The following is a 144,179-nucleotide window of genomic DNA, read 5'->3' on the forward strand; positions in this document are numbered from 1 at the left end:
GAAACAAAAGCAAAAAAAAGCATTTTTTTAAACAATATCCATTATTTTTTATTCAAAACAGTTGAAGTACAGTAAGTGATATCTGATTATTATTTTCAGTCACGATGCCTGCAGTGTTTGACTGGTAGAGAATGCCTTAAGGCATTATGTACACCATTTTGTACTTTTTTATGTGCAATAAAGAATAAATAAATAAGTACCTACAATCACAGTCTTGTAAAACAACAAAGCACATATCATGATTCACAATGTGAGTTGTACTTGTGCATGTAATGCCTGCAATGGCTGCCCCAGTGGAAGAGTTGGTTCCTCTCCTTGATGTCTCCTTGGTAACATATGTCGAGATAATGAGGTCAGTATTTAAAATGAGGGCCACTCTAGGGCCGGACGGTGTGCCTTGGCTCTTTAAACATCTTGGAAGTAGATTACGTGGCCACATTGACGACTGCCTCCGAGAGGGTATATATTCTCGTTGGAAGGTGGGCAGACTGTGTCTTTCGAAAAAAGGGTAGTCCAGCTGACTGTCCCTTAGGATACCGTCCCATTGCCCTCCTAGATGAAACTGGCACGATGTTGAGCGCATCATCGTAAGTCTCATCTACTGCTGTGCACGCATTTTGAAAGACACGTGCCCAAACATCAGAGATCGGGTTCTGGGAGAAGCGATAGACGCAATTGATGCGCTGCATAAATACAGCGGTCTGGTAGCAGAGAAAAGGCAGGGAGCTATCGCAGTATCTCTTGACATTGCCAATTACTTCGGCTTTCTTCCTTATGTGATAATAAAATAGGCGCATTGCTTCCACGATGCGCCTTTCTATTTGAAGATCATCATTCACCATAGGGCATTACCTTGCAGATAGAGTACTGCTCAATGAATCAGGAGGAAGATGCCTAGAAAGACGAATGGAGTGTGGTGTTCCTACCGGCTGCGCCATATAAACGTATAGGGACAGGTCAATGAGACTACGTGCTCAAATCAAGACTGACTTCTTTATTCTTCTTCTTACCCACATGCATATTCATAATAATCATAACCTACCCACAGTTTTCCACAGGGGTCGGTACTGGGCGCCTGCTCTGGAGCATCGGCTTTGACTTGGCTATCAGAGTAGTCCAACTTCTCCGCATGATCACCATTTGTTATGCCGATGACACAATAGTAGCCGTGAGGGGAAGAAAGTACCAGGATAATAAGAAGAGCCACAGTGGCAACTGAGCTCACAGTTAGGCGCATTAATTTGTTTGGGCTTGCGGTGTTACTTGCCACGACCGATGACGTGGTTTTCGAAGGAAAGGTTGGCTTCTGTCCGAAGAAAGTGATTGCTGCCGACCTAGCCAAAATGATAATCGTTGACGCTATACGCCGATCGAAATGCAATCTGGTTCTGTAATGCCTATATACAAGAGCGATAGGGATGTTGCCTTGCCTATTGGCGGTGAGGCGGTCCCTCTTACGCCCCAAATTAAGTACTTGGGCTTAAATTCAAACCAAAATTGGTACTCCGAGGAACATTTTATCAAATTGGTTCCTAGCCTCGACGGGACTGCTTCGGCGCTGAGCAGACTATTGTCCCAAGGACCCAATGCCCCATATCGGCGCTTATATGCGAACGTCATCCGCAGCGTGTATACAAAATTTCAGCTCAGTCGGTTGAATATTTCTGCTTCAAATTGGGTTGCAAGATTTGACCTCAACATACATACAAACATACATACATGCATACATTGCAAGTTAGTAAAAACCATGTCAAAATAGCTTTTTTTTACTTGTATTTCTTTATCCTGTCAACAGTCACTTTACCCTGCAGAGTGATGGCAGGATAAAGTTACACAGGGTGTAGTGAAAATCCGATTAACTAGATATTATCTCCGAAACTGTTGATAATACAACTGTCATAATTTTAATATACATAGTTATACTTCAATACAACATTAAAATGTTATTGGTAAAAAAACTGCCGTATTAATATTTTAAAATAATCATGCCAGAATAAAGTGGACATACCTGTTACAAACTCCGAACGTCACACTTTGAAAACTTCTAACCACAAGACCGCAGCACCTCACACACAAACCTTTACACCGGCGGCTAGAACCATACTGGCTACGTGTTTTACGTATATTAGGGCCTCAATAAGACTTTCTGTGTGTGAGTGAGGTGCAATACCGCGGACGCACAGGATATGGAGAAAATATCGCTGGACAAACTTTGAAGGTGAAAATTAGTGTTCAAAAGTAATCGAAACATCCCGTGCAACGTATATTTAAGAATATAGTAGTCTATTATCTACAAAAAACGATATTTTATTATCATAAAACTGCAATTTAATAATTTATAGAGCGAAAACTTGAGCAGTGTCGCGTTGTGACAAGGCAGGGTACAGTAGAAAACGGTCTTCTTTATTTTTTTTTTACAAAAGTATTATATTTATAGAAAAAATATGTGTTGGCCTCGATGTGTCACGTTAATGCCTACTTATGAAAATTTTAATTATATGTGAAAATTATATATTTCGCATACTTTCTATTCAAAAACGTGATGGCAGGGTACGATGCCACTATTTTGAGAATTACCCTTAGAACCCATTTTCTTTTAGGTTGGATTGGAAAGTGGATGTAAATCGTAAAAGAAATAATTATAAAACACGACTGCAGTTTTAAAGCGAACCAACTGAAAAAACGAAAGTAATCTTTATATATATCTTGGTCAGCCAACTTGATGAACGTAGAATAATGATGAGTGTTTAGTCAGGTTCAAAAATAGCTAAGGCAAATGTTTATTCTAATTTAGGTTCGTGGCCGTACCTGGATGTTTTATGGAAATACAATATCCTGGTACGGTCACGATCCTAAATGAGAAGACTGAATTCCAAACACCGACGTTCTGCGCTGTTTTGGGGTGTTAGGCATGGAGGCGCTATTGATGCAGCGCCAACTCAAGTGGTGTGGGCATGTTCTCCGAATGGACGATCGCCGCTTGCCTAAAGCTATTTTCTACTCAAAATTAGCAGAGGGTAAGCGGAAGCACGGCGGTCAGCATCTTTGCTATAAAGACGTGCTGAAACGTCACCTGAATGCTATCGATCAGCGTGTGCTATCGATCCTGAAGTTGGGAGGAGCTTGCTGTTAACCGGTCATCTTGGCGGTCTACCATCTTCGAATCCATCAAGTTGTTTGAGGAAAACCGCCTAACGACACTAGACACAAAACGCCAATTACGCAAGGAAAGACCTAAGCCCTCCTACGCGTATGACATACCTACAACACGGCTAGTCAACTGTAAGTACTGTCCTGAAGTTTGTCCTGGCTGGCCACATAAGAGCTCCCAAGAGGGAAAACCCTTGACTGATGAGGTCGCCGTCATCGAAATCGATGTGGAGGACTAATGAGAGGAATCGTTTGCCTTGAGAGAGGTTGCGTTGTCTTATGTGCTCAATCTGTGGCAGCTTCTAGTTGAGTTGACGTGTTTATTCTGCAGATAGGCTCCGAGGGCACTCCCGAATATGAATCTACTAACGCGTTCAATATTACGACCTTGACTCCAACGCACACAAACATCGTTATAACTGAGTGGGATCATGACTAATCAAGAAACAATTCAATGATGATACTATAAATCAGATAGACTGGTGTATTATCTTACTATATCAATTGATAGGTGACAGGTAGGTATTAAGTCATATTTGGACATTTTGTGGGGGGGAAACACACACACACACACGCGCGCGCGCGCACGCACGCACGAAGCCCGTGTTTTGTTTATGTTAATTATGTTTATGTCAAAAAGTTAAATTTTTCGTCGTTTTGTTTTTTGGAAAATTCATAATAGTTCCTATTGATTGAACTGACAATGGTATTGATAGGTAGGCAATACATGAGACTTAAAATTATTGGCAGTAGACTATAATACATACGATAATTAAAATTGTGTGGTACGGCGCTACAGCGAGCGATGACCGCCGGTTATTGCTATTATACATTTTACATGCTTCTGAAACTCATCACGAGGTCTATAAAGTTATAACCTGCAAACTATCCTAATAATAACTACATTATTGCATTACACTTTTTCTATAAACTTTTGTTAACTGATCCTAAAGATAAATGAAACCAGCCTGATCCCTTAAAACGTAAGTGTAAGTAAAAACCATCTTGAGGAAGCCTAGGGCTAACCCAGTTAACCCTGCAGAAAGGTTGCGCAATTCAATAAGGATTACGACGATAGGCTTCGAGTCGGCTGAAATAACCCGCTTGCTACAGGCACACCCTTTTTCCCCCGGCGGAGAGGAGAATGAAGCATTTTCTGGTTGTAATGATTGGTTTTAACTTCGATTTGGCTTTGTGTATTTATACATACATACATACAATCACGCCTGTATACATAAAGAGGTAGGCAGAACACATGAAACTATGCCACTATTGGGCAAATAAGGGGTTGAAAGATAAACTGTGACATTTCAGGCATGTGCCTACGCCACAATTAAAGGGATAAGCTGGCCTTTGTACATAACCATTATAATTATTCACTGTACTTGTAATTTGTTCTGTGCAATTAAGTGTTTACTACTACTACTGCTACAATTTAACCCATATCCCACAGTTGACTTCTACGACATCCACGGGAAGAAAGGGCGACCGGTCTGGCGCAGTCGGTAGTGACCCTGCCTGCTGCGCCGCGGTCCCGGGTTCGAATCCCGGTAAGGGCATTTATTTGTGTGATGAGCACAGATAATTATTTGTTCCTGAGTCATGGATGTTTTCTATATATATAAGTATTTATATATTATATATATCGTTGTCTGAGTACCCACAACACAAGCCTTCTTGAGCTTACCGTGGGCCTCAGTCAATCTGTGTAAGAATGTCCTATAATATTTATTTATTTATTTATTTATTTATTTTTAAGGGGGTGGTGAAATTCTTAACCCATCACCACTCGGGCACATACAATTTATATCAGTGTCAAAAGTTACATTGATTTGTCTATTTATAATCGACGACTTTTGACATAGTATATTATTACCTATAAACAAAATCACTATGAATATCTAGTTCATTTTTAAAGTGATTCACATTTTGTGCTGAGACCACGCCTTCTGGGAGTTTGTTCCAAGATCTCAGTAGGTATACTCGGTCAGACGCGACGGTCACTCAAGTTATTATATGGTTGTGACTCTCTAACTCTAACGGCTCAGCCACGACATTGGTCTAAGCGCGACAACGGTGAGCGGCGGCCATACATTGGAGTGAGACACAGTGATGGGACTTTTCATTTGCACGTATGGCTGCCGCTCACCGCTGTCGCGCTTAGACCTATGTCGTGGCTTGGCCGTAAGTGTGGTGACCAGACCTCTCAGACGAGTGTTGTTATTATGCTTGGAAATTTCTCGAAAATCTTTGAGGAAAGCGTTCTGTACGTCTCTAATAGTCTCTATTAAATCCCCACTAGCGATCTTTAAGAGTATTAATTGAACATTAAAAGAATAAAATGGCGACACAAACATAGCAGCAGGGTTAGCGCATGATTGCCGCGAGAGTATGTCGCCGCGAGATAGACTATCCGTCCTTATGTCATTAATACAGTTAGAAGAAGCCGTGTTATTTTTCTCGCGGCGACATACTAAAAAAAAAAAGGCCTACAGGTGAAAGCGCCGTGATTGGTCAGAATGGAATCAGCCGCGGTTCGTTTTACCGGCGCGCTCGCAAATTGCAAATTACCCTCAATTTGCTCAGCTCCTTGTTTTGCTTTCGTTTACTGTTTACTGTATTTATATAACGCTGTATTATATATACCTGCAATAACGATAGACATCAGCGGGCGTATAGCAGCACACTAGTTCGATAAACTTTACCGTATCGGTACGCCCCTGGCGCACTTATAAATAGTGTGAAAAGAACGACCTGACGTTATTTATTATAGTATCATGAAACTATGCTTGCCTACCGGATAATCAGGTCAGTGTGTGTAGCCGAATGCACAAACGTTTTCGAATCGTGAGCGAATCGTGAAGCGTCTGGGAATTTGGCTACGCACACTGGTGTTTACTTTCCCAACGTGAGCATGAGTCGTTTCCATCAGTTTTGGTCAAAGGTGTTAAATATATTCCTAAACAAAATAAGTGTGAAATGAGTTCACAATCATCATAATACCAACCCTTTTTCGCCCACTGCTGAGCATAGCTTCTCTTCTAGTACACCATCTTATCCCGATTCTATCTACTTAGGATTGACTATCGATAAGTAGCTAGATCTGATATACATCCGCATGGCATTGTAATATTATTTTTAAACTTTTAAATAAACAATTCATTGTACTTTATTCATAAAACAGAAGGCAGCCCCTTTCTACCACCACAAGCATGTCACAACCACTAATCCATTGTTTTTCCAATGTTTGCAAGCGGCATGCTCAGCGAATTCTTCATTAATATTTTCACCACACGTTGTTCCCGTAAAAAAGCTTTATTGACAAAGCAGAAAAATATACATAAACATGTCAAATGAAATACTGTAGGAGAATAAAACCTCGAAGTGTTTTTCTCTGAGGGGGAATTTGAAAAAAATGGACAAGGCCGATCTGGTCGGCTAAAGGGTTCCAAAAATATTTAAATACTCTCAATTCTCTATGAATAGCGTAAGACATGTGTAAGGTAACTTATAATTTACTGCATAAATAGTTAAGTATAAGAGAATGCCTTAAAGCATGAAGTCTGCCTTTTCTGCCATTCGGTTGTCTTTTAAGTAGTAAAAAACAGTAACGTAAGGGTTTCTCTAACTAATGATTTAGGCGTTGTTGTAGTTGTGTGTATGTGTCTTATACGATAAGATTCACACAACGCATTTTTATCAATTTTTGACATTTTATCGAAAATCGTAGGTACTAGCAAACAAACTTTGTGTAACATATAATATAATATAAATAATTATTGGGGGGGACACCTTACACAAATCAACCCAACCCTAAACTAAGCAAAGTTTGTACTACGGGTGCTAGGCGACGATATACTTACTTATTCACGGTGTTGCCGTTATCACTCAAAACCTCAGACACCCCAACTGATTTTAATTTTTTTAAACTTATCTAGAGTATTAATTTTTTAATCTGATGTTTTTTTTTTAAAGAATGTTTAATTTTCTGTACAGCTCTACTCGGCTTTTAACTCTACACTCAATAAAATAATTGCTAGCTACCATCATAAACCTTAAAACGATTTATTTGTGTACGTTACTGCAACGACATAAGGTTTACCAATAGACAGCTATGTCACTGTAAAGCACTTTAAAGCTTTGTCACAGTAAACTTCAAATTGGACATAATTGAAGTAAGCAAATTTAAACCCAATATTCAAAATGACAAAGTTGTAATTAGGTACGAATTCAATTTGTTATGACTGACTTATTAGAGGTAAACATTAAAATTAAACTGACAAACAACGTCAAACTCATAGCGGAAAAAATAATCGTCCAAATAACCAGCCATTAATACCCCTAAATACTGAAAAAGGTATACAACCTCTAGCAATGCGATATGCAAAATGTTGTATTACGAATTTGTAGAATGGGCACGTAATAACTAATAATATAAATTAAAAAACAAAATGATGGGGAAACATATAATATGATGGGGGTAACATCAAGATGTAGCTCAATCGATTCTACTCTCGATTCTGAACAAACGGTTTTCAGGTTTTTAGTGTTAAGTGAAACATGGTGTATAGATAAATACATACTTATATACGTAGAAAACATCCATGACTCAGGAGCAAATATCTGTGCTCATCACAGTCATCACACAAATAAATACCCTTACCGGGATTAGAACCCAGGACCGCGACTTAGCATATTAAACCAGCAGGAAAATTAGCTCCGTCTGAACCCAGCCTAGACCTCTCATCTCCTATATTTTAATCAACACCGTCAAATATTGAAGAATCATCCTATCACCCACTTCAGAAAAACTTTTCAGACTTAAGTATTTTCAGACACGGAGCCCTAAAAATATATTTCTTTCTCAATTGTTCTGCGCGACTCGTTGAGCAGGAAAAATACAAGTTTTATTATAAACGGAACTGGGAATAGGTATTAACTACCTGCACTCTCCTCGCCAGCCCTGAAAAACATCTACACACTTCTTGCCTTATCACAAAGTAACAAGATTCAAAATTGTGGAGATATTATTGAGTAGTACATATGGGAATTGACAGCTTATTTTCACCTGACAGAATCACGTTTGTGCCTGCTTTCGTTCCGAATTCATTTTGATCCGATAGGTTTGAATTTGTTTTCTTTTCAGTGTTATGGAATATTTATTTTTTCTTTTTTTACACATCAGGGGCTTGACTAGCTTATTTTTTGCGCGAGGCATTGGAGAATATATTTAATTTATGTTAATTTAATGTTTGCAGGTTTATGAAATGATATGATATTGATTTTATATGCCTACCTATGGATAAGTAGATCTAGGATGAAATATTAAATGGAATGCTCTTTAAAAGACACTGCATGACCAATAATTATAAAAACAAAACTAGAAACAGAAAGTAGCAGATTATTGGCTTTAATCCATTGTCCACAGAACATAATATGTATTATATCACACATGCGTCCCTCATAGCTATATTTCCGGCGATAAACGACTTTCAAAACTTCAGGAAAAGATCGCTCGTCCTCCTTAAAAGACGCAACCATATGCGACCGCTCTAGAATACCATTTCACATGGGCAATGTAACTGCTTACCTTCTACTTACTTGTTACCGAGTGGGTGTAGGAATACTCAGATATAAGCACGTTGTTAGATAAAGGCGTGAAATTCAAAATTTCTCTTCAACGAAGTCAATTATTCGCGCCTATTTTTTTAAATTCCCGCCTTTTCTACCGACAAAGCAGATGTGCCGAAGTATAGACCATACAATCATAAGTCATAAGTCATAAGTCATTTATTTGCGAAAGATAGGGTATACATAGGTGTTTGTTTACAATAAAGTGAGCCAATCTACCTTGTCACACAGTGACATGCAAATCTCAGATTGTACCTAGGATTGATCAGCACACAAGACACACAAAAGCTCCCCAAGTAATTCTTCCTCTACATTCCATCATTAAAAATGGAGGAGTTGAGCAAGTTTTGAAAAGTAATAATTTTCGGAGCGGAGCAGATTGCGCTCATAAATCGTAAAGGTTAAGTTTGCCGTATCGTTCGTATCGGACACATACAAAACGGCAGCAGTAAGGCGACTCCAATGGCCTGAGTTTACGCGCGCTCATGTCGAGCCGGGACGTGCGACGTGCATGTCAAACAGTTGAATCAATAGTATGAGCATTGTATGTATGGGCTTTTTCAGAATTTAAGACCCCCCCCCTCCAATTAGCGTAAGCTGTTAACAAAAATTAACTAACTGTCAGTTTTCTGGTTTTGTGACGATAATTAAGCATGAAATTTCAATAAAATTATTAATACAAATGTTAATTACATATACTTCAAGCGTTAATCTGCATTCAGAATGTGAAAAAAGTAAAATTTTAGACAGATTTTATGCTTAATTGTCGTCACAAAACTGACAGCGAGTTAATTATTAACAACTTACGCTAATTGGGGGCCCAAATTCTAAAAATGCCCGTATTACAAGATTCATGACGCACGCTCGCCCGCTCCGCTGCACGCCCCACCTTACGATCTACTCCGAACATCCATCCATCTACTCAGACATCAAAATAAAAAAACCGGCCAAGAGCGTGTCGGGCCACGCTCAGTGTAGGGTTCCGTAGTTTTCCGTATTTTTCTCAAAAACTACTGACCCTATCAAGTTCAAAACAATTTTCCTATAGTCTTTATAAAGTTCTACTTTTGTTATTTTTTTCATATTTTTTAAACATATGGTTCAAAAGTTAGAGGGGGGGGGGACACACTTTTTTCCTTTAGGAGCGATTATTTCCGAAAATATGAATATTATCAAAAAACGATTTTAGTAAACCCTTATTCATTTTTAGGGTTCCGTAGTCAACTAGGAACCCTTATAGTTTCGCCATGTCTGTCTGTCCGTCCGTCCGTCCGTCCGTCCGTCCGTCCGCGGATAATCTCAGTAACCGTTAGCACTAGAAAGCTGAAATTTGGTACCAATATGTATATCAATCACGCCAACAAAGTGCAAAAATAAAAAATGGAAAAAAATGTTTTATTAGGGTACCCCCCTACATGTAAAGTGGGGGCTGATTTTTTTTTTCATTCCAACCCCAACTTGTGATATATTGTTGGATAGGTATTTAAAAATGAATAAGGGTTTACTAAGATCGTTTTTTGATAATATTAATATTTTCGGAAATAATCGCTCCTAAAGGGAAAAAAAGTGCGTCCCCCCCCCTCTAACTTTTGAACCATATGTTTAAAAATTATGAAAAAAATCACAAAAGTAGAACTTTATAAAGACTTTCTAGGAAAATTGTTTTGAACTTGATAGGTTCAGTAGTTTTTGAGAAAAATACGGAAAACTACGGAACCCTACACTGAGCGTGGCCCGACACGCTCTTGGCCGGTTTTTTTTATTAAATACTTATCCAACAATATCACACGTTAAGGACTGCAATGAAAAAAAAAAATTACTCCCCACTTTAAGTGGGCTTTAGCCTAACCTAATAAAACATTTCTTTCTACTTTTTATTTTTGCACTTTGTCGGCGTGATTGATATACATATTGGTACCAAATTTCAGCTTTCTAGTGCTAACGAGATTATCCGCGGACGGACGGACGGACGGACGGACAGACATGGCGAAACTATAAGGGTTCCTAGTTGACTACGGAACCCTAAAAAGAAGTTTTGACAGAAACGCCTGTAAGTAGTTGTGTTACTGCTGCTATTAGAGCGTATGCAAATCCTGCGGCCGACTGCACAATTAAGGCAGCGCGGAAAATTTCCAATAAAGCGTGTAAAATTACCCGCCGCGAGCCGCGGTGACCACGCCGGCGGGTACCGCGGGATAATTTTATATGATCATCATCATAATATATCAGCCCTTTATCGCACACTCATGAGCATAGGCAACTCTTCTAGTACGCCAGGCCAGGTACTTAAGGCCTGAGTGGACCTTATGCGGCGTCGACTCAGAACACTTGTATGAGCTTCAATTGTTTGACAAGCGTAAGATGTTTTATTGTTTTTTATTTTTTATTTTTATTTTAATTGTTTTTATCCACTAATATTTTGTGTAAATATGGACACCTGTCTGAAATAAATATTTCATTTCATTTTCATTTAACGACAGTTAATGCCAGTTAAAGGAAAATTTAAACTAATCCTGAAACAATCAAATCGCTGGTCACCCCCGATGAAACAATAATTGCATCTGGCTGCATTACTCGGCGCCGCAAAATATTGAAATCCGGTAAATCCGGGCCGGGCCGGGCCGGCGGACGATTAGGGCCAGGTGGCGCTCGATGCCGGATGAAAACATCGTTAGGACCTTTAAGAGTTTTGGATATGGGCTGGCATTTTTAAGCGATTTTAAATAAAATAAAATATGTGAACAATCGTTGGCATTTTTATGCAAAAAATAAGTAAATAAAAATAAATATTATATAGGACATTCTTACACAGATTGACTGAGGCTCACGGTAAGCTCAAGAAGGCTTGTGTAGTGGGTACTCAGACAACGATATATATAATATACAAATACATAGAAAACATCCATGACTCGGGAACAAATATCTGTGCTCATCACACAAATAAATGCCCTTACTTAAAAAATAATGTTTTAATGACAGCTGGGTCGAAAAAAAGATGACTGGCGCTTATTCTTGCCACTGAATAAAAGTCAAATCTCATAATCATACTTATATATGTTTTTTAAACGGATTATTCTAATAAACTGTTTTGATAGTTACTACGGCTTCCGGGATACCTACCTAACTGACGAGCCATTATGTCGTAAAATATGGATTGCTAACCGGTTTTTAATTGTATCGAAATCGATTACCTACGTTTCGGTATTTGTAAGTAATTTCAATGAAAAAACCAAAATCCTTAGGTTCTGGCATGTGGTACAATAAAATTGCACAAAAAATCACAAAAATGGTTATGTCACTTACGTCAAATGCACAGACCTTATGAGTTCGATATCAGGATAACGCGATAAGAAACAATGTCGTCCACCAAAATCTTGCCGCTATTACCCGAGACATAACCGATTTGTCCGAGATATCCTTCGCCTTTAAGTCAGCGGAACGGAACCCTCGTTCTATCAGCCCGAGGCGTCGATGGCCGGGCACAGATAGCACCTCAAATCTGGCTCTAACGAGTTAAGGACGGCGGGGAGACGATTTTATTGCCCGTATTATTGGTTGAGGAGGTAATCTTTTTAGTTTTGTTCGAAGTGATGTTAATAGTGGAGTAGACATAGGTGATTATTTACATGAGATGCAGCAATACATTTAAGTACATTGGATGTACGCATAACAGGAACTAACGCACTTATATTTTTTTTTTAAAAGGTAACTTTATTCCCTAAACACAAAGTAAGATTAGAAATAAAGATTTCCTGTGGCTTGGTCGTATTGACACCGTGCTTTATTTGCTAACAGACGTCAGTTCGACTTTTACTGTGAAAGGGTTCTACAGTGGCCTAGGATTCAGATTGGTTGACTGTACGTCCAATTATGAAAATGTTTCCTTTAAGTATATTTGGTTATGTAGGTTTGTTAATGAAGTTGACGAAAAATTAAAATTGTACAGAAGGGTAGGTATTTTAATTTTAATACATAATATGGAAATTATTGTTTACCCTCTGTCTGTGAGAATAAGCTCTGAATATGTAGGTAAGAATTAATAATTGGATAATAAGATGTAGCAGAATATTTACCGTGATATTCATAGAGATATCCTCGTAAGACACAGAACAGTTTTTGACGACCGGTCTGGCTTAGCGCGTAGTCCTGGGTTCGAATCCCAGTAAGGGCATTTATTTGTGATGAGCACAAATATTTGTTCACGGAGTCATGGACGTTTTCTATGTATAAGTAAGTATTGAGTCTGTATTGAGATTTATTTAAGTACTGCCTCCTCATTTTATTTGTATTCATTGCTTATTTGAAATTACACGTTTTGTAAGCGTTTTCACCTGAGACGGTATTTCCTCACCAATTAATTTTGTTTCCTGAAGCTCGATCAACATTTTATTTCTGGGGCGTGCGGCGGCATAAGCGAGCGCCTCTAAAAGCTTTCAGCGAGGAGCTGCTAATTGGTCCACTGTCCTGCTATTGATTGGGGTTTTCATTTGCTAAATTGTTTTCAATATTAATGACCAGCATCGATGCGGAAGTGTTATAGTATTATTTTATTGCAAATTCTAATAATTTGAAGGTGCTCAATAAAATATTAAAAAATAAACAATGGTTAAATCTGAAATTTTATAAACAAGCTTTTCTATGGAGGACCTTACTTTATGAGAACATGGTTTACAATATATTGATTTAAACTAACACGATCTTCACTCATATTATTAAATTAAAACGGGACTTAATCGCGTAAATCTTACGTTTTATATCCCAATAAAATAAATATAAAACGTAAGTTTTACGCGATTAAGTCCCGTTTTAATTTAATAATAACATGGTTTACATTTAAAATCGTGTTTCTGAACAAAACTTTTCACTCCTTACGAAGGATTTAAGTACATATATTCTACTATATAACGAGTACTTTGCCCGGTGCAAACTGTCATTCATTCATTTATTCCTTTATAAAACATAGTTTTACATGTCAACAATATTTTTACATCAATACAATTATTATTCTTAATTATTTGTTATTGTTAAGTGTTCAAAGTCGGCACTTATAAATTATATACTTAATGCAAATATGCTGTCACAGATAATCTCTCGATAAATTAGAGGTAGGTATATATATTTTCTTTACAAGTTACATTCATATCGGTATGGTTGAGTTCTGTTTCTGGGAATGCGTTCTCATTAGTGCATCGCAATCCTGCGCATTGGGCGTCTCACGCGCCGTCGACCACAGTGCTCAGATCCCGACAACATGCTCAAATTATACAACATTCCCCAAACAGGAAACTTTCTTGGGGAATTTCACAAACGGATTATTTCTCCCTTTATTTAGTTGGTTCTTAACTGCGGATGACTCATGGGCGTATTTAGTATAAAAGAAGACTTAAGTATACTGACTAAAGACAACTGTAAGGGCTGAGTGGACGCCCGGAGGGGATCGTTCGGCGGGGCGGGCAGCGTGCGACCATTCTGTACACTCAGGACACGTCTTGTATGAGCTTCAACTGTTTGATAGCCATTTCTCATCAATTTTAAATCGAGGGAAGGTCTCTTTAGACCATTTTCGCGTCCACGGGATCTCATAGCTGCCCTTACTGACCCGCTATCAAAATACACCCTGCATAAGTAGGTAGGGTGTATTTTGATAGCGGGTCAGTAAGGGCAGCTATGCATAAGTAGGTCCATCAAACACTAATCGCCCATGAGCCTGGCAAAAAACCGTCACTTGCAGAACTGTGTCAGCACTGTTCGCTGTGGCTCATTCAGATCGTTCCCAGTATAAGCGGCTCCATTCGATTCCTCACTGACACGAGGTTTTAATTAGTCCGGAGCGCTGCGATACTTCCATAGTATTTAGGAACGTGGCGTAATTTCGTCAATACTCGTACCAATTGCCTATTCGGGATAATTGAATACTGACGTCCAACATCGAGAATCTAAGTTTCATAATTTCGGAAATTTTGTGTGTAACAGGCAATCAACAGAGGCGTGCAGCGCGGCGGGCGAGAGATGCGTGCGTCCTCTATGCAGCGTCGACTCAGGACACTTGTCTTGTATGAGCTTCAATTGTTTGACATGCACGCCGCACGCCCCGCCACGCTGCACGCACAATATGAGCGCGCACTCAGGCCTTACATATACAAGTATACAAGTTCTTATTGAAAAGGTGATAAATCACTCTACCTAGGGATTAAGTCTAAGTAAAAGACACATTGCAAAATCACACATTTGATATTTTATTGGCCGGTATGAATGACCCATTAGGATACTATCTTATGCACCACTTCATACCTCAAAATATCCCTGCATTAACGTCATGTCCTCACTCGAGCAGACAGAATGAGAGCACACTAAATAAATTATATTAAAATCGCATTTCGCGTCTGAATATTAATATGACTTTAGCCAATATTCAACGGTAATAGGGGGTAGTTTTGTATGGCTAGCTTTAAGTTTCAGGTCTGTTGACAGGTGGCCTATAAACAGGTGCTATTTGCTGTGACAGCTGGACAGGTGCGACCTGTGCTTGTGTTGTGAAATGTCGGCCATAGTATCAATGACAGTACAGATGTTTTAATTCTATATCAAATACTTTAACAATATACAACGCGTTTTTATTGATTTCCGTTAACTTTAAGGGAAGGCTCTATTGTTTTACCTATTAATGTTATCTCGTTATCGAGAAAGTGAATTTAATGATTTAACATTCAACAAGTGTACCGCGTCCTTTACCACTTCCTGATATTGCCTATTTATTTTGATGTGTGCCGTGAGATCCTTGGCACTCAATTTTATAATATTGTCTTCGGTTACCGCGATAGTTAATCATGAAATATAATAAAATAAAATAAAATAAAACCCGTTTCCATATTTAATCCGTTTCCATAGTTTTACTCAATTTTATGTTATTCTAAAGGTTCGCACACACATATTTATTCGATTATTATGTATGTACTATTTGGTTACAGTATTTTGTTTAATTAAACAAATAGGGAATATCAGTACCAAAATTTAACAAGCATATTGATTTCGTGATGCGTAGATTTTGTTTTTTATGAAAAAAGTCCGCCGAGTTTACGTGGTATGGCCTAAGTTACATTATTTATTAAATACTTTTTAAGACGTAGAAAAGATTGCGAGCGATTACTACTTAAATTAAAAGAAATATGAAATAAATCACACCTCCGATTGGACTCGCACCCTCAACTTTTTGGAACTGGACCGAAAAGGTATTTCGTCCCGAAATGTATTTTATGTAAGTTTATTTATCATTGGAAACATAGATTGGTAAGTATAACATTTCGAAAAGCACTTTTGTTTGGTTACTTTACTAGGGAATTAGGGATTATTATGTTGCTAATATTTAATAAATCAACTTATGAATAAACAATTTGTATCATTTAATTGATGATTTCAGACATCTTTTCCATAGCTTTGTTAGTAAACGAAAACTAAAACTACTTAAAATACTATAAAAACGGTAAAATACTTGCATTTAATATTCATAAAAAAATGAAGCTCATTATATCTTTTGCATAAAGCTTTGAAGCAAGCTAAAGAAGCTTAATCGCGGTAATAAGACTAGTTTTATTACTTTTAGTCTCGCTTCTATTATATAGCTAAGGCTTTCACGACTCCATTTGGAATTTATGTTTTTAATTATTAACGATAGACAGACACTTTTTCTATAATAATTTAAAGAGAATTCTCTATTGTTTATAAAATGTTTTGTAACTACATTACTTTAATATTATTTTATACAATCGTGATATAACACAAAGCTTTTCAGTCGAGTACCATATATGTTTAGGGCACGAAGCTTGCTGAGTGGCCTAATAGTACGGTACGAGAACATCGAATTATCTGGCAACCAATTGTTTGTAATAACCGTCTCTGATTGGTCGATAACGCTATAGATAAAAGAAATGTGTTTCAGATGCAGAAAAAATTGCCAGGTATCGCAAATGAATATAGAGCTTGTATGAAGTTCTATTTTTAAATTTTTTCAGTTAACCAAAGTGAAGTATAATGAAATATTATAGTTGACTAAGTGTGAAAGACTATCCAACACTGAAAAGTCAGCACGTATAGTTGAGTCTGTGGTGTTCTAATTGACAGATTAAAGTCGACGAGTAGAAAAATGAATTTGAGTAGCTTTGGAAGATAAAATAATAAAGTTACTTTTGCAGTCTTTGCACGTATATTCACGATAATCATGATCGTCATAATGTCAGCTACTAATCGCCCAATGCTGAATATAGCCTCCCATCGTGTACCTACGCCACTTATCCCGGTCTTGGCCTCGTAGCCGAATGGCATTTCTGCGACGAGAAACGCCACCGAAACGCTGCAGAAATGTAGTCTGGCTTTGTCACGCCAATACGCAAGAGAGCGATAGAGATAGATAGCTACGGAACAGATATTTGTGCATTCGGTTACGCACACTGGGCTATAATTATAGTTTCATGCAGAGGTGAGATCCCACCATACTTTTTATTTAAGTAGGTACATTCCGTACATTGAGTTTGTCCCTCGTGGTGACAGGTTAAGAATTTCACCTCAGTACCTTCGCTCCAACTATAGGTGGAATATGGGTTCAATTGTACTTATAGTGCTTCTGTAGTACAAATTTGTTTCAACCTCGTAATAATATAAACTTGTTACTCGACTCTATCGGACTGAAGACTTTCTAAACTCTTGGTCAATCTTAAACTAAAGTTTAACAATACGTCCTTGATCTCACCTCTACAATATCATAAGTACCGGGAGCCCATAAATTTAAACAAGTTTAATGAACCCCCTTAGAACCGGGAGTTTTCGTAAATGGCATTCGATCGGTGTCAATTGAATTAATATCAAATTCCCCGAAGCAGTTTACCAGGAACATTCCTTAAGTTTCGGGGCTTGTCTTTAATTTTTAGGGATTAGAGTGTTTTTTATTAATTATGCTCTAAATAGAAGTTAAAAAGGTTCCGTTCTGTTTCTGAAATTATCTACTTAAAGCTATTAAATTACACATTTTTAAAACTTATGTCCTTAGCAGCGAGGAAGAAAAAAAAAACCTACCTATTTGTTTGCAAATAAAAATAAATAATATAATTTCATCCATTAGTTTAATGGCTTAGAGAGTTCCAAGTTTTTTTTTTTGTTCGTATCCTAAATATTATTGTCTTTTAATACCAAATTAATCACAATCATCAGTGACGGAGAGACATAATCGGGGTTTGTTAGATATTAAAAAAGTTCATAAATACATATTTGAGTTTAATTATTAAAGTGCCGGAGTGTGTCTTGGCGGATGTTACATACCTACTTCTATCCTAACCTTACAAAATTCTGGATTAATTATTTCTAATACGCAAAGTGCTAAAATATTCTTAAATGTTTCTAGTATATCGATTAACTACGCGCAGCTTAGTAAACACACTAAAAACAAGAGGTAGGTATCTGTTGTAAGTGGAGCCGCGGTATTGACAGGTAGCTCGCGTTCAGCACATCCGGACGGTTTCATTTATCCGGCTGTCACAGCCACGCCCGCAGTAGGGATTGCAATCCGGGCTTGAGGATCCGGTTCTGTGACCGGGTCCGGGACTTGTTGGGAGCTAACGGATCTGATAGAATACACCGGATTTGGACCGGATCCAGTGATGTAGTAAAAAATACGTAGCCATAACACATTCTGTAGTTTAGACGTCCACCTTATTTACTTCAATCTTGTTTATAACTTAATAGCTGAACAGAAAAGGAAACGAAAAAAATATCTTAAATGTATAACGACCACTTGTGATTTAAAATTTTATACAATGAGACTATGTATTAAGTATTACATTGTAAATTGTAACACTTTCGACTGCTAACTTTAACTTTATCGTAAACATATTCTAACGTAGGTATTAAACATCCTTAAAAACCTACAAAAAGTATGACATTTCATTAGCTTTGATATATTAATAGTAAACCGGATCCGGTATGGTCCCGTCTAAAATCAATCCGGCTTGCAATCCCTGCCCGCCACTACTCCGAATTTCGAGCCCCGCGAGCTAACAACACTGATTCCGAAAAAAACGGGCCGAAAAAATATGTTAGCAACAAGAAAATTGGATTTCCATCGCTTGTATCAGAGTTCGCGGTTGTTTGGTGGCTTCCTGCAAATTAATAAGAGCGAATTTAAACAGAGATGCTAGGATAAAAGAGTTGAACATATCATGCAACGACTACAAAAGAAAACTTTCGATCCGGAAGGTGCAGATTTTAATTGTGGCTTCAATTAGTTTTATGGAACTTATACTGTATGTCATTTGAGATTTACCACACTATTATCTACCTAGATCTATGTGTAGTAATCAATTCAGTACCTACAAAATAAAGGAATTAGTTAAGCCTAAGCTGAATGGAAAGCCTCCCTGAAGGAAGACTCTTGTTCCTAGTAGCGGCCTGTATGTGTTAGCCACATGCGGAGGGTAATTAAAAACTGTGCGTTTTTCCACAAACATCTTACCTAGCACAGCAAAACTGTGGAATGGACTGTCGTCTGAGAAATTTCCGGACCTTCAAACCTTTAATCAAATAGCGTACCTACTCACATGTCTCACATGTTGCCTTTCAAACATGCTAGCATAAGTTGCGTTATTGCGTTGTTGCGATTTCTAGTCCGTAATCACGTCTAAGAACAACTCGTGTGTTATGTTGTCCATTGGCGACGATAATCGCAAACCACCAGATAATCTGTCGACTGCTTTGTTTCCTACATAAAAAATAAAATACACCCGTCCCACTGACCGATTTCACCAAATTCTCGCCGCGTGATAGATGATCCGTCCCGTCTGTCAGACCGACGTGACAACTGACAGGCCTTGTTCATTTCAATGATTGCAGGATGCGGCCCTCAAGCCTTTCGTGTTTCAATTTAATTGGAAAAGTAGTTTGGGTTTGGTGCGGCCTTTCTCACATTGCTCCACGCTTTGGATTCGATGCTGTGATTTAAAACTTTGGAAGTTTTATCAGAAATTCGTTTGTGATTTGGGATAAAAAGGACCTCGTTACGCTCAAAGCATAAGGCAGTTTTAGCATAGAGAACTAAGGACTCCATCCGTATTATGTGCTCTATCTCTGCAAGCGAAAGTGCGAATCTCACGGGAAGAATGGCGACAAACAGGCAATCTAAACAATTTTATCGCTAATAAAGCTCGTTTACCTCTTGCATAGTTGAAAGACCCTTAAATTGTGGTTATCTATTCAGTTCAGTATCACGAAAAAGACATACCTAATCCTGACCGTCTCATATTTCATCATCGAAAACCTAAGTTTATTTTCCGGTACAACCTTGAGCCAGTAGTCCCGTAACTAGTTTCCAACTATAATGACACTCATAACGACTGTATCATCGCGGCTCGCTGGGGACTCGCACGGAGATTGGACATGGCTTGTTGGCGATCTGAGCCGTGGAGTGGGGGTTATATAACTTAGGAATCACTGTTTTCTTGGTCTATTTATTATTTGCCAATTATCTAGTTGACATAAACAATTACGCAAGCACTGAATTGCAGTAAGTAGTGGACATAATTTCATACACAATATTAAATGGTGGCTAGGGCATCTGCACCACATGAGCAGAACTTGTTGGCCCAAGCAGACTATGCTAAGCCAAGTCGCATTTGAGAAGCGTAACGTAGGTCGACCCATACTACGATTTAAGGACTGCGTAAAGTGTGACTTGGTTTCGTTCGGCATCGACACACGAGGAACTTTCGTCGAACCGCAATGAGTGGAGAAGTATAGTCTCAATAGGTAGACCCACGACAACACCTGGTTTCAGGACTTAGCTGTAAAGCGTGCGAAAAGACACAATCGTAATACTGTCTCCTCGGCGAGTGGGGTCTCAATTTAAATGTAAGAAGTGCGGACATTCATGTCGCTCCCGGATAGGTCTAATATATAGTCACGAGAGGAGTTATCTCGCATTCAAATATTATTTAAATCATTTTTCAAGATGTACGAGGCCTTATGATGATGATTAAATGGGTTTATCGAGTAAAATACAACAATTCTTGCTGGGCCCGTAAAGGGCTTTCATAAAGGGCGTATTTCTGTTTTGCCCTATGGTTGACTGGTAGAGAATGCCTTAAGGCATTAAGTCCGCGATTTGTACTTCTTTTTTTTACTGTGCAATAAAGTTTAAATAAATAAATAAAATAGGCTGCAACTTTCAAATCAAGGGTGAAAAGGCACCTTCTGGGCGAGCTCCATCGTAGGCCACGTCTCTACTTTTTATACTACGTCGGTGGCAAACAAGCATACTTTGCATACTTTGGCTAGTCTTTGCCTATATGTGAGTGTGCACGGCAAAACGACATAGAGATAGCTGCGAAACAGATATTATCATGAGCGTTTGTGCATTTGGGTACGTACACTTTGGTGTCGCTAAAGTCGCAATGGCGGCAGATCTGCTTAATGTCATGACGTGTAATTGCTACACGTCAGTACCGGAAAATTTTTCTATGAAGTCTTTATTTTTATTGTAAGATGCCTACTTTGTTATTTACTTCTAAAAATTAAACCGTATTTGTCATGTGATTTCTGGTCGCGATGACAGCTTGAGCGCGGCCATATCGGCGCTATGAAGCGATGAGTGGCTGATTGGCCGCGCGTCCGATATCGCCCGCGGCGGAGCGATCGCGTTTACCAAATCCTTGTTATCGTCACCCATATTTTTTTTTTCTATTTTTAACCCCCGACGCAAAAACCACGGGGTGTTATAAGTTCCACGTAGGTATCTGTCTGTCTGTGGCATCGTAAATTAGCTTTCAATCAGATGAAACGACTTAGATTTAGTTTTTTTTTTGTTTGTAAGCCAAATTAGTCGGGAGTTTTAGTTTACCTTCTGGGCTTCTCTATCGTAGGCCACGTCTTCGCCTCGGTTAGTCTTTGTCCATGAGTAAGCCCATAAGTAAAAAAAATATTCTTTGTAGATAGTAACTCAATATGAAAAATGACAGCTAGGACTTGTGACATGGAGTCTCGGACTTGTGGAAAGCGTGCGCCAAATCCAATACTTATTAGTGTGGCCTTTTTGGGTCAAATTTAATAGGAGGTCATACCTAAATAGTAACATTAATTCTGATTTATATTATTGCATTAGGACACTTTGTTGTATTTTTGTAACTTCAATTCAATTTTAAATCTTTTGTATGTATATAATATTATGTGACGTGTAAAAGTGCCCTTGTGGCCTATTTGCTGAATTATTTTTTTGTGAGGTGACTAAAGTGCAATTTCCAGTTTCTCTGAGTCATTATGATCTTGTATTTCACTACGTGCCTGTATGTAGGTATCTGGATACTTTTTGTAGAAACTATTGTTACCAAGACAAAAACCGAGTAAACAAGTTTCCAGTAAACCATATCGTAAACAGTTTACGATATTGCGCAGACAGACCGACGGTGAAGCGTCCTTTCGATTGGTCAATTTAATCGCGATGCTTTTTATGAGTGGACCGTTGTTCGATGCATTTTACGGAAAAACTAAAAATGAAAGAACTTCTGGGGAGAGAATCTGCGAATAACTTACGAAAAACGAAACTAAAGTTCATACCTATTGCTTATTGCATGATTATTGACGAAATGAAATATAACATACAGGTGTAATTTTTATAACAGACAATACTTTATGGACATGGTAGGCTGTAAAAAACGAACATCAAATATCATATTCTTTCAATTTCACAGAAACTTTACCCTTTTCATTAAAACCGAAATAAAAATAAGTTGAAATATTTTCAATGGAATATAATTTGACTTGTGTTAATTAGAATTTACCCTTTTCATTTCTATCTCAAAATTATACAGTTTCGTGTGGTGAAGGGTTAAGAATTACATCACCCGCTTTCCTCTCATTGGTGTCGTCGCGATAGGCCAGCAACATGTCACTGCAATATAACAATTCGGTTTCACTCAAGGCACTTAATCTTGAGCAATTTTATGTCCTCTGACGGTTCACTATTATCTGGCAGAAACTTTTTACGCATATATTTGATTCGTATAATAGTTCTTGGCAGAAGTCAAGTTTGTCAGAAACACTTAGGCAGAATATGCTTTGGCACAAATCATTTCGCAGATTTTTGTAATACCGGATCGTCTGTTGTCATAATGTTGATTAGTATAATAGTCTTCTAGTCGAACAATACATTTGCAGATAACATTTGTGCATGATATTTAGGCGGCATAAAGTTGTAATTTGCTATTTGATAGCGAGTTGGATGTGTTGGGGATGCAAGATACCTAATACTCCTCCTCGCTTCGCTCGTCGTCGTACCTAACGGTGACTCTGGGGCAGTTTTTCTTTTCTGATAGCGAGTAATAATTCTGCTTATGTAACATTATGCTGTAAGATTCTTCTTCTTCTTCTTCCTCCTACCCTTATCCCACGTTATGTGGGGTCGGTACAACACGTCTTCCTCTTCCATTCTCCTCTATCTTTCGTCATCTCAACACTCACATCTTTCTTCCTCATATCCTCTTTCACACAATCCATCCAGCGTTGTTTGGGTTTACCTCTCCCTCTCCATCCATCAACCTTCATCTCCAACATTCTTTTGCCTATATATATTGCCTTATGCTATAAGATTATTATGGTACATGCTAAACCGAAGTCGACCAAAGTAATGTTCTGTAAAACAATATCCTGCCAAATGTATATTATGCATGGTAGTAATAATGCCAACTAAGTTTTCTGCAAAATTACCATTCGACCGAAAGTGTTTCTGCGAAACATGTTATGCGAAGTGTGTTTCGGACTAAAATTATTCTGCCAGATGAGGGTAACCCCCTCTGACAACCCCTTTTGAGAATACAAACGTTAGTTTATGGAATGTAGCTATCTATGTTCACATACTCGTGTAATTGAAGAGCAAGCGTGTCGTCAATCAAACGGGTAAATGTTCACAGGGCCGAACTGCACCAGGCTTATGACGCTTTCAGGCTTATGATAAAGCATCCGTCACGCTCTGACCAGTATGTCAATATGAGAGTGACAGATGTCTTATCCACGTCGATACGTGATACAATTGCAAGCATCATAGCCTAGGACTCACAGATTCACCCGATTCAGTGATTCCGACGAGCGTGCGAGTATCCAGTATCGGTACGGTTCTGTATCAAATTGAATCGATTCTAATTATAGACTTTGTCAAAGTAAACTTAAGTCACATCTATATGGCAAACATGAAGAAAGCAAATAATATTAAGTGTATTCCTCGTCATATTTCGAGACTAAAATGTTATATAACTTGAATTTGGCATAGTTTCAGAGTTATTACTATTTAAAAAAAAATCAAACCATTAAGATAAGATAAAAGACATTTGTGACATTTAAAAACACGTACATACATGTCACGTCATCATTCGCCTGCCTTTATCCATCTACAGACGAGAAAAAGAAAAAAAACAGAGAACAGAGCATTAAGTTCGCATCACCAAATGGACCCAACTCAGCATAATGCTAGCTGAAAGCCAGCGCTTTAATGCTAGCGATGAGGTATAAGTAATACCTATATCCATCTGTAATTAAAACAGCTTTAAAACTGCAGTAAGAATTATTTTATAATTATTTATTATTACCCATGTTTTGCTAGTGTAACACATTCCCAAAACCTCAACGAACCTTTATGAGTGAAGCTTCATTTTTGTACGGAAACATGTAAATTCATAACTCAATTCGTTTACTGCCGTTTCCACGGGCCCCCGAAGTCATCAATAACGGACATCCGCGATTCGCGCAAACCGATTCAGCGCGCAAATACTGTTCCCGAATAGGCTGCGTCAAGTGCGCAGACCAGAACAGAGGGGTCAATTTGTTGTAGGTATGTACATATACCATTCAAATACATAAATAACTCCGTATATACAGATAATGTATTTTTTTCAACGTTGGGGAAATGCATTTATGCATGCCATCCGGTCCGGGGGAACCAGGGGCGATGACGAACTAACCAGTGTAGGACTACCGTCTAAAACCACCAACGAATTCTGTCCCTGCCTTGGGTGGAGTGCCGCAGCAGGGTCGCTATATGCATTCGACCGTGTAATACAATGTCTAAGAAAACAACTTACATCGGAACCATCAAGAAACTTGCTAGATGGCGCTTCTCCTTTGGTCGATTCTCGGGTAGATGCCGCTAATATTGATATTTGATAATTTTAACACATACCAAGTTATTAATATGGGCCAAATTGTCAAAACTGAAGTTTCAGAAGTTTTAATTCTGCGGGCCGATTTTTGAGTCTCACGCGTTCGAATTCAGAAAATTGTCACTGAAAATAATAAGCAAGTCACCGTTAACAACCGGTATTTTAGTGACAAAATCCCGTATGCGAGATTCAAAAATCGCCCTACTGCGTCGAGACATGGTAATAGTCAGTTACTGTGACTACTGACTTATTTTACAGTTATTTATAAACTCGATCTTCCTTGATGTAGGTACAACCCTCGTGCCTTGACTCATGCCATGTTAAAAATTTCAGTTCTTGGTTTTTTTAATCGTTCCCTTGCTCGAGCATCCATTTGCAATTTAATCGGTATAAATAAACGGATTACAATGGTATGGTGTTAGGAAATATTTCATAAACTGATCTGTCTGTTTTATTCTTTATCTACCTACAGTGGTCGGATTTTCTAAAAAAATGAATCGTCAGATTCCGGCCATCGGGAGCAAATGCCGCGACCAATCAGTTTTGTATCTGACACTTTCTGCTTCGTGCATCCAATCAAATTCAGTTTTTACCAGAATTGGGACACTGACGACATGTATTTTAAAGGATTTTATTTGATAGGTATTTCAGACGCTGGTAGTAGTTAATCGGTAACTGATCATATGAGTCGGGCAGAATTTTGTTTCATTTATTACGTACATATACAATCAATACAATACAAATATTCTTTATTGCTCACCAATATGACATTAAGAAAAAATAAGCACATAACTTTAATTAACTATGGTAGACAACAGGCGGTCTTATCGCTAAAGAGCGATCTCTTCCAGACAACCTTTGGGTATAACCAGTACCTATTGATAATTATTGGCAAAATCGTGCAAATCGGACGCTCCATTCTAATAAATCGCACTATCCCAAATAGTTATGTATTGAAAGTTGTCAAAATAATATATAAACAATTCTAATAATGTTATCTGTGGTTCTGCACAATAAATGGATGTCAAGTTGGTACACCCCTAATGATCGCTCGTAGCAATGTTGAATCGAAGGGAACAGCAGTTTGTCATTACTAATATCGGTATGTTGTACAGTCAGCACTAAATATTAATCGTGCCAGCCTAAATAATATATCGTAACACAATTTTATATATACAATAAAGATTTGTTCCGATACATTTGGAGCTTTGGCTGCCACAATTCCTGAAATTGTAAGGACCAGTCACCCTAAAAGTTGTTCATTATGACTTCAGAAGTATCTACTTATGCAAAGTATAGTTCTTGGTTGAAAATTCACCATTTATTTGGCGCTTTGGCTACCACTTACTTTATTACATGATTGCACTGAGCCGACAGCATGAGGTGTATTAAACATATAAACCAACATATAAACTCATGTGTACCATCGCATGCGCTCGATGTAAATGCTCCTCGTTACGGAGCGTAACATGTCGAGTTATTTTAACCCGGTTCATATGTTTGTTAAACATGTCAGTGTCTCACGGTAGTTTTGTTATAGCACGAGGTGTGTTATAAAGAGTTAGCGGTATTTGTATCAGCGGGCAGCGTTTTTCATTTCCTTCTGTCAGCATCAGACGGCAACGTGCAATAGGCCAGGCGCACAGCTGCGATTTAAATACTTGTTTTACACTTATCCACATTATGCTGCAGAGCTGTGGGCTGATGGTATAGTGGTAAGAATGTGCGACTTTTAATCCAGAAGTGGTGTAAACCCCAACCCCAGCTTGTACCAATGAGTTTATCGGAACTCATGTGAGAAACTGGACAAGTCCCAATAAGATCTTGTTACCTTTTAGGTCGACAGGTTGAATGGCATTCATCTTCGTAAAAACTAGTCGTTTTTAGTTAACCCCAGCGTGTGGTATATTGTTGGAGAGGTAATTAAGAATGAATAGGGGTTTACTAATCTTTTTTTGATAAAATTAATGTTTTCGGAAATAATCGCTCCTAAAGTAACAATAAGTATGTGTGTCCCCCTACCCTCGTCTAACTTTTAACCATATGTTTAAAAAATATGAACAAAATCACAAGACTAGCTTTAAAAAGAACTTAACTTTATAAAGAACTAGCTATTGCCCGCGGCTTCGCTCGCGTTAGAAAGAGACAAAAAGTAGCCTATGTCACTCTCCATCCTTTCAACTATCTCCTATTAAAAAATCACGTCAATTCGTCGCTCCGTTTTGCCGTGAAAGACGGACAAACAAACCCATGTAATATTAGTATGGATTTCTAGGAAAATTAATTTGATTTTTATAGCTTGACCGTTTTTGAAAAAATACGGGAAACTACGGAACCTTACACTGAGCGTGCCAGACACGTGCTCCGCGGAACGACGGTAGATTACGTCAGAAATGCTTTAATCTCACACTGTTGAAGGCCTCGGATGAAAAGTTATGTCCAAAAAACGGTGGCTAGGTGCCGGGAGAGCGAACACCAGAAGATGAAGAACGGGCCATGTGGAAAATATTGAGTTGGAAAACTGACCCTGGCACTAGACTGAGAAAATGCTAGGTTGAACAGGACTTCAAATTAGCATGCTTACTTATAGGCAATAATTTTATTATTTTGTAGCGTTGCAAACATCATCATCATATCAGCCCTTTATCGGCCACTGCTGAGCATGGGCCGCTCTTCTAGTACGCCACTTGTCCCGGTCCTGGGCTAGTCTCATCCAGTTGTGACCTGCTATTTTCCGAATGTCATCAACCCAACGAGCCAACGGATGCCAGGCATTCCTTACATTTGTAAGCGGCCACCACTCCGTTAGCATTAAAATAAGCCAAGTAAACAAAGTTCTTTCCACACAAACTCGTATAGTTTAATGAAAACCTGTAGCTGGTCATTTCACATTTAAAGTTGATTGATTAAATTCCATGTAGGCTACTAAGTGAAAATAAATATTTCATAACTTAAAACATCGAAAATGAAGAACTTCAACATTTTAGAGAAATAAATAACAGGCGACACAAAATGACAGATTTATAGTCGGTTCCAATATCCACGGTATGACAGGAAATTGCAAATTCCACGTACTTATACTCGTATGCATTCAGTTGCATTAATTAATGAACGCGATGGTAGTGATTCCACGAAACGCTAAAATACTAAATCGTCTTATTGATTAAAAATCGAAATAAGATGTCATATATTAAAGAAAAAATGACGAGCACCACCAGTGGTGAAGGCCGGATACGAACCGGCGTCTTTTAGCAATCCGGGCTAAACGCCATAAACCCCTAGGCCACCTCGCCACAGCGGAAGCCGTCGAAATTTTTCTTCTATATGTCATCTTTGTAAGACTAGGCGTCTTTGACCAACTCTAAGGGCAAGCAGTAGGCTTGCACCTCCTATACGAAACCTTTACAGGTTTACGATATAGCTAGAGAGACTGGTGCTGCCATCTATACGCAACTATGGGAACAAATCAAATTATTTTAACAAATATTTTGATTTGTGTTTTTTATGTAGTCACACTACTATTATATAAATTAAAAATCGAAATAAGATGTCATATATTAAATGACGAGCACCACCAGTGGTGAAGAGCGTCTTGTTGACGTCCATGGTTCAGCATCCATGTTACAACACCTCATGATACCTACTCATATTGTTCATACAATGCCGTATTCCAATGAGTTCCACCAATAGGATCGAGTAAATAGAAAATTACTGCCAAAGTAGGTAAAATATGAAGTCACTAGTCACAGTGGCGGCTGGTGAAAATGTCTGCTAGACAACACTGAGCAAAAAGAAACCTTTTTTTTTTTTAGGGGGGGAAAATGCGTTCCGCATACCACTAGGGTGCGAGGGGGGACCCTAGTGGTTATGTGGGACTCCCGTATTGGCTAATGAGGCCACGTGGCGGGTATACCGTGGTATACCCACTAAAAACCCCCCACATGCCACCTCCCAAATGCCCAAAGGCCCTCCACAGTGAGTGCGCCGGATGACAGGGCGCACCTTCCTCCTCGGCCGCTTATAGGTACAGTGACGGACCCCCTCGAGTCCGCCACAAAGAGGCCTTGGGCGCCAGAATGTTCCGGCGCCCAGCGGTGGAAATGGTCTTTGGTTCCACCGCTAACCAAGTCGGCCGCAAAGGATAGGGAGAACGGCGCACCGTAATACCGGCACTCCTCTTTCCTTGCGGCCCCACCAATGCCGCTACAGCGGAGCGGCCCCACCAAGGTCGCAGGGGGTAGGGAGAGTGGCGCACCGTTATACCATCACGCCTCTCCCCCTGCGATCCCACCTCGGCTACCGTGGGAGGGCACAGATCGGCATCCCATACTGCCGGATCTTCCCTCCCACCGCAGTCCTCCCAGACGCATCTTAAGTGGGCTTTACAAGCCCACTTAGAGCGACCACCTCGGGCCAGCCAGGTCCCCAAACCGGCCGGCCCTGGGTACCTCTTAGCTTCACCGTGGGTGACCAGTCCACGGTTACTAAGCCCCCCCACCACGGCAAGGTGGGCACCCTAGGGGGGGAGCAAAAAGAAACCTACCTTAACATTAGGTACCTACTTTACTAGTAATCAATTTTAGGCAAGCCGGTGGGAATCGGCTTGTATGGACCAGCCTCTGTGCTGCTAGTCACAGTGTTATTGTCGTAAAAAGTAAAGTAATTGTTGAACCTAAGGCCGTTTTCACATTATCCGATCCGATATCGGATGTAGGAAGGATGTAAAATGTAAGATTTATGCGCTTCCAGGCCTTCATTTATGTATTTAATAGATCATTATTACTAAAAGACGATATAAAACGCAAAAATCGCGAATTTAATGCAGATGGCACTCTCCTACAACAGTTTTTGTCCGAGGCTCCAACGAACTGCCGATATCGGCAGGACGCTTCCGACATTTTTGGCATGCCGGACCCCCGCCAGCTGTCGGCCGATAATATTTGTGTGTATGCGTATATAATGTAGGTATACGTTTGTAGTAGTGTGCGTGACAAAAATGGCGTCTATTAAACAGCTGTTAATGATGAATTTCTGTTGAAAAAAAAAAAGATTGTAATTCATCGGTCCGAATTGCGGATACTATTTTTTTTACCTTTTAGTAGATATAGTTAAATGTAAAATTATTTATTTTACCTGCCACTCTTGAGTATTTTTATGCTCGTTATTTTAATTTTACAATAAAATATTTGAAATAATAGTGCTTATAATTATTAAATATAAAACTTTTTAAAAATATTTTTTGATACAAAATCGTACTTCATTGATTTGGAACAATACGTTTTATCGGACCGACATCCGACACTGTCGGAAGCGTTTATCGGATGTAGGATGTCGGTCCTACACCCGATATCGGATCGGATAATGTGAAAACGGCCTAATCAGTACATTTTAAATTAACTTATTAAGAAATTCATCGTGGGGGCCAGTTAGGTAACCTGTTAGACCAAGAGGTCCTCGAACTTAATACAGGGAGTGTTTAAAGTCATCTGAAATAATGTATTTTGGGATAAACCCCTAGATCTTGAAAAAACTATTTAACCATTTACTGCTGCCCTTGACATTTATATCTTCGTTTTTTCGATAGTTTCGATACCTTTTAAGTATTGTATACTATATTAAAAGTAAGTTTTAAGAATCAAATTATTGCAGGTCACTCTAACAACAGCCTGTATACAATATTGGTTCGTTAAACAGTTTGTAATATTTGGGAAATGAACATTTTCCATGATAACATTTACACGACAGTTGAATTACAAACTTTTTAAGTTTTTATTTCTGCCCGCGACTGAAATCCGCACGACTGCGCCGGTCCTAAAGCTCGGCTTACGAACCAGCTGTCATGTTATACATGCTTCTGAAGGAATAAGTGAAATAAAGAAAAATCCTGCATCGAGCCGTATGCGAGCTGTAGACTTCAAATAGGCACTGTCACTTTTTAATGGCACTTAATTTATTCTGAAACATAAACCACAAATTATTAACAGAACTAAATAATTGAAACAATAACATTAAGAGGAAATTTAATCTTGAAATAAAACTAAATAACATAATAATACTTACCTAGGGTGAATAGGCATCTTCGGGCGAGCTCAATCCATCGTAGGCCACGTCTTTGCCGTTGGCTAGTCATAAGACCATTTATAAGCAAAAAAAAACGTACAGTTATATTTGAATAAATGTTTTTATAAAATAATTGTGTTTTCTAATGCATAACTAAGACTGCAATAAATTCTTATATAAAATTAAAATGTAAAATAGGTTTTACACCTAGAACAATTTTTTGTCAAGTTTTTTTTCTAAATCCGTATCTACGCAAGGCTACGTAGGACTTTCGTAGACGCGCTACGCTTCGTAGAACCAAACAATAAATGTCATTCAATTACAAATGTGGCCATTTCATATGCCATTTGGCTGGTTTACGAATACAAATTACTATTTTGATTCTACTAGTTATAATTATCAAACATATCTTGATACTACTTTGGATTAATACTAGAAAGTAAATAAATAAGTCTTTATACCTTATGTACCTTGTACAAATTGCGGAGTTTGTTACCCTCTTGAACTTTTATTCTCAATTACTCAAAGTTTAACTGAAAGAGATCCCTCAAAGGCGTAAATTCACCCTTGTACTTCACATCGCAAGGCATATTCTTTTTAATGTGTTTTTGTACAACGAAGAGTTACTACTAGTAGTAATACTGCCATAAATACGAGTAGCACACAAACTTTGCCCCCTAGCAAATTAGCTATTGCGCCATTACCATAAAAAAAAACATATTGTATTGAAACAACATATTGCACATAAATATGCCAACATATTCGCACAGTGAGGCAAACAATACAAAATTCGTGAAACGGTCCCCTACACGGAAAATAAACAAGAGAAATGTAACTTATCTAATTTACATCGACGGAGAGAACTCGCTAACTTACAGATATGAAGGGTTCCGAATAATCAATACCTACGTATCAGTATTCCTAGATTGGCACATTGAATTTTAACCCAATCTTATTTTAAAAAAAAATGTAGTAATACTAATTCATTATAATTACTTATATTTAACACGAGGAGATTTTTTGATACAAGCTGCTGATGCCAATAAGATAAGATAAGTAAACACATTAATAAAAACCTATCCTAGGGTGCCGCTGACAGTGCCTCAAGCCGTCAAATGCTGCAACTTTGCCCACCCTGCCCAACATTACTGGGTCTAAAATGGTAGTTCTAATCAAAATAGGGAGATAGGATAGTGCCCGCCATTGTAAATAAACGACTAAATATTATAAAGGACTTTTCGGCAACAAATCACTATTTTTTGGGCCTGGCAATGTAAGACAAGGTAGGCAATTTTGCAACCGGAACCGTCGAACTATCCGCACCGTGTCACCGCCTCGATCATCGCCTTCTGCATCTGACCCATCCAGCAGCCTAGCGAGAGCCTCTCAAGATGTAGTCTACCATCTCTCATCTCTTAAAAAATTACATATCTTTAATGACCAACATGTTTGTCCAATTTTTCCACAGATAATGCGTTCGCATAGCGCGCCCCTAATTACGGCGCCCCCCGCAGTCTAGTCCCGGAGGCTGCGCGGACCGCACGCGGCGCGAGTGATGTGCGAGACATGACGGTCCTACTGGTGTTCGGTCTGTTCGTTGGTGAGTTCTGTGTGGTGGTAAGGTTAAGGACTGTGCGAAGGTTTGGTAATTTTTTTTAGGTGAATTTGCAGATGTAAAATAGTAGATGGGAATTAGAGAAAAAGTTTTCGGGTAAGCGAATATCTTTTTAATATCTGGTGTGAAAAAAAACGCAATTTACGGAAATTTTGAAATAAAGTTAGTGGTTAATCGTTAAAATTACAACCTAAAATTAAAATAAAATTAGGTAGGAATAATTACAAAGAATATTTTTGTAATACTTATGTGGCGACGATTTAGGTGAATGTTTAAAATAAGAAGTGTCTGTTATCTAAAAAAAAAAAGACAATTTATATCGATTGTTTTTTTAAAGAATAATCGTGATCCAGGATCGACAGTTAATAATTTATTAAATCACTGTTTTGAAATAATTAAGTATTAAAAATATTTACTACAATAATTTAATCAACACATAAAAAATGATTACGATAAATAATACAGCATATATGTTACGTGGAAATTAACAAGAAGCATTGATCTTCTGCTCCGTTCTGCAGGACTACATAATACCAATATTTTCCAACGACCTCTCACCTCATATCACTGCCCCAGGCAAGCCAGTTTCATGCACGTTCTTTAAGTAACTAACATGAACTACCTATCTATAACACGCAATATAGTGAAATGAAATGAATGGAAGTGGAGATTCATAAGCAGACATTTCTGCTTCTTAAAAAAAATTTAATATAGTTGCGGTTTTATTTCCAATATTGATAAGCGGTGGTGATTATGGCGCCCAACTGGGGACATATAATTATGGCGCCCAACTGGGGACTTATCTGAGTCCCCAGTTGGGCGCCAGTTGGGAGCTATCTCGAGCCCTCTCACTTGTGTGAGGAGGCCTGTGCCCAGCTGTGGGACGGAATATAGAATTCATCAATGATTCAATATTGATAACTACTCAAACATCCGTGTGAGTATAGATCAAGGGCTGTTAAACTTGCTTGATGAAGCGCCATGTTTGATCCCATTGACGCTAAGTACGCTTGAATACTTAAAATTGAAAACGGGACTTTATAGATTGAGCCTGCTACGAGAGCACCGGTAAACGCCGTCCTTGAAACGTCGGAGGTTAGTTTCAAAAAGCATAGTTAATGTTGTACGCGATTGAGTCCCATGTTTGTATTTACAATCTGTAATCCTTTCAAGGTGGGCATAGAATGTAGTTCATAATAGCTTACCATAGTTTGAATTCTCGGAAACGGTCGGTATGATACTTTAGTCAACCTCAGTAGGTACTTTTTGTACTAAAACTTTTTTTTCTTAATTTGAACTTTAGGTTCGGTCAAATCGATTTGTAAAATATTGAGATTTTAATATTAAGTAAAGGTAAATTTTCCTGAAACTTCCTTTATGAAGTCCACTCTACCCTTTCAGCAAAATTTGCCTTTATCTTATTTTGAGTTAAGCGACTTATCAACACTTTGCCATTGTAAATCCCATGCGAAAAAAACTTTCCTTTCCATACAAATTGAAGTGAAGCGGGCATCCCGGCCCAGTCTGAAGCAATAAAATTTAGTTGACTAAGGGCCAGTTGCACCAAACCACCTGTAAATGTAGGCTCTGTTCGTAAAATTTTACCGATTACGTGGGGGACTTAACGATTTGTTAATGAATTGCGTTGCACCAACCCAAAAATTACTGCACGTAACCGCTAACTGTGATGTCAGGTCGTGAATGAAATCCTACCAACATTTTTATGGTAGAATTGATTTTTCATATAGCAACCCAATCATATAAATGTCAAAATCTTTATTTAAAAAAAAACTTTGGCGCAAACTAAACTTTCCTTGCAGCTCTTATCGAAATATTTAACAATTTACACCACTTATGTACAATTGTGTTCGTGGTTATCTTATTTGTATATTCATGACGCATGAAAAGGATGCATCTCTACGACTTTCAAGTGGCTATTTCCAACCTAAAAGCCTTTGTAACAAGGAATGAAGGAACCAATTACCAGGCAAGTTTTCTCATGAGTATTATAATAATTATAGGTAGCTTATTACAGACCTCTTACCCAAATGCATAGCCTTTATTCCGTGAACTGGCTATGAAACAAATTAGCATACTTTTGGTGCAGTACTAGGTAAGTTCAATGTCATACACAGCACACAGCCTATGGCAATATTTCCAATAAGATTAATGACAAAACTGTTTGTAGTAGCAGACATTTAAGTTTATTTATGTACTTTTACTTAAATTTTGTTGTGTTTGAAAAGGATTATTAAGTACTAAATATAATAATAAGTTACATATTGCTTTCTTTTCAGAGTTGATTTACACCATTTGATATGGACTACAAGATGAAAGTTCTACAAGTGAATCTGTTCTAGAAATCAACAAATTATACTATGAAATTAACTGGAAGTCTGGAAGAAACTTGTAGAAAATAATGTTTTACAAATTATTATCATCAGAATTTCAATTTTGTTAATAAAATATATTTTTGTTACTTTATGTGCCATTTCACACTAATATCCTGTTTAGGTAGGGAGAGTAAAGGCCAAATAACTATACTGTCTCACACTAATAGACCCCAACCCATTGAAAATTGTGGTTGTAAAGTTGGAAATTGAATGCTTATTCTAAAGACCACATTTTCACTGCAATATGTTTGAGGCTGGCATCTATTGGGATCAATCCATTTATTCACATGTTAGAGAACAGCACTGATAGTTTAAATGTGGCCGGCAGACACATTTTTTCCAGAGTAAGTATGTAAGTTTTCTATGTTATCAAGTGTTTACATAATTATATTATTGTCTGAGTAACCCACAACACAAACATTATTAAGCTATCATGGAACTCAGTCAATCTGTAAAAATAAGGTTCTACCTATAATATTTCTTTCTTTTTAACTTATCTAGTGCCACAGTTTATGATAATTAGTACTTTATTCATGAACAATACAGGATTTTATCTACCTTCCTGTATAGTCATTGTTTCCCACTATACTCTTATTATAACTATCTGCTTATTCAAGTTATAATTTCCTTTTTTTGAGGTGTGGTGTAGATAAATTACCCATGAAATTACTGTTTTAATTTCACATAGGTATATTTCTTCTTTCCAGAATAGTAAGTAAAGTTTCCAAATTAGCATGACACAACTAGAAATTATTTTGCCCATATATACTGCTACTGAAAAGTCTGATAACGCTCTGACATGCCACAAAATTCACAAGCCCACCCTCAACACTATGCTGAAAAATAAGTACAGAACTATATGTGCCTACTTATGAAATCTTAGACTGGTTTATTTTAGAAATGTTCAGCTGCATCATTTATATCAAAGCAACACAAATTATGAAATACAATTTGAGGACTTTTAGTAGTAGGTAATAATACTTTAAAATTGTTAGAACATTTTGGTGTTAAGAATGTATCCCTGACCGACATGAAAAATTTAGGTCCAAGTAAAGTAAATTTCAAGCAGATACTTACTATTTAGGATAAAATCTTTATTGCTTTGGCGTCATCCATATATTACGTCACAGTGTAAGGGGGAGGGGGGGGTCATACTAAATGTGACAAGCCCTGTTAAAGGGATACAAAAAAGCGTGACATAGGGGGGGGGAGGGGTCCAAAAACCTGAAATTTGGTGTGACGTAATATGTGGATGATCCCTTTCATGTTGGTTAGCTTTATGTATTTAATTAGCTGAAATACATGCTTGATTGTCAACTTTACCTTTGCACTAGTCAAACTCAAGATCGCGTCTCTCTGCCCGGAATGTTTATGAATAATATGAATTCACATTCATCCCACTGTTTTACTAAAAGCCAACACTATGCTGGTAGAAACAAATAAATTCTCATTCCTATGCCACTGGCATAAGTCAACTTCGCTGTGTCACCGACATAGGAGGAGGATTATTTTGGTCTCAAAACTGTGACGCCAGCACTGAACATGTTAAATGTAAATAATTTAAGTTGACTACTGCAAAGTTTTTGCATTATAGGTTTATGAAAAAGTTATAAAAGGAGAAATAAAACACAGGTAAGTAGGTATGAACAGAAGTATTATAATAACATTTTCTTTACATTTTTTCACTGATATCTTATTATGCTGTTGCCTAAAAGTTGTGTAGATTGTCCCAACACATTTACTTCACACTAAAATACTTCATTTCGTATGTCTCATGGACGTGTATAGTTTAAAACGAAAGTTGATTCCTGTCGCGAGGTACGATTTTGAAGGTCGGATTTTATACAATGTTTGTCGTTATTGTCGCCCTGATTTCGGATGTCATAGTGGATCCACAACTTTTTCCAGGATATTTATCATTTTATTCGTGATTCCAAATATACCAAGACCCTTTTAAAGACTGTATTGTCGACAAATAGTTTTCATTATTTGCTGTCGAGTTTTGATCTCATAGGACGCACTTGTGAATTTCTTACAGCATCGATCTGATTGTATATTCAATTGAAGCTCATTCTGCACTCCATCTAAATATAAACACACACATTTATTAACAAAATAAATTAAATTAAAGGTGTTTACAAACACAAATCGTCGCGCAATTAAAATAACCTTAAAAACCACTCTGGTGTGTCACTGTCACTTTTTTATGTTTAGTTACTTCCACATTTTTACTGTTTGAAACGTTTTATAAGTATTTTACATTGCTAATAGCTCAAGTTATTTTAAAATAAGCATAAAATCGTGAAATACGGGACAAATTCAAAACATTGGCCGCCATTTTGGTTCCTAGATTTACCTAATACGAGCCGTTAACCGGTGCTCTGGCACCGGTTAAATGAATCGTAACCCTTTTACTGACGGATGGCATGGTGCAACGCAAATAAGCAGTTAACGTTCGTCGGAGCCATCTTTAACGATGAAGGGGGCGTCAAAGTGTGCTGGTGCAACCGGCCCTAAGTCCGTTTTTTCATGATCCGATCCGATATCGGATATCGGAAGGATTTCAATGGAAAAAAATCAAGATGGTGCCTGTAATGTATGGGATATCGGTCCGACATCCGATATCGGATCGGATAATGTGTGTGACGCACTAACGTGGAGCAACTTACTTTTTTGAAAGATGGCGATTGATATTTACTTCCCGTAAGATCGTACTCGAAAAAATCATGAAGAATAAAATAGTACATTACGATACAAGTGCGTAAAAAAGGAAGTTCGAAACGAGTGGCGATAAATTAAAACACGACCGAAGGGAGTGTTTTAAATCGACACGACACGAGGCCATCTGTACTGAAAAACGTCGTACGATACACGTGCGAAAAGGAAATTCGTAACTCGTGTCGATTTAAAACACTCCCTTCGGTCGTGTTTTAATTTATCGCCACTCGTTTCGAACTTTCTTTTTTACGCACTTGTATCGTAATGTACTATTGTATACGTTTTTACTAATTATAATCTAAAAAGTTTGACTGGATTTCACTTCCTTAGATTACTTAAACGAGTGTCCTAAAACCGAATTATTGAACAAGAATTCCAAAACAGTAAAGTTATCATGTATGCAGCAATTATACATTCTGAACATAAACTTAACTAAGTAATTCAGTTAGTTAATATGAAATGTGACCTACATGTAACATAATATACGATACATACAATGGTTTGGTTAGCCGGCTAGTCAGTAACAAGCATGGATAATGGAGCCGCGCAAGTTTCAAATTTGATCAACGCCGTCGACTTGCTTCCGGGACTGTTAATCTTTGATGGCTCTTTCCAAGTTTGGCTGGCCAACTTTGGCTGGCCAACTTTAGTTAGCTCTAACTGTCCTTTCATGTAATCACGTGATATACACCGTGTAAGACACGGGCAAGAAATTAAAAAAAAAAAATCGTTACTTAAGCGGGCGATAAATTAAGAAGTGATTTTTAAGCCACTCTTCATTTTCACCAAGTAATTAATGTTTGGATTTTGCTCGTCAGTAATGGTTGCGATGACAGTTGATGACAAGTAGTAGTAGAGTAAAGGAAACGTCTTTATTTCATCGACTAGATTAGATTAGATTTCTTTATTTCATGATAAAAATTACACTATAAATTTGCTACATGTCAAAATTATGTTTATCTTCTCATCATCTCATGATCGTAAAAAAATACATAATAAATTCAAATAAAAATAATTATGTCTCCCAATAAGGATCGTCATTTACAAAGAAAGAAAATACACATGCCAAGCTAAATAAAATTAATAAAATTAAGTTACAATATCATGAAATTATCACAAAGCAAGAAAATATTATATAACAGAGAAAAATATCATAATGTCATCAGTCATTAAAAATTCAAATCCATGTACTCATTTACAGAGTACATGGGGTTATCTAACAAAAGATTTCTCAATTTGCGCTTAAATGCTTCGTCACATGCTCATTTCTCAGATCGGCAGGTAAGTGCTCGTACTAAGTTTGATATTTAAAATAACATTTGTACCAACGAGTCTCTTAGAACAAAGTAGTACCTAGCGATGAACTTCGTTATGATAAAATATTGAACTTTTGAATATTCATAACACCTAGTTAGTTTGTACTTCAATGTAGTGAAGGTTTAACAAAATGCTCAAACACATCAAAATTATGAAATGAAATCTGACATTTAAACTTCATACTAACATAATATAATACTCATACTCATACTCATACTCATTTATTCATAATATTCTTAAAATATTACATGTCAACAACAGGGAATAAATTATTTTGTATCATCAATTCAAAACATATTTGTAACATCTATAAAATTAAGAGTCAATATTACAATAACATATATTATGTAGGTTACATTTAAATAAAATTACAATTCGAATAGAATATTTTGAGAATGAAATTGATATGATAGAATATATGATTGATATGAATACATATATATCCTTACACGTAATATCTCACTGAAAACAAGGCACCAATTACTATAATTGAACATGAAGGATTCCTCGCACATGCTTTTAATTTCATTTGAATAGCAAGCTAAAGCCAGTTGTCCACTAGTACAGATTGCATTCCTAAAATGCCTTTGACGGTATCAAACACGACACAAAGCTATTAGATCAGTGCGTGTCGCTGTCGTATAATGGAATCGGGCTGAGCTGTGTGAAGCAAATCTGAAGGCTCTGTGAAGCCACACTTGGTAATACCTAGCCTATCCTTACTACTACCACAGTATAATAAAGAGAACTATCGTGCAGTATGGCCACACCCACTCCCCGTTGAAAGTGCCGCACACCCCCTCTCGGTTACCTCACAGTCACCGCCGGTCAAAAACGCGAACAGTCGACTTGTCATATTTCACTCATACAAGAATGGTACGCATTCACCTACACGAGATAAGACTGTGTGCTAGGAACGCGCCTCTTTTATATATTTGATCGCCAGTGTCCGAGGTGTGCTACTACTGACCTAATAAATAGCACGGCTGCCTTTGCGTCAATATGACTGAAAAATATACAGGGTGGAGCCTGTAACAAAAGCAAAAAAATAAAATGTAGACTATACTTATACTCATTAAACTGACCCACATTTGTTCAGAGACTTTTAAAAATTATGAAGTCTTTATTTTTTTAATTCTTCATACAAAATTTTAGCTTCCATATACGTCATTATTGTTGTCATTGACGTTTTCTGTCACGCTTACGTAACAGAATTTGCAATAGGTCATTACCACTTACGAAAAACTTTTAAGGGTCATAAAAATCAAAATACTTAGGTATGCAAGATATTTTTATATAAGAGTCGTTGAACAATTGTTGGTCAGTATATGGAGTTTAGCCTGCAGTTTAACTTTTTGCTTTGGTTACAGGGCCCACCCGGTTTGTAAGCTGATGACTGTATACGTATTTCTACACCGTGTTCTTTTAAATCGAAAAAAAAAATAGTTTTCATACATAATAAACTTATGTATATAATTTTAGAACTAAACGAGACTTAATCGCGTAAACACTAACATTTATATTTGGCCCGACGTTTAGAACATCACATTATGTTCGTGGCCTCGGGTTAGAACATAATGTGATGTTCGAAACGTCGGGCCAAATATAATGTAAGTATTTACGCGATTAAGTCACGTTTAATGTTAAAATTATGAGTGCAAATAATGTTAGTTTAAATTTTATTATCAATTACTTAGTAAAAAAAACTAAAATTTTCCAGTAGGCCTAAGCTTTGTGCTATAGACCTCAAATACTTACCAAAAGTGATATATTTAGAAAAGATTTCGTTTGCGACAAAGAATCTAACAACAGCAGTTAATCTACGTAATGCTAGTGATCCGCGATCTCGCGATATGCCCATACATCATGCTGAGTGGTCCCGAGGGTCTTCTAGTGTATGTGTCTGTAGTGCTGGTTGTACGTGTATGTGTAGAATTGTAGATGTCTGGGTATAATTGGTGTTTAAGTTATAGTTCAATTCTGGACGGAATTTTTGTTGTAAGTAGTTAAAAATAACCAGAATGTAGTGCAGAATGTTTTTCCTTCGTATTTTCACTGAAACTCACGAACGTATCTTGCTATTTCAGTCAGTTTCAGTCCAAGAAGTACTAACGCTGACTGAACTAGTACGACAAATACGAACGCGTCCTACAAAATACGATGAAAGACTGCATCAGTATCGACTTTATAATGAGAATAGGAGAAAAATGTACGTTTTTGTGTGTCACTATTTATTTTCAAATCATACTAAGTAAATAGTATGTTCTTACAACACAATTTAACGATCCGGCTACTTACGGCTGGCGACTTCGTATATTTATCTTCATAAAAAACGAATCTACACCAACAACCTACATTTTCTATCCCATATGGACTGACTTCCAATGATGACTCCCTGTATACAATATAACGCGTAGATTTCTCAAATATAATCTTTAACAACATAATTATTAACATTACGAGTGAAGGCTCGCGTTCTTCCGAATAGCACGATGTATCGTAATAACGTTGTTCCAATTAAGTAGCATACTTATTAGATTCCCGCTACATTAACCTTTACGTTACAACTCGAATAGTGGCCATAAAAAATCATCGCTCCATATAACTTCCTCGTGTAGGAGTACTTAGTATACTTACTAGCTTCGCTAGCTCGGCGACCCGAAGTGGATCTTGTCTTCCCACTCTATAGTTTGTATCTTTAGATATTTAACTAAATGTAAACATAATCTACCCTCAAGAGACGCCTTATGCCAGATAATGGTAAACGAAAATATTACAATGTCCAAATAAGAAGGTTACAGACAGGACGATCAGTGACAGATACGCTTGGGTTTTGTATTTGGTTGGTTAATCGATAACTGTTGTATCTAATCTACCCGAAAATGGCCCAATTATTTGGTTACATTCTTTTAAATATCTCAGAGTAATCCGCCATTCGCTCCTTTCCTGTGCGATCGGATGTCATTCAGTTACTTGTAGGTCACACAGGTCTTTCTGGACCTCGTCGATCCACCGGGCATCATCGTGTACCTATAGGGACGGGAATAATGTTTCGATTGAAAAGTTAGGTTTTATCTCAGAACTAAATGCCATATACAAAGAAAAAATACTAAGGCATTAAAATGTCCAGAGCTGAATCATAACCATCGTCCTCCTTCTTTTTTTTTCTTTCACAAGGATTGTTGACCCTTGTCACTGTGACCAGGAAGGCAAGCATGGTCGCGTGATAAACGATATAACGTCAGGCCGTTAGCACTATTTGTAAGTGCGAAAGGGACGCACCGATGCGATGCGAAGTTTATCCAACTAGTGTGCTACGCCCGCTGCTGATGGCCGAGCGATTTAGGTATCCGTTTGGTTAAATAAGGACATTGGTTCAAATCCAGCTCTGGACCATGGTCATTTATTTTTTGTGCCTATGTGATAGGTATTTATTCCAATTTATAGATTTTTGTTTTTGTACTTAAAAAATATAAATTAAAATATTTTCTATAAAAATAATTGAATTCGTTCTTAGAGAAACCTACGTCTTTGAATGAGAAGGTAAAGTCACTAAAATACTTATCATTATAGAACCTAAATATTCAACATAGTGCTTAAATATTATATTTGGCCTTTCTCATTCTGCTATTTTAAGATTAGGTATCCTATTAACTAAAGTGCTCTTACACTTAAAGGATAATCTTGTGCTCATCAGTTTCTATCATTTATTCAAACAACTTAAATACTAAAATGCCATAACAGACATACCAGTAAATGATATTCCAATACTTTCTGTTATGGGCATTATTAAATCTGAACGATATTTTAATTATTATTTTGATAATCTGTCCAAAGTGAGGTTACTAACCTTGCCAAAAAAGATTTTTCCAATTCTGGCAGAAACATTGTTTGTTATGATTAGTTGTGTCCGCATTTCAGAGTTTATAAATTGCTCACATCGTTGTCTCAGCAATTTCTAAAATAATGGCCCACAGTATAAATACATTTACATTTTTATAACATCTTTTGGCAAGCGACTTGCGTGAACCACTAACAGCTACATACATTACGTCTCTGTTCATTACCAGCGTGCAGCGGAGATAACCACATCGTTACCCGAATAAAACTAAAAAAAACTTGGCATCCGTTGAGGCGGCGCCAAGTCGAATAATTTGATCAAGTAGGGTCTATCTATCTTGGAACTTTATGTTTTAGAAGTTTAAGTGGTCATATATCAAGCTGGGGATGGGTGGAAACTAGATTTAGGCCAGTATTTAGAAGTGAAGGTACTGTGAAAACCACAGAACTTTATTTAATCATAAAGGAATAAGTAAGGGAAGTTGTAATTCCATACATCAGTAAATGCGGGTTATTTATAGTGAAATCTAGCGACAATCACGCGTCAATCACGCGTCAAATTATTATGATTAACACTATTGTAATATTAACTAAAAATTGGTGAGCATTAGACTCTTCGTTCGTCGCGACATCTATTGACAAGTAGCAGTACTGATAATTTACGCTATTTGACGCGTGATTGACGCATGATTGTCGCTAGATGTCACTACACATAACCCGAATTTACTGATGTATGGAGTTACTGTAATGGCATATTAGCCACTTTCTATGTTTAGCAGTAACACAATGGTTTACTGCGACATAACGCATATTGCTTAGTCAGCGACAACCCAAACATGTATATATAGGCACACCTTTATACAATAAATGGAATTGATTGGGATTCATTACTTTACGCTTTACCTACTACTTGTATCTATCATTTAACTACACCTCATCCCGTGGCGCTGCCCATCCACATCAGTAACATCATATCTTGTTATACATTACAACTCTTCCCTTACTTATTCCTCTATGATTTAAATGGAATTTTATTTGACTTTCCACCTACCAAAGCCGTGAGTAGGAACCGACGGACGGACTAAGGGTTACCTAGATGTTTTGACTGAGTTCGGGCATGCGAAGTAGATGCGTCTGCGAAATCTGTGGCGCAAACACTAGGTAAATGTCATTTATAGAGGACTAGCTTTTGCCCGCGGCTTCGCTCGCGTTAGAAAGAGACAAAAAGTAGCCTATGTCACTCTTCATCTCTTCAATTATCTCCACTTAAAAAATCACGTCAATTCGTCACTCCGTTTTGCCGCGAAAGACGGACAAACAAACAGACACACACACTTTCGCATTTATAATATTAGTATGGATTGCGTTTTGAATACATAAGTTGCATTAGAAATTCCTATAAAATGTGTTATGCAAACTGATGCACAACAATGAGCTATAGAATTAAGTAGTGAAATACTAAAAGCTCTTTATTTCTTCATTAAGTAATTTAACTAAATACAGTAGAAGCAGATTTAAGACAAGTAGTAATTAAGACGATACGATACAGGTCAAATCTCCATACGAACGCTCTCGAATACTTCCTCCCTGGTTTTAGACGACAGAGCAATGTTTTTTTCAACACAGATTATAATTATTTTTATCTGTGTCGGACCGTTTTGATTTTTTTGCTATTTTTATTTTAAAGGACGCTAGAGCCAATCAAAAATTTCTAAAAACGACCTTTTTCAATATGGCTCAAGAAAAGGTGTGATACTCAAGATCGGTAACAATTAGCCTAAAAATCTAAACAGTCCGACACAGATTATTTCATTGTTATTCAGATTCTCATATTTAGTTCCGTTTAAATAAGTTTTGAAGGAGGAAACAGTCGAGAGCGGAACCTCGATTTTAAAGATTTTTTCGCAATATGTTTTAACTGAGTTGTTCTTAATGGACATTTTTTTTCGATAAATCTACTTAATAACACTAGTATATTTAACTGAAATTCCCAAATTGAAAAGAGGACACCTTTCTATTTTAGCATTTTCGCTCCCGTAGCGTCTTAAAGTGTTTGTGTATTTTCTGATTACAGTTATTTTAACTAAGTATTTTTATAAACCATCAAAAATAAAGTTAGTCTCAACCCCGAACACGTTCCAGCTGAGTAATTATCCAGCCAGCTGAAATCGTTATTGTGTCAAAAAATAACGTTTCATTTTTCTATCTCTGCGCGAATTTAATCTAAATTTTGCTTGGCTGTGTACTTTATCTACGGTCGCTGTAGATTGCAGGTTTGCTCTCTTGGTTTTTATCCCAGACGCAAACACGACGTGTTATAAGTTTGACGTGTCTGTCGGTCTGTCCGTGTGTGTGTCTGTCTGTGGCATCGTAGCTTTCGAACGGATGAATAGTGTTGGATTTCGTTTTTTTTTTTGAAAGCTGAATTAGTTGGGAGTGTTCTTTGTCATGTTTGTCACTATTACGGTTTTTTTTTTAATAAAAATTTTATGTGGTTATTGACAGAGCGAGAACGCAGCGAACGAACGAAACGCCCAGCAATTCAATTTGGTGTAAATTGATTTCCTATTTCTATTTTTTTATTATTATTATAAACTGGCCAGTGATTGACCTTAGTCGCACCTGATGGAAAGTGACGACAAGGCCGAGGTTGTAGCTCACTGGTTCAGTAATAGCCTATTCACTCTTGACTTGAATTCACCCAGATTGTATTCGGCCGGGAATATGTTCCATTGGATGGGGAGCATGTTCCATTCCTTAGCAGTTCGCATTAGGAAAGAAGAGGCAAACCTCTTCGTGCAAATGAAACTTAGTCGACAACGTAAGGGTGAAAACGCTCCCCGCGCCTGGTTGTCCGTCCGGTGATGGAACGGGGAAGGAGGAACAAGGTCATGCAGTTCCTGCTCCATTTAAAAAAAAAGAGAAAAAAATGGTTATTTGTTCAAAAAAAGTATAATTATTACAGTGGCTGGTGTCTCCTTCTAAGTTATTTACAAAATAACTAAAATAAATAATTTAAATAAAAAGTTTCGCAGGATTTTTGACGTATTTACATTCTTATTTTTGTGAACGAATCAAATATCTGTGATTTTTAATCAAATATCCCAGAAAATATATTATATTAAGTATACGTAATTACGTATTTATAGTTCGGAAAATATGAAAATAAATTAGGATCACTTTTCTTGATATAAACCTTATTGTTGATGATATTTCAAGTAGATATTTCTGGTTCGTTTAACACACCCAGGAACGTCGGTTGCCTAGCAACCCCACGCTCATTATGAATGACACACTAATTGGTGCTTATACCTCACATAAAGTGTAATTTTCACTTTTGCTTGCTATAGCTAAATTAATTACAGTAAATTTCAACACTCACCCTTTATGAAAGATTAAACCAATAATTAGCAAATCTTTTGGATGTGGTAGAGCCGGGTTAATTGGTCTATTATTCGGTCTGTTTTAAATATGAATCTGATCTAAATGTAACTGTTTCTTCAGTAAACATTTTACTCTTTTTCTCACAGATATATTTTAAAAATTACTTTTTGAACTACAAAAGGTTTTACGTATTGCGTGAGTGAAAATACTTTTTCAGTACAACTTCAAAGGGCCATTGGTCCCATAATTTTCTGAAATTGTTAATTTATACAATAAACTTTTTTCTTGTTTTTTCAATTTCATAATAAAAGTTGTTCCTTATGGCTTCAAAAGTCACTTTGCAAAGTGTGGCTGGATTGGCTGGTCCTATTTATTACACTTACCCGGTATTTTAAGTAGGCAATGCGGTACTAGTACCTAGCTATATGTACCTACAAATATTTTTACTTTACCTTTCAGAGCGAAACGAAAACGTTTTTAGCGGAACTTGAAATGAGTTTTAATGTTGGTTTTAGATTCGACGCGAAAACTTCGGCAGTTTTATTTCAGTTCCACAAGAAACCTGTTTGACGAATATTATTGCTTGTAATAGGGATATATAAGTCAAATTTTCTTAAAAGTTTAGAGACTGCATTAGGTATGAATACTTTTTATTAAATGAAGTTTCATACATACATTCATACAATCACATCAGTATCTCATAAAGGGGAGACACAGCATATATTATAAACTTATCAAGTTTCAGTACCACTCTTAGAAATTAAGGGCTTGAAAGGAAATGAAATTGTGACATTGCAATGACAGGTTGCCAGCCTACGCCACAATTTCGGCCAGGCATATCCCGCAGTCGACTTCTACGACGCCCACCGGAAGAAAGTGGGTGGTGAAATTCTCACGTCACCCCACGCGCAAAGAGAACGGGGAAAGAAAATACATCTATTAAAAATTACAAGCAAAAGTAAAATATTTCATAAATAAAACTTGAAGCATAACGCATTCCAACAGTAACCGGATAAGCAACAGAAAAACATTTTATAAGACACCTTATATAAGTGCGATGCTTGAAGCTACTCTGGAATAAACTTGAATGCAGACTTTACCGGGTGCACACTTTCCTGTAGTTTATTTTTTAGCTTATTTGTGTAGTTTGAGAATTTCCTTGCGACAAAGGCATAAAGGAAAAGCTGGTATTTAGTTATGATAAAAATGGAATTGGTTTAGTAAAATGAAAATACGGCGGAATGAGTTATTACTTAGTGACTTACAATGGTTTCCGAGAGGAGATACCTACTGAAGGCCTGAGTGCACGCTTATATAGGCGTGCAGCGGAGCGGGACGGGCGGCATGCGTGTCAAACAATCGAAGCTCATACAAGTGTCCTGAGTGGATGCACGTGGACGCTGCACAGAGTGGATGCACGTTAGCCCGCCCCGTCGAATGCTTAGAATCGAGCGTTTTTTTTTAGTTTTTTTGGATGTATTATACCTACACTTAAACATATTTTTACAACATTTTATTAAACATATTAAAAAATACTCTTTTGCAATGAGTCACTAGGTACTTTATGATATCTATCAACGAGTATAGTTAGATTATGTCCAATAACGGTATCATCGCCACCAAAACAGTGTTCTGTTCTAGGAAATAATAAGTTTTTTTATTCTAATAACTGTGAAATTAGACGAAATCCAGAAAAGTTTATATGACGTTTTACCAACTCTTCTATGTCACAATTTAGCGATACAGATCCTGTTCCAGTACAGCGAACAGTTTCACACAGACATACTTACCTACAAATATTAGTTCTGGTGCGATGTAAAGTGTAAGTTTTGTTGGCCATGATTTTAACAGTCTCGCCGGTGTACATGTTATTTTTAACGTTAAACTTCGATAACCCTCTATTTAGCCCTTGCAGAGACGAAATTATCAAAATTGTTTCGAAATTATCTTATAAAACGATAAGGCTACTTCGTATTCTATAACATCGATCCGTAATCCTAATCAGGTGCTAATATTAAGGTACCTTTCATAACAATCTGAGTAGGAACCTTTTCAGTAACGTATATTATGTATAAGCACCATGTTCCGTCAAAGTAAAGTTGTTTAATGTTCCTATAGAACACTGAGATTACTATTTATAGAAACGAGTATAGGGTTCAGATCACTACAAAATCTTCCTTTAAAATTGAACAATCCTTCATCATAAAATGAAATTTATCATTCATTTACATCCAAAAATAAAATCTCAAATATCATCCGCTTTAAAATTTCATCCCATATTTAATCGCCGCTGACCTTTATCGCGTCGACATGATCAATGCAATTACAGGCGTAACGACATTTCTCTTCAAGTAATTTTATTACGTATGAGTTTTATTTCATCCGCGCGAGTGTGGAAGGAAACTCGTGTTCCAAATTTGAATTTAATGGGGACTATTTTTTCTGTTTACTGTGTTCAAATATAACGTAATGTAATGATGTAATGAAGTTGAAGTAAAAAATTGATAACTGTGACGAAAATAACTCAATTCAGTGAGAAAACAAAATTATGCCAAAATCATTTTATAATGTATGGGCTATGTGGCGTTCCTTTAACGCTTCAACTGCATTAGTAAATAAGTAAATAAATATTATAGGATAGTCTTGCATATAGTAAAGAAGCATTCACCAATTCAATATTTATTTTATTTTTTTTTTATTTAAATCGCCTCATCCATTATATTATTTTAAGCAAAGAGGTAAAAAAAACGAGTGGCCTTGGTAACAATTTGAGGCAAAGCTGAAAAATTATTTGTCATTTTTTAATCTCCATCATGTTCCATGTCAGCGTGGGCTGAACGATTTAATAGAAGACCGCCTCAAATATTAGCAGGAAAGTCTACTTAAAAAGTAAAGTTAATGATGCAAACAAGACATCAGTAACTGCGGAGGCGTTCTGGAGAATTCGGGAGCAAGAAAACAAATTAATATTGTAGTAAATAATAATAAGCTGGACTTATAAAACAGGTAGGTGTATTACAGTACTGAAGGCTGTATGATGTTGTGTATACATGTGTATTATGATAAAATACATATGTAAATTTACCTGCTTTGACTCATTATGAAAGGGTTTTGAATTCATTATATTGACCGGGATATAGACCGTGATTAACTTTTTAGTTTTTATCGAGCTTCCGACGGTAGTAGTAAAGTACGCAGTAATATGCATCATGATCATGGGGAACGCACGGACTTTCCGTGATGATGCTACATGTAACTGCGGTAAAATATCGGGAGCTCGGAAAAGTCAAAAAGGTAATCACGGATATTATGAAAGGTTAAACTAAAACGATCGCTTTTTTTTACATTTAGATTGTCCCTTAGTGATGAAAGACTGAAGACAACCATTAATAAAAGCCAATCGAAATCAAATGAAAAGGAAATATCAAGCTTTCACAATATAGGATGCATCATAAAAGTTAAGATTACTTTGTTCATATTTAAGTATTTTAGATTCCCAGTCAAAGCAAGAAATTCTTAAAAAACCTTTGAATGCAGAATTACTAACTTCTAAAAATAAAATATTGTTTTCGTTTTGGGTGGAAAATCACTTAAATATCAAAAAGGGGACCCAAACAACATCTCTCAGGTCCCAAGTCATCCTCACCTGCTCGTGGTACACCCTGCCGATCAACGAACGAGGCTCTGGCGACCCACCAACCCGCACTGGACCAGCGTGGTGGGCTTACGGTCCAAACCCCCCTATGAAAATGTCGAATTCCCCGTCACGGCCCCGAGGGCCCGGTGGAACCCAGAGACTTGGTGACGACGGTAACCGAGCAACTCTGGGGGCCAGGGGTGCTAAGAATCTCCGGGCGTTACGATCTCCCCACCGTCATACAAATCTGGCACGAAATACGGACTTCGATAATCTTAACATACTGACATACAACGTACGCACATTATTAAGAGATGAACGTCTTTTAGAGTTAGAAAACGCCTTAAAAGATATCAAATGGGACATCATAGGACTCTCAGAAGTAAGAAGAGCTGGTGAGGAAACCACAGACAGAGACGACTTCATCTTTTACCATTACGGAACCAACAGCGGTCAAAATGGGGTAGGATTCCTAGTTGCGAAAAAATGGAAGAACAACATAATGGAGTTCAGGGGCTACTCTGATAGAATTGCAACTTTAAAATTTAGATTAACCAAAGCTTACACCCTGACCATAGTCCAGGCCTACGCTCCTACGTCATCCTACGCAAACGAAGATGTAGAAGATTTCTACGAATCGCTGAATAAAGCCTGCGAAGAGCTGCGAGGTACCTGGAATATAGTCATTGGTGACTTTGCCGTGGCGGACTATGCCAATGTTGCGGTGACACGTGTTGTAACAAATTATTATATTGTTTTGTTTATTATTTTGATTTTCTTGTTTTGGTGGCCAGCTTTTATGCTTAGATTTTTTATTTAATCCAACAGCGTGTGGTGCTGGACCAAGCAGTTAAAATTTTGGCACTTTTAGGTATACGTAGTGCGCGGATATTGTGAATTTTACATGTCGCGCGAGGGGCAATAAACATTAAAGAAAACTGGGTAGATCAAAATTTATAATTTCTTTGTCTGCCCCGAACATTGATATAATTAATTTCGGGTAGTTTTGTGTTGTTTACATCTTCGACGACATTTTGCTGGGACATCACTGTCACATCAGTCTGTCGTGATCACGGCCTGTCGTGAAACTGACACACAGGCGTTAAAATCAAAAATTCAGACTTTGGAGGATTCAATAAAATCTTTGGAAGGCATAAATGAAAGTTCAAAAAAAGTTATTAATGAATATTCTTTGGCTATGGATGACTTAATATCCCAGATAAAGCATAATTCAGACCGCTTTGAGTCGTTGACCAATGCCCAGTCATGTGCATGTAAGCAGGTGACCGGGGATTTGTCAACCAGCACACTCTACCCAAGCCTGTATGACAGTTTACAACAACAGCATATAAGTGGTAGTAGCTCTTTCGACACTTCTCTAAAATGTATACCTAAGCCTAATGTTATTATGTACTGTGATGAAATTGGAAGCGATATGAGCTCATTTCTAAACTTTTACTTAAAGGGACTTAGTACAATCAACCATTGTTTGCCTCATAGTAGTTTTGAAAATATTTTAAAACAAATTTTAAATGACAGTGATATTCATTCTCAGACGACACTGCTTATCTTTATGGGAAATAGGGGCAATGTGAACAAAAATAATTTGGTCAAATACTTTGAACAGTTAAACTCAATGGCAGTGCATAAAATTATTTTTTTCACATTCCCCTACTGTTCCCAAATGTCAGAGGCAGAAAATAACACTAGACATAAGTTAAATATAGCTTTATATAATCTTTGTACATATAGTAGTAAGGTTAGCATAATTGACACTAACAAATTTGTTAGTAAATACCATATGCCTATGGTATTTTTGACTAAAGGTAATTGTTACCTTTCAAATTATTACAAAAGACAAATAGCATTATCGCTATCCTATTTACTTGACATTTCTGCCAAAAATTTGGCAGACAATTCTGCTCCTATTGAGCAGCAAAGTATGAACTTGGAATTGGTTCCAGTCATAACCAATGATTTAAACTAGCTTTTAAGACAAAAGATTCTGTCTCTGGCAATCTAGACTTAAGTAAATATAAGGAAAAAAACTGTAAGCAAGGGAAGTATATCCACCTGGTGCATCAAAATATTCAATGTATTAGAGGTAAAGATTTACAAATTGAACTTTTTATGAAGGATTTTTATATAGATATTTTATGTATTACTGAACACTGGTTAAAAAATAATGAATTAATGCCTCAATTTATTAATCACCAGGTAGGAAGTTCGTTCACCAGGCATAGTTCCATACATGGTGGGTCGTTAATTATAATAAATAATCAGTTAAAATTTAAGGAACGCAAGGATATTGTGTCCATGTCTGTTGAACGGACTATAGAACTAAGTGCAGTAGAATTGGAGCAATTTATTGTTGTGTGCGTGTATAGGCCGCCATTAAGTAATTTTGAATTATTTGAAAGCATAATGGAATCTGTGCTACTGAAAATATCGCCTTCCAGCAAGAAATTACTTATTTGCGGCGACTTTAATGTAAATATTTTAGAAAATTCGACATTAAGTTGTAGGCTGTTGAATTTTTTCAAATCATGTAATCTGAACCACATTTTTATGGAGCCTACTAGAGTGACTGCTACTAGTGCAACCTGTATAGATAATATTTTCACAGATATTTTTCCTATTACAAAAAATGTAATCAGCAATTTAGAGTCCGACCATTTAGGTCAATTAATGGTATTTGAAGCTGCTAGGAAAAATACCTTGAAAAAACAGATAACTTTTGTACCAGTAACCTCGGACCGCGTGGAAAGAATGAAACAGAGTTTAGTTCAGGCGCTACCCGTTCTGTCTCCAAACATGAGTCCTAATGATATGTATAATTCATTCTTTCACACATATATGGAAAATTATAATACGATATTTACAACAAAAACGGTCACGGTTAGTGATGCATCAGTTTTTAGTGAGTGGGCAACTGCAGAGTTACATCAACGAAGACGTGCATTGTATGCCTTGTATGAGGAACGGCGGTTTAATACGAGTGATGAATTTAAAGAACATGTCAAACAATTTTCGAAACAGTTTAAATTAGATTGTCATACCGCTAAACGTAATTATTTAAGCAAGAAAATTAAAAGTAGTTCCGATATAATTAAAGCAACGTGGAAAGTAATTAACGTGGAGACTGGTCGATCAAAGCAAAGAACAAATGAACTGAAATTAAAAATTGATGGCAAAATTGTAGATTCCAATTTAGAAGTAGCAACAGAATTTGAAAAGTTCTTCACTGATATACCAGTTTCCACAACTAGGCACTTAAATTCATCACCTGCATCTGCCGTTACATTGTTAGAAGATAATGTCACAGAATGTAGTAGAGACCTTGTATTTGAACATGTTAGTACCTCAGATATAATTAAGGCATTTCAATCAATTAATGTTAAAAAACTTGTGACCTTTGGGGAGTCTCTGTCCATGGTGTTAAATCTTTAATAGAAATTGTAGCGCCTGACTTGGTAGTTATCTTTAATAACAGTGTTGATTGTGGTGAGTTTCCTGATCTTATGAAACACAGTAAAGTCATTCCATTATTTAAATCTGGTAGCACATCCGACCCCACTAATTTTAGACCGATATCAGTGTTACCGACATTCAGCAAAATTTTTGAAAAGTTAGTGTTATTTCAGCTATTGCAACATTTTAACATCAATAATCTAATGCACAATAAACAATTTGGTTTACACGGGGTCGCTCAACAACCGACGCTGGTGTTGAGCTAATCAAACAGATTTTCGATGCCTGGGAGGAGTCACAGGATGCCTTGGGTATCTTCTGTGATTTATCTAAGGCTTTCGATTGCGTCTGTCATGAAACACTGATCAGGAAATTGCACTACTATGGAGTGAGAGGATCGGCACTGAATTTAGTCAAATCTTACTTACACGATAGAATACAAAGGGTCGACGTGAATGGACAGCGCTCACCGGGGTCACTAGTCTCTATGGGTGTACCGCAGGGATCAATATTGGGGCCTTTCCTGTTCCTTATCTACATTAATGACCTGCCATATCTTGTAAAGACCCACCATGATATAGTATTGTTTGCAGATGATACTTCCCTTATTTTCAAAGTCAAACGTCAGCAACAAACTTGTGAAAATGTAAACAATGCTATTTCCGAAGTAGTTAATTGGTTTAGTGTTAATAACTTATTGTTAAATGAGAAAAAGACTAAATGTATTAAGTTTGTAACGAGTAATGCTAAAAATGAACAAGCAAGTGTCGTTGTGAAGGATGAGGAATTGGAACTGGTAGATAGTACAGTTTTTCTTGGCATAACTTTAGATTCTAAACTTCAGTGGGGTCCCCATATTGCTACCCTCTCGAATAGACTGAGCTCTGCAGCATTTGCAGTGAGCAAGATCCGTCAGTTAACAGACGTGGAAACAGCTCGATTAGTTTATTTTAGTTACTTTCACAGCATTATGTCATATGGTATTTTACTATGGGGCAGTGCTTCAGAGATAAATACCATATTTGTTCTGCAGAAGAGGGCTATTCGAGCAATATACAAAATGAACCATAGAGACTCACTTAGAGATAAGTTTAAGGACATTAATATAATGACAGTGCATTGTCAATATATTTATGAGAATATTATGTATGTACATAAAAACATTTGTAAATTTAAGAAAAACTGTGATGTACATAATATAAACACTAGAAATAAGCATAAGCTTGCAGTGCCCTTCACTCGGCTCCATAAAATTAAAAAATCATTCATGGGTAATTGTGTAAGATTTTATAACAAACTTCCTAATGCCATCACTGAACTGTCTTTTAATCGATTTAAACATTATGTAAAGCGTATACTGATCTCTAAAGCCTACTATAGCACACAAGACTACATGAATGATGAAACACTGTGGGATACAAGTATTGCTGAAAACCATTAATTATATAGCTTATTAATGATGATATTGATAATTCAATGTATTTTTACACAATTTTTTTGACATTTAGAATTTATTCTAGAAGTTTTTATACTAGTATTTTTTTATACAATTTAGATTGATATCATTTTATTAAATCAATGTAGTATTAAAACAATATTGTTTATTGCACCAATAAATTGCTCTGATATTTAGAATAAGATGAATATTGTACACTGTTGACAATTTAAAAGTGCTTATTGTAAGCCTATTTGAATAAAGAATATTTTGATTGATTGATTGATTGATTGATTGTGCAACCTGGCCAAAAAGTCGGAAAAAAGTTAAAATAATGATATTTGACTATAAATATGTGTCAGTTTATTTTCATACAAAATTATTATATTTGTTAATTTTTAAAATAAATATATGTTAAGAAATACTTGTTTATTTTAAATGACCGTATGTTTGGCAGTGTCCGCCTCAGCGGACATATTAATTTATCCCAATATTTGGCAGAGTCCGCTGTGGCGGACATATTTTTTTTCCAAAACTAATAAATCTAGATTTTTTTAAATATTTTTCGGACGCTTTAAAAACACCTGTTATTCAATATATTAAGTAAAATCGGAAAATTTATGTCACCAGAGTCTCTGCCAAATTAAGGGTTAACGCAAAGCTGGGCAATCGAATTGAAGCGGGTGATGAACAAGTTATAGGGCCACACGGACTCGGTGATCGAAACGAACGTGGGACACGACTTCTTAATTTCGCTTTTGGACAAGGGTTAAAGGTCTGCAATAGCTATTTTAAAAAAAGAGAACAGAGACGTTGGACCTGGGCGTCACCAAATGGCATCCACAAAAATGAAATAGATTTTGTATTGGCTCCCAAGTTAGACATTATTAATGACATAAGTACAATAAACCAAATTAGATTCAGTTCAGATCATAGACCGGTACGTGCAAAACTAGCTTTCAAATTCAAAATTTTGCGTCAAAAGACTTTCCTAACCCGAATTAAGAACCTCGACAGATTCAACATAACAAACAACTATGAGGTATTCAATTTAGAATTGCAGAATCAATTTAAAACACTTACCATTGACGCCGATGACACAGAAGATCAGTACCAGAAAATCCTACATTGCGTAAGATCTGCTAGCAACAAAATTAAAACCAATAACCATAGACATAAAAAACTTTCGCACAATACACTAGAATTAATTGAACAAAGGAAGCATTTATCTATAGCCTCCCAAGACTTCAATAGCCTGGACAGAATGGTAAAACGTAGCATCAGACGTGACATTCGAACATTTAATACCACCGCAGTTAAAACAGCACTAAACAAAAATACATCACTAAAAACAGCCCGTCAGGGAATCCATCAAGGAACAAAGTCATGGATAAACAGTTTGACGGATGAAAATAACATCAAGCAACATAGCAGAGATAAAAAAATTTTAGAAATATGCACCGATTACTATAAAAAGCTTTACTCTAACTCAAACAAATTTGCCACCGTTTCCAATCCATACATCTGTACAGAAAACATCCACCCAATTACAGACTACGAAGTAAATCAGGCCCTTCGAACTATGAAATTTGGGAAAAGCCCAGGAGAAGATGGTCTCAGTACTGAATGCTTAATTCTAGGTAAAACTACACTGCTTCCACATATAACAAAGTTATTTAACAGCATACTAAAATCCGGACAAATCCCCAAACAGATGACCCACGCCAACATAATATTGCTCCATAAAAAGGGCGACAAGAGCAATATTAACAACTATCGCCCTATAAGTCTGGTATCCCATATGTACAAAGCATTCATCAAAGTAATAGAACGTCGTATTGCTGGACAACTAGACAAGCACCAACCCCCTGAACAGGCCGGGTTCCGTCCCGGTTTCTCCACTACTGATCACCTACATTCACTAAACCAGTTATTAGAAAAGTGCCACGTATATAAGATACCCTTATACTTAGCCTTTGTGGATTATACAAAGGCTTTTGACAGTATTACCCACGAGTCCATATTTACATCACTTCATCATCAGGAAATAGAACCCACATACATAAATTTACTCACGTCCATTTACAATAGCAGTACCGCCAATATAAAATTACAATCTTCCGGTCAGGCGTTCAAAATCGAAAGAGGCGTAAAACAGGGAGACCCGTTATCCCCAAAACTTTTCACAAGTACCCTCGAACAGGTATTTAGAAGCTTGGCGGCATTATGGGAAAACAAAGGCATTGTCATTGAAAACCGAAGATTAACAAATCTTCGCTTCGCCGATGACATTGTCCTGTTTGCCTCATCAGCCCGAGAACTCCAAATAATGCTCCAAGACCTAAGCTCAGCAAGCCTTCAAGTTGGTCTTACAATGAATAGGACCAAAACGCAGATAATGACCAACAGCACAAAACGTAGGGTCGAGGTAGACGGGCAGGCAATAAACTATGTCGACGAGTATCTGTACCTAGGCCAATTAGTTTCCTTCAGCCATAGACAAGAAAAAGAAGTCGAAAGACGGATTCAAAACGCGTGGAGGAGCTATTGGTCTATGAAGGAACTGATGAAGGGTGACCTTCCTTTGACCTTGAAACGGAAACTCGTCGACATGTGCATCCTGCCTGTCCTAACCTACGGTGCTCAAACGTGGTCACTCACCGAGGCGCAAAAGACCAAATTGAAGGTTTGTCAAAGAGCTATGGAGCGTAGCATTTTAGGAGTAAAACGGATTGACCGAATCCGAAACTCTACGCTGCGCTCAAAAACACGCATTATTGATGTTGGAGTCAAGACCGCCAAGCTGAAATGGGACTGGGCAGGCCATGTTTGCCGTATGCATCCACAGAGGTGGGCTAAAGTAGCCACAGTATGGATGCCGCAAAACGGACGAGGATCTGGCAGGCCCAGGCGGAGATGGCGGGATGACCTGGACGTGTATCTCAACAACTGGCCGGAGATCGCCCAGAACCGGGACGAGTGGAAATCTAAGGGGGAGGCCTTTGCCCAGCAGTGGGACACAATATAGGCTTGTAATAAATAAATAAATAATCAAAACACATCCTAAACTACCTTTATATTCATCGAATTCTTGAATTTACTCAATAAGTACCTATAGGTTGGTACTTAATTTACAATTTGTAGTAGATTTTAAACATATAAGTAGGCAACTAACGAAGTATCTTCCAAATCTCAAGTCATGAATTCAAAACTGACTGAAATACATTAGTCTAAAAACAAACTTCAACATCCAAATTGTTTAAGCGCGTGTCGTTAACAGTTGCAAAAAAAGTCCCAGTTCGACCCAACCCAGCATTCAAATGGACTAAAGCCCCAAGCGTTTTCCTTACATAAGACGTTTTTAAATACTTGTTTGACACTTGGAAGTTCACGGCAATTGAATTAGATTCTTTTGCGGAGTTTGTAATTGGCGCGATCCTCGTAATGTGAGTTGCTGATTGTTTTACGGAAATTCGCCTTTTATTGTAGTTTTGCTGGCAGGATTTTGGAGGAAACGTTTTAGCAGAGGCGGAAATGGTGGAGTGCTTAAAATATACCTTTGCGGAGGAAGCTGAGTCATAACCTACATTTACTACATAAATGTAATTTAAATAGACATAAAAGTTGTGATAATTACATACATACTAAAACTCGTGCCTGTATTCTCAAAAGCGGTAGACAGAGCACTTGTAACTGCTCAAGATTCAGTGCCACACTTATCAATTAATGGGTTGAATGCCAACGAAATTGTGACATTGCAGTGACAGGTTGCTAGCCCATTGCCCACATTATAAGTTTAATCCATCCCACGGTTGACTTTTACGGTCACCCTACATTACATTAGGTCATATGGCATATATTTAGCCCGTTAGCCGACCCAAGTAGGCACTTTTGACTGCCCAACTAAATATATTATGTGAATTGCGTTCATAAAAGCATATGGGTATCGCCATGGGCACGCGTTTTAAATGAAGCGATTAAAATTTTACATAAGTACGCACTTGGACTTATTTTAATTTTCGTGGTGAACACTCCATTTTCATTATTTCAACATTTTATGGTGGAATAAAGACTTTTAATAAAGTTTTTAGTAAAAAGAAACTTCATGATTCAAGTCGAAACAAAACAGAAACTCTCACTTTTGAGAGAAAAAGTTAACCTTTGCGCAGTTTTAAATAAAATGACCTTTGAAATTATGTTACCATAATGACCAATATGTCATTTTTATTTCTTATCATGTATAAGTTTAAGAGTATACATTGAAAATCAACGTCGTGGCATAAGTGCTCCGACACATGCTGATGAATTCCTTTTTGGAACAATCTAATGTACATTTACCACTGATGTAACTGCCAGGATATAACGTGTCGTTTCGAAAAGTTTTTTTTTCATTTTCAATATTTTTTTAAATTTTCAATAAGTAAAGCTTGTCAAAAATAGCAGTGACCTTGAAATGTGTAGGAACATTTTACAATAAAATTATACGGTATACCCAAGGTTTCCTTTGCAAGCAATCACTACAATCCTCCTCAGAGTATGACCCGTAGTCACAGGTGTCACGATGCCACCACTCATATTGAATGGTGTCTTTGTTGGAGTATATTCCATACACGCTTTACACCCATTCAACAGGCTTGGAGAATTGCAAGTATGCTTTTGTATTGATGTGTATGAGATTTAGCTCTCCGTATGTAGGCAGTGCACACGTTTTTGTGCTTAGCATTGAAAAATTTAAATGGTTTTTATTTGTGTTAAAAGTAGGTTGCTCCTACATGTGATTTTTACTGTGCCACATTTTTTCTTTTATTTCGTTAAAATATTTATGTGCAAAAACTAGAATGTTGATTTAACTGAGAGAAAATCGGCCTAACTTTGCCTTTATTTTCCCTGTTACTTTATCGTCAAGACTGTAGTGTATTTTTATTGCACAGCAGACACTGACAAAAAGACATGGATGGATCAACGGTCAGACAAACATGTCGAAACTATGGGTATAGGTCCCTATTTCTCTTGGAATTCTAAAACAATCCTTTTACAAACTAAAAGTGCCATCATACCGTATCAACTCTCACACTCGCTTTACTAGCCACTCCGGAATATATCATGCTCACTTTGACATCAACTCGCAAAGGGTCGACCCTTGTTACTCGTTAGGGCCGCCAGCCCGCCACACACTAACGATTTGTGGGCGAGTTGAAAACGAAGCGAGTGCGCAGTGAGTTCGTCGCAACCGCCACAACGAATTCGCTGCGAGTTATGTAGCCGCGATCGCGCAACTAATACGCTGCGTACTTGAATGAAAATCGTTGCGAATAAATAGGACCGCTATATCGCGAAACACACTATCGTCTAAGAGTGTATACGACGCTACGTTGGCCCGATAGCGCGGAGACGCCATTTTTCACAGCGCTGACTAGTCTGGCTAATGAAAGTTGATCCAGCAAAAACGTGGCAATTTCAAAAAAATTGGAGCTGGAAACACATTGATTACATTGATTTATTTTTTACTTATTTTCAGCACTTATTTTACTACTTTATGGTTTCATTATTATTTATAGATTTTTCTGTTTAGCGAAATTCGTTAAAGTGACAGTCACACTGACAGATGACAATCGATGATAATATGACATCCAGAGTTGCAGTTCAGAAAAATACTGGGATCCACTTTCATTTGCCAGACTCTAGTTATATTTTCTAGTGGATGTAGTGAAGAGGTTGAAAGGGAAATGTCCGAACCGGATTTATTTTATTTTAATAGAAAAAACATTAATATCATTCAGCATAAGCATTCATATAACAGTCATAGTAATGGAGCGGTTTCGCACTACATCCGATCCAAACTCGTGAAAATAAGATCCGCCATAGTCGTAGAACTATTTGTATTGTATTATAGTTTATAGAATCAAGGAATGGCGGAAACATATCGAATGACGGAGATATACTATGCTAAATTCCGTTGCTAAAAGCTGCAAGTGTGCGATGGCCCTTAGATATGCTCCGACTTTTTCCGCCCGCGGCCAGTAGGCCCAAAGTTCCCGCCAACGCCCTCAGGTGGCTCTAGTTTAATATGATAATACTTTGCTGTTTATTATGTTAGGCCATTTCTTTTTATGATATTGTCGGGTTAACTTTTATACGGACATTATAATTTCAAAGGTCATTTTATTTAAAACTGCGCAAAGGTTAACTTTTTCTCTCAAAAGTGAGAGTTTCTGTTTTGTTTCGACTTGAATCATGAAGTTTCTTTTTACTAAAAACTTTATTAAAAGTCTTTATTCCACCATAAAATGTTGAAATAATGAAAATGGAGTGTTCAGCGCGAAAATTAAATTAAGTCCAATATTACCGTACTTATGTAAAATTTTAATCACTTCATTTAAAACGCGTGCCTATAGAGCGATACCTATATGCTTTTATGAAACGCAATTCACATAATATATTCAGTCAAAAGTGCCTACTTGGGTCGGCTAACGGGCTAAATAGATGCCATAATATGACCTAATGTAATGTAGGATGCCAGGGAGCGTACTTTTCATGCCGATGACATTAATTTGACGTCACGCTCCGTATTGGGTGATCCCAAATAGTTTTATTGTAAATTATTAATCATTAGTCGTCAATCATTTTAATCGTATACAAATTACTTCAAATACAGTAGTCCATTTACATGTGGCATAAATACCTACTTGAAATGTGAAACGTGAATAAAATTATTTGATTTGTTTTTATAAATAAAGAACCCCGCAGCAAACATAGGGAAAAAGTGGTTTCAGTCAAATCGCATGAAATTTTAGTATGATGTAGAATTAAGTCTGCTTATTATTTTTTTATAAGGGCACAACTCTCTCAGACTTATACTTTCGAAAATAATTAATTTTTATACAAAGTATATGTAAATTACCTATTTTACGTAATTCCTCCTCTTTGCTCTGTTTTGCATAGAGTTCGTAACATAGATAACTGATAAAATGAAAGTCAATGTGACAGACAGCTACATTATAAAGATGATTTATTATTTTCGATAATTACGTACTTAATTATAAGCACATTTTAATTAAGCACAACACTTATGTTAAGCATACTAGATGATGGCAGCAAGAAATCTTTGCTTTGTCTGCAATAATCTTGTCGCTCCTCGGGGTTTGAGACGTATTCCTATCAACAACCTACAGAAAGTCGATATTGCAATCCGATATCGGGAAACTATTAATAACTGTCAGTAACTGTCAGTGAGTATCATTTAGATATATTGATTTCTAAAAACACGTCGCGTAAATAGAAAAATATATACTTGATTATTTCTGAAAGTATAAGTCTGAGGGAGTTGTGCCCTTATAAAAAAATAATCAGGAGACTTAAATCTACATCATACTAAAATTTCATGCGATTTGACTGAAACCACTTTTTCCCTATGTTTGGTGCGGGGTTCTTTAATTAAATAGTATTGTTAACAACACATTACAATAAATACGTAGAAAAGAGAATTTCTCTCTAACGTAAAGCACACCATCCTTCTTGCATTCATTACTATTTACCACCAAAGAAATTCATAACTTAAAATGATTGATGACTAATAATTAATAATTAACAATAAAAAAAATTGTGATCACCCTATATGGAGCGTGACGTCAAATTGATGTCATCGGCACGAAAAGTACGCTCCCTGAGGATGACCGTAGAAGTCAACCGTGGGATGGATTAAACTTATAAATCTTATAATGTGGGCAATGGGCTAGTAACCTGTCACTGCAATATCACAATTTCGTTTGCATTCAACCCATTAATTGATGTGGCACTGAATCTTGAGGAGTTACAAGTCTCTGTCTACCGCTTTTGAGAATACAGGCACGAGTTTTAGTATGTATGTAATTATCACTACCTTTATGTCAATTTACATTACATTTATGTCGTAAATGTAGGTAAGTACTCTTAGCTTCCTCCGCATCCGCATCCGCAAACCAGTAAAACCCTTTTTGGATGTTTTGTGAATATCGGGCAAAAATGATGATGATAATAATAATAATAAAAATTGTTTTAATATTTTATTTATTTGTTTTTCTTCTTTAATATTTCCTCTGCGTATTGCACAGTAAAAACTTTTATTACTACTCAAATAATAGAAAAATGAAAATAATTCGTTTCCTGTATACATACCTACTCCTTTATTAAGAAAAAAATATTTTTCTTTAAAAGTAGTTTGTTGCCACAATAACATTAATTTAATGTTATTATTCAGTTTGCGGTGTGCGATGTAATAATAGATTGTAAGACTTTAAAAAATTGCACTAGTCATATCCATTATATACAAATTAATATTTAAATCGCTCCCTAAAATCCGCTCTCTACTAATTACATAGGAAGTATAAAGTAAGATTTACAAGTTAGGGTAAAGGGACCGATCAAAGCAACCCTTTCCCCAGGTTCGATTACTGGGGAGGAATCCGGTCTGTTTCTCGGGTTCCAACCGTAAGGGTTTACCGAAAACGATAATACGGGGAGAAAGCTAGAGATTTTCTTACTATTTCCGTTCAGGAGAAGGCGGTCTTCAGGTAAAGCGGAGATTGTTTACATGTTTAAGGAAATCATGTTGATACACATCATCCTTCTTGCGTTATTCCGGCATTTGCCACGGCTCATGGGACCCTGGGGTCCGCTTTGACAACTGATCCCAAGATTTGGCGTAGGCACTAGTTTTACGAAAGCAACTGCCACCTGACCTTCCAACCCGAAGGGTAACTAGGCCGTATTGGGATTAGTCCGGTTTCCTCACGATGTTTACCTTCACCGAAAAGCGACTGGCAAATATCAAATGACATTTCGCACATTAGTTTCGGAAAACTCATTGGTACGAGCCGGGTTCGAACCTGAGACCTCCAGATCGAAAGTCGCACGCTCTTACCGCTAGGCCACCAGCGCTTTTCATCTTCATGTTTCATGTTGGTACACATAAACACTAAAATTTACCATTAACGTTAATTTGATAATAACATTTGAAAATCGATTCTAGAGCCCTCACCCACTATTTTATACGGAATTTGACAGTTGACAGCCTAACCCTGTGATAAGTGTTTGGTGCAAGTGGGCCCAAGCAAATTTTAAAAGTTTCTATTTTTAATATAACATAATTTTAGTAAAATGTCAAGTGTTTATAAGTAAAACTTAGGTAAGAACAGATACTCCTATTTTCAATTAAGGTTGATAATATATGTTCGTGGGGCTAGCAACTTGTCACTGCAAAATCACAATTTCGTTTTCTTTCAATCCCTAAGAAAGGCTGAATTTCCGAACCTCCGATCAAACTGATCAAACGCTTATCGATACCTTTGGGTTCAATTGGCGTAAAGGACAAAATGCAGGTTTTCAGGAGAAGCAAAAAACAACTTTTTTTTTAGAAAAATGTTTATATCTTTTTTGTTTTTTGACCTATATTTGTGACGTATATAGAAAAATATGTAGATTTTTAGTATCCTTAACCTAGTGTAGCAACCGTAGTGATAATCTAAACGGTTTAGAAGTTAGATGGTTGTAAAGGACACGTCAAAATGCTATGAACGTCCTTTACACCCACGATTTTTTTAAACAATTAGAGTTGATAGGGTCGTAAATGACGGTCTTAGATGATTTTTATACAAATTTGGGGCGTAAATGTAACCGGAATGGTACAAATGGCAACTGTTTTTAGCTTAGTTTACAATTGAGAAACTTGAAAAATGTATCAAAACGTAGTTAATATGGCATAGAATAGCCACAATAGTGTTACAGTGTATATTTATCTAAATATTTAGCAAAGACAAAGAACAAGACTATTTTATATCCAGTTTTGCAATAAAGAAACAACATTTGCTTAAAAACTATCTAATATTTTGGAAAGTTATTATTTTAGTACTCGCCGCTGTCTCAATAAGTTACGCATTCAGTATTTAATTCTAGCAGGGAAACGCTTTCGTAGTTTAAGTAAATATAAAAACACTAATGGTAATCACGTAAACTTTAATCAGCAACTGTGAACAGTAGACTATATTAATACGACAGTAATTTTAAGTCTAAAGTAGAAAGAAGTTCTAAGAATAACTAAAGAGTTAAGTACCTATTTATAAACGCAAGTTAGGACGCGCATACAAACTGTGACCAACTAATAAATAATAGTAACTGTAGTCAAGACTACCTAATATGTTGATTCATATTTGTTGATAATTTTAAAACAGAAGATTGTTATTTAGTCTAAAACCTGTTAAATAAGAATAATCTTAATTATGAGTTCAATCCTAGAAATATTATAGTCAATGCTTTAAGTACCTGGGTACATAGCCAAGTCACCAAACGCTAACGCTCATTCGCTAGCGAAACGCACCTGTTATTGTCGCACTAAATGTTAGTATAGTCTACTGTTAAAGTTTACTGCCGGCGTAGCTGAATGGCAATCGTCGACGCCAGACGCCGACAAAAATGCAGTCTGGTGCAATACGCAAAAGCGATAAAGATATATAGCTACGAAATAGATATTATCGTGAGCGTTTGTGCATTTGGGTACGTACCCTGATTACCATAGTGTTTTTTTTATTACCTACATCTCGCCGCAGTATAATAATACTACGAAAGCGTTTCCCTGCTAGAATTAAAGGCTGAATGCGTAACCTACTGACTATTCAGACAGCGGCGAATACTAAAAAAATAACTTTGAATTTGTTGCCAAAGTATTAGATAGTTATTAAGCAAATATTGTTTCTTTATTACAAAACTGGATATAAAATAGTCTTGTTCTTTTTTGTTGCTAAGATAGCTTAGATAAATAATACACTGCATTAAACTAATGTAGCTATTCTATGCCATATTAAGTACGTTTTGATACATTTTTCCAGTTTTTAATTGTAAACTTAGCACAACATTAAATTTGTAGTACCATTTCGGTTACAATTACGCCCCGACTTTGTATAAAAATCATCTAAGACTGTCATTTACGACCCTATCAAATCATGGGTGTAAAGGACGTTATAGCATTTTGACGTGTCCTTTACAACCATCTATCTTCTAAATCGTTTAGTTTATCACTACGGTTGCTACACTAGGTGAAAGATACTCGTAATCTGCATATTTTTCTTATACACGTCACAAATATAGGTCAAAAAAACAAAAAAGTGGGTTTATCTTTCTATTGAAAACCTGCATTATATGTCCTTTACGACAATTGAACCCAAAGATATCGATTACAGTTGCGGATAAAATATTTTTAGTGCTGGTCGTAAAGGACGAAGAACAAAAAAACTTGTCCTTTACGCCCAACTTTACCACACTACTATAGAAAGTGATCCTTAAAAAGTAAGGGCTTAAAGGGCAACAATATATATCAAGGTGACTTACGACTATATTTTTATGTGTAGATTTCCTTTACGACACAAATAATAATTTATAATTAATGACTTGATATTTACGCCCCTTCAGAAAAGCTATTTTTGCAAGTCCATAGTAGAAAATCTTGGTCGTAAAGGCAACTTTTTAAGAGATATCGAAATTTTAACTACACAGATCGATAGCGCTTGAAATTCTGAACAAAACTGTATATATAACTCATTTTCGCCAAAATATCCTTTACGCCAATTGAACCCAGAGGTATCGTTATGTAAAATCGTTACGTCAAGTTTCACTTGGGAAATGTACAAGTGCCTAAACCCAAATACAAATGTTTCGGAAAGATAGGCTTACGAGCTTCCGGACTGCCCGGGCTGTGTTCTGGAACACATTTTGTTTAATCTCGATAAGGCCCGGGCTTTGATAGCGGATACTTACATAGCTTACCCTTATTTGTGGTCAAATAGTGGCATACGTTTTATACATGCACAATACATGGCCATTGGTTTAGCGAAAGGGGTAGGCAGATCATATGAAACTGCTCATCTTAGACTTATGAGCAAACATCGTAACTTCTTCAATGGTGCACTACTGCTTTAAAGTAATATATAAATATGAAGCCAGCTGAATTTCTTTATTTCTAGCATGCTGAACCGAAATAGCTCGAAAAGTTACGGTGTCTGCTTATAAGAGCTGGCGAGTAGGTACAGCTCAATTCTCAGATAGGCATGTCTCATCAAAACCAGTTCAGAACCATGACAAATTATCGATTCCCTATTCTTTAGTATGTCTATGACAATATTATGAGTGTGTGTATGTACATGAGTGTACTTAGAGAGGGCGTATATATGTAGGTAGGTATAGAGAGGGTCCCACTTCCATTATCAAAGGCCCGCCGGCAGTCGAACACGCCATTGAATTCCGCACTTGTGTTTGTATTGTGTCGCTTCTAAAATGGGAGGCACAAATGTTGACTTTCTTTTTGTTTGATTCTGGTAATTGTGAAAAGATACTGGAATAACTCAGAGAGGAATAACATTTAATAGAAATCCTCTTCTTCAGCTTCAACTTAAGGTAATACCCTAATTTGGCCTTTACTTACATCACCACTATCATGTACAATAGTACCTCCACCTCCATATATATAAGTCCATACAATAAAAGACACGCCTGTATTCTCAAAAGGGGTAGACAGACACATGAAACTGTCAAAGTGTAGGCTACGGGGAACTTACGTTTATTCATAGGTCAAAAGAAAACGAAAATTGTGATGTTTCAGTGACGGTTACTAGCCACAGGTTACTGACTCGCTATAAATTGAACCCATACATCTAGTCACTGCTAACTGACGAAGTTCACACGATGGGGTGGTGAAATTCTTAACCCGTCACCTCAAGGGGAAAAAAATAAGGTGGGTCTTATATGGGCCAGGTACCTCATATTATAAGCAATAAAAAAATACTGTTGTACCTACGTATAATTATAAGCTTCAGCCATTTCCAACAACAACCTACTCAACTAATTTGAACAGTTTAAACTTTGTTTTAAAAACCACCGCCGGGCGGCTTAACCAAACTTGTTGTGACTTGTCGGGCTTAGAACTAACACAAGTTTCAACTTGTTTCCGTCCTTGCATCCTTCCGATAAGGTTTACTAAAGGTTAAACTGTGTATTTAAATATAAGCGGGTTAAAGACGAAAGTTTTTGACTTAATTGGACCTTCTGTCATGGGAATAAGGTTAAGAATGTATCAACATATTTCCACGTAAGTTGTTTGGAAGGGTTGAATGTTTGACGAGGGGAGGACTTTGCCCAGCAGTGGGACATTAAATCAGTCTAGTAAAAAAATGTACGTAAACATTTGTTAAAGGGCACAGTTTTGACACGAAAGATCTTGATGTTAATGTCGTGGTAGTAAAACTTACAAACTGTATACGTAAACATAAGTTGAGTGTGTGGCTGTGTGGTGACGGGTTAAGAATTTCACCACCCTCTTTCTTCCCGTGGGTGTCGTAGAAGGCGACTGTGGGATATGGGTTAAATTGTGGCGTAGGCGAGAGGCTGGCAACCTGTCACTGCAATGTCACAGTTTCATTTTCTTTCAACCCCTTACTTGCCAAGAGTGGCACTGAAGCTTTAGTAGTTTCATGTGCTCTGCCTACCCCTTTATGGGATACAGGCGTGATTGTATGTATGTATGTATGTAAGTTGAGTGTATAATTTGAACTAGAAAGTTCTTGTCTTTCCATGGACCTTCGGACCGATTTTTGATTCTCACTCGTTCGAATTCAGAAAATTGTCGCTAAAAATAATAGGCAAGTCACCGTTTTCAACCGGTATTTTAGTAACAAAATCCCGTATGCGAGATTCAAAAATCGCCCCCCTTCTTAACGTAATCGCGGTGATTAAGCATACAGATTGTTAAAGCTCTGTAAATATAAGTTGTTGAGGCTCCGGTGTTGACACCAACATTTTTAGGTTAACTTGGACCTTATGTCGTGGTATAAGGCTCACAAATTGTCGGTCTACGTAAGCATAAGTTAGCGTTTTAAAACCCGGGAACGGCCGGACACGAGGGTATTACCGGGGCCCGGGCTTGTCGTTGCTAGTGCTGGGAATTTCAACCGGTTTCCTAACAGTTGGTCTGACTTCACTCCAAAATGGTATAAATACCAAAACTATAAACACAAATATGAACATTATGAACTAAATTAAAAAAAAAACAGCTTAGAAAATGGCAACAATTGTGCATGTGATTTTTTGTTTCTGTAGGACTCAGTCAATCTGTATAAGAATGTTTTTTTTTACATACTACGTCGGTAGCAAACAAGCATACGGTCTGCCTGATGGAAAGCGGTCACCGTCACCTATGGACGCCTGCAACTCAAGGAGTGTGACGTGCGCGTTGCCAACCCATTAGAAACTTGTACACTCCTTTTTTGCTGCGTTTTATTTTATGTACTTCCATTTGTTTTAATTTCTACTATTATTGTCGCACTATAGTTATCGATACGAATAAATATAAATTTAGGCATGTAGGTAAAATTTAACAAAGAAAAAGTGGTCCCAAGATTTTTATCGATGACATTGTGTAGGTATTAAAATTTTTATTGTGAATTACAATTTAAGAGACAGAAAAGAAAAATGAAGGCAACAAAATTTATCTTGTTGACACTACAAAAATTTACCTACCAGCGGTCCATCCCTAGCGAGAGCCTCAAAGGTTTATCCTCTGTCCATGTAGCATTTGCATACACGGTCTAAAAACCCAACACGGTACGATACTTCGATCCGGCTTTCGCAACTTGGTAGCAAAACAAGGGTTAGATTGGTGTTCACAGAAGATAAGTTAACTTTTGTACCTAGGTCACACTGATATACTCGTAGAATAGTTATGTTCGATATTTCGACAGTGACGTCATTTTTTTAAATGAAAGAATAAATGTTTATCTTTTGTTGAATCTTTGAAAGCGTTGGACCCATGTTGGGTACCACTTTTCATTTGTTTTGTTAATTTGATTTGAACAATTTTTTTTCTAAGGTAGGTAAATTTTATGTTTTCAGAATCACGAGCCAAATCAAAATTTTCTATTATTTTGCATACTTTCCATTTCGTAACTGCTGTACAAAGTGTTTGAAAAATGGTAACGAAGCGGAAGAAATAAAGGGACGCTTTTTTTACCGAGTAGGATCGACAGGGCTCCTGAGTCTCTATTGAAAGTCACATACAGGTCGAACGCGATTAATTAACATTATTTTACCTTTTTTCCCAACGTTTCGGCCAGGTTGCACTTTGCTGGGACGTCAGTCTTCCGCGACCACGGCCAGTGCAACCTGGCCGAAACGTTGGGAAGAAAGGTAAAATAATGTTAATTATTCGCGTTCGACCTGTGTGTGACTTTAAATATGTGTACAAAGCTCCTGATTCTGAGTAGGAAAAACATTAAATTTACCTATTTTAGAAAAAAGTTTTTGTTTCTTTTTTGCGAAAATGCCCTGGCCTTAAAATATTTTTATTTGCCATTAATAAGTTATAAAGTGGGAATTGAGACCAATTAAATTTGTGTTTATTTCTTCTAAGTTTTGCCCCTTAAATGTATTATTTTACTTTATGTGTAATTTAATATATACCTTATTATATGAAGTAAAGTTTTGATTTTCGTAGCTCCCGAGAAACTTTTGTTTTTCATTACCTATAAAATGAGGTTTATTTATCCTTAAAATATTTTCAACTTGCTCTTGATTGTTTGTTTTCATCAACTTTAAAATATATTTCACGTAACTCGAATTAAAACTTCAACGCAAAAACAAAATTTTGCAACAACACGAAAACCGCTACTCATTTTATCTTTTCTCTTATAAAATTTAAAATTTTCACGCCTTGCAAACTCACTTACCTATCTTAAATTATTTTTCAATAATGTCCTTCGGCACTTTAGCAAGTGAGCAAGTCCCTTGTTATTCTCGTTGAAAGAAGACAAGTGCTAGTCGGACTTGCCCGCCGAGGGTTCCGCACAAATTCTATCGACTTTTATCTTTTTTAAAGACATTTTGTAAATATAAATTTGATTTTATACTTGTGATGATAATGATATCCTTTTTCAGGACATATGGAATCCTTAAGAAGGAATTTCCATTGTTCGCGGTCCAGCACGGCCTTATTCAACTCTGCCTAGCAGAGGCCACCTTCTTAGCCTTTCTTATAAACAAAAAGTAACCTTACAGTTACTGTGGGAATAGATAGATAGATAGATAATCGTTTATTCATCACACAATATTGATTTCTTATAATATTTATTTAATTTCCTTTTCCGTGAGACTAATAAAAATACACGTTTTTGCGGCATTAACAGCAGTTTTCTAGGATGGCATCTTTTTTATTATTTTGTACAGTTAATTTTGGATAGTTTTAGCTTCATGGTACTGTAAATCTAGAGTTTTAATTTTGCCTGCTCCCGTTCCCAGGATACAAGGCCTTGACAAACAAATAGATGGTGACGAAATTAATCCTATATAATTGTTCCTTTTTTTCCTTTTACGGTACGGAACCCTAAACCGTGTTTAGCCCCACAAAATATTTAATGGGCGCCTTACGAACTTCCGCGCCTTTCACAGGCCATTTCTCTTATAAAATATTCATATCCTTAAGTTACCTGGCTCGTAATTTACTTGACTTTTATGCTGGGTGTACAACATCGAGATGGCGTCTCCTGGTAACCTACATATTTTATGGACCAAGTTGCCAGTGAATATACTTATTTTCTTCCTGTACGGGCATATTTTCGGATCGACGAAACTACGCATCAGATAAGGTGACTGCTGTAAAAGAACAGTGCATTTAATCACTCGTATGGTTCGTGTGAAAGTAATACTAGCATTCACTTTTTTTTTAACTTAATAACACAGTCCATTGAAAAATATCAACCACGTGATTAGCTAAGATGTGAGTACTGTCAGTGAAAACGTTTAACACGTTGGTCCCACGTTGGGCGCCATTTTTATAATGTTTAATCAAGTTAAATTCGGGCTGTGAGTTAGCGAAACAATCTATTACAAAAAGATTCAAGTATATGTACAATAAAATTGTACATATTATACATATTTTAATTACCGAATTGCACTGTCTACTAAACACTCGGAGAAAAAAACCGCCTTCAGTTTATCAAAGTCGGTGAAAGCTGAGTTTCAACTTCATTTTGGTCATATTTTAATAATGTACCTCTATTTTTTATAAAGGAAATTCTATAATATAGATATATTATATAAAACGTGTCGAAGTTAAACCATGACATTAATTTTCTAGGTATTATGATTAAAACCACTCTGCTTTGTTATTTAATCACAGATCATATTATGCGGGTACCACTACTGGTAAAACTTTAATTACTACGTAACTACATTACACTTTCGCTACCAAGAACCCGACTGTCGGGCACACCGCTCGTAGAAGCGTAGCCGATTACATGGGGAAACCCGTATGTAGCGAAAATGTCGTAGCGCCGCGTAGAGCCCGGTTTCGAAAGTGTTAATTACTATTTTCATGAAAATGTGTCATTAAAATAACGTTTTCTTTTAACTTACTTCTAACGAAACTAGCTAAATATGTTGGTTGCGATTTTATAGCCCCTGAAGAAGGCTTAAGTAAACGTCATAATTAAGAACTATTAGATCCGAAGAATTACGGAAAAAATCGGTTAACAGAGATCGGATCTAATGCGTAAATTACCACAGAAATAGTTGTACGGCTAATACGGATCTTATTTTCACGAGTTCAGATCGGATTCGGATATCGGATTAAAATAACACTCGTCCCGAGGCTGTAAAAATCGCTGCTGACTTAGCTTGTTAATATTTTTGCCATTTCAACGCGTGACCTCCATTAAAAAAGCTCCAAATTAACATGTCAAGCACCTGAATCATTTGCAATTCTCTTTAGATTTTTACAAAGTATTTACATAACTTTGATATTTTTTGTACCAACATGAAACGGAAATGCATGCAAAGCTTTGTTAGTCCCTAAATCCTCAAAGGAAATAGGTATGTTCCTCTTTATATGTGGCATTCCACACCCAAAGGGTCCTTTTGCTTAGTGTGTGTTCCTTTCTATTCATAATTCCAACCACAGATATAGAAAGGAACGAGATCGGACTTGCACAATAGTAACAGTTGTCGCCCGACAGTAACACTTCGTGTTTCATTGCCTATTCAACAAGGCGATATTGACGCTGAGTAACAATGTTACTTATCTACCCAGAAATAGGCACAGAATTTGTCAGTGTCAAGTGTCAATGTCACTGAGGTGAAATAGTCTTTACTGGACGATTTCTTTGAATACGCCTTTCGCAAGTTCTTGAACCCACACAAAGTACACACACTTGTAGATGGACGCTTCTATTGGACAATACAAGCGCTATATTTCCATGTCTATGTACATGCAAACGACGAACGAGTCGTGTCATCACGCACGCACACAACGACAATTGTACGCTAAATGAGTTGACAAGTGCGACACGTCTGCCGGCGGCTTGTCCGCTCTCTAGGTATTATATTTCCTGAGATTTCAAAATAAATTCTGATAAAAAGATCCTTATTTCTCATGAAGCATAATGATCTTTTAGACATAGAACGCCACACAAACTATGTTAGTTGTACCCTTGTTTGTGTAAGCTGAATGTATGCAACATGTTATCAAAATGCTTTGTGACGTCAGAACTCTTTGTGACGTCACAGGTTAAGCGGTTTAAAGCTGCCGTGGGAGAGATAGACGCTTTGGATAGCCTTCGAAATGTGGGCACTTTAGCCTGTTGTAATAAACGTTGACTATAAAAACTCGTAGTAGAGACACTGTATGGAAATGTTTGTCATTTGAAGGCACTTTCGACATAGTGGATATAAAAATGAGTGTTTTTTTTTACAACTGGCTAGTTGTAAAAAATACAAAGAATAAGTGCTTAAACACAATATTTCACCCGTAAGGCAAAATAGAGACAGACTATTTTCATAGATTTTCATAGTAAAAAGGAAATTGTTACCCCACAAGTGACCCTCTGAATGGTGCTAAAAGTGTATCAGATTGTAACCATACGCCATACGATAAACAATGTTCACTTCATCTGGCTCTGGGTTCTCGTTAGTGAACGCCTGCACAAATGATTCAAGTTTGTGTTTCCTGACCCGCATGGAGCAGTATTTCGACATTGCGTTTACAACGTTGATTTAAATAGATCTCAATGTAGTTATTTAGATGAAAAATAAAACCATAAAATTTTTGTTATGCACAATGCGAAGTTCAAAAACAAAGATTTTGTCTGTTAGCGTGCTTCCGAAAACATCTTACACGATATGGCTGTATCTTTTGGGGAAAGTATGTATCAATGTTTTTGCATTTCGTTTGAATAAAACAATATTAGTTAGATAAGCGTACTCGTTAGCAAACACCTAAATAATTAGTGTGAATTACCAAGGCAGTGTTTTAAATCAAAAATCAAAATCATGTAGTTGTAGTAGTACTAGCAATGTTTTACGTATTTCCTAAAAAAACATTCGATAGATACTCAACCAGGCTCTCTCGTTAACAAACGCGTGAACAAACGCCCCAGGTTTGCTCCGACCCGCATGCAGCAGACTCGCTGGTAAACAGTGTCATTGCTCGCCGATCAAACAGCCGACACTGCGTTCCACGCTGATTTCAATGGATCTTGTCCTGTTTAGAGGAGAGATAACACGGTGAAATATCTGTTTTAATTTACAAAGGGAAATTACAAACAAGTATTTTGTTTTATGGCGCATTTTGCGAATCATTTTCACGATATGGCTTCATCTCTTGGGGTAACGTTACTCACAAAATTTTATCAATGTCACGGAATTTGGTTTGATTAAAAACGATTGTCACTAAGTTACGTTTATTTTGTGATTCATTCTATGATATTTATTGGGATCTGTAATAAAACAATGTAATCAAATAAAACTTTGAACTACATGCTATGTACAGCAGTTTTATCTAAATTTTGCCGGGCCTTTATTACAGGAAGGAATTATCAAAATACAATATTCGAATATGCACATGTCTGTATAGTAAGAAAAAAAATACAAACATTTATTCTGCAAGTAAGCCAGCTTAAACATTTCGCAAATTGGTAAAGGAAGTGCTAGAACGTTGAAGCTGGTATTGTCTTACTGTCTCGTGCATTCTAACAGCCAGGTAAAGTTGCAAAGCTGAGCTCTATATTCCAATCGACCAAGCACAAAGTATTCTTTTCAACTAACCAGTAAGACAGATCCCACTAACGTCTGTCGAATTTAAGGGAGGGTTCTTTAGATCAATTGCAATCAATCACTCCAAAAAACTAATGTCTGAAATCTTGAATGTTCTCTGTTCTCTGTCCATTTATTAAAAAAAAAATAGTTCAGGAAGTCTACCACAACCATTATTTCTACCTTGTATTGATTATTTTTTCCTTGAGATACTTGACACTAACTGTTGTGTTATTCTAAAGGGTTCTCACACTCATTTATTACGCACGAAAAGGAAAACATGCTTATTTGATGCGTGTATGTATGAATAAACTTTATAGTACATAAAAATATCAAAGGGACACAGTTACAGAGTGAATAACGTACAACCAATGCGAACTTATCCCTTAATTGAATCTCTTCCAGATTTGAGGAACTGAAAACGTTGTAGATCTAGTTTGGCCAGAATACCTCAAAGGCAATAAGAATGCATCCCGTCGACTTGAGTCCGCTGCATATAATTCCACCTCGAAGTTTGCTTGGTGCGGTCCCAAATACTCTAATTAAAAACTTATTCCTGAACCAAATTAACAATTGTGCACTGAATTCGTTTCAACGCGTTAATAATTATCTCTGCTAATTAATTTGATGCTAATTTATTTAAATTGTTTAATGGAGAGGAATAGTTAATTAAAGCACTAAAATATGTGTTTATCTTTAGGTAATTAAAGTAATATATTTTTAACAGAATAGGTGTGTTAATGAGTATAATAAGCACCCATTTTAAACGTGCAGTAGAAGATAACATTTTTAAGTACTTATCCATGTTTGTCATTATATGACTTAGTGACATTTAAAGAGAGACAAGAAATACATTAATTAAAATTATACGATTTAAGCCTTTTTGCTAAGCAGCAGCTTAAATCGCATAATATCTAATATAATCGTACTATTTCTCTCCATTAAACAATTTAAATACTTTACACGGAGATTGTAATCACCTAATGTGCTGATAATAATTGATCTACATTATAGAATTCTGTTTGAAATCATAACATATTTAAGTATGAGTATGTAGTGGGAATTAATTAATTAAACGATTATGACTTAGTTTTTTTCTAGAATATTTGAGATGACAACTGAAGCTCACGAATTGCAAAAAAATATATGTACTAAAGTCTTTTCAATGGTATTAACACAAATCACTACATAGTAGTGATTCTTAATTTGCGATAGTAATTATTATTTAATAGTCCGTTTTGGTTGTCACTGAAGGAAGTTATTCTTGTTTTCTAACCACAATCTCCTTGTTACAGTGATCGCAACAGCGCACAACATAACCTTACTAGAGGTCCCTCGCTATGGAGACCCGAGGAGAGACGCCAACCTCGTCTGTCACTATATGAACGAGAAAGGAGACCCACCGCTCCACTCTGTGAAGTGGTACAGAGACAACAATGAAATATTTAGATACACGCCAGGACAACAGGTAAGAGGAAATTCAGTTTTAATCAGTTTTTAGTTTTAGTTAACACAAAAATGACTGTATTATTTGTTATAGACACTTTTGCAAAGTTCAGGATCGCGTTGGTAATAAATTTATCGTTAAAATATTTTAGCCCCATGTTGGGCGCCGCTTTTGATTATTATAAGTAATATCCAAACTATCTTGAACATCTAGAATGTCTTGATATTTTCCTAATTTTTTATAAAATAACTTGCAGATTATGGAGACGTTATATTTTTTTTTGCTAGTCTGATAATACAAAGATAATAAAGGGAATTTCACAAATTAATAGAATATACATATTTGTTCCACGTTGGGCGCCATTTCAATTCTCGATTGTTGAGTCGTACAACTTCCCAGATATACAATAACGTAAATAATATTATCTGTAATAACCCATGGTTTACCAAGAACTCCTTACTCATTATTTAGTAATCCTCATGGGTAAATCACACGGTGCGACTGAAACAATATTTATAAGATGTCACAGAATCTGTGTTTTATAAGAATTCTATTAGCACTATTCGAAAATATAAATACATTTTAACCCTTAAATGCGTGACCTTGACAAAGATTTATTACAATTTGAATTTTGACATGCTGTCAATAGAGTCAAAAATAGATGATACATTTATACATCACTATGCAATTAAGGGTTAATAATTCAAAGCATTCGTTACTGTTGATACCATGTTCCCAAAATCTTCTTTTAGCTCTATACTTCTTGAGTTATTAAGCTTATAATTATGTAATATATTTTACTCCTACTAGTTAAAACTACTGGTTGGCTACTGGTGGTCCTACAGGTTCGGTGGTAGTAAACGTAGGGGCGAGTTTTATTAAGTACGAAAGCGATGAGGATATAATAATATCTATGCACTAATGTGTCCAGACAATTTATGGACCCGTTGTCAACGACAATCCTTTCCACAATACAATTGTAAACTAGAATAAATGAAATTGGCTGCGTTTGTTATTGAAGTGAGCGTTCATACTTGCCCGGAACCCGGAAATGACTAGCCAGCACAACTTCCTTTGTATGGCTAAAATTACCAACTATGTTCAGCAACTAAATTAGAGACACGGAAATGAAAAAAGTTTGCTCCCATTTATTTCTCTAATTCAATGTAATTTTAGTTTTTACTTAGAACAAGGAACTAAAATTGTGTTAATTTAAGCTTATTTTCTGTTTCCTAATTTGACGATCTTACCAAAAACGTTTTTATAAAATGGGAAAAAAGCAAAAAGCATGTTTTCGTTAGCTTTTAAGTAGTTTTCTTGAAAATGGTTTTGATTTGTTTGTTTAAGTAGATTTTTAATAATATTAAAGTAAGATTGGAGTCAGGTAAGACATAAATACGAAAGCAATAAGATGTAAAAAGCTCTTAAAATATACCTATTGATAAAATAATCACGGCCTTTCTGAAATACTTGTATTTTTAGAAAGTAATTTCAATTTGATTTGACTTAGAACAATTTTACGAACCGAAAAGACCTGGAAGAATCCACAGAACAAATATACATCTTATCTCAAAGCCTACCTCAGTATCAATTTATTGGTTAATATATGCTTATTTTAAATTAAACACAAATTGTCTGTTCCTTCCTAGCCGGAAACCCGCACATTCAACACGACAGGCGGAACGATCACGCGAGACGACTGCAACCAGCACCGCTGCTCCATCAACGTCGTGCTGCCCAAACATTACACCACCAGGATATCATACACCTGTGAGGTGTCTACTGAGGGCCCGAGGTTCGCAGTTGTCAAGCAGACCAAGAACCTTACAGTAGCTGGTAAGAGACATAGATTCATTTGTCTATTGCAGGTCACTGTTTTTCAATCCTGGAGCAGCTTTCGAGGTAAGTTGGTTTCGTTCAAAATGGTTAATGTATGATGCTGCCCAAACGTTATACCACCAGGATATCATACACCTGTGAGGTGTCTACTGAGGGCCCGAGGTTCGCAGTTGTCAAGCAGACCAAGAACCTTACAGTGGCTGGTAAGAGACGTAGATTAAATTGTCTATTGCAGGTCACTGTTTTTCAATCCTGGAGCAGCTTTCGAGGTAAGTTGGTTTCGTTCAAAATGGTTAATGTATGATGCTGCCCAAACGTTATACCACCAGGATATCATACACCTGTGAGGTGTCTACTGAGGGCCCGAGGTTCGCAGTTGTCAAGCAGACCAAGAACCTGACAGTTCTGTTGCTGTCAATCCTGGCCGCTTTGCATGTTATTTGGTTTCGTTCGAAATGGTCAATTTATGATGCTGCCCAAAAATTACACCACCAGGATATCATACACCTGTAAGGTATCCACTGAGGGCCCGAGGTTCGCTGTTGTTAAGCAGACGAAGAATCTTACAGTTGCTGGTGAGTGTTCTAAACTTGTTTGAAAATCAAGGAAAATTCCATCGAGTCTCTAGCCTTGGAACAACAATAATGGTGGTCAATCAACGTAGTGTTACCCAAACATTACACCATCAAGATATTACACACGTGTGAAGTATCCACTGAGAGTTACTGTGAGTCAAATTATAACGATGTTTTAGAATTAAATGGAAAAATCACTTGATTCTACTACACCTCGGACACTGGCGATCAAATATATGAAATAGGCGCCTTCCTAGCACACAGGCTAAGCTCGTGTAGATAAACGCGTACTATGCTATGCTTGTATGAGTGAGATATGACAGGTCAACTGTTCGCGTTTTTGACAGGCGGTAACTAGTAGGTAACCGAGAGGGGGTGGTGGCACTTTCAGCGGGGATCAGGAGTGGCCATACTGTACGATAATTTTCTTTATTATATACTGTGATTCTACAGTCTCTGAGCTCGGGACTTGTGGAAGTAATGGAAAAACATGGTATTTGCACAGTTCTAAAAGACTGATTGTGTACAAACAACTGAGATATCAAGTTTACATACATCTGACTTTATACTTAAAAGTATTTAACCCTAATCCTTACTATAGTGCTGCGAAATAAATACTCAATCTTCACAAGATTTTTCGAGTGGTCATTTTCAAAGCGCAATTTCAGCTATACAGCAGTGATTTACGAATGTGTTTACTATAAAACTACCATCCAAAAAGCTTAAAGCCAAAATAAGGGACTATAAAACTGCCACAATAAATTTTTCAACTTAACGGTGCTCTAAACGCCAAGATCTCAAACGCATCCAGCGGGGAATGCACATGCAGCGGCCATCAGTCAGTGTCGAGGCAATTCGCGAGAGCGGGACGAGAATGTATGGCGAGACTGTTGTTCTCGTTGGGATTGGAGGAGATACTGTCTTGACTGGGTTTGAGAAAAATTGACGATCGGGAGTGGCTGTTTATTGTTCGGGAAAGACAATAAAGTATGGCTTCACTTCACACTCAATGTCATTCAAAGAACGAAGTTTGGTTCTCTTATTTTTGAACTATGAATTCGTATACCTACATATTAAATTTGTGGTATTATAACGCAATGCTTTTAATGTAAAAAGTCCCTCTATTATTACTTCTATCTACAAATCACGCACTTTCAGTAGTTTTCAAAAAACTACTGACTAAGCGCGATTTAATGGTGCTTCAAAAAGCCATATCCAAATCAGCTAGTACTTTACACATTTCCCTTCTTTAATTTTGTTAAATATTGTTTGTAGACATACCAGCTTTACAAAAATTAGCTCATTAGGATATCCTAACCTTTGTGGGTTAAATCTGAAAATTAGGTATTAAAGCCTTTCATTTTGGGCATATCCCCTGGAGACACGTGAAGATAATTGCTGGGTAAGGCCCTGATAAATTAGGTCGTATAAAATTTGAGTCGACAAAAAAGGTCCCCTTTGTCCGGTTTGGGTAAAGGCATTAACTGGCGAAAATTTAAAACTTAGTATAATACTTTCCGTGTAGTGACAGGTTAAGAATTTTACCACCACTTTCGTCTCGTGGGTTTAATAGAAGTCAACTGTGGGATATGGATTCAATTATGATGTACGCGACAGTCTGGCCCAATTTCTAAGAGTAGCACTGGACCTTGAGCAGTTTCATGTTCTCTGCCTACCCCTTTTGGAAACACAGGTGTGGGTTTATGTATTTTAGTATCTATAAAACTAGTATATGTACAGTCTGATGAATTCTGATCACACTCATTTTGCAAAATCTTGGCATAACTGCATGTCCCTTAAATTAAAGGTTCACTTGTGACTGTTTTATTAAGTTTTGTAATGTTCTTTCTATTGCAATAGTTATTCTTTCTGCCAGAAACTATTTAACCGTGAAGAATAATAGACGAACTATTTCAACCTCGCTTTAATAAAAGTACCGCTGGCACATTCTAACGAAATTCTTCGTTGTCGGCCGACACTGAAAAATGGCGCTAGCATCTGAGAGCTATCTGCTGATATAGTTATGTCTACGTCCATCTTTAGTTCCCGCTTCAGCTACAAATAGTTACAAAGTAGAAATGTTATGAATTCGGAAAGTTAGCAGATAATTTATTTCATTATTTTTAGAAGGTAATAATTAAGTCATAAATAAAAAAAGTAAAAAAACAGTTTTTTTATTATAAAGTTCACATAGTAGGTACTAAATATAACTGTTGTTTTTGTATTTTGCTGCTATATTTACATTAGATTTAAAAAAGTATTAAAGAAGATCGTTTATGTTTGAATAGCGCTTAAAACACTCAATGAAAGACTCAATCACAAACTTTAGTAGGCTCGGATATTTTCGGGCCGTCAATTTAGCTCGTAACAACAATTTAAGTTTCAATTGACTCCTAGATTTTCGAACAACAAACGTTTTAACGGGATTGGACTGGACACTGGACTGATTTTTACATGGATATTAATTTATATTCGTGGGCACTAATGGCGTGTGTTTTACTGTATTTATTAAGCTACTACTTGCTACTAAGGTTAAAAGCTAGATATGCACGGATTGCAAAGGATGCAGGTTCGAATCCCGCCGGAAGCTTAATTTTTGTCATTTTATATAAAAAAATTGAGACTCATTAGCGAACAGTCATCATCCTCCTTGCGTTATCCCGGAATTTTCCCCGGTTTATGGGAGCATGGAGTTCGCTTTGACAACTAATCCCAATATTTGGCGTAGACACTAGTTTTACAAAAGCAACTGCCATCTGACTAGGGTTTATTGAAATTAGACCAGTTTACTCACGATGTTTTCCTTCACCGAAAAGCTACTGGCAAATATCAAATGACATTTCGCACAACTCATTGGTAGGTACTGTTTTCCGAAAAACTCCTTGGTACGAGTTCGAACCCGCGACCTCCCGACTCTTTAGGGGACAGTATGACTTGTATAGTAACTTCATAATTTATTCATTTCAGGTGACTTCGTAATCTGTATTTCATTAATTAATTTAATTTATTTATTATCACAGACAACAAATGGTCCATAATGGTTAGTACTTATACATTATTGAATATTTTAAAGCTAATTGTTAGTATAACATACAACAGAAAGAAGACAACAGAACAATACAGCAGTATCCCTAATAATAATATCCCTCCATTTTCTCTTTGAAACATTAATCTCGCAAAAGTGTCAACAAATCAAGATTCCTCCGGCCCGAATCCGTAACATTACAGGGCACTTAAGTAACTAAAATACTGCTTAATATTCACATTGAGATCCGGCTCGGAATGGAAATAAATGTTTCAAGTGATAGCCTGGTCGTTAATACGAGATTTTATGGATTATCTTGGATTTTACTTTAATCACTAAATTAGAGGAATTTAATGAGTTTTTTCATTTTCTGTCGACTGTTTTGGATTTGGAGAAAAAATATGTGGTAAATAGCTTAGAGTAGGAAATTCATGATTTAATTAAATTATCTGTAGAATATTTTGGAATAAGTAATATCGGTGTAACAAAAAATTGATTAAAGTAAATATTTAAAAAATCCACGGACTACTTTATTTATTAGATCCTAACATCTATAATAATGTATACTCCGTTGGTATTGACGTAAAAAAATATACTGATGATCACGTGAAAAGCGAAATAGTTTTTTTTTTCTAAAGAATTTTGCGATGCTTTGGATTCCGAGAAAAAAATAATAGTGGAAAATAAATAATAACTAAACACTATCATGATTAGGTCCAACTCAATTATATACCTGTAATTGTAGAATGTTCGAGGTTAAATCACTAAATTACTTAAGACGAAGAGAATAAGACGAACAGGTTTTCCCAGAATATATTAATAAGTACTTCGCTTTGTTTTTGTCGTTTGATATATTCTGAGTGTTGAACATTAATTATTTTTTGTTTCATATTTACTATTATATTTCGTAAATAATAATTACACTATAAAATTTCATTGACGTTAAAAATATATGATAGAATTAGGCGTCGCTTTGCGGATATGAATGTAATTTAAAACCAAAAATGTTACTTTTAGCCAACACGCAAATAGATTAGGTCAAAAATATATTTACGGATTGCAATAATTAATTTTAAAACTCAATGATACTGTAATTTTTTTGCGTTGAAAAACTTTAATAGGGAATGATAAATATAAAAGCTAATAAAAACGTTTATTATAAATTGGTTAGTAAGCTAGAGCTTTACCAATATTCTGAATATCTCTATATTCCATATAAATTACACCCCTATTTTCATTTATAGCCTCATTAAAGTCAACGGCCACCAATTTTACATACTCCCACAACGCACTATTTCAGATGTATACTTCCAACCCTTTCACTCCTCACCATCGCTTCATTGGATCGAAAAGGACTGTATGATCGAAGTTATGGATGCACATTGTGGTGGGCAGTTGACGTGTTGACGCACCGTATATTGCGGAATTAGTGAAAATCGCCAGTTTAAGTGCTGTGGTTTCGGCCACATTATGCTTTCATAGCAATTTGCTGTTGGTCAATTAGTTATTATTCGGTCAGCGTGTCAATTAGGACTTTAATATTTTCAGTCAAATTGATGCGAGTGCTTGTGAATTAGTATAATGGACTATAATTATTTTATTGGACGTGGATTAAATACCACTTTATTACACTAATATCATAATTAATATATAGTAGGATTATCTCCTAAATAATATTATAATCAATTTCATTGTTCCTGCATAGTTATACATTAACAGCATTATAATGCCCCTATGATGAATAAATTGAGTAATGCGTGTCTTATATTTACTTGCCCTTATGGCCTTGAAGAATATTGAGTTTTGAATATTAAAGTCTGAAATGGTGATTAAACATCCTGGTCATTGAGATTATACCCCGCTATCCGAACGTGTGTAACGCAATAAACTAACGGACGCATCACACTTTTTTTCCCATACATATTATTTCTGTTGTTCACAATCAATATCCGGAAAAATGCCGTGATCAAGGAATTAAAATAGCAGCCGAACCCAATATCATCGGCAAAACACAAGCCCACAGATTTCGCTGGTTTGGTCACTTACTTAGAATGGAAAACGATCGGGCGGGTTGACCCAAGTATCGCTGGGAGGACAGTATAGCGGCGGATCTATCTCAGTTTCAAGTCATTGACTAGCAAGAGTAGTAGTAGGATCTGAACAGGTGGCTAATTAGCGATCTCTCATTTCGGAGGCCAACATTCACTTTGGATCACTGAGCAAAAATAGTTAGTTAAGTAGTTAGTTATTGTTCATATTAATATTATAATTTTATTATCCTTTGTCAACAGTTACGCTGAAGCAGGACCCGGTGATCACCGGAGTGCCGAGCAGCGTACAATTGGGGGAAGATGTGATGCTCAACTGTTCAACTGGCCCCGCCATGCCGCCAGCCAACATACAGTGGTTCATTGACGGGAAACCAGAAATTGTAAGTATAATTCCGAACGGTCGCCGAGCTGTCAAGTTGACTCTGTGACCAGCTGATTTCAAATATTGAAATTTAATTATATTTTTAGCTTTAAAGAGGACTTCTACTCATTGTTAGTTAATTTAAGTAGTAAAGTATTATCAGTGATACAGTTTTGGTGAAATTGACAACGTTACACCGAGTATTTATTGGACTTTGAGGCAGGACTACCCAACTGTCAACGAGTGATCGCAGCCGTTGGAATCTGCGTTTGAAACGGGGAGAGTATTCCGTTTTATTTATCATTTATTTCTACACTCAAACAAAGCTCATTGCTGCGGCCGTGAGCAACGTCAAACAAACAACATTGGCACCGTGCAGTTTCCCTTTGCTTGACGAACTAGTGGAAGCACAAGACGAGACAAGACACATTCGCCACAGACACTGCCGACTACTGACACACTGCACACTATTCATTCCTACAGCTCTCATCTCTGTCGTCATCTTGGCAAATCTTTCAATCTCTGTTGAGATAAGTACTCATCCTTTTTTATTACATCTTTCAGAAAGCCAGACGAGTGACAATGGACACCGAAATTGCTACCGAAACTCGCAAGGCAACGGCACGACAACTAGAGATGCAGCTAAAAACAACAGCACAGGACCTACACGAGTCGAGGGCCTTGTCGAAGCAGTTGTTGGAGGAAAGGGAGGAAAGCGAAGTGGAGCTCCAGAAAGTAATCAACAAAAACTCAGAATTGAAAAGGGAGCTGGCGGACAATGATGTGCAGCTGACTGATGCCCGCGGAGAAGTGGACCGTTTGCAAGGCACAATAGACACCTTCAACCAGTGCGCTTCGACACATGAAGTGGCCTTGGCCCGCATCACACAGTTAGAAGAAGAACTGGGTGCGGCTAATGAGGAACTTAATTTGTTTAGGAAAGAGCGGGAGCACTATGATGCTTCGCAGTTACAGAATGTGTACCAAGAGTTGGTAAGCGGTGAAACACAATTGAGTAGGGACTCCAAACACATAGTATTCTTTAATAGTAGTAATAAGTTAAAAAAGTACATTAAGATTAATAGGTATATTAGGAGAACCCAAAAGCTGATCAAAGGCCAGGCATGTATTAAAAAATATAGTAAATTAAAACATACATTAACAGTTATGAAAAATAGGGTTCAAGACTGTCATTCAGAGCTGGAAGTCAAGGAATCAAATTTTCTGAAATTAAATGCCGACATTAACAGGCTGAAAGATGAGCTTTTGGCAGTATCCACCATGTATGAGACTACTAAAAAACAAGTTGAGGAGCACATACAGGCTTTTAATAAATTGCTGCTAGAAAATAGAAATTTGGAGGAGCGGTGTAAGGCATTATTAAATGGAAAACATTGTAATTGTGGCCAAATGCCACCAGCAAAGATTATTCAAGCCGATGTGGCCCACGACACAACTAGGCATGCGGCAGTAGTTAAACAGCCCCTAGAGCAGTCAGTAAGACTGTTGTTTTTTCAGATCAGATTGGGTTAGGAATGGGCCCATTATTAAGCTACCAGTTAGAGCAACAAGTGACAAATTACTGTTATCAAAACATTACTTTGTCTCATTTATGTGACCTTATTTCAAAGGGATGTTATGATAGCAGTACTACATTAGTAATTTTATTAGGAAATAGTCTTAATGTAGATAAGCTTAGCATAGATAAATTGATGTCCACACTAAATGTTATTGAAAAATCTGGTGTGGGGAAAATTATATTATGTGCACTACCTTATGCAGAAAATGTATCATATGACTATAATTGTAAGATAGCTTACTATAATTCTTTAATGTACCATGCCATAGCTGTTAATAAAAAGTACCATTTCTTTGACTTAAATAAATTCATTGAGCGCTTCATGCTAGCTCCACGGAAGGTATTTTTGCCAAAGAAATTATTTGTATATTTAGTGGAGTTATTGGCCTTCAATATTGAGCCAAATAGATGTAATAGTGTTATATATAAGTCTCAGTCAGCTGACAAAGCCAAGGACCCCATGCCTCATTTAAACTAGATTGTAAGACAGCGGAAAAACACCTGAATATGAACGTTGTTCACCAGAATATTCAGGGTTTTTCCAGCAAAGAATTAGAAGTAGGATTATTTTTAGATAGTAATAATGTTGAAGTTATGTGTATTACTGAACATTGGTTGAAACAAGAACAGTTGATATTTGATTATGTTAATTTTAAATTAGCTAGTTTTTTTGCCAGAAAATCTGCTGCTCATGGTGGCTCCCTTATTATTGTTAAAAATTGTATGAAGTGTAAAGAGCGCAAAGATGTTGTAAAATATTCCATAGAAAGAACTATAGAAATTTCATGTGTTGAATTAGACAGATATATTATTGTATGTGTTTATAGACCACCATCAGCTGACTTCAGCATATTTGAATCTACAATGGAAAATGTTCTGAATTTAGTATGCAAGGGCCAAAAACATGTTATTGTATGTGGAGATTTTAATGTTAACTTGCTCGAGTCATCTAGTAATACTGTTAAAATGTTCTGTTTGTTTAAATCATTTAATTTATTTAATTTATTTCTTGAACCTACCCGGGTAGGTGTGACTAGTGCAACATGCCTAGATAATATTTTTTGTAACTGTGAATGTATAGATAAGAAATTATTTAACTGTTTTCATTCCGATCACAGCGGCCAAAGGGCAGCTTTCTTAAACGTTATTCATGATACTCCACAAACAATAACATATAGACCCATTACTGGATCTCGCTTGGAATCATTCAAAAATGAAATTCTACATAGTTTGTCTATAATACCATTTTCGCATTATGACTGTAATCATTTGTATCAAGATGTTTTCAATGTAATTCTTAATCAATTTAATAACAATTTCAAAGTGAAATCTATTAGTGGGTCAAAAGTTAAAACAAAGTTTAGTGAATGGGCTACTGTAGGTATTCACAAAAGTAGAAAAAGACTTTATGAACTTTATGGTGAGAGAGAGCTGAACAAGAATTCAGAATTCCTGGACTATGTAAGAAACTACTCAAGAATCTTCAAGAAAGTGTGTTTAACTGCCAAGAAAAACTTTATTAGTTCTAAATTGAAAGTGTCGGACAACAAAGTGAAAACAACTTGGAGTATTATAAATAAAGAAGCTGGTAAATGTAAATCACGCGATTGTCAAGTCAACATTGTATCAGATAATCAACAAATAGTGTCGAACAGCGATGTTGCCTCGGCATTCGAAGATTATTTCTCAAATATAGCCGTTAACACCACAAAATGTTTACATTCTTCTGCGGCTCAAGCCCATTCATTACTTTGTGCTAATGTTAAGAAATGTAATAATTCATTTGAATTTAGTCAAGTAGACTCTGTAAATATTGTTAAAACATTCAAGTCACTCAATTTAAAGAAAACGGAAGACTTATGGGGAACATCAGTTAAAGTAATTAGTCATGTCATAGATATAATAGCACCTTACTTGGCCGTAATATATAATACTTCAATTTCACAAGGCACCTTTCCAGATCTTATGAAATGTAGCAAAGTCATACCGCTTTTTAAATCGGGTGATTCGAGTGATATAACCAATTTCCGTCCCATATCAATACTTCCTGTACTAAGTAAAGTCTTTGAGAAGCTAATGTTAAATGATCTACTGGGACACTTCAACAGACATAGATTACTTACAAGCAAACAGTTCGGTTTCACAAGGGGCCGTTCCACGACCGATGCTGCTTCGGTACTCATTAAACATATATATAATTTTTGGGAAAATTCTTGTGATGCAATTGGCATATTTTGTGATCTTTCAAAAGCCTTTGATTGTGTGGATCATGGAACGCTCATTTTGAAATTAGAACACTATGGTTTGTCTATAAATGCCCTAAACTTTATGTCTTCTTACCTTAGCAATAGAACACAAACAGTAGTTGTTAACAAAACTCGCTCTAGCGGGACTGTAGTCCAATTAGGAGTGCCACAAGGCTCAATTTTAGGTCCATTCCTGTTTTTGGTTTATATAAATGATTTGCCATGTATAGTGAAAAACTTTTGTGAAATAGTACTTTTTGCTGATGATACATCACTGCTTTTTAATGTTGACCGAAAATCTACGGATTACAATGTAATTAATAGCACGTTAGCTGATGTACTGCAGTGGTTTACTGTCAACAATTTACTTCTTAATTCTAAGAAAACCAAATGTATTCGATTTTCTCTGCCGAATGTTAAACCAATCGATACAAAAATACTTTTGAATGATGAATGCTTAGAGATGGTAGATACAACACTGTTTCTTGGTTTAACATTGGACAAAAATCTACAATGGAGTCCTCATATAAAGAAACTAGCAAGCAAATTAAGTTCAGCCGCATACGCCGTTAGGAGAATCAGGCAACTGACTAATGTTGAGACAGCTCGCCTAGTGTATCATAGTTATTTTCACAGTGTAATGTCATACGGTATTCTGGTTTGGGGCAAAGCAGCTGACATACAGACTATCTTTGTATTACAAAAGAGAGCCATTCGTTCTATTTACAACTTAGGAACACGTGAATCAGTAAGAGAACTCTTCAAAGAAATTAATATCTTAACTGTAGCTTCCCAATACATTTATGATAGTATAATTTATGTTGTTAAGAATTTAGACTGTTTCACTAAGAATTCTGATATCCATAATTATAACACTAGAAACAAAAATAAGCTTGCCATAAAGAAGTTTCGTGTCCGTAAAGTACAGAAGTCATTTGTTGGGCAATGCATTCATTTTTATAATAAGTTACCTGACACTGCTTTGAGATTACCCCTCCCAGCTCTTAAGAACTACTTAAAAAAATCATTGATGTTAAAGGCTTATTACAGAGTTGAGGACTATTTGACAGACAAACATGCATGGCCCGAACCAGAAACTACAAAAAACGAATAGCAATTAAAATAATTGTATTATGTATAGAGGACACAGTTCAGATAAGAAAGCACATCAAATATTTTATATTTTATGTTGTGTAGGTAAATTACATATTTAATGATATTGAGATTCATATTATCTTTTTCTTCTATGACAATTTGATATGTTTTCTCTGAAGAAGAACGACGTATTATTAAGCAATAATATAATTTATTGAAATTGATTTCCATAGAGTACCTAGTCTGTTCATATTCTTTGATGAATACTTTTGCATGTTAAATTGTATGTTGTTATTTAATGCATGTTAATTATAAGATGTAATGTTTTGAAAAGAAGTTGCCCGCCGAGTTTCTTGCCGGTCCCATAGTGGATACCCCCCTCCCAACTGAGGGGGGACTGAAATCTTCTCGAGGCTGAGGCGTAGGGTTAGAGCCGGCGTAGCTTTATTTGACGTTCATATGCGCATTGTAATATGCCTACTTGAAAAAATAAATATTTCATTATTTCATTTCATTTCATAAGATGTAAACTGAAAGAGAACTAGTGGCGCTAAAGCGGAACCCTGTGGCATCCGGAGTTTCGGGCAGTCTGCAACTAAATGATGAGAAAGGACGTCCTGTTGAACTGTTCCACTGGCCCGGTCATGCCGATGACCAAAATACAATGGTTCATTGACGGCAAACCAAGAATTATTGTAAGTATGTAAAAGAATATCCCTGTGGCACTAGTATCAAGATCTTGATGAGTAGCATGCAATTGATGGAGGATATCATTCTGGACGGCTCCACATGCTCATAAAGCGGATCACTGACCAGTAATTGTATGTAGGTATTACATGAACCGATGTACGCTGAAATACTAGCAGTGCTTGCACAGCCTTGAGGTAACCGGAGTCCCTAGGAATGTGCAACTGGAAGACGAAAGAGGACGTCATGTTGAACTGTAACTACTGGTAACGTCATGCACCCGGCCAACGTACAGTATTTAGTTTATTGATGGAAAATCAGAAATTTTGAAGCCTATGATAACCGGGGTCTGAAGCAGCTTACAATAGAGAGAAGAAGTCAGGTCTGATACAAGCTTTATTTTCCTTAAAAAATATATTCTGTTAACTTTTGTTGACCGGGCTTTGATCATATTCTTCTACCGAATCCATCCAGACTGCTATTAATGAGTACTGACTGATACCTAAACAATAAAAAATACCTACTCCCACCACTAAGCTGTTTCGATTGTTCTTAACAACTTTTTCATCCACTAGATCCAACCCTGGGAAGGCAACACAGAAGTGACGGTGGCCAACGAGGAAGGCCTGCGGATGAGCTGGCGCCCGCTCCGGCTGACGATCAGCACGCCCCGCGGCGTGGTGGCGGTGCGGTGCGAGGCTCGCCAGCCGGTGCGGCCGCCGTACGTGCGGTCGGCCAACGCCAGCCTGGCTGTGGCGCGGTCGCCGCATCTATCCATGTTCACAGCTTCAGGTAAAGCTTGTAACTAATGATACTGTAGTCATTTTCCCCTACTAGATCCAAGCCTGAGAAGGCAGTAGTGACGCTCGCCAATGAGGACCTGAGGATGAGCTCCAGCTTCGGGTAAGAGGCAAAGCTTGTACTAAAGATACTGCAGTCATTTCCCCTACTAGATCCAACCTTGGGAAGGCAACACAGAACAGAAGTGACGGTGGCCAACGAGGAAGATTGCGGATGCGGTGCGGTCAGCCAACGCCAGCTTGGCTGTGATTCGGTCGCCGCATCTATCCATGTTCACAGCTTCGGGTAAAGCTTTTAACTAATGATACTGTAGTAATTTCCCTTACTAGATCCAAACCTGGGAAGGCAGGTTGTTAGTGACACTCGCCAATGAACAGGACCTGGAGACCAATTTTTGAATCTCGAACGCATGAATTCGCCTAGGGTCAAAGTTAGCGTATTCATTAATAAAATTATGTAGGTATACAGGGTGTCCCACGACTATGGGACATGACATGAAGGGGAAATACCTAAAATATCGTAGATAGGATATATTACCAAAAGAAGACCTTATTTTATTTTGAAATGTTAGTAACACTGCATTCAAAGGTATTCTAAAAATTACTTACATCGTCTGGGCTGGGAATCGAGCTGACAAAATAAAAAAAAATAAACCGATTTTTATGACGCCAATCGAAAGAATGGACAAAAAGGAATAATTCGTCTTAAATAATGTACTATTTTAAAGGAAGGGAACAACGTGAAGTTAATCATTTTTATCAACCAAAAACGTACATGAAACTGACGTCCATACATTTTCAAATTTATGAACAACATTTTAAGTATGCAGTATTACTAAACGAAAAATAAAATAAAGTCTTCTTTCAGCAAAATATCCTATCAACTATATTTAAGGTACTTTCCCTTCATGTCCCATAGTCTTGGGACACTCTGTATATAGGCTAAATGCGGTACACAGTCGTAAATAGTAAGAAAAGTGCTGAGAATCACAGTAATTCCTACATATTAGTAGTAGTATAAATTATATACCAAAATTCTACGGCCACCGTATGTGCGATTAATTATTACTAGTTTGTGGTCGCATATACCATACATAATTATGTTTACAGTGTCGGGTGAGAGACCACTTTAAATTTTATTGAAGTGAATCGAGGCAATGCAACTTGTGCACGCCGAACGTGCGATGCTTTGGCTTTCGTCGCCAGAATAATATATACCTTATATCATACCTTATAAAACCATATCATACCGTATTGTACCTTAGAAAAATAATTATCCACATTTCTTTGCTAATTTTACAAATTGTTTCGCAACAACGGCATGTCTACATGAGCTCTTAAACCTTATATGTATAGATACAAATAAGAGAGTTCTTGCTCTCAGTAGTAGTATGACGACCTCGACCAAAACATTGTGTCTGTCAGTCTTCACCACAAAATAGCAGCCGTACAAAGCAATCTTGAACATTCCACTCCACCATTTCAACCTGACAAATATAGCCTGTCCGATTTCCTAACATTAACTTCCCCGACACAACAATGTAGCTGTTAAACAATAAATCTTCCCGCCACACTATAAACTACATCTATCATCATTCATCCGTCTGTCCGTCCGTCCGTCCGTCTGTCTGTCTGCCAATTATGGCCCCTTGCATCCATCACGGATGACGGAGTGCCTGATTAAATATCTTATTTACTTATGTGGATTTTTTAAGACTGCTGGAAACGGCTTTTCCGAATGAATTCGCTGGAATGATTCTCTTTGAAATATTGCCTTGGCAACAGTTCCTAACCTTTTCTGATATCTGACTGAAAATTTTATTTTGATATTATTGTAGAAGGAAGTCATAGGTGTCAAACAATATATACATCAGAAATAGTATCAGATTTATAGTTATAATTAGGCAAATAAGGGGTTGAAAGAAAACGAAACTGTGACATTGCAGTGACAGGTTGCCAGCCTCTCGCCTACGCCACAATTTAACCCATATCCCACAGTCGCCTTCTACGACACCCACGGGAAGAAAGGGGGTGGTGAAATTCTTAACCCGTCACCACGCAGGCGTAGGCATAGGCATAGTTATAATTAATCTAAACAAAATCTTGCCGCTAGTATTCTATTAGGCGCTCTTTAGAAAGCGGATAGCTTTAGGTAGGTATTTTTTGTAACCGTTTTATGTGTAGAACCAACCAATCTGAATCCTAGGCCACTGTAGAATCTGAACTGTTATTTAAATCCATGTTATCTGAATTAAGTCATCCAATTCAAAATTTTGAATATGAACATAAAAAAAAATAAAAAAAAATGCTAAGTTGAAAATACGAAGCACAAGAAATCAAACTATTTAAAGATTGTGTCGAACTAGACCGATTCGTTTACAGTAGTGTAATGATCTCCATTTACCATTCCTAGCTACTTTCGCCTGCAGACTTAATCTCTGCAAAAAGACAGAAAAACAAGAAACATTTTTTCTTAACCAGCGCCATCTACTGGACATTTTTAAAACTATTTTTTTTTCACCAGGTTCGAGCACAGCGCAGTGGGCGCTAGCTCTACTGGCTGGGACGCTTCATCTACTGTGTAAAAGTGCCTTGACTGAAGTATAATTAATAGACTAATGTTAACTGAGCCATTGCCGTCAGGGGTCGATCGCAGCATACACTATCATTAACATATTTACATACATTTTATTCCCAGAAGGGCCAGACAAAACACTAATATTATATTAGTGGTTTGAAACTGCACAATTTTCAGTTCCAATTTTCGTGAGATTAAAAAAAATTCATATTCATATTCATATTCATATATTTATTCATAATAGTTCATATTATATGTCACATACATTTTAAATACAATTATTTGCAGAATTGATATTCGTAACATTAAAATATTTTACATACTTATTCTAAGCTTAGGTACTTATTTGGTACTCTATAAACTCCTTAAAGCTGTAAAAAAATTGTATTGTGATATTACATTGAAATGTTGCCAGCCCTCCGCCCACTTCAAAACTGTATTCAATATCTCACAGTTCACTTCCACTGACACCTACGTTTTTTACTAAAAAGGTTTTGCTAAAATCACTTGTGTAAAATATAAACAAGATCCAAACCCATTAGCATCGTAAACGAACAGAATGGCAGAATTCATCGATAAGTCCAGTTCTATAATTAAATTATAAATTATCAGGATTGAAAAGGTTGCCGGCCACTGCCGACTTGCTTGCTCTCCGTCCGCTGCTGATTATAATTACGTTGCGACAACCCTGTTTCGACGGGATCAGGGATGGCAAACAATGGGTGCGGGACAATAGAGATTAAAAGATTTTGCCTAATTAAGCGCGTTACGTTTCATGGAATTTGGATTTACTTTAAAGGATATTAAATTATCAACTTAAGTCAGATAAATATAAATGCAGGCACATTTATAAAAGGTACAGTTTAAAAAATGTTTTCATCTGTGTAATATAAAACGATTCGTATCCATAAAAAATAGCAACTGGTAATTCTAATCGTTTTTTAATACAATAAATTAAGTGAATAACGTTACGGCAATATGAATAAAAATGCTAAAAAAATCAGGTTGAGTAAATTGGTTGTATAAAGTAGCTGCGATTGACCCCCAGTGAATGAAAAAATAAACCAGTGCTGTGTTGTGTATTTTTTACAATGTTTCCATTAGAAATATTTTAATGAAATTTGATGCTGAATTTTTAAGTAAACCTTGCAAAAGTATATTTTATTTCGTAGTTTTAAATTACTTTTTATTTAAACTGATTTCTTTATTTAAACTTGTAAATAAAATGTTACGAGCTATGCAAAACACATTTGATATAAACCTCAACCTGCATAACGATATTCGTCTATATTTAAAAACATTGTAAAAAACGCAAATGCAGTTCTGTTGTCGTCGATTATAATTTTGAATAAGGAAATATATGATAAAATCAATTTACTATTTAAATATAGGAAGCACTGAATTTGAATGTTCTAGGTCACTTAAATTTGTAATTATTTACATATGTTGGGGAGCTAACTAAAATACCGTGTCTAAATTAAATGAGTGTATTGTAAAGTCTAAAACATACGTGTAAATTGTTATTAAGTATATATTACTTAGATAATGTTCGAACTATGTTATTGTGTATTTGTTTTGTTGTATTTATAGATAGTTTTTTAATTAGTTTACGTAAAATTATGAATATTTGCCAGTGAAATTTCAGCTTCGAAAAGTTAACGAATTTTATTTTTAATTGTGGTATTAAATCTAATAAGAATGTTTTGCCTGAAGATAAACGAAAACAAATCAATACTAATCTCTTTGTTGTTTTTGACATCTGTTATGTTTAAGTCGCCTGTCTTTGAAATCCTTTGATCAGTTTTAGAATACGACCCGGTTCAGCTAAGCTAACCCTTGTATGTACTCAAAATGCTTACGAAACGTTTTTTGTTTAACAGTTTTTTGTCAGAGTAAAATATGTAAACGGAGGAATGTCTAATACGAATGTGCAGTAATGTTACAAAAAATGTTTTTTACCTCTGCCTTACTGATATCTCCGAAAAATTGTGCCGAAGTTAAGTGCCAAGTTTTGTATGTGTAATCAAAATTAAATGATTTTATTTGTATGGATTAGCGTGAACATTTATGTTTATTAAGTCGTGCCAAAAACAATATTCGTAGCAATACGCAGAGTTTTTTTTTATTTCCTTTGATAGGTTGATAGGTCGTTATGCTCATTCGCAGAAGCTTATTGTTAGGCATATCGCTTTTTGGTAAAATTATGAAAATATTTTGTCAGGGTTTCATACATAATAAATAGTACCTATTATAAAATAGTAAAGGTATACTTTATTTCGTACTTGAATAGACATTTTTTTAATAACTTTAAGACACTTTTGTTTCACTTTAATTACCCGTAAATTCGCCCCTTAAAATTAACGGAAGTAAAAAAACAACCCGTTGTATAAATAATAACTTGAATTAAATTTCTATTATTAGTTTTTGGTCATGTACATATGTTTGTAAACAAAAATGTAGTCTTTTTATTTATATATATTGATAAGTATATTACTGCTTAGTAAATACAGTCTACAGTTTTGAAGTGTAAAGTTTTTTTTTATATTTTTAAACATACTGACCTTATTATTAAAAAAAAAAAATATTTAAAAAAACAATAACTTTTGTACAGTTTTTGTACAAACAATAGAAGAATTTATGATAGTGAATTAAATTATTATTTAGATATCTTTGAGAGGATTGAAAAAAGGAATTATGTCGTTTAAAGTAAATGCTCAAATTGTAATTTCAATTGTAGACTGTGTTTAATAATCGTCCTTCAGAATCTAAATCTATACTCGATAATGTACGTGTAAATACTTATTAAATATATGTAATTATATAGTCTGAAATATTGTACATTGAAACTTTCCAAGTCCTATATTTTATTTTGGAGAAGTGGGAGATATAGATTCGTTTTTTTTTTAATATAAGTCTTGGTTGACATGGCAACATTGGCAACATCCTGAGTGTATTTTCATATTGGTATTCGATTTTCATTTATTTAAAAATGTTTTAACTTTGTTTTATCACAGTGGGTAGAGTAACCCACGCTTAATTAAAAAATACTTCTTAAATAGGTAAATAAGAAAAACATTCCTGAAATTTTCTGTGGCTAACTGGTACACAAAAGAGCGTACCTATTTATACCAATAAGTATACATATTATATTATTAACAATTTATATTATGAGTACTTTTTAACTGATTATGTGTTAAACATTGATTTAAATTTCAACGCGAACGCCTTTACAAAGCCGTCAGTCTGACATTGACAGGCGGGCGGAAACGCTAACCGCTAATAGGCACGTTGCAAATACCCACACAACAATAATCATGCTTCAGCAAATAGTTCTAATCATATTTAGTGAATGATGCGTTTATGAAACCTAAGCCTTGAGACGACAGACTACAGGTTCTATTCAAACTTTCAAAAATGCCAAAAATTTACTGTGGATACGATATGACTCCGATATGTATTTATTTACTGTGGATACGATATGACTCCGATATGTACTTATTTACTGTGGATACGATATAACTCCGGTACTTGCAAATACCTCAATTGTCATCGTCAAAAATTACGTCTTATTTATACATTTAAATGTACCTTAAGATTTTGTGCATTTGACTATAAATATTTTATTTGTATTTTACTGAAATATTTAAAAGAATAATCGTATTTTTAACCCCAGACGTAGCTCCCAAACGGAGGAACCGATTTAGATTTAGTTTTTTTGTTTGAAAGCTGAATTAGTCGGGAGTGTTCTTAACCATGTTTCATGAAAATCGGCCCACAATGTCGGGGTTTTTTTTTTCAAAATTTTAAATTTGTGGTAAGGTTAATAAAAGTTCCCCTTCCCATTAATAAAAGTCGTTCACTTTTTGTTAAAAAATATAAATGGAATATCTTTATCTCTCACGTCTCCCTAGGGGCTCAATTTTCCAACTGTATTAACTTTAATAGACTAATATTATTTTAGTCTACACAAAGTCAAATGAAAACGTACTAATAATATTAGTCTATTAGGTATCTCACGAATATTGCGCCCCAGATGTACCCCCGTTAGACTGTTTTCTTTCCATCACCTTTCGAGTCAATTTTGAGCACTATCAAATGTTCTGTGATACATGTGTTTATTGGTTCGTGTATGATGCTGTATTATTTGTCATTGGGTCTCTTGATGGCGATAATAAACATAATTAAATGAAGTTTGTTGTTTTATTTGAATAAGTATAATACTTACATCTTATTTCATGACATAAGAAAACAGTAATTAAAAAAACAGATTTGCTTGTTTTGTGTCAAAGGAAACAGAATTAAATTAGGTATTAAAAAACGTATAATTTTATTTTGCCACTTAACACGTTCACGGACGGATAGTGACGTCATTTGTCATAGACCAAAGGAAACAAATGACTACGTGGCCACGATTTGTCAAGAAGAAGAGGCGTATACGTTAAATTAATTACACATTTAAATGAAAATTACCGACAGGAGACTTGTGTGATTTTGAAATAAGTATATCAATTTTTTCGAAGTGTTTAGTCCCTTTCTTTATTGTTATAATATATATTTTTATACGGGAACAATCGGTGAACTTATAGTTTCCTTACCTTATCGTTAGTTGTACGTTCGAGTATATCGATATGAGTGCAGGTTTTTCCCCACCCTACCCCTGTTTATCGACATCGATACTGTTCTCCTCCCATCTTTACGGTCTTATTTGCTCCAGAAACTGACGGGCAGCCTCGGTGTCCTGTTACGTTCGCTAATTACAAACCAGGCGGGCAAGCACGGTAACGGAATAATGGCCTATCGCGTCGCTTTGTTCTTTTTCACGTGTTCTGTAAGAAAATAAGGACGCACACGCGATAGGCTATATCACATTAGCGTGGTAGGCCAGCCTATTTTAAAAATAAAGGAAAAATGGAATCTGGAGATGGTCAGAGCGGCTGCACCGGGAATGCAGATGGTTGGAGGCCTGCAAGAGGTGTGAATTTGTCCTTTAATTTAAAAACAGTCGCATTTCGGGAAGGCTATTTAAATTATTGCATTTTTTTTAGTTTGAATAGGTAGACGCTTGACTACGATCACGCCTGACGGTAAGTGATGATGCGGTCTACGGTGGAGCACGCTTACCTATGAGATTGATAATCTGGATTGTACTCATGCGGAAACACAGATTCAGGCAGGGCATTCCACTCCTTGGCGGTTCTCAAAAGAAATATTCTTAATCTTACGCTTAATGCGTATTATCTGAATATTAACTGTGAAGCGATGCCACATTGCCAATTGTCTGGTGGTCCTATGGTGAAATCAAGCGCGGAAATCAGCTTCGTGCCCAGGGGGGGGGGGGGGGTCACGTGGTAAACCAACCTAGGCTCCAGCCCCCCCTGATCCGCGCATGGGTGAAATGGGGACGGAGGAACAAGGTTGTAGGTAAGGGTGGTTCATCGGCGCACTCTTCGAAATGTATCCTGTAAAAGACCGATAACCTGGCAACCTTCTGACGAATTGCATATTTCGAATAGGGCACAAAACTTTGGAAGACTGCGCACACATATATTTGGAATCATCAAATCGGAAAACTATACACCTTGTTTGTAAAGTGACCGTAATAATCCCAATTACGTCACAAAATTGATGAAATTTCACAACTAAGATTTCCACGTACATCCGAAATGCAATAAAGTTACTGTTGCGACTAGCTACTCTAACCTGGACATTACGTGGTGGGGTGAGGGTTGGTTTAGGAACGCCGAGCGAGCGAGGGCCGGACACGTCGGATGCTTCCGTCTGAAATGGTCGCTCTCCCATGAGGCCACAGCTAATATTCTACAGTATTATATCGCGGTACAGACAGAGATTGTCAAGGAAGTTGCACCTTGAAAACAATATTAACAATACAAGTTACACAATCAATGAATTTAATTACCTACCATTTCGTTGAAATGTTGTTAGATAACTTAGATACAGGGTGAAATAAAAAGGACTGTTCAAACTTTGCAGACTGACTTTTGAGGTCATAATGAACAACTTTTATTATGGGAGTAATGCTGAAATCGCCAAAGAATTTTTTGGCTATTTCATACATTTCGATGCCGCTTATTTCTATAGTTCTGAGCTATGAAAAAAAAACTTAATTTCATGTAAGTGCTACATAAATGTAATTGCCATCGATCTTCACCTATCCCTCCAAAATATCTTTAGGTGGATAGAGTTGCGGTAAGGAGGTAACGGACCTCACGCTCAAGATCGAGCAAAGTGGAGGGCCCTGGTGTTGGAGGCCAAAACTCGAAGGCCAAAACTTTAGGCTTTTCACGCCAGCCAAGTAAGTTGTTGGCGCACCGTCATGACGTGAAAAGGATTGTACCTAACATATTGTATAAGCGAAATGCCTCCTACCTACCTACATTAATTGCTGCGCCCCTCAGGGCTTCATGTGTCATTTGTGTACCTACCTATACTTTTAAGTACTTGTAAAACCTGTAATGTACAAGTGAATTGCAATAAATAAATACAATACAATACAATACAATACAATACGTTTTTCGATGTGGCTGATTAGACTATGAGTGTGTAGATCGTGAATGAAATAGGTTCTGTACATTGGAAAATAAATTAATCATAAATACCCAGTGCCGCGGCTTCACAGGCAGGGCAGGATCACTACTGACTAGGCCAGACCGGTCGGTTATATAAGTTAAAGTACTGTCACAATTATGAAACTGTACACATTTCCACGGTAGAAGGAAGTCGGTCCCCTGGGCGCGGCTCCATCAGCGCCTTCAGACTGTTCTCAAATTAGAGTTAAATCGGAGTTAGTTAAATTTTGAGGAAATATGATATTTTGGCGAGCACAAGCAAGTGCAGCTTGGCAAAAAAGAGTAGAAATAGAACTAATTATTTTTATCATTGCAGCCTTTTTTTTAAATTAAGTGGCTTCAGTCCGTTACTTGGACTATTTCGCCAGTGTCAAGGTGATATGAGTTAATACTAATTAGTGACTTTGGTACGGTAAGTACGACAGTGTACGGTGAGTTAGCACTTGTAAATTGATAACTACTTAGATTTTACAAAAAAAGTGGCTAAAGGCGTTTCACTATTAATTCTTCATCAGCTTCTTACTTCAACATTAGTTGACTACATAATAAGGTATCGATATTACACTTTAAACAGCATTATTGAGCAAACGAAATAGTACATTACGATACAAGTGCGTAAAAAAGGAAGTTCGAAACGAGTGGCGATAAAGTAAAACACGACCAAAGGGAGTGTTTTAAATCGACACGAGTTACGAATTTCCTTTTCGCACGTGTATCGTACGACGTTTTTCAGTACATCAGATGGCACTCTGAAGTTTCTACCTGGCATATAATGATCAACTTCTCGCACTAGTGCGTAAAAAAACAACATCTGTACTGAAAAAGAAATTATTTACGACACGAGACCGCTAAGATGGCGCTCGAACCGGAAGTCCCAATGCAGCACTTAACTATTCTCATTGAAAAGTGTCAAAAGCTGTCACAATAGTTGCCACATGCTAGACGATTTACATTTTTCTATTCTTTTGTTGCCAGTCTGTAAGACAAGATGTGGGGTTTTCCAGCCGATACAAGTGCGTAAAAAAGGAAGTTCGAAACGAGTGGCGATAAATTAAAACACGACCGAAGGGAGTGTTTTAAATCGACACGAGTTACGAATTTCCTTTTTGCACGTGTATAGTACGACGTTTTTCAGTACAGATGGACCTCCGAAATTTCGACCTGACATAAATATAATGAACCACTTCTCGCACTAGTGCGTAATAAAAACACCAGCTGTACTGAAAAAGTTTAAAATATCTAACAAAGAACACTTTCTGTGAAATAAAGAAAGATAGGTTGTATTCCTTGAACATAATACAATATCGAAATGATCTTCTGAATATCTTATGAATATCAGGTTTTTGTCACCATTAGTATTTTACGTGACCTATGATGACATTTTACTTCAAAATACTACACAATACTATGTAGGTACACAATTGGGTAGATAGTTTTTGGAAGGCAAATAATATATTTTTCATCACACTCGCAGGAGCATGAGTTATAGAAAAACCGTTCTCCCAAGGGAGTACCGTATTTAACTTTTAATTTTTTACATATTTTTATATTGCAAGTGTGATGAAAAACATTGTGTGTAACTCGGGGAGTATGAATATTACAAACTCGAGTCTTTAAATCGCTCCGGCAATCCGTCGCGATTTAACTTACTCTCGTTAGTAATATTCAAGTTCCTCCCCTTGTCGCACAATGTAACTTTATAATTATAACAATCACGGAAAGGTAGCTTTTTTATATCTTTATTTCGAATTATCTATTATTATTGTTTTTCAATGACCGCAATGACGTTTGTGAAATTTAATGGCGGGTGAAATGACAATTCATTTACGCATTATGAATGTACAAAATTAGAAAAAAAAACACCAATGACATCTAAGTGACACTGACAGTTGATATCGCTTTTTTTTAATAATTTCATACATTTTTGCACGCGCAAAGGCATTGTCACCTCATCTGCCAATAAATTTCACAAACATCATTTCAATCACTTAAATAAAGATAATTAATAAATAACAAGAAATAAAAATAAAAGAGTCAGCTCTCCGTGATCGTTATAATGTATTCTATCAGAGAAATAATTAAATTGCCTCTCTTCTTCAAAAATTACCTACTCAATTGTTTTCCACGAAACATATACAGACCTACTATTTATCTCACAGACTCTCACAGTAATATTATAATGAAGCGATGTATTAAAATAACAAATGACAGAGTCAATCAAAGCGTGAAACGGAACCAGGCTTAATATAAAAACGACCCGAAATATACATTTTCATACAAAAAGAAACATTAAATCACATTCTTGGAATAAGGAAGCTTTTGTATGAACACAAATTCAACACACTATTGTGTTGTTGGTGTAGTTCTGAATGACGTATGTTGTTAGGAGTCTGCGGCGGAGATACGACTTTTTGCGGAAAAACGCTTAACCACTGATCCATTTCTCTAGATTCAACATTATGATTTTGTGCCAAACACCTGATTTCTCTTATATTTATGCACTTAACAATTATTAATGTATCAGTTTGAGGTGAGCTGTTAAAAGATCACACGTATACCCGTGTGATCTTGGCGAATTCTGTCATCCGGAAGTTTGTCTGCCTCTCCTGGCTTACCAGATCAAAATACATCTCTAGAATAAAATCAGGCAGCGCAGCGATGAGCAAGATAATTTATACTAAATGCACATGACAATTTGTGGTGATTCTCCGTGATATTTGATATATCCCAACGTATCCAATACGTATAACTGAAAAAAAAAACTTTTGTAATCCACAGTTAAATCAATATATCCAATTATCCACAGTTAGGTTACAAATGTAAAGTACAAATAAAATTAAATTTTATAAGAAATATTTTTTTTACTACGTTTCATTTTGCACAGTTGATCAAATCAAGATTTGTTAGAATGGACGTGAAAAAATATCCACTGTTGATTTTAAAATGCGCTATGATATGGGGTATAGGGATCTTGAAGAAGCAGGTATTTAGGGTTCTCAAAGGTCGACAACGCATAAGTGGCTCCCCTGATGTTGCTTATGTCCATGGGCGACGATGACAGCTTACCATCAGGTTGTTCGTCTGCTCGTTTGCTGCCTATTTCATAAAAAAATGATGTGAAAACTTGTAGAAATGGGCTGGTCTATCTTTAGGGAGCGATCTGCGGAGATGACGAAGCCATCCGCGGTAGAATAGGCACGTTCACGGGTCGCGGGGCTCGAATGACTTTTCATACTGTATAGGTGGTACTTGGTGAAATATAAAATGTGTCAAAATGTTTCTTAGCGAAGCGTGAGACCACAGATGTCATATATACCATAGATCAAGCAAACGTATCTACTTAGCGTGTCAAATGAACTCAGTGAAATCCACTGAGTTGTCCGTCTTTACTCGCAGCTTGCAGCTTTCGGGCGTCAATTTTTGTAAGTTGAAGTCAACCAAAACATAAAAAATGCCTCGTTACGTGATATTCAATTGCAACAACACAAAAATTATGAACAATCAAGAGCCTGAGACATATTTAAAATTACAGGCAAGAATCAACTTCAGTACAAAATTTGACACGCTCGGCCCCTATACAAATATATGAATTTGTTTCTTCTATCTAAATTAAGTTCTGTGCGTGAGACCTTTGTAATTGAGGCTACATTAGCATTATTGTTGCCAAGTGACATTTCTGGTAGGTACACAATGGTAGAAAAATAAAATATAATTAAATTCTTTCCGTATAAAATTGATGCCATGATTAATAATTTAAGACGAAAATATGCCAATTATATCTAGAAGTGGCATCTTCCATTATTTTATTCAATTTTCTGACGCAGTGTAAGAAACGCAGAAGATTTATAGCCAACAGTTCAATGATTTCTATAATGATTATGCCGTTTCCGGTAATGATGTACTATACATCGTTAGTGTGGCAGTCTCAAAGTGCGACATTAATGAAGCAATAGTGTTGATGCAATTATAATGAGAAAGGTTTTCTAAATATCAATAGTTGCATTCATATTTTTATAATGGACATAAAGTTATCTTCCGAACAGCATCAGCAAGCATTCAGATGTCATAAAAAAAAGGCCTAATGCAAGTGAAAAATCCAAAGGAAAATCAAAAGATGATCACAATTTGAAATATCAAAATTTAGGAGCGCGTGTACTAAGTATAACAGTATTAATAAAATTAAAATTTTAGCTTGTACTTTATTCTGAAACATTACTAATCCGCTTAAAATAAACTCCAAAACCAAATACGTACTATAAATAATGCTCCGCCTTAAGCCTTCTAATAAACAAAGGGCGTTGAAACTATTTAAACAAAAGTGCGCAAACAAAAGAGTTCACGGTTTACTGACGATTCGCCAAAAAACGTTTCCCAAAGTTTCACATCCCAAACTATTATTCCCAAATTATCATTTCCCAAATAAACGTTTGGCAAAACAACTTATCGCAAATTGACATTTAGCAAAACTTTTTTGGCAAGTATTTGTTTCCCAAAATATTAACTTGGTCAAATTTCATTTTACCAAATATTATTTAGTCAAAGGTATTGTTAGGCAAAATTTCCATTTCCCAATATATTGTAATTAAATGGCGCACTAGAAATTTGTTTGTTGATTTTATACTTTGTGTCCAAGATTTGTGTGAAATAATGTGTATGTCGTACTTTTTTCCTCCTGCTGCAAATGTCAAGGATGACATTTTCACTTACATGTCCGGATACATTTTATTAAAAAGAAACCTTATGTTTTCAAAACCATTATGTTCTATTAGTTTTTAATTACTTTAAAAAGCCATTTCCAGTTTGCTCACTGTCAACCTAACACGCTCCTCCTCGCTTCGCTCGTCGTCGCACCTAAACTGACCCTGTCGCACACGAGTTTTCTGTTACAATACTAATAAAATTATTACATTACATTTATGCCTTGTAATATTTATTGTCAAACGTGGTTTTGCATGGTGTAATTTGTAGAAACATTTTTTGACAAAAAAATAGTTGACAAAATAATTTTGTCCAGTAATTAATTTGACAAAAATAAAGTTGAGCAAACTTTTCTTGTCCAACTGAAGCCTTGGGAATAAAACTGAAATTATCATTTGACAATTTTAAGTTAAATTTGGCAAAAACATCTTCGGTAAATTAAATTAATCCCGTAGAAATGAAAATGCAAATGCCTAAATATTTTCGAAATTTGCGATGTGAAATTTTGACCAAACATGTTTTTGGGATATAAGTTTTGCCATTAAAAACGTTTGCGAAATAAAGTTTTGTCTAAATAAAATTTGACTAAGTAAAATTGTGCCAAATGATAATTTGACCAAACAAATTCATTGCGAAACATACCTTTGCCAAACAATACTTTGGGAAATGAAACTATTGCGATATGATTATTGGGAAATGAAATTTGACGAAACGTTTTTTGGCGAAACGGCAGGACACCGTGTTTCTTCCTTCTTTTGTATTGTTGTATTTTATCAAGGTGTGCAATAAAGAGTATTGTATTGTATTGTACAGTTTTTAACACCCGACGCAAATACCACGAGGTGTTATAAGTTTGACGTGTCTGTCTGTCTATTTGTCTGTCTGTCTGTCTGTCTGTCTGTCTGTCTGTCTGTCTGTCTGTTTATCTGTTTATCTGTTTATCTGTTTATCTGTTTATCTGTTTATCTGTCTGTCTGTCTGTCTGTCTGTCTGTCTGTCTGTCTGTCTGTCTGTCTATCTGTCTGTCTGTCTGTGTGTGTGTGTCTGTCTGTGGCATCGTAGCTCCCGAACAGATGAACCGATTTAGATTTATTTATTTTTTTGTTTGAAAGCTGAGTTACTCGGGAGTGTTCTTAGCCATGTTTCATGAAAATCGGTCCACTAGGTCGGGAGTGTTTTAAAAATTTTAAATTTTGTGGTTAGGTTACTTTCGTGACAAATAAACAAATTATTTCATAACCTAAGCTGCAATCAGAATGTTATGCATAACGTAGCGCCGTCACAGTTTACATTTGGAAAAAGAAAAAGTCAGTTTTATCTGACTATACATTCTCCGCTGCTTCTTATTCGACTATAACGCGCGTGACATTCTCAAGTTCGCGCAAACATTAGTAATTTAGTAGGTACGAAACTCCTGAATAAAATATAGAGTATACGTTACATCAGTGGACTGAAAGAAAACGAAATTACGACCGCGGGGATGAAGGTCGCACGACATCTTCTAAAAGATTCTAACTTGACAATTTATTTTGGATTATGATTTAAAACCAGCTGTTAAAATGTAACCAACTTTTAAAGATCGGCTACACATGCGCGTTTGCATGATAGCGTAGGCGGAGCGGTAGCGGAGCGCAACGATAGTGGTGCGCCGGACGAACGTTGGCGTTGCGTCCAGCGGACGCCGGCAGGAACTAACGAGCGCGGATTGTGAGCTACTTTGCACCGCACCGCTATCATTGCGCTCCGCTATCAAAACGCTTTATGTGTGGCGGAGGCTTCAGAGTAGTTTATTTCTTTAATATTCATTTTAGTATGCGGGGTAGAGTGTTGCATACAATAAATACTTTTTGTTATACCTTATTGCAATACTTTATTTATGGTCGTCTTGACAGCATGTCTGTCTGTCAGTTTTTGAGTTTAGCGAAGTTAAGCGTTTGTGTTATCCAATGAAAAATGGAGTAATTAATTACCCATTCGACATTGCTACAAATACAACAATTTCGATACGACTTTTGAAGTGTCATGGATGAGATGCTCTCCAGTCAGCAATATGGCCGTCTAAATGTGTAAACTAGTTAAAAATTAAACGAAGCTGTAGAGAGCTTTCTGCGAAAAGAGAAATAATATGACAGTAATTAAACAAAGTACCCGAAACCCAAGATATTTTAGAAAGAAATAAATAAATAAATATTGGGGACACCTAACACAGATCAACTTTAGCCCCCAACTAAGCAAAGCTTGTACTTTGGGTGCTAAGCGACGGTATACATACTTAAATATATTAATGCATACTTATATACATAGAAAACAGCCATGACTAAGGAACAAATATCTGTGCTCATCACACTAATAAATGCCCTTAGCGGGATTCGAACCCAAGACCGCGGCTTAGCAGGCAGGGTCACTACACTACCGACTGAGCCAACCGGTCGTCAAAAGTTTCAAAGTCTATTAAGCATACAGATACATTACAAAATGGAATAAAAAATAAGTTCAAAAACTAAAACCCGACTACTATAAAATGTACTCTAAAAAGTATGAAACAAGAAAGAATTATTTTATGAAATTATCATGCATGATATTACATTTTTTATTTACAATTACATTTTTTTAATTAAATATGAGGGCAGGACATGTCATCCTAACTTCATTTTATTTTTTTTGTTTCGTTACTTTATGACCTCTAGAGGGCGCCATGTTTCGTTTGCGATGACGTCATATACCAGCGGACGATTAAGACGATTCGTATGACATATCGTTTGTCAAATTCTAATGAGTACTTTAGAAGTTATGAGGGAACAGATGAACATACATAGATACCGGTCAAAATCATAACCCTCCTTTTGCGTTGCCGTAGTCGGGTAATAAAAAAATACTGTCCAGTCCTACTTAAACCACGCCTTCTTTATTGCTAGCCCAAAAGCATTCAATTGATTGCCGTTGTTTCTGGCTGATAAAACAATAATTTCAACAGGAAGTTTTGAACATTTAGGATATCTTCAACTTAGACAATAATTATATACCTACCTACATAATATTTATGTACATACATAACGATCTCAGTTGATATTTAAAATACTTAGACAGCACATCGTTTACACTATATTGTTACCAGTCAGTACAACACGGTCGCAAGCCAGCCGTGATGATGGATCCCCAAATTAGCCGCCCATGTAGCCGGCGACTTGGAAAAGGCGAGAGGTCACAAGCTGAGCTACACGAGAGTCGAGGAGTATATATGATACTAGCGACTCGCCCCGGCTACGCACGGGGATTAAGTCATAAAAAGCCATAAAAAATAGACAAATGCCGTCGTGGAGTTTTTTGTAGACCTATATATAAGAACTACAATTCCACCATACATTGTATGGTTAACCTCGTAAGCCACCATTCGAAATTCCAAATGTACATCTGAATGTAAGTACAATGAGCTACAAAATTGCGTGGAGAACTTATGAATGAATTCATTGATAAATTCGCCATACAGTTTTTTTATATTATTTATGTGTAGCTGTTTTATATCTCAATCGGTACGGGCAGCGTATTCGATTAAAGACCTTGAGCAGTGTCATTTGTTCCTACTTGATCACCAAATATCTTCATCAATTATTTAAAACAAAACCTTAACAAATTATATATAAAAAACCTTCCTAGAGAATAATTATATTCATAAGTGAAATCCACATGAAAATCCGTTCAGCAGTTAAGTTTATTTCGAACACACAGAATGCTAATTCATTCAGAGTATTCCGACCTGATCGATCTGATACTAAATCGGTTGACACAAATCGTCCTCAAAGCAATATTTGACCGTTATTTAATAGTTCCGCAATATCCCGGACCGATATTTATATGTATATTTTATGAAACACAAAGCTTCGGGATAATAACGGAACCCTTTGTGAAGTTTGACATATTTTTCCTTTTAGCATTCAGCTTCAAAGGGACTGTTTGGGAATTACAAGCTTGGAAGCTGTCAAGAAACTAAACGATATAGAAAGTGAGTGAGATATTTCGGGAAATTATATAAATGGGTCAAACACATTTTAACATATATTTAAGTCGCTTTTGTGGAAATATAATAACAGTTAAGATTTCACAGTAAGCTTTGTTCCACATACAAATGTACATAGTTACGTTTTATAACAATAAATATAGCTGTGAAACTTGGGCTTTGAATAGGATAACTTGCTTTTGATCTATTTCATTTGCGTTATACACTGGAGCTGTACAACTTATGAACCTATAACAAACATAGACACTACGAGGGATTATGCGACGTTCTTGCCAATGTCACTTCTTCCTATTCGCAATTCTGGACAATCTGAATTCTACGCAATTAGTATTTCACCTCATTCGTTATTGTGCACAGTTATTACTTGTGACCAGTGGCGATTCTTCCTGTTCGCAATTCTGCACATTCTGAATTTCACACAATAGTTTTTGACCTCATGCGCTATTATGTGCGGTCATTATTTGTGTACAGTAGCGATTCTTCCTGTTCGCAATTCTGCACAATCTAAGTTCCACACAATAGGTATTTCGCCTCATTCGCTACTGTGCAGGGCCATTATTTGTGTACAGCATAGTTTCTTCCTATTCGCAATTCTACGCAATCCGAATTCGACGCAATAGCTATTTCACCTCATTCGTTATTGTGCACAGTCATTATTTGTATACAGTATAGTTTCTTCCTATTCGCAATTCTACGCAATTCGAATTCCTCTCAATACGTATTTCGCCTCATGCGCTATTGTGCACAGTCATTATTTGTGTACAGTATAGTTTCTTCCTATTCGCAATTCTACGCAATCTGAATTCGACCCAATAGTATTTCACCTCATTCGATTTTATGCACAGTCATTACTTGTGTACAATCTCGTTCTGCACAATCTCAGCTTCCTCAATCCCCGCAAACACGCACACAGAAACGCATACTGTACACAAATAATGACCGCACATAATAGCGCATGAGATCAAAAACTATTGTGTGCAATTCAGAATGTGCAGAATTGCGAACAGGAAGAATCGCCACTGGACACAAGTAATAACTGTGCACAATAGCGAATGAGGTGAAATACTAATTTCGTAGAATACAGATTGTCCAGAACTGCGAATAGGAAGAAGTGACATTGGCAGGAACGTCGCATAATCCACTATGAGTATTACTCATGTCGTTGTGTGTCATTACAATCAATAATTCGGCCGAACTTACTACAGACTCTTAATGACTTGAGAACATAATTATTTAATGATACTTAAAATACTTTTTTTATGGTGAATTAATTTCCTTGATATTATAATTAATTTACTTCTGAAATAAAACTATGGAAACGGATTAAATCGCGTATAATGAATTTAAAATACATCCCGACGTTTCGAACTCTTTACAGCGTTCGTGGTCAACGGGTGACTGAGGAAAAATTAAAATGTGCAAAAGCTACCCACTTACAAGAAATATTAACGAACCATGACCACAAATCAAGAAATATCCAAACCATTGAGATCAAGAAATATCCAAACTTTAATAGAGAGGATGGCTTTACTTTACCACCGGCTTGGGATCCAGTAGTACATCTGATAATGGAACAAGCACGACGAAGGCTGTGAGGCATTTGTGTTGTATGGTGTTGGACATTTGCAGTTTGTTTCTTTGTCAATTTTGTGTAGATTAATTGGTTAATTATTATTATTATTTTTTTTTAACAGAGTAATGGTAAAATTTTTTGAATATTGTATAACTGGCTTTATTAATAGTGTGTGAACCTGCCTTAGAAATCTATATTATTTGTGGTCATGGTTCGTTAATATTTCTTGTAAGTGGGTAGCTTTTGCACATTTTAATTTTTCCTCAGTCACCCGTTGACCACGAACGCTGTAAAGAGTTCGAAACGTCGGGATGTATTTTAAATTCATTATACGCGATTTAATCCGTTTCCATAGTTTTATTTCATGAGTAACTATCGCGGTAACCGAAGACAATATTAATTTACTTCTATTCTTAATTTTCTTGTATTTTCATTTAGTTTTCAAATTATTCTGTTTCTGCTGTTTTCATTGATCAATATTTTTTATAGCAATCGTCAATGTTGAATGAAACATAAAAAATAAACAAAACTGCGTCAAGTTACAAAATCCGAATCCGGTTCAATTTTATATACATAAGTATGTTTAACTCTTTACATTTTCAGAATAAACTTTGATATATGACTAGGACCGAAAACGTTAACATTTCCATTTTATTTTTTACACGCAAAAATCCTAATATGTTCGGTGATGGATACACGCCATTAATTGTTGTGACGTCACAATGAAATGATGAATGGGGCCCAATATGCTGGAGGACGGGAATCCGGAAAATTGTTAAGAACCGGAAACAGGATTTGTACATTTAAAATGACAGATTGGATTAGGTTAAAATGAGTGGCTCGGTTGATAATATTATTTTTGCATATCGATACCATATTTTGCCTAAAACAATTACAATCAAGATTTAACTACTTACAGTTTAATCAATTCTAATAACTAAACAAATTCATGATTACAAATATTATTAGGACTAAACTACTCATTAAATCCACTCGGAAGGGCCCGTTGCAAAGGAGCTCATCACGCTCGCCGCGTTCAATATACATATACAATATGCTAGGTACTATCTTCAAGGCGTGAAGGACGTATCGGTTCGTAAATACCGCAGGCAATATCACAGATTACCTGTGCGAAGCGGGAAGTTTCTGGAAAAATGCACAATTTAGTTCCATCTAAGTGATAAAGATGGATATCTCGTAGAGCGATGGCAAGTGACGAATACGAACAACTTTAGGAGCACTCCTCGTTATATAATATGAAAAAAGCAGATCGAGGCTTCATCTCAACGTGGAGGCAAGGAGTCAAAGAGATCTAAAAATGTGCCACGTTTACTAGTCTGTCGTAACGTAAATAATATATCGATCGCAATACCGCGCCGGGCCGTGATGGTCAAGGTATAATATCGTCGTAGAGAAGAACACGTCCAGCAAGTACCTAGACTTGGAGACTAGGTGATTAGATCAAGAGTAAGATGCCGAAAGTGCTAATCTTGGTCACGGCGCAAAAGAGTCCGACGGTTCCTTTCTCTTCAGCCCTGTGCACCGGTAGCTTGCTCTGCTACTGGCGGCACTTAAGGTAATTTTTTGTAGGTATTTTATTTAAAATATTCATGTTATGAAATCTTATTCTTAGGTGTAGAACGACTAAAGAGATTAATAGTCATAATAATCTCCCATAATTCTAGTTGAAATATCTTTCCTCGTGCCGTTAGTCGTTACGAGTTTAAAGTGAGTTCCGCGTCTCACTAAGAAGTCATAAACACTCGGAACGGGCGCTTTATCACCGCTACAGATGCGACCTTGCCAGGGGCACAGACAGGTTCAAAAGAACAACTGGTAATGTCCATAGAATGTACGATACAATATGCTTTCAAATGGGAATGCAAAACCATTCCCATCAGGTTAAAGGTGACATTCCATTTGCGACTGCAGCCGCACGTCAGTTCAGTTGCTTGTCTGAATCGACGCTGCATAGGGTGGACGCACGCTAGGCGTCCACTAAGGCCTTAGTTTAAGGCCTGCGTACACACTCCACGTGAGTGCCGGGCGAGCGTGCATACAATCTATTTATGCAGCGTCGACTCAGGACACTTGTATGAGATTCAATTGTTTGACATGTACTCCGCGAGCCCCACCCCGCAGTACGCAATGCGAGCGTGCACTCAAGCCTTACACTTACTCATCTCCATTCTCAATGACATCATCGTCTTTGCCACAAGGAAACCGCGGTAACCTTTTACCCCCATGTTTCCCGGCAGAAATCGCAATGTCGCTCCGGAATTTGGCTACAAGATATATCGTTGTATAATGCATGGCTTTTAAATTTATGGCCAGTGTGGACCAGAACCTTCATACGCGAAGTTGCCGTCGTATTCTGAAACTTTTACGCAGTTTGTCTTCTTAAAAAAATGGGCGTAAAGTAATTTGAAGAACGTGGGAAAAACGAGTGAGTTATAATATTTTCTGAGTCACTCTGTATTCATTGTAAGCAATTTAACGGATTTCCTCATACTTATCGACGCGGAATCGGTTCTAGTCGACTAAAAATCGCTCGTAAGTTTGAAGATGCTCACGCGTTGTCGCTGAATGCACGCGCATGTTCTAACTAGAGATATTGGTCGGCGAAAGCCGATTCCGCGTAGATAGGTTTGGGGAGCCTTTCTTATTTACTAGCAAGGGTGTAAACCATACTATTCTTGTGTTGACGGAGCCGGGAAGTGGTAAATTTGTTTAGTGCAGCGGCATGAAATTTGATGCTTTCCCGTCGGAGGACATGAACTGACTCTTTTTCTGGAGATGAACTGACTCTTTTTCTGGAGAGATGACTCTTTTTCTGGAGATTTGCCTCCTAAAAATCCTTTGAGGTCCAGAATACTGCGTAATATTAATATTGCATGACGTTTCTCTCGCATCGAGCGGTTACGGCCAACTTGGCACGTTTTCGATTCTATTTAAACTCAATGAATTAGTAATGAATGCCTTTAGCGGCGCTTCCCTTCAATAATGTAAGGTTAGCTCCAAAAATGTTTACCTGAATAGTTTTCGGGTTTGTTTTCGGCATGTTTAGCATTTAAAACGAAGGTCTGGAAATAGACTTTTAAACATTAAAACAATTTTGGAGCAGATCAAATTAATCACAAACTGAAAGGATTCTAAACCTAAAGCTCTTTGATCTTTAAAACATATTTTTGGGGCGATGTTACTGGCGTAAATACAAAGTTCCCTGTAATAATGCAAAAGGGGCATTCTACGAGAATGTCGCTTAGGACATGCAATTCTTCTAATATTTCTGAAGACACTAAGAAAGCGAAGTTGTGTATGACAATCTTAACAAATTGGCAGTATTTTCTCGAGCTTTACGGATTTGATTGAAGTTGCTGCCATACAAGGCAATTGTAGAATGCCCCAAAATTATATGAAAAAAAAAAATCAGACAACCTGCCTACGCGTGGTTTCCTAAACTAATATTTATTTATCTTTTCCTAAATCAGCGGAGATAATACCTACTAAGTATGTAGTCACGATCTTTTCTTTGACCTAGCAACACTAAATAATTATTTTAGATTATTCAGCGTTGAGGAAGTAGCACTTTGAACTACAGTAAATTTCTAGCCAAGCTACTTTATGGCCTCAGCAGCTATTTACGTAAAACCACAGAATATATAATAGTACAAGTACAGAAGGCCCACTGGCCACTGCTTTGATGTTCACGAAATCCCGCCTTTTTAAATGCCTACAAAATTCTAACAAAGAAACGAGCCGCACGTGCGCAGCGTCGGATGATAGGGTTGCCTATGGATTAAAACGAATTAATTCTCAAATAAAATGTTATACTATATACCGCTATATGTTATATATTTACCGCCTGAATTGATGATGACCATAGTAGTGCCAATTATTAAAAATCGAACAGGTGACGCCTCGGATGGAACAAATTACAGGCCTATATCTTTGGCGAATATTGTAGCAAAAGTTTTTGACAGTGTGTTAAACTCGTATTTAACTTCACGCATAAAAATACACGATGCCCAGTTCGGTTTTCGGTCTGGGTTGTCAACAGAAGCGGCCATTCTCAGTCTAAAACACACTGTCAAATACTATGCAGACAGGAAAACGCCTATCTATGCCTGTTTTTTGGACCTCACGAAGGCTTTCGATCTAGTATCCTATGATATCCTATGGGATAAGCTAAGGAGGTCAGGATTACAGCCAGAGTTGATTCATCTTTTAAGGCATTGGTATTTGCATCAAGAGAACCGTGTAAGGTGGGCGGGGGTGGCGACGGATTCATACAGGCTTGAGTGCGGGGTTCGGCAGGGCGGATTGAGCTCTCCTTTGCTGTTTTGCCTCTACGTAAATGAGCTTGTTGAGAGGCTCAGCGGTACACATGTCGGCTGCCATGTTGATGGCGTGTGCCTAAACAACATCAGTTATGCGGATGACATGGTGCTGTTGAGCCCCTCTATTAGAGCTCTCCGTAAACTGATAGCAGTGTGTGAGTCCTACGCCTCCTCGCACGGATTGCTATATAATGGGAAAAAGAGTGAAATCCTGGTTTTCAAGGCTGGAAATAAGAGTCCCACAATTATACCCCTGTCCATCTAAACGGCATCGCTCTCAAGAGAGTTACGCACTTTAAATATCTTGGGCACATTGTAACTGATGATCTGAAGGACGATGCCGACATGGAAAGGGAGCGGAGGGCATTGTGTGTGAGGGCGAATATGCTGGTCCGTAGGTTTGCAAGGTGCTCCAAACCAGTTAAAATAGCATTGTTCAAAGCATACTGCTCATCTTTTTACGCTAGCAGCCTATGGATCAGATATACCCAAAAGTCATACAATGCAATAAGAATTCAATACAACAACGCCTTTAGGATGCTGATTGGTCTGCCTAGGTTCTGCAGTGCCTCCACAATGTTTGCGGTGGCTCGTACTGACGGATTCGCAGCAATCTTGCGCAAAAAGGCAGCGTCACTACTGAACAGAACCACAGAATATATAATAGTACAAGTACAGAAGGCTCACTCCTTTGATGTTCACAAAACGCCGCCATTCTAAATTCTTACCTACATTAACAAACGGACCGCACGCGTGCAGACGACATTGAATTCTATTGCGCCGCGCGAAGGTCGTCGCCACTGAATGGGCCGCGAACTCGCGGCCGCCGGCATGTACTTGTAGCGCGGCGAAAGGATCGCGGAGTGAGCCGCCCCTGACAGAACGAGGAACAGCCCAAACAGCATCCTAAAGATGATTGCAAATCATGTGTGCTGTCCTGTATTTAACAAAATAATATTAAATGTGAAATCGAATCTAGTTTTTAAGTACTAACATTATTTTATAAGCGATTACTAACAATAATGAGATCAATGTTATCTTTATGAAATAAATATTATATATTATTATATATACTCAAGTCTTGGGTACTTTCTAGTTATATATACAGTTTTATATATTTTTGTTTAAGCCTTCCGCATCACAAGCCTTATTGGATTTTTCCGTGGGACTTAATCAATAAGATCTGTGTAAGATTGTCCTATTTTATTCATGATATTTAACTAAGCATTATTAGCCATTCCAAACGTGGACATCGCATATGAACCTTAAAAAAAACTCGCGACGTAATGTAACAATAGAAAGTGCGAACGTGCGTTCCGTGAGAACGCGCGCCACCCCTGATTAGGCCGCGAACTCGCGGCCGCCATCATGTACTTGTAGCGCGGCGATAGAATCGCGGAGTGAGCCGCCCCTGGTAAAAAAAACCTTCTGATTAAAATATAAACAAATTAAATACATCGTACTAAAAGTATTAACTACTGACCCATTTTCTCTCGATGAAAGACCTTCTCAAAAGCTTACGGATCTGCCGATTCATGACACTGATTGGACGCGACAGAATTAATGCTTAATTGATGATTTTTGGAAACGTAAATAGATCCGATACTTATACGAAATTGCTTTATTTGCATAGTTTAATTAAAGCTTCGTTTGGGAACAGATCCTGTATATTAACTCGCGCTCTTCGTAAAAATTGCGTGTTTTAATTTTAAATCCTGGGATTATTTTAAAATTAACCTAAGTATTATTTAAGTAATTGAAGTTTTTAAGTAATAGAAGAATGCCGATCAAGACCAAGGGCAAAGTGTATAAAACCGCAATCAGACCTGCCCTGACATATGGTGCCGAGTGCTGGGCCCTGAAAAAGGAGCATGCACAGAAATGCCATACCAACGAAATGAGGATGCTGAGATGGGCTGCGGGTGTAACTAGACTTGATAAAGTGCGGAATGAACACATCAGAGGAAGTTTCAAGATAGCGCCCATCACGGAGAAACTCACCGAACAGAGGCTGCGGTGGTATGGTCACATTATGAGACGCGACGATGACCATGTCGTGAAAAAGGCACTAGCCCTTCAGGAGACCAAAAGAGGACCAGGGCGCCGGCCTGCCACCTGGTGGTCCACCGTGTCAAAGGATTTGGAGCGAGCCCAATTGAACACACAGACAACCCAGGACAGACGGTCCTGGCGCATGAGAACGAGGAGAGCCGACCCCGAATGATGGGACAAAGGCAAAGGAGAAGAAGAAGATTATTTAAGTAATTGAATTGGGATTGTGTACCTGGAAAATAACTCGAATCTATGATATGTAAGCTGGCTGTAAACATAGAGGAATAAGTAAGAAGAGTTGTAACTCCATACATCAGTAAATGCAAGTTATTTGTATAGGCATAGTTATAGTGACATCTAGCGACAATCACGCGTCAATCACGCGTCAACTGAACTTAACATCTAAAAATTAAACACCATTTAAAAATACAAACTGATACAAAAAAACTAAAATAACTTTAGAGTTGTATAACTAAGTGTATAAAAGACAATTTTGACGACCAGTCGTACCTACGTACGACGGTAGTTGGTACCTAGTGAGTAGTAACCCTGCCTGCCGATGGTCCTAGGTCCGAATCCCGGTGAGGGCATTTTATTTATGTGATAAACACAGTTATTTCTCTGGGTAAATGTTTTCAAGATTTTTTTCATTAGGTAAGGAGGCAAACGACCAGACAGGTCGACTGATAGCAAGCGATCACTGTCACTGTCACCCATAGATAATTGGACACCCGAAACACCAAAAGAGTTGGAGGTGCCGCCGGCCTTTAAGACGTATGTATTTATCTACAGAACTCGTCTTCTAGTGTCGCTTCAGTACAGTCTTCAGTTAGTCACATTAACGTCTTGTTTCAAAGGTCATACGAAATTGTCAAACGATTAAAAGCAACAAGGTACAGAAATCATTACTTATTTATGCCGATGACTGTACCCATAGTACATACAAGCTATGTTTATTTTAACGGTAGGTTCTTGGTAGGTTGATCTTTGTAAAATTGTATCTCATGATATCGCAGCAACTCCACTTAACTTAAACAGTCCAGCATAACTCCTACAAGTTGTGACATAAACACTCGAGCGGAGTCGTTTAAAATCGGTTATTTAGCCGAGTATGCCGAGTGTGCATAACTCTGGCAGCTCAGCCGGAAACTTCGTCATTTCCGAACGAACTTGCCCGTTGTGTTTGCGAACTATGATCGCAGTATGTTTGTATGACAATGTACAATATATTAGTTTCTCTTATAATATAGGCAGCAAACGAGCAGACGAGCCGCCTGATGGGAAGCAGTTATCACCTCCTATGGAAATAAGCAACATCATGGGAGCCACTTAAGCGCGTTGCCGACCTTTGAAAACCCAAAATAACTGCATAAATTTAGTCTTACTATCTTAAATAATTATGTACAGTCAAGTGTAAAAATACGTATCGATTTTATCCGCTCAAAAATATGTACCGAGACCTTATTCCGCCGACATAAAGTGCTATGGGACATATTTTTGATAAGTTGTACGCACCCATATTTTTACACTTGACTGTAAATATGCTTCAAATATTTTTTTACAGCTTCTTACATAACATTTGAGCTATATTTCAATTAAATTAACCACGACCAAAAGCGGTATTTTGCTCACAAGAGCGCAAAAAGCTGCTGCCGCGGGCAGGAAGTTCACGCATGTTTATCGGTCCCGCAACTCCGGTTCAAACTTTTATCAGGCTACTTTCTTGTTCGTGTTTAAGTTTTTCAAAGTGTCCCCCGTTTCAGGAGGGTAATAGGAAATGCACGTTATCCTTGTAAAATTGTACAAAATGTTAGAGGCGTCAAAGTCATGGTTGGAATTCAGATATGTACTTTTTAAGTGTTGACTGCGTTCAGGTATTTTGGAAGGGTAGTTAAGTGGCCTATTGTACAATAGTGACAATTGTCGCTCAACAGTCACACTTCGCTGGTCATTGCCTGTTATTTAATGAAATATTGACGCTGAGTAACAATGTTATATGTTGATAAGTATATCAACCCAGAAATAGGCACAGAATTGTCACTGTCAAGTGTCAATGTCACCGTGGTGAAATAGCCCACATGTCTGCCCACAACCTGGTCTCGCCGGAAAATCAGCGCTGACTGAACATTTAGCCTGAGGCGGGACTATTTCGTGGTAAACCCGACACACATTTTGCTGTAACTAATTATATGCATGCAGTAATTTAATTTATTTATTATCACAGACAACAAAAAATACCGCGCTATAGGTATGACTCACCTATATCGGCTGGCTATAGTAGCCAGGATGGGGTTGGCACTGTCATATCTATGACTTAATGTATAATCAAACTTATACTAAACTTATTATTAGTTAATAGTGGATAAATCAGAACTAACCTCTCTATTTCAAATAACAGGCACAAATATAATACGAAAGTCCTATGCTACACAGATATAAGATATACAAATACATAGTCGTAAAACCGTTTGTGTAGCTTACAGCAAAGTCGCACATTACCGCATTATCGCCGGCTGCGCTCCGCTTGGCGCTAGCGCCATGCAAATAGGATAAACCAGGACCGTAGTAAAACGAATAGTGTTCTTTATCTGTAGGTTATATGTAGCTTTTGTGTACATCACAGTAAAGTCTCGTATTACCTCATTATTATTCAGAACAGTATCACATACAATGATCCCTTAGAAATAGCAAAACAATTTAACCAATACCTAATAAAATTAACACACAAAAGTCTTAAGTCACCAAAACACCCATACTAATACGACTAAGGAACAAATCAATTTATTTTATAAATATTTTTTTGATTTGTTATTTTTCAAGTAGTCACACTCACACTACTATATATAATAAATAGTACATTACGATACGATACAAGTGCGTAAAAAAGGAAGTTCGAAAGGAGTGGTGATTCATTAAAACACCACCGAAGGGAGTGTTTTAAATCGACACGAGTTACGAATTTCCTTTTTGCACGTGTATCGTACGACGTTTTGGTCCTTGGCAATCCAAAGTTTCGACCTGACAAGAAATGACACACTTCTCGCACTAGTCCGTAAAAAAAACCATCTGTACTGAAAGTTATAAACTGAAATAGATATCATACACGAAAGAAAAAACGACAAGGCCCACTGGTGGCCGAGCCGGAAATCGAACCCGGGTCTTCAGCTTACGCGGCTAACGTCCTTACCACTAGACCATCCGCCCGCTCACCGCAAGTGGGACGCTCCGGAACTTGAATTGTGTGGCTACTTGTCTACACGCTTTGAGCTATATAATATTTTGCCTCAGTCATCATGCTTGTAATTACAGAAAAAGGGATCGTACTCATTTTAGTTAGCACTCTGGTTTCCAGAGACAATGCAAATGAGATAAACTCTGGACGGCAGGTGCCGGAATATGAATAAGGAGCAAACAACTCGCTCTGCTCATTAACTTAGTGTTTGACGGCGGGGCATGTGAGAGGCGTTATTTTATAAACGCGCACAAAAGCCTTCATTTATACACGACAGGACAATGAAGTAAATTCTCCGTCTATTTCTTAGCTAACTGAAAGGCTGGCGTCAGGATCGTCGAGTCTAATCACAATATTTCGCCTTCTGCATTTACTATGAACTTGCGTCCATTGGCGACGCGGCGAATCGAATTGATCGTTCATAGTAAATGTATGGAGGACTCAATTCGGTGTAACTGAACACCAGCCTTAGGCACTGTGAAACTACAAAATTCAAAACATACGGTAAATCATACAAATTAAACATTAGATTTTGGGGACGACGTAAAAACGTGGCTACGTTGCGTCGTTTGACTCGGTGTAGGATTCGGAAGGTTGCCCCGGAACCACATTATGATGGGTGATGGCTGGATATGTAGTCGTAAGGCTTATTGAGCAACTTTTTAAAAATGTTGGTCTAATCCTGAAATAGGCTAGTTTCCTACTAGTCAAATCAGCTTCCTTTTATGAACTGTCAAAACGATTTGTTAATATGGAATTACTATCAAATACTGAGGAGTGACGTCACGGCCAATTCATTTACTTTATATCTTTCTCTTTGACTTATTAAATAGAAATTATGTTTAAAAATAACAACTGTCCATTTATTATTCTTCTAATTATGTAGTGCTTTATTTCGTGCACTGCATAAAATATTTATTTTTAGTATAGGAAACTAGCCTATTGTAAAAATACATTATATAGTTGTATCCCACTTACAAAATTTCATTATTTTATGTGGGTTTCAATTTTAATCAATCTTTTATTTTCTCATTTTTAATATAAACTTGTAGTTCATGGTACTAACAAGCACAACACTGCAAGTTTATATAAAAAATGAGAAAAATAAAAAATAAAAATAACCATCGGCTACCTTATGCTCGTAATTGGTTCGTTGTAAATCCAGTTAAACAAAAGTTACCAAAGCATCGTACAGAGCAGACTCTCACAGCAATTTAAAAAGCGATTCATTGAGCTCAGTTAGTTCGCCAACTATGAAGCGGGTAATCTTGTTCCGCGCTATATTAATGGTGGCCGACTGTGATTAAACGACGTGATACATTTCTAGTCGAATGGCTGTAATAACCCCCGACCTAGCTAAAGTGACACTCGTTGACGAGGCGATCGAAATGTAGTCTCTGTCGCGCCTCTACAGAGTACAGTCTCCGGCATAAATATAAGTAATGATTTCTATACCTTATCCTTCTATCCTTATCCTTAACGTCCAGTTTGAAATGTCCTATGAAATTGTCAAACTATTAAAAGCAACAAGGAACAGAAATCATCACTTATTTACGACGGTGACTAATGTAAATATCTCTAATATCGTTATCGTAGGTAACTATCTCTATGGCTCTTCCATATTGGTTCAATAGAGCCAATCTGTGTTTCGTTTCCATCGGCTTCTAGCGTCAACAATTGTCAATCCAGCTAAGCCGGCAGAAGTGAGAGAGCCACGAAACGCTAATGAAGTGTAAGCGTTTATGACCTTGGCTGGATGCCATAAGTCTCTAGTAGTAGTAATCACTTTATTGTGTACAACAGTTTATATACAATTTGTAGGAATAGAGATACAAAGGCGAGCTTATCCCTATAAGGGATCTCTTCCAGCTAACCTTGGATCGTTCCAGTACGTAAGATAGACAAACTCTACTGCGAGTATAAAGCCTCCGCCACACGGGCGCGTTTCGAGAGCGTCGGCGTCGCGTCAGCGGAGCGACACGCCGGCGTGACGCCCGCAGGCGGCCGGCGTCACGCCGGCAGGCGGCCGGCGTGTCGCCCGCCGGACGCTGGCGGGAAGCGCGCGATGCGCGCGCAATCCGCTCATGATCTGAGCGATAAGGATAGCGATAGGGATAGCGATAGCGATAGCGATAGCGATAGCGATAGCGATAGCGATAGCGATAGCGATAGCGATAGCGATAGCGATAGCGATAGCGATAGCGATAGCGATAGCGATAGCGATAGCGATAGCGATTGCGATAGCGATAGCATCGCAATCGCTATCGCTATCGCTATCGCTATCGCTATCGCTATCGCTATCGCTATCGCTATCGCTATCGCTATCGCAATCGCAGTCGAATTATATGTAGAGTCGAATTATATGTAGAGTCGAATTATATGTAGAGTCGAATTATATGTAGAGCCGAATTATATGTAGAGCCGAATTTATGTAGAGCCGAATTTATGTAGAGCCGAATTTATGTAGAGCCGAATTTTATGTAGAGCCGAATTTTATGTGGAGTTACTCGTGAGTAGAGAGATATGCCCTTGTTCAAGTGCTAGATACACTATTCTAAGACAGTCTGTCATAAGTTTCAGATGAAAGACGACCCAGAGGTGCCGCTATCGCTATCGCTATTGCTATCGCTATCGCAATCGCTATCGCAATCGCTATCGCAATCGCTATCGCAATCGCTATCGCTATCGCTATCGCTATCGCAATCGCTATCGCTATCGCTATCGCTATCCCTATCGCTATCCCTATCTCTCTTTTTCAACCCCTTCATCCCTTTTTTTCGAAATAAAAATTAGCTTATGTTCTGTCTCAGGGTCTAAAGATTGTCTGTTCCAAATTTCATCAAAATCGGTTGCGTGGTTTAAGCGGGAAAGTGTAACAGACAGACAGACAGACAGACAGACAGACAGAGTTACTTTCGCATTTATCTTTCTACGTTCGAATTCATGATGCCGCAAATCCGTCCGATCGCAACGCGCGCTGTGTTATGTGTGACTGCACAAGCGTTCCGAGGGCGGACCGCTCGCGATTAGAGATGGGTAGGGGTGAGTAAATACTGAGTATTTACCCGTAATTTACTCAAAGCACCGAGTAAATACTCGTATTTACTCATTTGGGTGAGTAGAAACTGTTACCTAAAAATAATTTAAAAAATGAGATTTAAGTACTTAGTCGTGTTTATTTTAACTGTGTGGAAATGTTTAAATGATATTTATGTTATTAGAAGCTTATGGGAGTCTTAGTTTATCGAAAAAGAGGTAATCATTATGAGAAAAAAATAGTGATAATGTTTAGTTAGCAGTTTTGTTTTAAAAAAGCAGGTATTTACAGTAAAAGTATGAGACTTAAATTAAATTGATGTTCTAGATAACGGCATGACGTTCGGAAGTGATTGTTAATGTGGCACTTACGACCTTTTATTAAGGGTTTTCTAAAGAAAACTCAAAAATGGCTCAGCTGATGACGTTTAAAGTACTAGTTTTTTGTTTTGTATAATATGGGTAATAATTTGACGGTTTCTGGATATTTTTCCAACAACGAATTCGAAAGTTATAAAGGTATAAACATTATTTCGGCCTTAATTATCGTTTTATTCCAAAACTGTTCATATTATTAAATCTATCAGATGGTGTATAACACACTGGTAATTTCTGAATTTTATTTTTGTGAAAAATAGTTACATGTATGGAGAGCACGTCTTTAAAATAAAATTCATATAAATTTGATTACTTAACTTAGTAGCCGATAACAAAATACACCAATATTTCTAATTTGTATTTCCATTTCAGCACGCTAAATAGTTTATACCCACCAATTTGAGTAAAAACGAGTAAATACGGGTATTTTGAGTAAATACTGAGTATTTACTCGATATTTACTCTTGAGTATTTACTCACTACCCATCTCTACTCGCGATGCGCCGGCGCGACGCCGGCGGAGCGCTCTGCCAACGCGCAGAAACAGCGCGCGTTCAGCTCGCGTGCCGCTAAGCTGACGCAACGCTCTCGAAACGCGCCCGTGTGGCGGAGGCTTAAGACATTTTATAATAGGTTCAGCGTAAACATCAAGCAAAATGTATGTAATTTTTGATGAACACAGATATAATAGTATATGTTTCTGAGCAATCGGTGTTTTCTATGTGGAGCCTAGGCACACACATTGACCACGTGGTCACGTGGTACGGACCCCCACGGCACGAAGCTGAATCCACCTTTGAGTCGTGCACGTAGCGTATAATGAAAAAATAAATATTACTTATAGGTACATACATTTTCTACATGGTTAACTTTGGTACCCGTACAGTCAACCAATATTGGAACCCTAGGCCACTCTACAACCATGTCAAAATGACAAGCAGTAAGATATTTCTTACAAACTGATTTATAACGTCCAATTGGTTGACTGTACTAGGCAAGCCTGTATCGCGAACTTATTATGTTGTAACAAGTTGAAATGAGTTATAACCAACCGGTTGACAATTTTACTAAATGTTAGTTTAATTAAGGACCAGTTGCATCAACCACATTTTACAGACACATCATCGTCACGCAGCAGAGGTCTATGGAACTTCCCATACAATAAAGTTTAACGAACGCTTTAACGGTGACAGACGGTTTGGTGCAACCGGCCCTAAGACTAGTAAGTATTCTAAACTATACAGTGTATGACTGTAACTAGAGTGAAATAGGTAATTAAATTCTAATATGTTTGCAACTCCAGAATTAGTATTTTCTAATTTGTATAATTTCTCAGTCTCGTCGTAAGTATAATAATTATGTATATACATACAAACATATATCTTTATTATAATATATGTATAAACCAAACCGAGAGGTGGCAAGCAGAGAGCAGTCCCCAGCGGAACAGTTTCTAACTAAATTCACTATTTGTATGGAAATTTATAATTCTCCGTACTCCGACCGCGGGCGTCTATTCTCCGCGCTGTTCGAGCTGTAGTTTTTGTCGATTTCAATTTCAACTATTTCTGGTTTTGTGGTGAAGTGTAGACACAAAACAAGATTGTTTTGTTGTTGAAATATATACATGGTTTAATGGAATAATTTTTAACGAATTGTAATACTTTATCTATTTCGGAAACACCAAGGAAAATGTATGCTTGTTCAGATGGAATCATAACTGCCATTAGTTTACAATTTTATTTAGGTACCTGCCTTCTTCAAAAGCTAGAAGAGACGATGATCTATCCTCCTCAGTCCTCGTGTACAAACCGTTGTACATATTCCAAAAGTTATTTTGAACTTTTATTGAAATCAAAAGGTTCCAAAGTCAAAAACAAAACAAATGCAGACTGAGGAGACTATCTTTTTATAGTCTTTATGAAGAAACAACGAAATTTAAAAAAAATAGAGGCGTCTCATACTGGTGAATTCAGTAAGCACCAAAGCTATATTATCATCGATTCTCAAGATCAAATAAATTCTTGCTTTGTTTCGTGCGTGACTACGAAGTTTCTCACGACAGTTTCCAACAGTCCTCCATAACACGGGGTAGCCCTTAGTTTTCACCCACTAAACACTAGACCCGCCGTTAACCCTGTTTATATGTTGCCCGGTGTTGCCAGATTCGCAGTTTTAAAATGTCATATACCTTCTCAGTGACAAAAGTTTTCCTTCACAAGTGTGACTGTGCCCACTGTCCTCACGATAGTTGGTTAACTCTTGTGTTTATAATACATGTATGTATGTTACCAGATTTTATTTAAAAAAAACAGTACGTTGACGCCAAAAATCAAACAGGTAAAAGTAAAAAAGTTTTATTTTAAAACAGCCTTCTTTGAAAGTTATTCTAATAGTATAAATAAAATAATAATAAAGTAAATAACTTTAAATTTTACTTTGTCACAGAACTTTCTTATAGAGGTATATATAAAATAAAAGTGGATCTGTAAATTTACGAAAAACTATTCGATATGGTAACACAGATGTAACCATCTTGATACAGGGTGTCGTAAAAGAAAGGATTGGCTTTATGGTCGTTTTAAGTGCCTTTGTTTAACTTTTTTCTATTTGTGGGGTTTTGAGTCCCCAGTGTCCGGTTCCAGAGTTTTATTGTTACATGTGTTGAATGCTTTACGACTGAAAAAGGGATGAAAGTTTTTTTTTTTTATGAATGGTCGCGGTGATTCAATCCTCATTTTAAGATATAGCCTAGATACTATGACTTTTTTCACGATTAGGATTTTGAAATAAAAATATGCCTTTCCAATTTGGCACGGCCACTTCATAAAATACTCATATAACGTCATACCTGTACATATTTTAAGAATATTCTCTTTGAGTGGCACGAGGCACGAAAACCAGGCCCCGTAGCCGAATGGCATTTCTGAGAAGCGAAACAAAATCGAAACGCCGCAGAAGGGTAGTCTGGCTCTGCATGTCGTGCCAATACGCAAGAGGGATAGAGATAGACAGCTACGAAAGAGATATTAGTTTCTGCATTCTGCTACGCACACTGGCGTGATCTAAGGTTTCTTAACATTTGCGATTAACGTGAACTAATATAGGTACATTCTGTTACAATAAAATAAAAGCTTACAAAATTCTACAACATTTTGTCATTTATTTTATATTGCATTGTCGTGTACAGTCACGGACTATAGTTGTAGAGCCATTTAGAGGCCACAACAATGTTATTATTTCATAGATAAGCTATCACGTGCCCAGTATAAAATGGGCTAGAATGGATGGGCATGGATTTCTCAAAAAAAAAAAATATTTAAAAAAAAATACACATGGAATATGATACAGAGGATGGTGCTACCCTGTAAGCAACAAATGCCCGTGTTGGGTAACGCAAATTGGATCAATAATTAAAGTCCGTGACTACATAATACACATACAACATAACATACATAACATAACTGACACAACAAAACATTTCATTGTCATAAACAATTAGGTACTTTAGTCTAATTAAAATGACCGTTGGCTCGTCGGGTGGACGACATTCGAAAAACTGCCGACTGCCGAGCACCCTCTGGATGAGATTATCCCAGGACCAGGATTGGTGGCGTACAATAAGGGCCTATGCTCAGCAGTGGGAGATTAACGGATGAAATTATAATAGATTTAGATTTAGATTTAGATTTATTTATTTCATAATATAAAATTACATTATAAATTATTCTACCTTAATCTATAAGAATTTATATTATGATCGTCGAGTATGATTTTTAATGAAATATCAATTACAATTATAATTCGATACTAATTTTAAAAATATAACAATAATGATTTATAAGTAATCACAATGTCAATTTTTACATAAAAAGGAAAAAAGAAAAAACAAGGTATCTCATAATGATCGTCAAACTAAAATTAAAATACAATAATGGATTACAGTCAATTTATATTACATGTCATTTCCATATACTCATTTACAGAATATAATGGATTTTCCAATAAAAAGGTTTTCAATTGGCGTTCAAAAGTTTCGTCAGATGTTTCTGTTCGCAATTTCGCGGGTAGTCGTTCGTAGTATGTCGGTCCAATCACTCTCGGGTTCTTTACTGAAAGCGCCATGCGACGCGGCACTGTTCGCAATCTCCCTGTGGACCGAATTTGTTTCCCGGAAACTTCAACGCGCTTGAACATCGAGAAATTGTTTCTCACAAACATTAGTACTTGGAAGAGGTAAAGTGAGTAATGTGTCATTATACCGTTCTGTTTGAAGAGCTCCCTGCACGGATGTCTAGTTTGTACTCCGGTTAGTAGTCGTACCGCTCGTTTTTGAAGGATTAAAACTCGCTTCGCATCCGTGGAGTTTCCCCAAATCAACGTCCCGTAAGATATTAGCGAGTGAAAATTTGAGAAATATACAGCCTTCAGTGCTTTTCTCGATATAAGCGGCTGAAGCTTCTTAATGGCGAAGACAGCACTACTCAACTTGTTGCATAACTTGTCAACATGGCACTTCCAGTTAAGATTCGAGTCGACCGTAAAACCCAGGAATTTGCTTTCGAAACACAATGGCATTGGACCGTTTTCAATACATGATGGTGCTTCAGTGCTACGGGCCGAAAAAATCATCACACTGGACTTCGCGACGTTCAGGAGCAAACCATTCGACGAGAACCACGCCTGAAGCTGTTCACATGCCTCACTGATTCTTTCAGCCAACTGTTCGTGATTTTGGGCCCTCACTACAACTGTCGTGTCATCCGCAAAGAGTATAGGAATGCCGCTCGTTATTGCTGAAGGCAGATCATTAATAAATAGCAAAAATAACGTATTGCCAATCGCAGAGCCCTGTGGAATACCCAAGTTGACATGACCCATATCCGAGGTGAGTACTTTCCCATTCGTGGTCAGTTTCACCACCTGCTTACGGTCCGACAGGAATGACGTGAACAATTTAAGAGCAGAATCTGTAATACCGTACATGCTTAGTTTAGTTAACAGTAGGTCGTGGTTAATAACATCAAATGCTTTTGATAAGTCACACAGAATGCCTGCCGTCTTGTGCTTCTCATCGAGGCCTGTGATAATGTTGTCAATGATCTTGTGCGCCGCCATTGTAGTTGACCGGTTGCGTCTGTATGCGTATTGCTGATCAGTATGAATAATGATGAACTTATCCATTTTGTTTACTAAAAGTACTGAAACTTTGTAAATTAAATAGTATTTCATAATTAACTGTGAAAAGTCACACCTCTAATGCTTTGAAAGTAAACTCACGAATTAAAAGTGAAGTTTGCACTTCCATTAGTAACTACTTTTGTCTAAGCCCGTTAATGATGGTCCTTGCTCCGGAGCATTAAGGTTCAGTTCTGGTGATAGCTCCTAGCGCAGTATGCGGCCCTGGTACCCCGGTAGGTAAATATTCTCATTAGTAACTAACGCTACTATCAAATAGAACAGACTATGTACATTGTTGTTCGTTTTATTTTAAATTAATGTAATACCTAACTTTCTTTTCATTTTTACCTTTTGAGTCTCTAGTCTCTCTTAAAACTTTTTACTATACTATACTATATTAACGCCCATAAGTAACTATTTCAATATGGTTGTAGGCAAAAATTCAATGACATGAATTTTACCACTGCGTGCAGATAATAACAGTTAATGGTCAAACGAATCATTGACTTCGCAGCAATAAAATACAGTCTGTAATAACCTAACCTAACCACAAAATTAAAATTTTGAAAAAACCCCCGACTGCGACATAGTAGACTGCTTTTCATGAAACATGGCTAAGAACACTCCCGACTAACTCAGCTTTCAGACAAAAAAAACTAAATCTAAATCGGTTCATCCGTTCGGGAGCTACGATGCCACAGACAGACACACACACAGACAGACACGTCAAACTTATAACACCGTCGTTTTTGCGTCGGGGGTTCAAAAAAGTAATCGAACATAATGGGGGGGGGTTACACCATGTAAACCGTTTTGCATGTGGCAACTATTGAATCACTTTTATATGAGAACAATAAGTGTTGCTATGATAAAAAAAAATTGTTCCATTTCTACTATTATTTTAGTGCTGTGGACTAATTTGAAGCCGATGGTCATTTTGTCCAGTGACTGTCCTAACTCCAGGGTTAAAACATTACGAACCTCCGTTTTAACTATTTAACCCAATTTGGTTTATCTAATATGTTTTAAAATTATAAAGTACGTAGGCTGTTCTCCCCGCCGTACTCTCGGCGAATGGAGAGACCCAATTAGGCGTCAGAACTCTGATTAAAGCAGCTAAAGAGCAGCTTACTTTGTACGGTCGGCCTAGTTACTGCAGGACAGCGGAATACGACCTTTACTTACCTAACTAATAAAGGTATGTCCTACTACAGTTTAAAGCCTGGAGTTCACTTACGCGAAATCAACGCGCATCGAATTGCATTAATATTATGAGAAACGCAGAAAGCGAATTGATGAGATTCGACTCGGTGAATGAATGAATGAATGAATGAATGAATGGATGAATGAATGAATGAATGATTTATTCACAAGAACATACATATAAGATACAGATACAGGGCATGCACTTATATACTATATTCTGCCATTCGGCATGTGAAATTTGATTGTATTCATGCAAGAAACAGAAGTCCTGAGCTACCTTTTCGTGCACAAACACAGGTTTGACATTGACTGCTGTCATTTATGCCAAATAACAGTTGATACCAAATCTAATATTAAAACTTAAAACTAAAGAAATCGTCTAGGGAATAAAAGCAACAGTCACACAATAACTTATACAGTTTGTTTTTGAAATCCGTATAAGTAAGGGTCTTTAAAGGTGAGCCTAGTGGACGCCAGCCTGAAATGAGTCCCCGCTTGCGCGGTACGAGGGCGGCAGGGTATGACGACTGAGGGGATTGAGGAAGGTTGCAGGAGACAGACGCATTCTTTGAGTAATTCTGAGTAGTTATTTAACTGCGTCCACGACGCGGGTCGCGATCACACGTGCTAACAGTTGCAGACAAATGCTAAGAAAAATACGTAAGATTGCATTCTCAAGATAAACGACGAATAATCATTATATTAGGATGATGCTGTTGATTACCTTTTACAGTAACATTTTTTTATGAGTTTCAGCATAAATTAAATATAACAAGATCATACCATCCCATACATTAAAATGAGACTGCCTACGAACGCGCTTACACTCCACCACGCATAGATGGCGCCACAAAAAATGCCTTGTTGCCACCGATTATTTGTAGATTGGCATTAAGTGTCAATTCCGAGCCGTAAATCTATGTCAAAAGTGACACTTAACGCCATCAGTCTACAAGTATAATCGAAAGCTACAAGACATTTTTTTTGTGGCGCCATCTATGTGTGGTGGAGTGTAAGCGCGGTCTTAGGCGGTCGCATTTTAATGTATGGGATGGTATGATCTTGTTATATTTAATCTATGGTTTCAGTGCCAATTTAAAAATAATAAGTCAAAACTTAAATGAAAAAACCGGCTTGCTAATAAATATTCACACATCAATACCTACACGTCATTGAAAATTACATGTCATTCATTCACGATCAATTCAGGATTCTACGAAGGCTTTACGTGAAAACGCAAATAGATTAAAATGAGCAGCGAAATGTATACAATGCAATGGAATTGGTTTAATTTATCCACTCACTTATTTGCGATGACCATAATTATAGTAAAAAAAAAGAATTCATTTTTAGTGAAATTAAATTCTAAAAAAGTGTTCGAAAAGGTGCCTCTACTTGGTGTGTCGTCGTGTCGTGAGGATGTGTTTACCTAGTTAAGTACCTCTATCTTCAACCCACTCACAATCGGACCAAAGAGGATCGAGTATTATAGAGAGTGACCATCGATTTAAAGTTTACATCGATGAGAGTGACTTTCAAAGTGAAATGTGTAATCACAGTGCATAGACTGCCATCTCTTGACACAGACTTGAAACTTTTGAACCTCAGTTTTGACAATTTGGCCCATATTCTTAGCTTGATATGTGTTAAAATGTCAAATATTAATATTAGCGCCATCTAGCCGAGCGTCTCCCAAAGGTGTAACGCCAACTAGGCCACCGTACCTTTTTCTGTATGGTCCTGAGGTACGTTTTTTTCTTAGACTTTATCTGTCTACACGGAGTTACATAGTCTTTGATCGGACGAAACAACATGTCGAACCGACCGAGTTGAACTGTCATTGTTTCCGACTGTGGCCGAGCCAAGTATTGATAACCGATAGTTTACCAACTTGTCAGATAAATCTCCCGTACGGTCGCGTTCATAAACATCTGTACTGCGTGCGTAGCCGAATGCACAAACGCTCACGAAACGCTCACGATAATATATCTTTCGAAGCTATCTATCTCTATCGCTCTTGCGTATTGGCGTGACAGAGCCAGACTACCTTTCTGCAGCGTTTCGATTTAGTTTCGCGTCGCAGAAATGGCATTCGGCAACGGGGCCTGGCTCATAGATCAGTGAATCGCCTGAGAAGACACTTATCAGGCGATTGTACGATGTGAGCTAATGATACAAAAATATAGTTTTTTTTTTTAATTATAAATGGGCTTACTCTTACCACAGACTAGCTAAAGGCAAAGACGTGGCCTACGATGGAGTGAGCTCGCCCAGAAGAGAGTTTTTTATTATTAGCCTATTTTGGTGTCCCACTGCTGGGCAAAGGCCTTCACTCAACCCTATCGTTTCAGCAACCCCGTTACATACCTATAGTTATTTACATTAATAGTATTAATACACAACCTTATTTATTTATCCATTTAATCTTCATTTCACAAAAGAAAACCATAAAGTAAAAAAGGCGGACTTAATGCCATAAGACATTATCTACCAGTCAACCTTTAGGGATAGCAGAGAGATTCTCATTCGTCCCATTATTTAGATTGGAAAATAAAAAAATGGCAGGTACTCAAATTATTCCATAGACTTATTTTTCAATAGACTTAGGTATATTGACCGGGATATAGATCGGGATTACTTTTTATCCCGGTCAATATAAGTCTAATGAAAATAGCCGTGAATCATTCAAGACTCTCATTATTTTTCAATGCTGCCATTCTGGTGTGTATGTAAACATTGTTTTTATTCTGTAAGATTCTATTTATAACCCCCGACGCAAAAACGACGGGGTGTTATAACCCAACTAACAAAAATTAGTCTTATAGTGGCTTATAATGCCAAAAATAGTACTCTTATAATAACCTTGTAAACCCTTTACAAGAGGGCATTTGGGCACACCTTATAAGGCCAAAAACCTTATATCCCCCTTGTAGTTGCTATATTATTAGCTTTCTTATCTTGTACGTGCTTTATTATGGCATGCATTAAGAAAGTTAACCTTATAATGGCAAGAAAAGTGCTTTTAAAAGGCTAATGTACTAATAAGAATCATATTTAAAGCTTTAATAAAGGCAATTATACTTGTAAGAATCATATTCAAAGCTTTAATAAGGGCAATAGCTCTTGTACACGTTTTGTGATCATCAGATATAAGGGAGTAAAACTCATAACGGCGAAACAGGATGCTGTTTTAAAAGTTTATTGTGCTTTTCGTAGTGATTTATGTGTACATCATCATCAAGTCATCCATTTTGCAAGTTAGTAAACGGTAAGTTAACTTTTACATATTACAATTATTTGCTTATTTATTATGAAAACTGTGTGGGAATCCAATTTCATGGTGAAATGTGATATAAAATGTGTTTTATTATTAATGCGCCCTTGTATTTCAACGGTTTTGTACTAAAAATGCGGTTAATTAATTTTGACATGTCTTGAGCAAGGCTGTTATAAGAGTAAAAGCAGTAAGCACATCATTTACAAATACTCTATAAGAGTAAAAACTTTATAATAGCCACCGGTGTTACTTATGATTCGCCATTTTATATATCTTTAGGGTTCCTTCTCACAATTAGTGAAATCCCGTACCTTACCATCTAGTTAAATATTTGTAACGGATACCAGTAAAAATTCATAACGTTATCGTTAGAGAGCAGATTTCAGGTAGCGATTTAAATATTAATATGAATATGACTCGCATACAATATTTATTATTTTTTCTACACACGAAAAAATGTATGGGAACATAAAAGTAAAACCCTTTTTGGATGCTTTTGTGAATATTGGGCAAAAATTATGATGATAATAAATAAAAATAAAAAAAATATTTATTTATACTTATTTCTTTAATATTTCTTCTGCGCATTGCACAGTAAAAACTTCTATTATGGCTCAAAGAATATAAAAATGAAAATAATTCGCTTCTTATATATATTTAAATTGAAAGTCCATTATTTAGAATAAAATACTTTTTTTAAATGTAGTTTGTTGAAAAAATAACATTAATTTAATCTAATTATTCAGTGAAGTTTGTGGTGTGCTATGTAGGTAATAATAATAGATTATAAACCACATGACATGTATTTAAAAAATTGCACTAGTCATATCCATATTAATATTTAAATCGCTACCTGAAATCCGCTGTCTAGTTATCATGTACTTGGCGCAAACCTTTGAAATTGCATTTTTGTTCGTAAGACCGTTATTTTTAAACCGGTATTTTGGGGAACGCTTTGATAAAGGTTTGGTTCGATTAACCGGCATAGAACAAAATAAAACCGTGTAGTCCGCAGCATGTCAGGTAATACTGATATTTTCAATATTTCATTAGGAAGTTATACCTAGAATTTTCAATTTAAAACAAACTTTTGCTTCGGAATATTTAATCTTCTGGTGCCTTATTTTATTACTTCCTATTGATTTATTGTAAATGCTGAGTCAAATACTCTATTTGATATTTATTATTATGGTTATTGTTACAGAATCTGTGGATGAGATACATAGTCAGCCGTTTTTAGTGACGTGAAGATGACAACTCTTCTCCTCCTCTTAGTAAGTAAGTGCTATTGAAAACCACAGACGATTTCAGTACCGCCATCACAATGGACTTTGTGTCGATAACTATAAACAGCCTAGCCTAAGACTTCAAATAAATATTTTTTTTATTACAGATGAACTACAAAACGGCACGTATTCTGATGGAGAAAATCAGTCACAATCATTACTTACACCCAAAAATAAGCCCGGAGTGGTGGATCAAAAAACATGCAAAATGGAAGAGGACGCAGGAAATAGTTTAGGTTGTAAGAAAATCACACCAAGCAAAGATGGCGCTGATAATTCAAAACAAGAAAAATTTACTGATAGGTTAATTACAATTTCTACCACCGTGTAGGCGCTCTGAAGAATATATTAATATTTTGAAGTATGTAGACTCATTGAAACAGCAACATCGTGAGCAATAGAACTGAAAATATTAATCTTATAAAGTTACTTGTATCGGTTTGGTTTCGTTGCACATAAATAAATATCTTAAAAACAGTGAGTTTGTCTTTATTTGTCCTCAATTTTAATCTGTCTTAGTCCCAAAAGGACTACATATGAAATCGGTTTCTTCTTAAAATAGCCGAACATTGTATTCACTTATTCAGATCGTCCAACATTCACAATGATAATCCGCAATAAAAGATTTTTTTTATTTCAGACCAAAGTCCATAAATTAAGGAATACACTTTTGGAACTTATTCTTATAAAGTTAATCTTAAAAATTAATATTAGTAGGTACTGATGGATAAAAAAACTGAGTGCCTTGGTAATAGTCTCTTATACGCTCAGTTATGTATAATTGGCCACCTCCGAGTATGCACTCGCTAGTCTGGTATAACCGGTGGACACTCTATTTAATAATGTAAACATTGTAAAACATGGAAACAATGGACCAGTTACATTTGCCCTCCAGTCGAGATCTGCCCCGCGGCCTCGCTGTATATACCTTAACATTTTTCACCGCAGAGCTACAGACACCTTAAATAAGAACAAAAAATATAATTATTAAGCTAAATCCAAACTCAATTCATCATTTCACGATATACCTGTATTACTGTCACTGCTGCTTGCCTGCATATTCTTATAATTATTCCATAATGGCATCCTCTACGGAACCACTAATCAATAAGTTGGGATCAGATTGTTCACATTCGCTGGATTTTCAAAATGACGAATCAAGTTTTATAAAAACTTTTAATACGACACTTTCAAGAATAATGCCTTTATAATTATTGTATAAGAGAAAACGTATTGCTTTAATTCTTTTAAACACTTTATAAAATGCTATAATTTGTTTGCTGGATAGACGTTTTATAATATGCTCCTATGAGGCATAAAGCATCATAGTTATCTTATGCATTACTTTTATAAGAATAATTGGCCATAACAAAAGCTTTTATAGTGCTTTGAATATTATACAGCGAAAAGGCATTTTAAATGGCTTCTATAAGAATACATATTTTTAAACCCTTATTGCAGTCATATAAATTGGACTTATTAACGTGTACATGGCCAAGTTATAAGAGTAAATGTACTATTCGCCAAATCCTCTTATAATGAGCTACTATAAGAGTAAATGTTTTTAAACCCTTATTGCAGTTATATAAATTGGACTTATTAACGTGTACATGGCCAAGTTATAAGAGTAAATGTACTATTGGCCAAATCCTCTTATAATGAGCTACTATAAGAGTAAATATTTTTAAACCCTTATTGCAGTCATATAAATTTGACTTATTAACGTGTACATGGCCAAATTATAAGAGTAAATGTACTATTAGGCCAAATTCTCTTATAATGAGCCGCTATAAGGAACTCTGGCATAATGAATGCTATTTTAAAACTACTATGAGTGTTTAGCCCTTATAGATTGATTTTATAAGGATATTTTGTTTGTTGGGAAGTTTGACGTGTCTGTCTGTCTTCTGTGTGTGTGTCTGTCTGTGGCATCGTAGCTCCCGAACGGATGAACCGATTTCTATTTAGTTTTTTTCGTTTGAAAGCTGTGTTAGTCGGGTGTGTTCTTAGCCATGTTTCATGAAAATCGGTCTACTAGGTCGCGGTCGGGGGTTTTTTCAAAATTTTAATTTTGTGGTTAGGTTATAGTTTAAGCCCACAACATAATATTTGAATAATCCATTTTGAATAGTTCCAAGAACGGATAACCGCAAATTTCATTTAGCGAACCTGAATCAGTGTGTCGAACCGAATAAGCAATTAATTTGTAATATCGTGTGTGTACCGGCGTTGGTAAACAGTCGTGAAATTTGTGTGACTGCGATTCAATAATAATACGTAAATTATTAATAGTGAAAGCCCTTTCCACTTTTTTATCTGAATTGAAACGACTGTAACATAATACCCACACATACACTTTTATTTTATACCTCAGACTTACACACACTTATTATGGAAAGCCCATCCATCCATCGGAGAAGTTCTAAATACGTATATGTATAATTATGATTGGGAGTGCAAATAGAAGAGGACTAGACTAGCAAGCCAATGATCCTGAGTTCAGGACCTACCCAACAACAGTGATTTTATCAACTTTTAATTTATCTCTAAGCTTGACAGCATTGATCACAAACTCTCTGCTTGATATATAACCACAAAATTAAACTTTTGAAAAAAACCCCCGACCGCGACTTAGTAGACCGATTTTCATAAAACATGGCTAAGAACACTCCCGACTAACTCAACTTTTAGAAAAAAAAAAACTAAATCTAAATCGGTTTATTTGTTCGGGAGCTACGATTCCACAGGCAGACACACACATAAACAGACAGACAAACAGACAGACAGACAGACAGACAGACAGACAGACAGACAGACAGACAGACACGTCAAACTTATGCGTCGGGGTTAAAAAACGAGTTCCCACAAAATCTTAAATGCATCACCTCAGTATTAAGAATTCAAATATTACAAATTCCTTTCAAACGTTCCCTTATATAGCATAGATTAAGACCAGTACAGGAAATGACGTACCAACACATCCCGGATTACTCTTAATGGATATTATTTTGCAGCGGCTTACTTGCTATTATTGGCAAACGCTCAATATCTACAAAAATATCTAAAACTCCTATTATACTAAACAATTTAGATGAAAATCCACCTAACAGCTTAGACATTGAGTTGAAGTATGGAAATCAAGGAATAAAAGTTAAGAGGATGTAGAGTAGAATGAAGTTTGTATTAGAAGAGGCAACGGAATTTTGGCTATTGCATGTTTGATTGTTATGTTTATATGAAGACCTGTTTGTATATTAGGTAATATCCCGTCCCGTTTAGGGATCTAGTTTCAATTTTATGCTAACAATGTTGTGTAATAATTTAATGCAAGAAACTGCAAATAGACAGTAATGTTAAAGTACTAGTGCTCAAGCCGCTAGATGACATCCTTCTGTCACATTTATTTCCGATTTTGAAAGTTTTATCTGTACCTGCAAACGGTGTTCAACACATAAATCCAAGGTGTATACCTACCTGGGTTCGAATCACAGTACTGGCACTGTAGGACTACTAAATATACCTGGAGTATTCCAGGTATATAGTAGTCCTAACCGGAGAGGTGCAAAGGGTCTTCACGAACTCGCGCCACGCCTTTCCTGCCTTCAGCGAACCTCGTAACTCGTAACCTCGCTCCACCACTAGATAAAGATCAGTGGAACAATTGGGAGAGGTAAAGGCAGGGTCAAGAAGGCGCCGTAGCGAAACGTCGCAATCGGTTCCAAGCTTCCCGTTGTCAGCTGTGTGGCATAGTATCCCGCTCTCGCATAAGTCTGTTGTCCCACCGAAAGAGATGTTTCTCCACCATTGGGCCCCATTATAAGAGGGGTCCTGTTTTCTCTGACGCTTACTGTACTATGGACGGACCACCAATCGTCTGAAATAGACGTTGAGGTCAGTTAGGCATGGCTGGGTCTACCTTATTCCCACTTTAGTTTCTGCGGTCGTTTTATTTGTAATGCAAAGTTTGCAGAAAACCCCTGAAACATAAATTATGCAAATTGTGTACATTTTAGTCCTGAAAAATCAACACTGGCGTCCTCAAGGGACGCGAAACTAGACATTTATGAATTATGCTTTAATCTCGTATTTATTATTCAGGACAACAAAGGCGATATATTGCGGGCGGCAATCAGAGGAAAAACCAACTTATCCAATAAGATTTGACCGGGGTATTCTGAAGGGGCTCGGCGGTTTTGATTCCACTTTGGAACAATCCAAAAAGATAATGTATCTATCTCAAGCTTAAGGGCCTATTTAGACGGTACGAGAACTCGCATACGAGTTTTATTACATTGCGGTATTTGATGGCTGTGCAAACTCGTATGTAACCTCAACAGCCCGCAACGTAATTAAAATCGCGTGCGAGTTCGCACGCCGTCTAAATCGGACCTATGGATAATACATACGAGTACATAAACTTACGCTTGTAAGGGGTAAGCAGAGTACCCGCAGCGACATATAGTCTACCGTTACCTCTGAAATTTTTACTAGAAATTCACCAGCAGCGATAATAGAGGTATAATCTGTCATAATATCCTATACAAATTAATTAAACTGCAACGGAAAAGCCTTTCCAATATTAATTGAATATTATTACTTAGTTATTTAGTTCCAATTAAAATTGTTTACACGTTTTAATTTTGTTTACAGTCCGCTGCAACGGGAAAAGTGCCTTCATTTTATAATATTCATCATGTCCGCAACATGATTAGAATGGAAAATGCACAGGAATTTTGTAACTAAACAGTATTAACAGTAAAAGGGCCGGTTGCATCAAACCCTCCGTCACCGTTAGTTAAATTTAATTGTACGGGAAGTTTCATAGACGTCTGCTGCGTTACGATGATGTGTCTGTCAAATGTGGTTGATGCAACTGACCCTAATTCAGTAAGCGCGTGAAGAAAAAGAGGTCGAAAAACGATATGAAAAGGCCTGGAGGAACTACTTGTCCATAAAACATGTTATGAAAGGTAATCTTCTGACAACACTCAAACGGAAGCTCATGGACAAGTCTGTGCACCGTAGATCAGATCTACGGTGCACAGACTTTGTCTCTGGCTCAAGCGCGGATCCAGCTTCGTGCCCCGAGGGTTAGGGAGGGGGGGGTCGCTTGGTCTATTTGTATGGCCAACCTAGGCTCCGTGACCCCTCCCCCAACCCTGGACGCTTTAAGACCCAAATTAATCGTCGATGTGGCTCAGAAGGCGGCCATGTTAAACTGGGACTGGGCTGGTCACGTCTGCCGAATACTCATTCATAGCAGTGTCACTGTCATAGCAGTGTGGGAGCCCGAAAACTCTTCGGGGATCAGGTAGTTCCCGCTCACGATGGCGGCATGAACTGGACTCCTTCTTGGAGGAGTGGCCAGACCAAGCAATTAGCATTGGAGAAATTGGAGGGAGGCCTTTGCCCAGCAGTGAGATACAACAGGCTCCTTAAATCAAGTTAAAGTTATGAAATTACTTTGCAATTTTGTGAATAAAATCCTATTTTGTCACTCGTTTTTGAAGTGCCAGGATAGCTTAGTACCAATTGCTTTTGGTGAAAACTATATTTTAGGTATAAAATATTGAAATGCGCCAAAACGAATTCCGCGAATTCTAACCAATTTTTGCAAAAATAAAAAAGTCAAATCAAACAGTGAAAATTCGAAACAAGTAAAATACGACCGAAGGCAGTGTTTTAATGGACAGGAGTTACTAATTCCCTCTTCGCACGTGTATCGTACGACGTTTTACAATCCCTTTAATGTTTAGACATAGACCAAGTAAAGTCCTACTTTGCACACATGAGCGGAAAAAAGTACAACTCGTGTCTATTGAAAACACTCTCTTCTATCACAACTCACTCACTGACTATTACAAAATACAAAATATATAATAGTACATTCGGTCGTGTTTTAATAATCGCCACTCGTTTCGGACTTCCTGTTTTACGCACTTGTATCGACGACGTTTTTCAGTACAGATGGCCCTCCGAAGTTTCGACCTGACATATAATGAATCACTTCTCGCACTAGTTCGTAAAAAAAACACCATCTGTACTGAAATAGTACATTACGATACAAGTGAGTAAAAAAGGAAGTTCGAAACGAGTGGCGATAAATTAAAACACGACCGAAGGGAGTGTTTTAAATCGACACGAGTTACGAATTTCCTTTTCGCACGTGTATCGTACGACGTTTTTCAGTACAGATAGCCCTCCGAAGTTTCGACCTGCCATATAATGAACCACTTCTCGCACTAGTTCGTAAAAAAAAACACCATCTGTACTGAAACCTATATTTTTCATAGCCAGCGGTGCCAAACCTTTACTTATAAGTACCAGGAAAACATAAAATAATTACGTCCCATAATAAGCCCGCCGCTTTCCCATTCACCCCGCGTCGGCCGATGCCGTAGGTATCTAATATTATTAATATCGAAGCTTTATATTTTCATTAAACGTATACTTATATACTATGCCCTCCAAAATCTCCAGACGGCAATATACTCGTAAGGAATGATTTAGGAGGTATTTCATTGGGAATTCTTTATTCGGATAATAAAGGCCTTATTGAAACTGCTTGATATGATATGAAGCGAGATGGTATTGAAAGTGAGTGTTAACCCAATATTTATAGAAATATTGAAAGTGAGAACAAGGACGACACAATATTTAATTAACGCATTTTTGAGCTTATCATACCTACAATCGGTATAATGCTTATTTGTTCAAATAAACGAAGAAGGTAATGTATTTAAATTATAATTCGACTGATGGGGTTCGTTTTCTTTCAACCTCTTAATTGCTAAGAGTATCCCCTCCCTGGGACCTATTTTGGAAATAAAAGCGTGGATTTATAGATGTATGCAGGTAATTCAACCGATATTCATTTTTTATACTTCTAGCAAGGATAATTTAAATCTTCATACTAAGAATCGTATCTCATTTTTTTAGCGCCACCTATTAAATACTATCATAATTACACTGCCTTAATTGATATAATGATATTAAAATAAAGAAACATGTTATTTAATTAAAATAAAGAGGCGTGTCAAAATAAAAACACGCAAATATATTTGGGGAAAATATATTTTGGCCACTTGCTGGCTGCGAAACAACTAAAAAGTCCATACATTTCAGGGGTACGCTTCTTGTATGGGCTTTGTCAGTCCTGCATTTTAACGTTATGCTTTTAGCAAAGGAAACATTGCGAAATAAGTAAGTACCTCTATGAAATCTTGAAACCCCAACCTAAATCACTCCCCACAACACCGTAATAGACTTGTCACATTCATATTTCAAGCTCACAGAGACAGATGAAATTAGTATCCTGTGCCGTATTCATTTCGTTCTTTGTCATTCTTTTCGGCTTACGCGCCCGGTAAGTAGGGGCGTCAAAAGGTTCTGGGACCGGTGTGTGGAATTTTAGATAAGTTATACGAAATATTATTTTGGACAGCTTAGTTTGGCAAAAAGGGTGAAATAAAAAGAATTTTGAATGTTCCTTTTTATTCAACCTGTATACCTAACTCCGTATAGACAGATAGTCTGAGAAAAAACGTACCAAGGAACGTTCATGAAAAATTTGGTTGACTGGGTAATATTTGACAATTTTACCACGTATTTTAACGACCGGTCTGGCCTAGCGCTAAGTGACCCTGCCTGCTATTTAAGCCGCGATCCCGGGTTCTAATCCCGGTAAGGGCATTTATTTGTGTGATGAGCTCAGGCACAGATATTTGTTCCTGAGTCATGGATGTTTTCTACGTATGTATTTGTCTATATAAGTATGCATATCGTTGCCTAGCACCCATAGTACAAGCTTTGTTTAGTTTGGGGCTAGGTTTATCTGTGTAAGGTGTCCCCCAATATTTATTTATTTATATCAAGCTAAGGGTATGGGCCAAATTGTCAAAACTGAGGTTCAAAATTTTAATCCTGTGTCGAGAGTTGGTAATCTATGCACTGTGTCTACATATTTCACTTTTTTCAGTATGTACAGACAGACTCACCCAAGTAATCATGTATAATTAACATTTGACTAAGTTTACTACCTACTATTTAAAGACGAAAATGACAAAATTCTCCGAATTCAAAACTGAAAGTATTTCGAGATCTTCCTTGCGTTAAAAAACTTTTAGTATAAACAAGGACCATTTAATACTAGACTGATATAGCCCATACAAAAAAGCGTACCCCTGAAAAAAGCTTAGTTTTTGCTTTAAAACTAGATGGCGTTGTTTCGTAACCCGGGAGTGGAAAAAAACATATTTTCACACATATTTTAACTTGTTTTTATATTATACTATGAATAACTATCAAAAAACTTTATTTTAATATCAAAATATTGGCTCAAAACACAATTTTTACAAATTATATTTTTTGGTTGGCCTCGACGTAGTTGTGATCGCTTCGCTGGCTAAGTTTGTTCGCATGTTGTCTAATTATTGCCAAATAAAATGACTAGATGACGTTGGTGGACTAGGAAAATGTCACATCCGTTTCGTTGTTCATTAATATAATATACTTAGTGATAATAAACCTATATGTTGAGCTCAAATACGTTCAACAAAACGCAATCATTGTGCCAACAGATGTGACATCTGACATCCATGTCACATCACAAATGTCATTGTATGATTTATTGAATATTCATAATATATGGATATTAAATATTTTAGAATCGCAGCAGCAATGCGAGTAGAGATACAGAATTAATAACTGTATAAATTAATCTAAATATATAAAAGAAGAAGCTGACTGACTGACTGACTGACTGACTGACTGACTGACTGACTGACATATCAACGCACAGCCGAAACCGCTGGTCCTAGAGATTTCAAATTTGGCACGTAGGTTCCTTATATAGTGTAGAGGAGCACTAAGAAAGGATTTTCCAAAATTCACCTCCTAAGGGGGTCAAATGGGGGTTCAAAGTTTGTATGGGGAAACAAGATTAGTTTGACTATTTTATTCGAAACTTCACAAGAAGATTCCTTAAGACATATGACTTAATACGTGTTTCAGGTTTTTTTAAAAATTTACCCCTAAAAGGGTCAAAAGGGGTTAATAAAGTCAAAAAACCAATATGGGTATCGTTTTTATGGTTTATCGGGTCGCTGATCACGATAAATACAACGTTTTTTAAATCTAACGAGGCGGAAGTGAAATACCTTCTCCCCTGTTGTGGTGCAATTGGGTTTAAATATCAAAAAAATATATAGACTGACGGACATATCAACGCACAGCTGAAACCGCTGGTCCTAGAGATGTCAAATTTGGCACGTTGGTTCCTTATGTAGTGTAAAGGAGCACTAAGAATGGATTTTTCAAAATTCGCCTCCTAAGGGGGTCAAATGGGGGTTCAAAGTTTGTATGGGGAAACAAGATTAGTTTGACTATTTTATTCGAAACTTCACAAGAAGATTCCTTAAGACATATATGACTTAATACGTGTTTCAGGTTTTTTTAAAAATTTACCCCTAAAAGGGTCAAAAGGGGTTAATAAAGTCAAAAAACCAATATGGGTATCGTTTTTATGGTTTATCGGGTCGCTGATCACGATAAATACAACGTTTTTTAAATCTAACGAGGCGGAAGTGAAATACCTTCTCCCCTGTTGTGGTGCAATTGGGTTTAAATATCAAAAAAATATATAGACTGACGGACATATCAACGCACAGCTGAAACCGCTGGTCCTAGAGATGTCAAATTTGGCACGTTGGTTCCTTATGTAGTGTAAAGGAGCACTAAGAATGGATTTTTCAAAATTCGCCTCCTAAGGGGGTCAAATGGGGGTTCAAAGTTTGTATGGGGAAACAATGTTAGTTTCACTGTTTTATGCGAAACTTCACAGGAAGATTCCTTAAGACATATGATTGAATACGTGTTTCAGGTTTTTTGAAAATTTAATCCCTAAAAGGGTCAAATGGGGTTAATAAAGTCAAAAAACCAATATGGGTATCGTTTTTATGGTTTATCGGGTCGCTGATCACGATAAATACAATGTTTTTAAAATCTCACGTGGCGGAAGTGAAATAGCTTTTCCCATGTTGTGGTGCAATGGGGTTTAAATATCGAAAATAGCCATATGGATTTCTTTTTAGGGTTCCGTA

At 36.8% G+C, this 144,179-nt stretch overlaps 1 protein-coding gene across 1 annotated transcript; it reads left to right on the forward strand.

The window, feature by feature from the left end:
• The first annotated feature begins 32,553 nt into the window (after positions 1 to 32,553).
• Positions 32,554 to 93,369, forward strand: LOC125233520. Its single transcript, XM_048139565.1, has 6 exons — positions 32,554 to 32,625; positions 76,231 to 76,403; positions 78,032 to 78,218; positions 84,113 to 84,252; positions 90,416 to 90,632; positions 93,165 to 93,369. The coding sequence occupies exons 1-6, from the start codon at positions 32,592 to 32,594 to the stop codon at positions 93,245 to 93,247; spliced, it is 834 nt and encodes a 277-aa protein (XP_047995522.1). The 5' UTR covers positions 32,554 to 32,591; the 3' UTR covers positions 93,248 to 93,369.
• The last annotated feature ends 50,810 nt before the right edge of the window (positions 93,370 to 144,179 follow it).

Source organism: Leguminivora glycinivorella, chromosome 14 (assembly GCF_023078275.1).
Source record: "Leguminivora glycinivorella isolate SPB_JAAS2020 chromosome 14, LegGlyc_1.1, whole genome shotgun sequence".
Lineage (NCBI taxonomy): Eukaryota > Metazoa > Arthropoda > Insecta > Lepidoptera > Tortricidae > Leguminivora > Leguminivora glycinivorella.

Coding starts and splice junctions, on each gene's coding strand:
- LOC125233520 (XM_048139565.1), top strand. CDS start 32,592: ATGACGGTCCTACTGGTGTTCGGTCTGTTCGTTG. Junction 76,404..78,031: donor GATACACGCCAGGACAACAG/GTAAGAGGAAAT, acceptor GTTCCTTCCTAG/CCGGAAACCCGCACATTCAA. Junction 78,219..84,112: donor CAAGAACCTTACAGTAGCTG/GTAAGAGACATA, acceptor CTTTGTCAACAG/TTACGCTGAAGCAGGACCCG.